Below are 144,179 nucleotides of genomic sequence, written 5' to 3' on the forward strand. Positions count from 1 at the left end.
GACCGAAGTCTCCTTCTGCCTGGGGGTTAGGAGAGAGGAAGGGGACAAATTTCTGGTGATAGAAATTACAGGGAGAGAGGGAATGGGTGGATTTGGGAAGGGGGAAAAGCAGTAGGATCTGAGAAGGGAGAACAGAAACACACAAGCAGAAATTGGAGTGAAATTCCAATAGCCAGTGGAACAAAGCGACCGGTTCTTGGGGCTCACATTCCTCAGCTAACTGCACCCACAGGCGATCTTGCCAGAAAATCTTCTGGGACCTTGCCTATGCTTTAGGGGTGAATGGTTTAATTGGTTTAAAAAATAAGAGTCCACAATACAACTGAAAGCAGGGGCCTCAGCAAAATATCTTGAAGTTAAAAGACGAAAAACAATCTTGTGGAGATTTTAATTACAGATGAGAGAGTGCAGCCCTTCCTTGAGCCTGTCAACACGCCAAGCTCCAGCGAGTAGCGAATGAATGAAACCCAGAGGGCGGGGGCGGAGGAAAGGAGCGCAGCCGTCTTCCAAGAAGGGGTTGTCAGCTCCGCGGCCCCCACAACGTCACCGAGGCAGAGCCCTGTAAGAGACTATAAAGCTCGCAGCGGCTCCTGAGCCTCGGCGCTTCAGCTGGTGCCCGGGAAACTCCCGCAGGAGTGATTCCCAGAGGGTCTCCGCTGGCGCCAGTCCCTAACATCACTTTTTTCAGACTGTCTCATCCTTCCTGCCCGATAGATGCTCAAAGTCGCTTTTGGAGAAAGCGCCTCCTTTCTCCCCATCACCTGCAGGGTCAAAGCATCCCTTAACCAGCAAGGGCTGTGGTACCTTCTCCATCTCGATTCGGGGCGGGGCTGAGGTCCGCTCAGCATCCAAGCGACAGGGAGGCGGAGAAGAACTTCGCGGGAGACGGGCCGGGCTGACGGTGGGTGAGCGAGAGGACTCAGGTTGCACACCCATCGCTACGGCCTCGCTCCCCGTAGCCGCGAACTGGACGGACGCGGGAATGGCCGGCGCGGACACCGGGAACCTGAGTGCCGCGCTCGAGACTGGGGCAGCCGCGGGAGAGGCTGAGACTGAGTGGCTGCAACTGCTCGTCCAAGCCGGCAATCTTTCCGCTTCCTTCTCCCCGCTGGGTCTGGCGGCGGCCTCCCCCGCGCCTTCGCAGTCCCGGTCTAACATCACCAACCAGTTCGTGCAGCCGTCCTGGCGCATCGCGCTCTGGTCCCTCGCCTACGGCGTGGTGGTGGCCGTGGCCGTCTTCGGGAATCTCATCGTCATCTGGATCATCCTGGCCCACAAGCGCATGAGGACCGTCACCAACTACTTCCTCGTGAACTTGGCTTTCTCCGACGCCTCCATGGCCGCCTTCAACACCTTGGTCAACTTCATCTATGCGCTGCACAGCGAGTGGTACTTCGGCGCCAACTACTGTCGCTTCCAGAACTTCTTTCCCATCACCGCGGTGTTCGCCAGCATCTACTCTATGACAGCCATTTCGGTGGACAGGTGAGGGGAATACCGGGAGGAAGGAGGAGGAGGAGGCAAAGAGAGAGGCTGGGCAGTGGGGTAAGGTTAAAAGGAAATGGTGACAAAATGGATCTGATGAAACGAAAGGGACTAGGTTAAAGTTCTTAAAGGAGGTCACTAACCTTGGTGGCTCAGAAAATAAACAATCTGCCTGCAGTGCAGGAGACGCAGGTTCGATTCCGGGGTTGGGAAGATCCCCAGGAGAAGGAAATGGCAACCCATTTCAATGTTCTTGCCTGGAAAATTCCATGGACAGAGGAGCCTGGAGGGCTACAGTCCATGGGGTCACAGAGTCCCACACGATTGAGTGACTAACACTGATGATGATGAACCCATTTACAAATGGGTCCATCAGTGGCTGAACTTGCTTTTTTTCTATGGCCTCCCCACTCCCATCCTAAACCCCTAATCCTCTTTGAGGTCATCTAGAGGGAATGCAAGAGATGGGAAAACCTGTCATTCCAAGTAGGACAAACTTAATTAAAAACACTTAACACTAGTACATTTTCTCAAATGGCTTCAAACAATTGCCACAAAAACTATGTTACCTTTAAACTGTACTTTTGGGGCTTCATCCTCTCTGTCAGTCACTATTCTGTCAGAAAAATGAATGCTACCCACCTCCTCTTTCTGGTTTGCTGGTTCTCATGCCATCCATCCTGTACCCGATCCTTGCCCCAAGGCCAACACTGCTTTGGTCTCCCAGTTATGGAGGATCCATCCAAGGCAACAAGCTCCCTCAAAATGATTGCTATCAGCCAGCAGTTTCTCCAGTTCTTCAGGTTATCTTTCACTTCCAGTAATCTGTGGAGACCATGAGCTAGGTAAACTCTGTGCCTGGAACATGGTACCTGATTCATTCAGATGATAGGCAAGAAAAAGCCCAAAGACTAAGTGGTTAGGAAATGAGGCATGCCACTTGATAACTGTTTAAAGATAATCTTTTAGAATGTTCCCCCATCTACTTTGGGAATCCCGGGATTCTTAAGCAATTATAAGAAGCTGGAGAGACATCCAATATTTGTTCTTATAATCCAGTTTATGAAATTTCAGTGTGTGTTTGCTTCCCCATATGGAATATCATGGAAAATGCAGACTGTGTTAAGACAATGGTAAATATCTACCTGTTACTAATGAAAGAGAAAGTGAAAGTCACTTAATCGGGTCCAACTCTTAGAGACCCCATGGACTACACAGTCTATGGAATTCTCCAGGCCAGAACATTGGAGTGGGTAGCCTTTCCTTTCTCTAGGGGTCTTCCCAACCCAGGGATTGAACCTAGGTCTCCCGCATTGCAAGCAGATTCTTTACCAGCTGAGCCACAAGGGAAGTCCAAGAATACTGGAGTTGGTAGCCTATCCCTTCTCCAGCAGATCTTCCCCACCCAGGAATTGAACCAGGGTCTCCTGCATTGCAGGCAGATTCTTTACCAACTGAGCTATCAGGGAAGCCCTGTTACTGATGGTTACACTTTAATTCAATATTATGCTAAAAATGAACCACAATAGTCAGTTTTAGTCTCCATTTTGTGATTGGAAGTTTGCATGGAGTTGATGGGGATGGGGGAGGTGAAGTGACTTTAATTTCAAGTATCAATGTTCTCATCCATGAAAAGGAAAGAATACTTTTTTCTATATTAACAAATGTGTTTGAAAATAAAATGGAGCTTAATATTAATTCTTACTACATTAAGTCACCATTATGAGAAAAAATAAGAAAAAAAATTACTTTTTCCCATCAGTCCATCATCTGTGTTTATTGTTTTGAAATTGAAGGTATTAAAGGTGTAAAGCTTTAGAAACAATTTTCAAATGCCAGGCCCGTGGGGTTAAATTGAAGGAGCAGTGGTTAGTTACCACTGACTAGGATATGAAAGCACAAAACCACATTTTTTAAAGCCTCTGAAACTGCCAGTCTTCTTTTCCCCTCTATCTCTAGTTTTCAAGTATCTCACTCCTTCATTTTTGTAGGCACAATAGTGAGTACAAAGAAGAAACAAAGTCAGTTCCAAGTTGGAAAACAAGTGGAACCACCTCTAATCTTGCTCCATTGAGATAGAAAGGAATGTTTCTTTGGTTTGAGCATCTGCCTTTAGTTTTGTATGGTTTGATTTATTCTTTGCTCTAATCTGGAGGAGAGGCATTAGCATATCAGGTTATAAGATTCTCACAATGTTCTTAAAATGTTAATGATACATTATGAAATTTGATGAAAATTTAGTGTGTGAAGTCTGTGGGGGGAAAAAAATTTAGTGCTTCAAGTATGTGAGGGGAAAAAGGGGTCATTTTCCCAGTTACTTTCTGCCAATATTTATGCAAAACCTGAAATAACACTGGAGTTATTCTAATTGATAATGTAATGCTAGTTCATCACATTCACTAGTTTGAAATCAATGAATGCTTTACTACTTATACTTTACTCTTTCCTTACTAGAAAACATTATTCAGTTACCAAAAGTACTCAAAATTTAGGATCATACAATTTGCAACAAAATCTGAGGCATATTCAGTTCAGATATTGAACATCTTTTCAGAATCGTTCATTTAAAAATTGCTTTCATTTAAGCACATAGTTGGATAAAAAAAATTACAGAGATAATTTTTACAAACTTGAGGGTATACAAATATAACAGTTATTAGAATTCTAAATAGTTTACCAGTCAACAGAATCTATCTGCAGTGGTGTCTTACCAAACACGAACTGAATATACTAGTCCTGTGGCATTTGCAGTCATTTTATTGATTGAAGTTGGCAAGCTCGACTCCTAGAAAGTTCAGGAGAGTCATGTGTCTTTGGTTATGGCTGTATGGACTCCCTGTCCCATATAGAAAAGTGAACAGTATATGTTTGAAGAAGTTTTAGTTCCCAATATAATTAATGCTTTATTGAAATAACCATAAAATTACAAAAGCCCTAATTAGGTCTTAATTGATAAAGGATTACATCATTTAGATTGTGATAGTAACACTTGGCTTATTGCATTGTGAGTGTTTTCTATTCCCATTTTTATCTTAGGTTATATTCCATTATAGGTTATTACAAGATATTGAGTATAATTTCCCATGTGCTGTGCTGTGCTAAGTCGCTTCAGTCATGTTTGACTCTTTGTGACCCTATGGACTGTAGCCCACCAGGCTCCTCTGTCCATGGGATTCTCCATGGACAAGAGAACTGGAGTGGGTTGCCATGCTCTCCTCCAGGGGATCTTTCCAACCCGGGGATGGAACCCATGTCTCTTACATCTCATGCATGGGCAGGTGGGTTCTTTACCACTAGTGCTACCTGGGAAGCCCCTCTATTCCCATTTAGTATAAACTGAATTGTGCCCTCCCAGCCTAAATGGAAAATGTATTGAACTCACTGTGTCCCTCTCCATGTGTGTGTGCTCAGTCGTGTCTGACTCTTTGTGACCCCATGGACTGAAGCCTGAACGCTCCTCTGTCCATGGGATTTTCCAGGCAAGAATACTGGACTGGGCTTCCATTTCCTATTCCAGGGGATCTTCCCGATCCGGGGATCCAACCTGCATCTCTGTGTCTCCTGCATTGGCAGATGGATTCTTTTCCACTAGTGCCACCTGGGAAGCCCTTGTGTCTCTCGGCCTAAAATCAAAAAGATCTTCTGAGGTTTAAAACTACTTCAGCTTTGACCCAGGCACTTATGGCTTTGCTTCAGCTGTAGCAAAATGCTTAGAACCTCCTCTGACCTCAGAAATCTTAGACCTGAAAAGAATTGCAGATCCTCCCTAATAAACATTTGTATTTTACACATGGAAAACCTCAAACCAACAGTCACATATTTTGAATAAAAACACTGTGTTTTCCTTTAAGTGTTTTGCACTCATTCTGCACTGGAAGAATTGCTTGACTTGTAACTTCACATTTTTAATGCAATTAATAATTCTACTAAAGATTTGAATGTGAGCTCACAGGTTCTGATCTTATCCTGAAACATCCCATTCATTTGCTTTGTTAGAAATTCTTGCAAATCTTATATATGTTCTATAGACCAAAACATCATCTTTAAGTTCTACACAGTTCCTTCTTGTCTATAAGGCTACTTCACCATCTTTACACACACACACATAGACACACACACACGCACACACACACAGTGGAATTAGTGCCAAAGAAGAGTCACTGTTCCTCTCCACTATCCTTCCCAAGTTTGCCATTTTGAAATGTAACATTTGAACACAACATTTATCTGAAAGATGTTCAGCTCTCACAGGATCATGCAGTAGCGCTTCAAACCACTGCAGTCCACTCCAGGACGCCTACTGTTCTTAACCTCTACACTTCCTTGTAACTCCTAAGTAGTTGTGATAACTGCAGGTTAATATTAAAATTTAGCACTTCTCTATGCTATATATCGGAGAAGGCAATGGCAACCCACTCCATTACTCTTGCCTAGAAAATCCCAGGGATGGAGGAGCCTAGTAGGCTGCAGTCCATGGGGTTGCTGAGAGTTGGACATGACTGAGCGGCTTCACTTTCGCTTTTCACTTTCATGCATGGGAGAAGGACATGGCAACCCACTCCAGTGTTCTTGCCTGGAGAATCCCAGGGACGGGAGCCTGGTGGGCTGCTGTCTATGGGGTTGCACAGAGTCGGGCACGACTGATGTGACTTAGCAGCAGCAGCAGCATGCTTTATATTTTACATGTATATATAAGACATCTCACATATATTTACCTATGTTTTAATTGAGAATGCAGATGTTAGAGAATTATTAATAGAACAATTAATATAATAGAAATATTATCTCTTTAAGTATATGGTATATACCACTTGATATATAGGGACATTACAAAATATTTTCTTCCATTTTCTAAGCACATTTTTAAGTTAAGTTAGACACTCTAGGAAAGCTTATTAATATATGTGGTTTAGTCGCTAAGTCATGTCTGACTCTTATGACCCCATGGACTGTAGCCTGCTAGGCTCCTCTGTCCATGGGATTCTCCAGGCAAGAATACTGAAGTGGGCTGCCATTTCCTTCTCCAGGGGATCTTCCTGACCCAGGAATTGAACCTGGGTCTCCTGCTTTGCAGGCAGATTCTTTACCAACTGACCTGTGAGGGAAGCCTTTATTAATATACAGTAAAGGAAAATTTCAGAGCATAGAGTCCAGTATTAATTAAAATATTTAAAGATTTTTTCTTTAGGTAGATATACTCCTAGGTATTTTATTCTTTTTGTTGCAATGGTGAATGGTATTGTTTCCTTAATTTCTCTTTCTGTTTTTTCATTGTTAGTGTATAGGAATACAAGGGATTTCTGTGTGTTAATTTTATATCCTGCAACTTTACTATATTCATTGATTAGCTCTAGTAATTTTCTGGTAGAGTCTTTAGGGTCTTCTATGTAGAGGATCATGTCATCTGCAAACAGTGAGAGTTTCACTTCTTCTTTTCCTATCTGGATTCCTTTTACTTCTTTTTCTGCCCTGATTGCTGTGGCCAACACTTCCAAAACTATGTTGAATAGTAGTGGTGAGAGTGGGCACCCTTGTCTTGTTCCTGATTTCAGGGGAAATGCTTTCAATTTTTCACCATTGAGGGTAATGCTTGCTGTGGGTTTGTCATATATAGCTTTTATTATGTTGAGGTATGTTCCTTCTATTCCTGCTTTCTGGAGAGTTTTAATCATAAATGGATGTTGAATTTTGTCAAAGGCTTTTTTTGCATCTATTGAGATAATCATATGGTTTTTATCTTTCAATTTGTTAACGTGGTGTATTACATTGATTGATTTGCGGATATTAAAGAATCCTTGCATTCCTGGGATAAAGCCCACTTGGTCATGGTGTATGATTTTTTTAATACGTTGTTGGATTCTGTTTGCTAGAATTTTGTTAAGGATTTTTGCATCTATGTTCATCAGTGATATTGGCCTGTAGTTTTCTTTTTGTGTGGCATCTTTGTCCGGTTTTGGAATTAGGGTGATGGTGGCCTCATAGAATGAGTTTGGAAGTTTACCTTCTTCTGCAATTTTCTGGAAGAGTTTGAGTAAGATAGGTGTTAGCTCTTCTCTAAAGTTTTGGTAGAATTCAGCTGTGAAGCCATCTGGTCCTGGGCTTTTGTTTGCTAGAAGATTTATGATTACAGTTTCGATTTCCTTGCTTGTGATGGGTCTGTTAAGATCTTCTATTTCTTCCTGGTTTAGTTTTGGAAAGTTATACTTTTCTAAGAATTTGTCCATTTCTTCCAAGTTGTCCATTTTATTGGCATAGAGCTGCTGGTAGTAGTCTCTTATGATCCTTTGTATTTCAGTGTTGTCTGTCCTGATCTCTCCATTTTCATTTCTAATTTTGTTAATTTGGTTCTTCTCCCTTTATTTCTTAATGAGTCTTGCTAACGGTCTGTCAATTTTGTTTATTTTTTCAAAAAAACGGCTTTTAGCTTTGTTGATTCTTGCTATGGTCTCGTTAGTTTCTTTTGCATTTATTTCTGCCCTAATTTTTAAGATTTCTTTCCTTCTACTAACCCTGGGGTTCTTCATTTCTTCCTTCTCTAGTTGCTTTAGGTGTAGAGTTAGGTTATTTATTTGGCTTCTTTCTTGTTTCTTGAGGTAAGCCTGTAATGCTATGAACCTTCCCCTTAGCGCTGCTTTTATAGGTTTTGGGTTGTTATGTTTATATTTTCATTCATTTCTATGCATATTTTTATTTCTTTTTTGATTTCTTCTATGATTTGTTGGTTATTCAGAAGCGTGTTATTTAGCCTCCATATGTTTGAATTTGTAATGATTTTTTTCCTGTAATTGAGATCTAATCTTACTGCACTGTGGTCAGAAAAGATGACTGGAATGATTTCAATTTTTTTTAATTTACCAAGGCTAGATTTATGGCCCAGGATGTGATCTATTCTGGAGAAGGTTCTGTGTGCACTTGAGAAAAAAGTGAAATTGATTGTCTTGGGGTGAAATGTCCTATAGATATCAATTAGGTCTAGCTGGTCCATTGTGTCATTTAAAGTTTGTGTTTCCTTGTTCATTTTCTGTTTAGTTGACCTATCCATAGTTGTGAGTGGGGTATTAAAGTCTCCCACTGTTATTGTGTTACTGTTAATTTCCCCTTTCATACTGGTTAGCATTTGCCTTACATATTGCGGTGCTCCTATGTTGGCTGCATATATGTTTATAATTGTTATATCTTCTTGAATTGATCTGTTGATCATTATGTAGTGTTCTTCTTTGTCTTTTTTCACAGCCTTTATTTTAAAGTCTATTTTATCTGATATGTATACTGCGACTCCTGCTTTATTTTGCTCTCTCTTTGCGTGAAATATTTTTTCCAGCCCTTCACTTTCAGTCTGTATTTGTCTCTTGTTTTGAGGTGGGTGTCTTGTAGACAGCATATATAGCAGTCTTGCTTTAGTATCCATTCAGCCAGTCTTTGTCTTTTGGTTGGGACATTCAACCCATTTACATTTAAGGTAATTATTGATAGGTATGGTCCCATTGACATTTACTTCGCTGTTTTGGGTTCGTGTTTATACAACCTTTCTGTGTTTCCTGTCTAGAGAAGATCCTTTAGCATTTGTTGAAGAGCTGGTTTCGTGGTGCTGAATTCCCTCAGCTTTTGCTTGTCTGTAAAGCTTTTGAGTTCTCCTTCATATCTGAATGAGATCCTTGCTGGGTACAGTAATAATCTAGGTTGTAGGTTATTCTCTTTCATTACTTAAGTATACTTAAGTATATCCTGCCATTCCCTTCTGGCCTGTAAGACCAGAAACTATAAAACTCCTAGAGGAGAACATAGGCAAAAGACTCTCCGACATAAATCACAGCAGGATCCTCTATGACCCACCTCCCAGAATATTGGAAATAAAAGCAAAAATAAACAAATGGGACCTAATGAAACTTAAAAGCTTTTGCACAACAAAGGAAACTATAAGCAAGGTGAAAAGACAGGCTTCAGAATGGGAGAAAATAATAGCAAACGAAGCAACAGACAAAGGATTAATCTCAAAAATATTCAAGCAACACCTGCAGCTCAATTCCAGAAAAATAAATGACCCAATCAAAAACTGGGCCAAAGAACTAAACAGACATTTCTCCAAGGAAGACATACAGATGGCTAACAAACACATGAAAAGATGCTCAACATCACTCATTATCAGAGAAATGCAAATCAAAACCACAATGAGGTACCATTACACGCCAGTCAGGATGGCTGCTATCCAAAAGTCTGCAAGCAATAAATGCTGGAGAGGGTGTGGAGAAAAGGGAACCCTCTTACACTGTTGGTGGGAATGCAAACTAGTACAGCCACTATGGAGAACAGTGTGGAGATTCCTTAAAAAACTTGAAATAGAACTGCCATATGACCCAGCAATCCCACTTCTGGGCATACACACCGAGGAAACCAGATCTGAAAGAGACACGTGCACCCCAGTGTTCATCACAGCACTGTTTATAATAGCCAGGACATGGAAGCAACCTAGATGCCCATCAGCAGACGAATGGATGAGGACGCTGTGGTACATATACACCATGGAATATTACTCAGCCATTAAAAAGAATTCATTTGAATCAGTTCTAATGAGATGGATGAAACTGGAGCCCATTATACAGAGTGAAGTAAGCCAGAGAGATAAAGACCAATACAGTATACTAACGCATATATATGGAATTTAGAAAGATGGTAACGATAACCCTATATGCAAAATGAGACACAGAAAAAGAGACTCAGATGTACAGAACAGACCTTTGGACTCTGTGGGAGAAGGTGAAGGTGGGATGTTCTGAGAGAACAGCATCAAAACATGTATATTATCTAGGGTGAAACAGATCACCAGCCCAGGCTGGATGCATGAGGCAAGTGCTCGGGCCTGGTGCACTGGGAAGACCCAGAGGGATCGGATGGAGAGGGAGGCAGGAGAGGGGATCGGGATGGGAAATGATGTAAATCCATGGCTGATTCATGTCAATGTATGGCAAAAACCACTATAATATTGTAAAGTAATAAGCCTCCAACTAATAGAAATAAATGGGGAAGAAAAACAATAACACTACATAACAAAAAAATATATTTAAAGGTTTTTTAAGTGACAGTCACTGTTTTTTACCTGGAAACCTTAAGGAAGTAATTTAATATGTTTTATTTAATAGTCCCAAAGCCTTAACAAAGCCATACAGGGTTAATACATTTATTTATTCTGTGCTGAGCTGACTGTGGCTCAGATCATGAACTCCTTATTGCCAAATTTAGACTTAAATTGAAGAAAATAGACCATTCATGTATAACCTAAATCAAATCCCTTATGATTATACAGTGGAAGTGAGAAATAGATTTAAGGGACTAGATCTGATAGAAATAGTACCTGATGAACTATGGACTGAGGTTTGTAACATTGTACAGGAGACAGGGATCAAGACCATCCCCATGGAAAAGAAATGCAAAAGGCAAAATGGCTATCTGAGGAGGCCTTACAAATAGCTGTGAGAAGAAGAGAAGTGAAAAGCGAAGGAGAAAAGGAAAGATATTCCCATTTGAATGCAGAGTTCCAAAGAATAGCAAGGAGAAATAAGAAAGACTTCCTCAGCGATCAATGCAAAGAAATAGAGGAAAACAACAGAATGGGAAGGACTAGAGATCGCTTCAAGAAAATTAGAGATATCAAGGGAACATTTCATGCAAAGATGGGTTTGATAAAGGACAAAAATGGTATGGTCCTAACAGAAGCAGAAGATATTAAGAAGAGGTGACAAGAATACACAGAAGAACTGTACAAAAAAGATCTTCATGACCCAGATAATCACGATGATGTGTTCACTCACCTAGAGCCAGACATCCTGGAATGTGAAGTCAAGTGGGCCTTAGGAAGCATCACTACAAACAAAGCTAGTGGAGGTGATGGAATTCGAATTGAGCTATTTCAAATCCTGAAAGATGATGCTGTGAAAGTGCTGCTCTCAATATGCCAGCAAATTTGGAAAACTCAGCAGTGGCCACAGGACTGGAAAAGGTCAGTTTTCATTCCAATCCCAAAGAAAGGCAATGCCAAAGAATGCTCAAACTACCACACAATTGCAGTCATCTCACACGCTAGTAAAGTACTGCTCAAAATTCTCCAAGCCAGGCTTTAGCAATACATGAACTGTGAACTTCCAGATGTTCAAGCTGGTTTTAGAAAAGGCAGAGGAACCAGAGATCAAATTGCCACATCCACTAGATCATCGAAAAAGCAAGAGAGTTCCAGAAAAACATCGATTTCTGCTTTATTGACTATGCCAAAGCCTTTGAGTATGTGGATCACAATAAACTGTGGAAAATTCTGAAAGAGACGGGAATACCAGACCACCTGACCTGCCTCTTGAGAAACCTATCTGCAGGTCAAGAAGCAACAATTAGAACTGGACATGGAACAACAGACTGGTTCCAAATAGGAAAAGGAGTACGTCAAGGCTGTATATTGTCACCCTGCTTATTTAACTTATATCCAGAGTACATTGTGAGAAACACTGGGCTGGAAGAAGCACAAACTGGAATCAAGATTGCCGGGAGATATATCAATAACCTCAGATAGGCAGATGACACCACCCTTATGGCAGAAAGTGAAGAGGAACTAAAAAGCCTCTTGATGAAAGTGAAAGAGGAGAGTGAAAAAGTTGGCTTAAAGCTCAACAATCAGAAAACTAAGATCATAGCATCTAGTCCCATCACTTCATGGGAAATAGATGGGGAAACAGTAGAAACAGTGTCAGACTTTATTTTGGGGGCTCCAAAATCACTGCAGATGGTAACTGCAGCCATGAAATTAAAAGACGCTTACTCCTTGGAAGGAAAGTTATGACCAACCTAGATAGCATATTAAAAAGCAGAGACATTACTTTGCCAACAAAGGTCCATCTGGTCAAGGCTATGGTTTTTCCAGTGGTCATGTATGGATGTGAGAGTTGGACTGTGAAGAAAGCTGAGTGCTGAAAAATTGATGCTTTTGAGGTATGGTGTTGGAGAAGACTCTTGAGAGTCCCTTGGACTGCAAGGAGATCCAACCAGTCCATCCTAAAGGAGATCAGTCCTGGGTGTTCATTGGAAGGACTGATGCTGAAGCTAAAATTCCAGTACTTTGGCCACGTCATGGGAAAAGTTGACTCATTTGAAAAGGCCCTGATGCTGGGCGGGATTGGTGGCAGGAGGAGAAGGGGACGACAGAGGATGAGATGGCTGGATGGCATCACTCACTCAATGGACATGAGTTTAGGTAATCTCTGGAAGTTGGTGATGGACAGGGAGGCCTGGCGTGCTGTGATTCATGGGGTCGCAAAGAGTCGGAAACGACTGAACATTGAACTGAACTAGCCCTATTGTATCCTTATGTATATCATAATAGCTGGCACATGGTAAGCTCACAATCCAGACTACTGAATAAAATAATCATAAAAGTAATTAAATAAAAATAAAGTGATGAGATACAACCTTTTTCCATTAAAATTTACAGATATTGCTATCTTGTAGTAAATATGACATTTTTACACAAGCTTTTAGATTGAACCATATGTAACTGCCAATTATTATGGCTTAAAATGTCATTATTTTATATGATTTAATCTAGTAGTTAGATATGTATTGTCAACAGTCTCTCAGGGGTGCAATTTTCCAACAGGTTCAAAAATATTTTTCAAATCAAAATTCAAATAACTGAAAACAGCTAAACCCCCCAACAAAAAGAAGTGAGCAAATAAATGTTGAAGCATTTAAAAATCAAATTTTACCTAGAAAATTAGAAATTACATCTGAATATAACATCAATTCTATCGAATGTCTAGGCACATATATAAAAATGTGCTAACATTAACATATCCAACACTTTTTAGTCCATAACCTTTACTTACAACCATTTTTTGCTAGTTATTTCAAAGACAACTAGTCTCCAGTTATTTCAAAGAATCCCTAGAAAGGTCTGATAACAGTTTATCAGTAGTCTCTAACATTTCCATTCTCCCTACTCTGCCCTGGCCAGAGAGAGAGAGAAATAACAAAGAAAAAGCAATGTCAGCACTTTGGTACAGAGCATAATAGCGTGTCTGGAATAAGCCATGCCCTTTCCCAGTGGTTATTTTCGACATATTGCAGCCAAACCTGCAAAAGTCTTAAGTTACAAATTGCCCTCTGCCTGATATTTTTGTGATGTCTATTTGTGTTCCATATAGAATTCAGAGAAATTATCTTGTCCCTAAGCTTCACTCCATTAACAATTTCTTAATGACCAGTGTTCCTTCATCTTCTACCTGCAACTCTCTCTTCCTGGGGCTCAGCTCTAAACTATGTGCCCAGGACGAGGGATTGTCCTACTTCCCTATGCTTCATTGCTCTGAGAATAAACCATTCTAATTAAGGCTTGTTCACTGGTACATTAAATAGATGCTATAAAACATACATTTGGGATATGCAGCCCCAGCACTTCATCATACAGTCAGAATCTGAAAGCCATTTTAGACTTAACAGGATCTGAGGAATTGTTAGACAATGGATTTAACAGTCTAATTTAATTCTATAGTACAATAAGGTAGATGTAGATTTGATTTGCTCTGAATGGTGAGACTTTGGGTAATTTTATTTTCTTTCATACTTTTCCTTTTCTAATTATCTACAATAAAATGTGCTCCTTTTACATGAAACAAAATACAGTGTTAATTAAAGTCCTGAAGATGTATGTTGCTGATGGTTGCACAACAATGTGAATGTATCATTGAACTGTACACCTAGATTTAGTTATCTAGTAAATTTTATGTTTGGTATATTTGATCACAATAAAATTTTTTAAATAGTAAATAAGTAAATAATGTTTAAAAACCTAATGATGACTCTGAAAGAGTAAAGCCAAAGAGTTTGGACTGAAGAAGAAAATGACTTGATTAAACTTTGTATAGATATTTTATTGATAAATGTTTTATGGCAACATTTTTAACATACTTTTTGGCTAACTTAGAAATCATGAAGACACTCTGGCAAGAGAGTACTGTTAATATTACAATGGATTAATTTGCAAATTGAAGTTTTTTTCTCAGGAATTATGCAAAGATATCACATCTGTGTGGAGTAATTTAGAAGACTGCCTAAAGGTACAGGGATAAATTAGCTCAGTATTTCTATTATTCAGTCTGGTATGTGACAAAGGTTTTTAAATATTTGCTCAAGTCCTTGATTTTGAGCTCGTATGTATTATCATCTATGAATTTCTTTACCTTCAAATCTGTCCAAGTGTCAAGATTATGTATATTTTCCATACCTGTAAGTAAGGAAAATATGTATCTGATTATATCGCTAAGCAACAAAGGGCTCAGTTTTGTTCTGGAGCTGCTTTATTACTTGTTCGAGGGAATCAACTGTGCATATTTCTTCTCAACTCTGCTGTCAGCGATGTTACTTTGGTAGCCTGAAATCATAGCAGGAATACTTGCACCAAAGAAATCTGTAAATGCTAGAAATCATGAATTTTGTTTTGCTCTGCTTATTTTTTCTTTAGAGAGCCTGTGGTTAAACATTTACCCGCACACAAATCACTAAACTTATAGTCACTCACTCAGAAGTTATTTCTTAAGTACCCTGTAAGTAGTAACACTGCATAGAAAGAAGGCACACTGGAATAAACAAGATGGAATGTCCCCTATTCTAATGAAACTGTAATTAATATTTCCACTTGAACTCCTTGGCTGTATTCCATAGTCCTAAATCCAGCAATCTATTGGACTTCATCATTTGAATGTTTAATAGTCATCTCAGAATTTACATGCTCCAAACTGAGTTCCCTATATTTCTCCAAAACTTACTCGTCCTACAATCTTTTGAGGTCACAATCTAAACCTCAGGTCAGAACTCTTGGAAGTATTTTCAGCTCATCTCTTCTTTCATACTCTGTGTCTAATCAATTAGGAAATCTAGTCACTTTTACTTTCAAAATATATATGGAATCTAATCACTCCTTAAGATGTCTGTGGTTGCCTCCCTAGTCCAAGTCAATATGGTTTCACCTAAGAGTTTTCTCAGAGGATGATGGTTGTATGGCACTGCTAACTTGATGAACATGAGTTTGAGCAAGCTCTGGGAATTGGTGATGAACAGGGAAGCCTGGCGTGCTGCAGTCCATGGGGTTGCAAAGAGTTGGACACAACTGAGAGACTGAGCTGAACTGAACAGCTTTCTCCATCCCTGCTCTTGTTTCCCTTTGATAGTGCAACTATCGAAGTGATCCTGTAATGAGCCATATCATTTATCCCCTCTGCAAGCCCTCCAATGGCTCCTCGGTTCTCTCAGGGTAGAAATCAAAGTTCTTACAACGATCTGGAAGATTTTATAATAACCGGTTCTTTGTTACTCTCTGATCTCATCTCCAACTACTCACCATGTCACAGCTCTGCTCCACCATCTCTAGACTGCTCTGTTACATCAATACACTAAGCACGTTTCTGCCTCAGGATCTTCCAGTCTGTGTGAAACACTCTTCCTCCAGACAACCACATTGTTCATTACCTGTACTACTCTGGACCTTGGGCTCTCTGTTGTTTTCATTGCTTTAAATTTTTCTTTGCCACATGTATCTGTATCACCTTCTAAAATACTATATAATCAGCTCATCTGTATGGAGTAAATGAATAATAGAGTCTATGGTAACTATGAGAACACATAGCAGGGGAAAGCATTTTTATAGTGTTAGAGCAGAAAAACACAGAAATGTAGAATCATTTTTTTTTCACATGGTGATCACCTTTATTTGTGAAACACTGGTATTTTTTTTAATCGGGGTATAGTTGCTTTACAATGTTGTACAACACAGTGAATTAGCTATATGTATACATACATCAGCTACTTCTTGTTCCTCCTTTCCACCCCAACCCCATCCTAGCCATCATCAAAAAATCCACAAACAATAAATGCTGGAGAGGATGTGGAGAAAACGAAACCCTCTTGCACTGTTGGTGGGAATGTAAATTGATACTGTCACTATGGAGAACAGTATGGAAGTTCCTTAAAAAAATAATAAATAGAACTATCATATGGCCCAGCAATCCCACTACTGGGAATATATCTAGAAACATTTTTAAAGTTATTTTACAAAAGTATAGAAAATTTCTCCTAGTAAATTTGTTATGGGTAGTTACTATTTAAATAAAAAATGAAACATTTAAATAACTATACAGCTTAATTTGTAACTATCATATTAAACTGAATTATCTATAAAGAAAAAGATTAGATTTTCAAATGAGCAAAGGGAACAATTCTGAAGAAATTAAAATACAAATGGCGTGTTTATGTTGCATAAGTACTCAATCACAATTCAGAATTCTTAGATGAATAAACTAAACTGAATTTAAAAGATGTCACAGTACCACAGTGTACCACAGTACCTTCAAACTAAATGGATATATAAAGGCTATTTTCTCCATTAAGTTAACTATATGGTATAAAATAAATTCAGAACTCTTAAACTTCCTTCTTATTTCATTACCTTAAAATGTTTTACTCCAAAAATAAAAATATTTTCAATATCTCTTCAACAAAAATTAACATAATATAAATTTCATGTTGAGGGCTCTGATATTTCAGAAACAAAACTATATAATAATATTTTAAAAATAGATTACAAAGTTTTTCTATATAAAAAATTACTGACAATCCCCATTGACTAGTCACAAAACCATTGTGGAGACTATCTTTAATGAAAATGAATGAAACAGGTCTCCTTAGAAACATATAAAAGGATACCATTTTAAAGATCTAGCAGCTCAAAAATGAACACATATGCCAAAGAACACACACATACACAACAAATTCTATGCATTCACAATTCTATATGTGAACTGTTTGCTTTGCACAAATTTCAATTAATCAAGATTAGTTATATATTTATACATTTATTTGTAATATAGTAATATAACATACATAATAGTTATATATGTGTGTATATATATATATATATATATATATATATATATATATATAAAATAATACCAGTTCCCTCAAGAGCAAGTTCAAGTTTTTGTTACCATGTCATATTAACTGTGAGTATTTGCATAATGTAAAGCCGTTACCTCTTCAGTCCATGAATTATTCCACAAATAACATATGCGCTTCATAATCAGTGGTCAATCATATTCCTATTTCTCAAAATCGGTTACTGACTGGTCGATTATCTGTTAGTTGGTTCATGCACACACAGCAAAGCACATAGTTGCATTGCCTCATTGTCTTTCGGTGATAAACTCAAATGACATCTTAGAAAAATGGCTAATCAAAAGAAAGACTTACCAACAAAGAAGAAGGCGTAGGGAAGAAATAAAAGGTATTAACACCGAAAGTGAAATTCAAGTCCAATATAGGTGAAGATAAAGAACAGCTGCATATGTGAATGTTGACAGTCACTTAACAAGAGACTCAAAGTATGCAGTCAGGGGAAATTAGTAAAGGTGAATTTATCAACATAAATGAGGAAAATGATACTGACAAATGAGGAAGATTTCTGAGAGGAAGAGACACTGCCAAAAATCATCATATTAAAAAACAAAACAAAACCTCTCAGAGATATTTCAACACTTTCCAAGTTCAAGAATAAAATGTTGAAGTCAATTCAAACTCACAAAGGTATAAAAAAATATGTTGGCTCTGTATATGTTATATGAAAGAATAAAGTAAATATTCAAATTCAGGACCTTTTTTTTTCTAAGAGTTTATTTTAGAGAAAGTTTTAGTTAACAGCAAAATTGAAGAGGAGGTACAGAGATTTCCTATATATCCTCTGCCCATCCCCCTTATGCACAGCCTCCCTGTTGTCAACATCTCCCACTAGACTGGTACATTTGTTACCACTGATGAACCTATATTGACTCATCATAATCACCAAAGCCCATCATTTACATTAGGCTTCACTTTTGGTATTATACATTCGATGCATTTAGGCAAATGTATAATGACATGTATCTACCATTATGGTCTCCTCCAGAGTATTTTCATGGCCCTGAAAATTCTCTGTGCTTTGCCTATTCAACCCTATTCCCCTGAATCCCTAGCAAATACTGATCTTCTTACTGTGTCCATAGTTTCATCTTTTCCATAATCATATAGTTGGAATCAGTGTGTAGCCTCTTTCAGATTGCATCTTTCACTTATTAATAATGGATTTAATGTTGTTAATGCTTTTTCATGGCTTTATATCAAATTCTTTTTAGCAGTGAACAATATTTTATTATCTGATGCACCATAGTTTATTTATTCTTTCATCTAATGAAGGACATCTTCAGTGCTTCTAAGTTTTTGGCAATTATGAATGAAACTGTGATAAACATCCATGTGCAGGGTTTTTTGTGGGGGCAGGGATTGCTGTGGGAGGCTGTAGGGGGGCAACTCCATTTGGTAAATATCAAGGAGCACAATTGCTGGATTTTATGGTAAGAGTATGTTTGGTTTTTTAAGAAGCAGCCAAACTATCTTCCAAGATGGCTGTACCATTTTGCATTCCCACTAGCAATGTATGAGAGTTTCTGTTGCTTCACATCCTTCCAGCATCTGGTGGTGTGTGTTTTCGCCATTTTAACCGATGTGTATTGGTATCTCATTGTTGTTCTAATTTGTATTACCTGATGATGTATGATGCAGAGCATATTTTTGTATGCTTATTTGCCATCTGCATATCTTCTTTGGTAAGGTGTCTGTTAAGGTGTTCGAAACCTTATATATAAGTTAGCACAGAGATTCTTTCTTCAGCCATGCTCAACTGACTAATTTTGTTTCTTTCTTTCTTAGGATTTCTGTCTCTCCACTTGCATTGCCCAGCAATTCTTACATGCTATCTACTTTATGATTAGAGCCCTTAGGATATTAATCCAGTTGTCTTAAATTCCCAGTATGATAATTCCAACATCCCTTCTATGACTGGTTCTAAAGATTGCTTGATCTCTTCAATTTTTCTATGTGTCCTTTGGCATGCCTTGTAAATGTTCTTGATAGCCAGTGTCCTCCCACTATTTTTTGAAAAAAATACTATTTACCCCATTAAATTGCCTTGGATGTATATGTGCCAAGAGTCAATTGAACACAAATGTGCTTATTTCTAGACTCTTGATATTTTTGATTTATTGATCTACATGACTATTTTTTTGTCAGTACTACACTATCTTGATTATTATAGCCCTGTAGTAACTTTTTGAAGTATAGAAAGTATAAGTACATCAACTTTTTATTTTTCAAAAATTTTTTATTATTATAAAAGAACTGCACTTCCAAATTACTTTTAGTGTAAGTTTTTAAAATTCTGGAATTAAAGTAAGAATTTTTATAAGGATTGTCTTAAGCTTTTCAATTAATTTGGAAAGCATTGCCAGTTCAACAATGTTGAGTCTTCCAATCCATGGACAGGGACTTCCATTTATTGAGGTCTTCTTTAATTTCTTTCAATAATGATTTATAGTTTTCAATGTACAAATATTAATTATTTTTTACAATTCTTTCTGTGTTTATTAAATTTTACTAAATGTTACTTCTTGTCCTGTTGAATAAAATTTTTTGAGGTTCATTTTCAGACTGTTCGTAACTAGTCAGTTCAGTTCAGTCGCCCAGTCATGTCTGACTCTTTGTGACCCAATGGGCTGTACCACACCAGGCTTCCCTGTCCATCACCAACTCCTGGAGCTTGCTCTAACACATGTCGATCAAGTCAGTGATGCCATCCACCGTCTCATCTTCTGTCATCCCCTTCTCCTCCCGCCTTCTGTCTTTTCCAGCATCAGGGTCTTTTCCAATGAGTCGGTTCTTCGCCATCAGGTGGCCAAAGTATTGGAGCTTCAGCTTCAGCATGAGTCCTTCCAATGAATATTCAGGACTGATTTCCTTTAGGATTGACTGGTTGGATCTCCTTGCAGTCCAAGGGACTCTCAAGAGTCTTCTCCAACACCACACTTCAAAAGCATCAATTCTTCGGCATTCAGCTTTCTTTATAGTCCAACTCTCACATCCATTAATGACCACTGGAAATATCATGGCTTTGATTAGACAGACCTATGTTGGCAAAGTAATGTCTCTTCTTTTTAATATACTGTCTTGGTTGGTCATAGCTTTTCTTCCAAGGAGCAAGCATCTTTTCATTTCATGGCTGAAGTCACCATCTGCAGTGATTTTGGAGCCCAAGAAGATAAAGACTGTCACTGTTGCCATTGTTTCCCCATCTTATACCATGAAGAGATGGGACCAGATGCCATGATCTTCGCTTTCTGCATGTTGAGTTTTAAGCCAGCTTTTTCACTCTCCTCTTTCACTTTCATCAAGAGACTCTAGTTCCTCTTCAGTTTCTGCCATAAGGGTGGTATCATCTGCATATCTGAGGTTACTGATATTTCTCCCAGCAATTTTGATTCCAGCCTGTGCTTCATCCAGCCCATCATTTTGCATGACGTACTCTGCATAGAAGTTAAATAAACAGGGTGACAATATATAGCCCTGATGTACTCCTTTCCCAATTTGGAACCAGTCTGTTGTTCCATATCCAGTTCTAACCATTGCTTCTTGACCTGCATACAGATTTCTCAGGAGCCAAGGAAGGTGGTTTGGTATTCCCATCTCTTGAAGAATTTTCCAGTTTGTCGTGATCTACATAGTCAAAGGCTTTGGCATAGTCAATAAAGCAGAAGTAGATGTTTTTCTGGAACTTTCTTGTTTTTTTGATGATCCAGCGGATGTTGGCAATTTGATCTCGTTTTGCTGCCTTTTCTAAATCCAGCCTGAACATCTGAAAGCTCTCAGTTCACATACTGTTGAAGCCTGGCATGGAGAATTTTGAGCATTACTTTTCTAGCATGTGAGATGACTGCAAGTGTGCGGTAGTTTGAGCATTCTTTGGCATTGCCTTTCTTTGGAACTGGAATGAAAACTGACCTTTTCCAGTCCTGTGGCCACTGCTGAGTTTTCCAAATTTGCTGGCATATTGAGTGCAGCAGTTTCACTGCATCATCTTTTAGGATTTGAAATAGCTCAGCTGGAATTCCATCACCTCCACTAGCTTTGCTTGTAGTGATGCTTTCTAAGGCTTGACTTCACATGCCAGAATGTCTGGCTCTAGGGAGTGATCACAGCCATCATGGTTACCTGGATCATTAAGTTTTTGTTTTTGTTTTTTGTATAGTTCTTCTGTGTATTCTTGCTACCTTTTCTTAATATCTTCTGCTTCTGTTAGGTCCATACCATTCCTATCCTTTATTGTGCCCATCTTTGCATGAAATATTCCCTTGGTATCCCTAATTTTCTTGAAGAGATCTTTAGTCTTTCCCACTCTATTGTTTTCCTCTATTTCTTTGCATTGATCGCTGAGGAAGGTTTTCTTACCTCTCCTTGCTATTCTTTGGAACTCTGCATTCAGATGGGTATGTCTTTCCTTTTCTCCTTTGTCTCTTTTTAGCTTCTCTTCTTTTCTCAACTATTTGTAAGGCTCCTCAGACAACCATTTTGCCTTTTTGCATTTATTTTTCTTGGGATGGTCTTGATCACTGCCTCCGGTACAGTGTCATGAACCTCTCTCCTAAGTTCTTCAGGCACCTGGTCTATCAGATCTAACCCCTTGAATCTATTTCTCACTTCCACTGTATAATTGTAAGGGATTTGATTTAGATCATACCTGAATGGGCCTGTGGCTTTCAGTTCACTCTTCAATTTAAGTCTGCATTTGGCAATAAGGGGTTCATGATCTGAGCCACAGTCAGCTCCTGGTCTTTTTTTGCTAACTGTATAGAGCTTCTCCATCTTTGGCTGCAAAGAATAGAATCAGTCTGATTTCAGTATTGACCATCTGGTAATATCCATGTGCAGAGTCTTCTCTTGTGTTGTTGGAAGAGGGTGTTTGCTATGACCAGTGCATTCTTTTGCAAAACTCTATTAGTCTTTGCCCCATTTCATTTTGTACTCCAAGGCCAAACTTGCCTGTTACTCCAGGTATCTCCTGACTTCCTACTTTTGCTTTCCAGTCCCCTATGATGGAAAGGGCATCTTTGTTTGGTGTTAATTCTAGGAGGTTTGTAGGTCATCATAGAACCATTCAACTTCAGTTTCTTCAGCATAGTGGTTGGGGCACAGACTTGGATTACTGTGATGCTGAGTGGCTTGCCTTGGAAATAAACACAGATCATTCTGTCATTTTTGAGATCACACCCAAGTATTACATTTAGGACTCTTATTGACTGTGAGGGCTACTCCATTTCTTCTATGGGATTCTTGCCCATAGTAATAGATGTTATGTCTTACTAGTCATACTAGTAATGTGTTGCCCATATCTAATACTTGTGTGGGCAAGACATAACTAGTATATAGAAATACAGTTGATTGAACCTGTATCCTGTGATCATGCTGAATTTATTTACTAATTCTAAGAGGTTTTGAGTTTTGCAGATTCCTTAGGATTTTCAGTTGGAGTAGGCAATGGAAATATGGAAGATCATTTCATCTGCTAAGAAAAGCAGTATTACTTCTGCTATTATTACTCCCGTCAGTAATAAAGACAGTATTCCTGTTGAATCTGGATGCCTTTTCTTTCTTTCTTTCTTTCTTTCTTTCTTTCTTTGTATTTGTTTTTGTTGCTATTGTTTGCTATTATTATCATAGCTGATTTTTCTTTTTATTTGTATATCCATGATATCTTATTAAGTTAATTTGAGTACAAATTTTTCAATGATAGGAAATGATAGAAAAACAATTTTTTAAATTGCCTCCATTCATTCATTAATTTAGTCATACAATAAATAGGTTGTTTAATCAGGAAGTTGTGTTGGACTCTTGTGACCCAATGGACTGTGGCCCAATAGGCTTCTTCTGACCATGGGATTTCCAAGGCAAGAATACTGGAGTGGGTTTCCATTTCCTGCTCCAGGGATCTTCCCAATCCAGGTATCGAATATACATATTCTGCATTGTCAGGTGAGTGCTTGACCACTGAGCCACCAGTGAAGCCCCAATAAATGTGTTATGGGTGCCAAATATATGCAGTATTATCCCAGATGTTATTAATATATTTATTATCTAAGTATATATTCAAGAATGGGCTTCTCCAGTGGCTCAGAGGTAAAGAATCTGCCTACAATGCAGTCAACACAGGAGACTTGGGTTTGACTTCTGGGTAAGGAAGATCCCCTGCCTGGAGGAGGGCATGGGAACCCACTCCAGTAATCCTGCCTGGAGCATCCTATGGACAGATGAGACTGGTGGGCTATAGTCCATAGGGTTGCAAGGAGTCAGACATGACTGAAGTGACTGAGCATGAGCATGATAGCCAAGACTATATTATTATTCTAGTTTAGATGTTATCTATACCTCTTTTCTTCCATTTTCACAGTTAAGTAAGCCTTTACATCATTACAACTTAAATACCTGAAGATGTAGAACTCCTTATGCTTGATTGACAACACCATCTCTCTGATTTTAAAGATAACAGAGTGGAATTGCCACAGGCCACTTCAAAAAGGAGTTTAAGATGATATAGATCCATATTAAACAAAATTGAGGGAAATTAATTCCCATTGCACCCAAAGAACTTACAGAGTCTCCAGCTATAACACTGAACATTTCTATTTAATCACTGAACCACTGAGCACCAGTTGCACTAAGGGTGCAAAGACCTTACTACTCTCCATGCAGGCAACTGTCTTAAAGGAGAGATTTGAGAGAGAAATAACCTATAATGCACCACCCTGATGAAATAGTTTTGTTGAAGAGCTGGAATAATATCAAAAGAAATTTTTTTAATCCTTAGGTCAGAATTTTGGCATGAACTTATTTTTCTTTCCACTCTATTCACAACTAGCTAAGAACCACATTAGATGAGTTATCTTTGCTTGGTTTTGCCTCAAGCTTACCACAGCAGCTTGGTTTTTAAGTTTCAAGTGTTAATTTAGTTGTATTCAACATACTTTTAGAGTGATTTGAGGGTCTACTGTGCCTAATATTATCTAAGTCTCCTTGTATATACTACGCTATTTAATGTCATTTTTACTACATAATTATACTCTACATTATGTTTATTATTCCCATTTAGCAAAGTTAAGAAACCTAAGCGACTTAATTTCTGAACAACAACAAAGAAAGCTATTCCTTTTTAATTTAGGTTTGTTTTATTTGTTTAATGTTAATGCATACTGTGTTTCAGTAAGAACAATACCGATTCTGTATCTGTGACTCCAGTCAGATATCCAGTAGTACAAATTAGCTTCAAGTCACACATACTGAACAAAAGACAGACGTTGAGCAAACAAGAAGGAGAGGGGCGGGTCCCAGAGGGAGAAGGAAGGAAAAGAAACAAATTGAACATGCATGCAGGCTTTTCCATACCACCTTCAGTGCTAACCTGCTTCAGAGGGAGAGTAAAACTAGGCAAGAATGAGCAGCCATGGATTGTTGAACGTTACCAGGACTATGCTTTTCAGCATTTCAGCAGAGTTTGAAACACCTACAGCAAACCATGACAACAAACTCCCCAAACAACCTTCTACCACCCAAGTTAACATCCAGTTAATTTTAAACATTGGTATAAAAGTCAATTTAAACAATTAGAAAAAGGGGAAATGATACCACATTCACCTCTATAGTATGATTAACCTTTTTCTTAGATGATTGCATCACGGAAAATTCTAATGACTTTTGAATGAATGTAATTTCCATTCTAATGGTGATCTTGCCACATCTGGCAGGAGACAATACAGTAATGCTGAAAAAGCCTCTGTGCAGCTCCGTTAGTGTTCTTAAAGAACCGAAAAGCTGGGACCAGTAAAATCCACAGAAATTCACGCTTGCCTTTAAGAACTTTTGAAAAATATTAAAAAAAAAAAAAACTAACAGGGCAGGAACCTAAATTCTGAGACCAAATGTAAAAGTCAGATTTGGTGGTTCTCAGTGACAATGGGGGAATTTCCAAGAGGGGTGGGATGGAAAGGTCTAGGGTGGTCAGAGATGGTTTCTCTTGTTGACTTTTATGTCTCACTGCTTTTCATCTTCCACATCCTGCAGCACTTCCTTATTCTGAAGTCCATAGTGTCAGATTCTCAAGTAATAACTGCATGATAAGTGTAGAGTCCTTATAGCTTACTTCACCTCAGCATGTCCAGTTCTACAATTGCATCATCAAAAGCTGCTTTTGCCAACCTGCAGGCACAGTCAGGGGAATTAAGAATTGCCCAGTAGAATACAGAAAAATTGAGAGCAAGACCTAAGCAAATGGGATGTTTTGGTGGAAGTTCTGTCATTGCAATATCACTAGCAGCTTTATAAGCCACTAGGCTGCTCTCTGCAGCCTCCTTCCTGTCATTTCCTGTGGCAAATTCAGCCAGACACCTGCGGTAGTCGCTTTTCATTTTATAATAGAAAACCTTGGACTTACCAGTGCTAGCTGCTGGAATGAGGTGTTTGTCCAGTATATCCAGAATGTCACAACAGATTAACTTTAGCTCAGTCTCAACCATTTGCTGATATTCCTGAATCATTTTTAGTTTGTCTTCTCCTCCCTTTTTTCCTTCTTTCTTCCTTTTTAAAATTGTGTACACTCTGAAGTTTTCATTTATAAACAATTATTCACTTATCTATCTGTCCAAATATTCAACAACTATTTGCAGTCACTATTCAACAATCAAGCTGACTACTATGGATAATTTGTTAGGTGCTAGAGAACACTGAAGAATAAATCATATCTCCAATGAACTAAAATCAAAGTGCGAGCATAATTCTGTTGCAGCAATGAAGACATAAAAACAAACTCTAGATAAAGGAAAAGAATCTACAGTGTCATTCTGTAATGTGAGTGGAAACTAAAGGATGGATAGAAGTTTTGCAGCCATTGAACTTTTTTTTTTTTTTTCTGGAGTAAATACATTTATTGATACCCATTTTATATAGTTCAATGAAATAATCTATAAATATAAAAGCATTTTTCTTTTGGATATCACCATGGTCCATGTAAGTACTCAACAGTCAGAATCACCTGCAGGAAGCACTCCAAGTCACAGAGTTAGGTTTACAGACCTGAATACACACATTTCATATAACAGTGGCACTTATGTACTCAAGTGGTCCAGTGGCTTTGGAATATATAACAACTGGGCATGTGGAGTAAAAGTAATGTATAAGTTTAAGTCAATGAAAAGGGTATCAACCTTCAACAAAAAAGACAACTATAAATCAATATCCTAGGTGAAGAAAGTACCACAGCTGACACTTGGTGTCGGAACACTGGAGATGAAGTATGTTTAACAACACATGTCAGGGTGTCATATGCTCTCTTCAACCCCCAATGGACAGTCCACCAGTGCCTTTGGGTCATTTAGGGTCAACAAAACAGCAATTCTTAAAAGAATCTCAACAGTTTAGAATAAAAGGTATGTGGGGACTGGTATCAAGTTTAAAGAAAAATGAGCTAAATATTTCAATGACACGAGTTTTTCTCCTAAGAGGAGGAAGAGATTGTGGGAAAAACAACTTTTTTAATTCCCTTTTTTTAAAAACAGTGATCAGAATCATTTATCAAATGTGAGGGAAGGAACCCAGGTATCTGGTATCCAAAACACAGGTGCAAAATTTTCTTGTCTCAAAGTTTGTTCTTCAACACTCTTCAGAGGGAACGAATGCAGCAGCCACTGTTGGAGACTTGCTCTTGACTTGATGCAGCACAAAATTTTCTCATTTCTTCAGAAACCAATACAGGAATGTCCTTTTTTGCTGTAGTCAGACCATGTGTCTTCTGAGTTAGCAAGCAAATGCATTTAGAAGGTCTGAGGTGTGCAAGGTCCAAAATTGAAATCTGAGAGGCAGTGTTAGAACTTAAGCGAGGCAGGATTTTTAGAAACTACTCAAGTGAAAATCTAAGTGAGGCATATAAAAATTCAGTTCTTTCTATTATTTTCAACTGGTATTTGATGGCAACATTCCCTGGTAAGGACAGGTTAAGGGCTGTTATCTCCAGGTCCAAGACATCCCAACTACTTAAAGTAGGGCCCCCAAGAGGAGAAAGACACACACTTCTGTGGTCTCTGGAATTCTTTTTTGCCTTTTTTTTTTTTAAAGAAATAGTAGCTTCAGTTGCACAACACTGGCTGAAGGGGTTTTCATCCAAATGAGAAACTCTACCCCTTGTCTCTAGAGGGACAGGTACCAGGTTCCCATAAGCGGCAACTCCCATGTCCTGTAGCACGTGGCATCTGACCCTGGAGTGAAGAATAAGCTGGCACAGAGCCCCGATCGCTGGCGTCCAGGCTAGATGGCATTTCGTGGTGTGCCGTTGTGTGTCAACGCTTTCAGGCTGGGGGCACTGGTCTGGGGACTACAGCTCCTGTGAGAAGTCACACCCACCTCAAAAACCTCATGAATAGCTTTTCGGAAACAATGGAAGTTATAGTCTATTAAACCTTTTCTTTCAAAACTTTCTTCCCTAAGGATGCAAACCAGTGCCAAAAATTTAGTCACCTCCTTTAAATACAGGACAGTTGTGTTATTCAGCTTGATGATGGCCATGGACTCTTTGTCATAAGCACTTCCACTTCCATCTTCCTTTAACCCATATATACAAGACACATCAATTACAACATCAATCATGTCACAGCAAAGTTCATATGACTGCATATCCACAGGTGAACTGTCTGTTGCAATGTAGATTTTGCTGACAACATCGAAGAGAAAAGCTTTTTCAATACCTGAATTTGATATGAAGATATTTAATAGATTTTCCAAGGTTGGTAGCTGTGGGATAAGTTTCTGCACCACCTTACTAAAGGCTTCAAATATTGAATGGTCATAGATACTAGTCAAATAAAAGCTAAGGTGGAGTTTTTCTAGCCCAGCATCTGCAAGGTCATCATTGGCCCTTTGATGAATGTCCCTCTGTGTTTCTATTTTGTGATCATCAGACAGACCATCAACTTTGTGAATAAAAACCTCAAAATTCATGTCTGGGTTAACTTTGTAGGCTTTAGAAACAGTAATGTGAAGTCTTGTTAAAGCCTCCATGTAGTCATCCTGTGCATCAATGACATATATCAACGCTCCTGTTCCCCTGAAGATCATCTCATAGTCAAAAGTTGGGTCAAAAAAGTCCATTTGCCCAGGAAAATCCCATATTTGGAAATTCACAAAGGAGCTATTAGAAATGTCATCTTTGTAAATCTTGTTGGTACTTTCCAAAAAGAGGGTCTCATTAGGTGACATTTTATGAAACACCACCTTCTGGATGGAGGACTTGCCGCTGCGCCGGAGGCCCATGAGCAGAATCCTCGGCGTGGAGCTGTCAGCGCCCCCCGGGCCACAGCCTCCTCCGGCCCCCGCCCCAACCCCGCCGCCCGCGGCTGCCGCCTCCTCTTCCTCCTCCTCCACGCCGTAGCCGAAATCCTTTGGGAAGGAATCCGCCGCGCCGTAACTGCCGGCGAGGGGCGTCTCCTCCGCCCCGTACGGCAGGGACCAGTACTGGAGCCGCCGCCACCCGCGCCCTGACAGGCCAGGCCAGGCCAAGTCAGGCCGCCGCCGCCCCAGTTCGCCGCCGCCGCCGCCGCCGCCGCCCCCGGCAGCCGCCGCCGCCGCTCTTGCCATTGAACTTTAGAATAACGTATGAGCAAGAGAAAATCACTTCAGCAAGGAAACCAGCATGTGAAAAAACCTGAAATTACTATCTGAGCTGGGTAATTTCCATTTTTCAATTCAGATCTACTCACTATCTATTCCACTCTTTTTTCTGACCCTGCCTACCGGGCTGACTACTTCTATAGACTGACTATATCAATACCATTCCTTGTTCTCTGGCCGCTTCTTGGCATTACCTAATGTAGACCCCTGGAGAGCATGGCAGGAAGAAGATAACTTCTAAGATATATGTACCACTCTTGCATTTCAGTTTTGCTACAAATTGGCTAAGTCTCTAGCTGTACACATATTTCTTACCAAGTACTTCTTCCTAAGGCTTCATCCCTTCACTTCAGATTAGAGGGTCCTGAATTTACATACTAAAACAGTGTCTACTCTGGCCAGAAGCAAAGTGGAAAATAATAAAATCTGTATTATTTCAGGTAAATAATATTTAATATAAGCAAGCAAACATTTGAAGGCTGCACTGTATTTATACCCAAAATTTTAAGTGTGTATAAGCATATAAAGATCCAGAAACAGAGCTTATAAAAAGGCTAACGAAAGGAAGAATTACCCCATATACCAAGAACAATTACAAAACGGAAAAGCTTACTTACTGAGAGCAAGCAGTTATGTCAAAGAATTCAATTTTGCAAAAGACATCTTTCTGATGAAAAAGACCCCTTGAATCATATCAGGAAAAGAAGTCAATGATAAAGGAAAGTGATCTAGTATTGCAGTGAAAAGGAAAACTAATAAAAGATGGCATTAAATGTGAGCTTCTGATGGATATAGGGACTTCCCTAATGGTCCAATGATTAAGACTTTGCCTTCCAACATAGGGGGTGCGGGTTTAATCCCTGGTCAGGAGCTAAGTTCCCACATGCCTTGCAGCAAAAAAACCCAAAGCATAAAACAGAAGCAATATTGTAACAAATTCAATAAATACTTTAAAAGTCATCCACATAAAAAAAAAAAAAAACTTTTAAAAAAGTGACTTTAAAACAGATCACCAGCCCAGGTTGGGTGCATGAGACAAGTGCTCGGGCCTGGTGCACTGGGAAGACCCAGAGGGATCGGGTGGAGAGGGAGGTGGGAGGGGGGACCGGGATGGGGAATACATGTAAATCCATGGCTAATTCATTTCAATGTATGACAAAAACTACTGTAATGATGTAAAGTAATTAGCCTCCAACTAATAAAAATAAATGGGAAAAAAAAATAAAAAAAAATAAAACTTCCTTAGGTGATATGCTAAGCGGAAGAGTGAAGAATCCAATCATAGCTATTTTGGGGGAAACAAGTCATACTAAGGGGTCTCGAATATATTTGAGAATCTGTTTGGTGAGGGGAAAATGGTAGTGAGCTCAAACAAGCACCTAGAAAAGTTGAATGTGACCATATCAAAGATATCTATTTATTTAAAGGAATAATAAAGTACTGACAATCATTTGAGTAAAATTATATCCTGGGTTTGATCATTTCTCCTCAAGGTCCAAAGGGTCTTTATCTGCAGACCCTGAGGATCCATTTTCTTCATGTTACTGTTGAACAAATTATTATTCCTAGAGAGAGTTGCAGAATAGGAAATACTGATGCCACAGTGAATTCCTAATCACCAATTTCTTCAGCAGTACCTGGCAGTTCCACCTATTTCTTTAGCCAACTGGCTCTCCCTTTCTACAATATTTCAACATTTCTTTATCTTCCTCAGTCATTAATGTAATTCAGTCTCCAGTGGTAATACTCTATCCCAAGCAGCAATCATCTCTCACCCAAACAAAAACAGTAATGAGGTAACTTACTTTCCTGCTTCCATTCTTTCCCTCTTTCAATCCATTCTCCAGGATAAAATCTTATTACTCTCCCTTCCTGATTGAATCACTTCAATTACTTTCGAGAGGACAAAATTCTATGACTTACACTACAACTTCATTTCAAATCACTTTCCCCCTTCACTTTTAGCATTTCAATTACTTTAGCCTTCAGTTCCTCAACTGCACATGGTTCTCCCACCCTTACCTATCAAATTGTAACAAACCAGAACAAACTGGGTGACTTAACAGAAATTTCTCACATTTCTGGAAGCTAGAAGTCTGAAATCAAGGTGTTGGCAAGGGTCATGCTCCTCTGAAGCCTATGAGGAAATTCTGCTTGCCCTTCCTAGCTTATGGTGGGTTGCTGGTGTCTTTGGCATTCTTTGGCTTTCAGACACATCACTCAATCCTCCATATTCAGGTGGCATTCTTTCTGTGTTTCTGTTTCCAGAATTCTCCTTTATACCTTATACTGAATTAGGGCCCATCCTGATGACCTTATTTTAATTTGATTACCTATATAAAACCTATTTCCTCACAAGGTCACCTCCTATGATACTGGGTATTAGGACTTGAATGTATCTTTAATTAGGGGGACATAATTCAACCCATAAAATCACTGCAGATGGTGACTGCAGCCATGAAATTAAAAGACACTTACTCAACCCAGATGCCCATCAGCAGACGAATGGATGAGGAAGCTGTGGTACATATACACCATGGAATATTACTCAGCCATTAAAAAGAATTCATTTGAATCAGTTCTAATGAGATGGATGAAACTGGAGCCCATTATACAGAGCGAAGTAAGCCAGAAAGATAAAGACCATTACAGTATACTAACACATATATATGGACTTTAGAAAGATGGTAACGATAACCCTATATGCAAAACAGAAAAAGAGACTCAGATGTATGGAACAGACTTGTGGACTCTGGGAGAAGGCGAGGGTGGGATGTTTCAGGAGAACAGCATTGAAACATGTATATTATCTAGGGTGAAACAGATCACCAGCCTTGGTTGGGTGCATGAGACAAGTGCTTGGACCTGGTGCACTGGGAAGACCCAGAGGGATCGGGTGGAGAGGGAGGTGGGAGGGGGGACTGGGATGGGGAGTACATGTAAATCCATGGCTAATTCATATCAATGTATAACAAAAACTACTGTAATGATGTAAAGTAATTAGCCTTCAACTAATAAAAATTAAAAAATAAAAAAATAAAAATAAAAGACGCTTACTTCTTGGAAGGAAAGTTGTGACCAACCTAGATACCATATTAAAAAACAGAGACATTACTTTGTCAACAAATGTCCATCTGGTCAAGGCTATGGCTTTTCCAGTGGTCATGTATGGATGTGAGAGTTGAGAAAGAAAAGAAAGAAAGCTGAGCACTGAAGAATTGATGCTTTTGAACTGTGGTATTGGAGAAGACTCTTGAGAGTCCCTTGGACTGCAAGGAGATCCAACCAGTCCATCCTAAAGGAGATCAGTCCTGGGTGTTCTTTGGAAGGACTGATGTTGAAGCTGAAACTCCAGTACTTTGGCCACCTGATGTGAAGAGCTGACTCATTTGAAAAGACCCTGATGCTGGGAGGGATTGAGGGCAGGAGGAGAAGGGGACAACAGAGGATGAGATGGTTGGATGGCATCACTGACTCAATGGACATGAGTTTGGGTGGTCTCTGGGAGTTGGTGATGGACAGGGAGGCCTGGCATGCTGCGGTCTATGGGATTGCAGAGTTGGACACGACTGAGCAACTGAACTGAACTTAAAAACCCACCATTTGCACAGGAATTTTCCATGTGTTGCTTGTTTCCTCAGAAATCTTTTTTAACCCTCACCCTTCTGCTACCTTGCATAGTCACCTTTTCAGGTTTCAACCCAGAACTCTTTTCTTAGGGCGAACTGATTGATCATCTAAATGTTTTCTCCAGTAAATGCACTAAAACAGCCACAAGCATTGCCTTTGTAACACTTATTATATTTGTAATTTTAAACTTATTGGTGAGATTATTTGATTAGTATCTACCTACTTCACTAGACTGTGAGTTCTGCAAAGGTCATTTTTTCTCACTGTTGCATTACTACAGTGTCTGGAATGTTACAGCAGGCATCCAATAAATATTTGGTTGAATGAATGAATAATAGATCAAGTTAAAAATGACAAAAATGTCAGCTTGAAATTTCAAAATTTCTACTTTCACTGAAGTGTTGGTGAGAACATAAATTGATTGCTTCCATACAGTTTAAGTGAAACAGTATTCTACCTGTAGGAAATAATTTCTCTAACACTAAACTAATAGACCAAAAAAAAAAAAAAAAGATAAATGAGAACTTTGCAGTTTATTTTGAATTGTCCTTGCTGAAGTGGCTGTACAGGACTTTTAAACCTCCTCATGTCACTCAACTTCGCGTTTTAGTCTCAAAATAGCAACTGTCTAAACATTCAAATCGGATTCATACATTTCCAGGACAAGCAAAAAAAGCAGAGATTATGATAGGATTGAGGAATATTCGGTTCAGTACATTTATTGATAAGTTCTGTGTCTGACTCTGTAAACACCATGAAGCAACACTTCAATATAATGAGAAAAATGGCATGGTGAGCTGTGGTCCATGGCAGGGGGAACAGAAATAACCAACCAAAATTATTGCCTTTATATATCTGACTTCTGTCTTTAATGTTATACATAAATGTTTGAATTTACAGACAAAATGTGACTTCTGATTCTTTGGAAGACATCTACCTTATATCTTTCTCTTTCTTTTCCATAATTCCTTAAATGAATAGTTATATTCAAAGCCATAATCTGCACCTATATAGACTTGAAGGATTGCCAGAGGTGGTTTAGAATTCCAATTCTTACCATCTGGGACATTTTGAAACAATGTACTTAAACTTTAAGCCTCAGGTTTTCTTTTCTGTAAAATAGAGATAGTATTATTTGATTTATTGAACTTTTCTGGATGTTAAATATATATATGTATATACACTTATACATATATATATATATATATATACAATGTGTGTGTGTGTATGTATGTGTTATAAGTTGCCTGGTTATGCTTAGCAATCAATATACATTGCTAGAATTAATTTTTACCAACATAAGCATGAGAGGTGAATTTTAAACAGTTTTCAGATTCAAACATATGCATTTTATTTTCTTTCTTTAGGCAGTGTATTTGCCTAAATCAAGGTACTCTTTTATGATTACTTTTGTGCATATCTAACATTCACTTTTGCCTATTAGCTGTCATTAGAGAAGGAAATAGCAACCCACTCCAGTATTCTTGCCTGGAGAATCCCATGGAGAGAGGAGCCTGGCAGGCTACAGTCCATAGGGTCGCAAAGAGTCAGACGCATTAGCTGTCATATATGATAAATTAAGAATATTTCCTTTAAGTAAATTACAACTAAAGCTAATTTTATAACTAAATAAATAATATTACAACTAAAGCTAATATATAAGTACCAATATATATTATACTGAAGATCTAGTTCTACCTAATAGTTGCAAAAGCAAAGAGCAATAAGCAAATTAATGAATTGCTCTTATTTTGAAATACTTATTCATAAGATTAAATGTTTTTGGTTTAAGTAATATTCATTCTTTGGTAAAACTGTTACCTTTGAGAAACACAAAATGGCCAACAGTAAAAGTAGTATAATTAAATAATATGCTTTATTGAGAGGAATGCCAAGATACAATTATTTAACATACATTATTTTCTACTCTGATTATTGGCCATAAGTTGGCAATGAGCCATATTATCCAATTTAAAACTAGAATTTGATTCTCCCAGACATAGTCTTACTATTTTACCAAGTGAATAAAGCTTGACTTTTGTTACCATATTCAAAGAGTTTCTAATTTCCCAAAAAGTTGCACTCTAAAAATAATATGTGCTTATGTTTCTTAGAGCCTTATTTTCCTATAACAATTATGTTATATATAGTTACATAGACACTATGAAGATTTAAATGATGTAGTATGAACTCAGTTTTGGAGGTAACAGCATAGCCTCAGTCAAACTTGATTTATTCATCCTTATCTTTTTTTTTCTTTTTTATTTATTTTAATTGGAGTATTCATCCTTATCTAAATCCTGACCTTTGTCTCTGGATGCTTTTCAATGGATATGTTGACAATATCTTTCCTAGGGATTCCTCATCTTTGTCAATCATGTAGACAATATCCATATTAGTTCTCTAGAATTTTCTTTCTATAAAGTTAAGCATGCACAAGAAAAATGAAGGTCTTGGGATATAGAACTCATATTTTTAAGGACTTACTGAACACCTTTCCAATTCCGTTCAGCAGAGTTCTGATATTATGCAAGGCACAGCACCAAATAAGCGATACCTTTCACTTATATTATTTCTATTGATCTAGACTTCACCACTAAGAGGGGGTGTTCTTATTTCTATTTTAAAAATAATAAAGTTGACATTCAAAATGTTAAATGAGTGACAGAATAGGATTCGAACCTTGATCTACCTGATTGATAAGACTATGCCATAATTACTCTATGCTATCTCTATGCAAGCGAAATTTTTATCAATTCGTTTACCAGAAAAGAGGTAACCATGGCCCTTGAAACTCTCTGAAACTCACTTTAAACTCCACTAACAAGAGACCCAACAAAATGGTTTTGTTTGTTTTTATACAGGTATATGGCCATTATTGACCCCCTGAAGCCCAGACTGTCTGCCACCGCAACCAAGATTGTCATTGGAGGCATTTGGATTCTAGCATTTCTACTTGCATTCCCTCAGTGTCTTTATTCCAAAACCAAAGTCATGCCGGGCCGTACTCTTTGCTACGTGCAATGGCCAGAAGGCCCCAAACAACATTTCACGTAAGTTAAGTATCTATTATAATCTTCAACTAAATGCGTTGAACACTGAAGGAGCTATAGGTTGGGAGCAACAGGTAAGCAGATAAGACATAGACAGTTCCCTCAAGGGCTCAAACATTACTTGGGAAAAAAGACACATAAAATACTATACTATTTGTATATAGTACAGTATGATATGATCAATCAGTTTGTATAAGTTACAATGATTTCTAATTGGAAAAACGTGATGATCTCTATATGGGGTAGCTCTGGAGAGTTTCCCGAGAAGATGATAAGATAACCAGAGATGAAAGCACAGAGGAAAACCAGGTTGTTATGGATTAAGGAATGAGTGAGAGATGTGGAACTGAAACCCAAAGGTGTGGATTGCTCTTGTAAGAAGCCTGGCTGAAAGGAAAGTCAGTCTTGGCGTGTTCCTGGTTGTGTTCCTTTGTTTTAGCATCAAAAACTTAAACACTTAGGTCAGAAGGGAAACAGGAATGCTATATGTTAGAATTTGGTATTTCATATTTTGGACACACCTTAAAAAAAGCAAATTAGCAAAACAATTGTTCAGTTGTTTGCATTTTGTTTTTTATTCTGACCATTTAAATTTTATTTCAAATGAAATTCTTATTTAGTGATCTATTTTTTTAAAATAGAAAAAAACTAAAAAACTAAAAAATTATGCAAATACAATGATCATCTTTTAAAGCAGATATTTTATCAAACTCTGCTCTACTCAGAGTCCAGATTTTTAAAGAAAAAGATTGAGGAGTGTTTATTAAAGGAAAAGCAGGCAGCTGTTATTAAACTGAGGACTGCATTCTTTCCATTATGTAATACTAATATATCTTATTTGTATGATAGCAAAACAAAATTATTCATAATAATAAAATTAAATTATTTGTTGACTGAATCAATTCACCACTGACTTTAACACTTAATAAGCTATCAGGAAGACAGCTTTACCAAATAAACACAGATATTGAGATTAGTATACCAAAATCTTTAATTACTTTAAAGCCGTCCTGAGACAGTAGAAGTCACTCAAAAGTTTATACAAATTCTAATCTGGCTATTATATTATTGGCTGCCATCTTAGTCTGCCATAGTAATATTTTTATAATTTTTATTGAAAGCTATGAAATCCCAAAATTTAGTTTGATAATTTATAGTATAATGACTTTGACGTGACTAATACCCCATATGTTATTTACCAAATTTGATGATGCAATCAAATGTGCCATGACTTTGAAAAAACTCTAATATAACTCAGAACATCTAGTTACATTTTTTTCCTTTGGATGAAAAATGATTTATTTCAAATATGACTGATGTTGCAAAACCTATGTAATAGCTTTACACAGAAGAAAATGTATCAGTAGATCAGTTTACTCTATGCGATCTCTTTTCCTCTGATTATCTATTTAATTAGGTTAGCTTAGTGATTACCAAGCAAAGGAAAAGTACTCATCCTGAAGCCTCTAGGCAAGGGGAAAGTTGCAGTTTAAATGAGCTCTGTATGAATGCTTTGGTTCTCATACATGAAGTAAAAATTGACAAAGTTAAACTGGTAGTATGTGGATAATTGTAGATGGCAACAGCTGGGACTTCCCTGCTGGCTCAGTGGTAAAGAATCCACCTGCAGTGTGGGAGATGCCGAAGCCATGAGTTCAATCCCTAGGTCGGGAAGATCCCTGGAGGAGGGCATGGCCACCCGATCCAGTATTCTTGCCTGGAGAATCCCATGGACAGAGGAGCCTGGTGGGCTACAGTCCACGGGGTTGCAAAGAGTGGGACACGACTGAAGCACAGCACACAGTACAGGTGCCAATAGCTAGGTATTTTGGTGAAATTGTGAAATGAGGACTTAAGAGAAAATGTGGGGTAATCATTGGCATTTTCAATTATGACTTAAAATGGAATGAATTCAAATTCTTATTATTTTACTCCAATATGCTCTTCAGCATGTATTTTTCTTATTTCTTGCAGTTACCATATTATTGTTATCATACTGGTGTACTGTTTCCCATTGCTTGTCATGGGTATCACATACACCATCGTTGGAATCACCCTCTGGGGAGGAGAGATCCCAGGGGACACCTGTGACAAGTATCATGAGCAGCTAAAGGCTAAAAGAAAGGTACTGTTCCACATAACTTTCCCAGCATTTGTGTAAATTGTGGTGCATCGGAGAAGGAAAAAAAATCTAGTTATGGCATTTTAATAGATAATTTGATACTTTACTCCTAGTTTTATTTTTCCCTTCTTTCTTTTTAAAAATTTTGCTTTCTTTTTATCTTCTATAAGCCACTAGTCATGTACAATAGCAGTTTATGATAAGAGTAGGCACTTCCTTACAGAAAGACTATTACCTTTTGCAGAATATTCTTAATTATACCACCAAACACTTCGGAAATTTCACTGTAGGAATCACAGTTGGTTGTATTTCTGCAGCTCTAGTTATCTTAGTCTTTTATTAAACAAAATGCCTCTGATGTACTATATAATCTTTCAGAAGTTTTATTTATCCCAGGAAAGGCATCTCTCTTAGTATATGCTATAATTCTGTAATATCCATTTATGTATCCCATTCTTCCTTCCTTTCCCACACCTCCGCACATTCCACCCCTATCTTTTATCTGGTTTCTACACAGCGATCTGATTAACAGATGAAGTTACATTAATACTGTTGTACAACTTACTGGGTGACATAATAAAAATTATTTCTGAACAATTCACATTAAGCAAGAAAACCTATAAAAATTATCATAGTGACATTTTAGTAGGATTATTTTTTCATTGTTTCCTTTTCTGACTACTATTATATGATTCAGTGAGTGAGATTTTTTTTAATAATAAATTTGCATAGTAAAAGGAATCTTAGAATCATCTATTCCATCGTCCTCTCTCCAAGTGATAAGTACCTAGTACAAATCACCGAGGTTTTTCCAAGGATAAGTGAGACACGCTGACTATGTCAATTATTATTATTCCATTTATGATTCATTTATTTATGTAGAACTATTATTTACTGACACTTACTTAACAACAAACAATCAGGTTTTAAAAATCTAGTATAGAAAATAGATTCTACTTTAACATTAATAGATTTTTCTCTGTTGACAAACAGACAAGAATTTTGTTTGGTTAGCATTTTATCATTAGGTTGAGTACTTGAAAGCAAATATTTTTTCACATCAATTTAGTTATTTCAGCCTATAATATATATAATTTCACTTTATTTCTCTTTGGGAAAAAACCTTAAAAATGAAGTACACGCTCCCACTGCTGGGCATATATACAGAGAAAACTATAATTCAAAAAGAAACATGCACCCTAGTGTTCCTGGCAACACTGTTTACAGTAGCCAAGACACGGAGACGACTTAATTTTCCATATACAGACAAATGGATAAAGAGGATGTGGTACATATATATAATGGAATACTACTAAGTCATAAAGAGAAAGTAATAATGACATTGCAGTAAGATGGATGGACCTAGAAATGATCATACTAAGTGAAGTAAGTCAGAGAGAGAAAGACAAATACCATATGACACCATTCATAGGTAGACTCTAAAATATGACACAAATGAACTTATCTAAGGAGGGCATGGCAACCCTCTCCAGTATTCCTGCCTGGAGAATCTCATGGACAGAGGAGCCTGGTGGGCTACAGTCCACAGGGTTGCAAAGAGTGGGACATGACTGAAGTGACCTAGAATGCACGCAACCACGCAGAAAACAGAAACGGACTCACAGGCATAGAGAACAGATTGTGATTCCCAAGGAAAAGTGGGGGAGGGAGAGAGGATTGCCTGGAAGTTTGGGGTTAGTAGATGCAAACTATTCCATTTAGAATGGATAAACAACAAGGTCCTACAGTATAGCACAGGGAACTATATTCAATAGCCTGTGATAAAACCTAATGGAAAAGGATGTCTATATGTATAACTGAATCACTTTGTTGTACAGTAGAAATTAACAAAACTTGTAAATCAGCTACACTTCAATAAAATTTAAAAATAAAGTGCACAAACAACCAAACTATGTCTTTACTACATTAAAAAAAAAAAAAAAAGAATCGTAGAACTAGCAGAACTTCAGTAACAATCATCTTAAGTGAACAGTTTCTCCTCCTTTATTTTGATCCTCACTTTCTAACAGCTTGATCATGCTGCAAGATACTCTTTGCAGGGGGCATATTTTCTAACAGCTATGTTTAGGCATAATCACATTAAATAACTGATGTGATAGTCTACATTGTTGTTGTTGTTCGGTTGCAAAGTCATGTCTGACTCTTTTCGACCCCAGGGACTGTAGCCCACCAGGCTCCTCCATCCATGGGATTTCCCAGGCAAGAATACTGGAGTGGGCTGCCATTTTCTTCTCCAAGGGATCTTCCTGACCCAGGGATCGAACCCATGGCTCCTGCATCTCCTGCATTGGCAGGAGAATTCTTTACCACCAGGAAAGCCCAATATTCTATGTGCTATATTTCAGAATCACTTGTCTTTGTACTCCCTGCTTACTTTCTTGTCTTTTATTTCTTTCCTACTAGTTTAAGCATTTTTAAAACACTTTCCCCCTGTTCAGTTCTACACAACTTAAAATAAGTTCAGTAATGACAGATTATAGTTCCGTTTCCTTAGTATTGACGTAATATTTTTCTAGGAAGAGATAAAAATTTAATCTGAGTGTTCCTTTTTATTTTTGAGTTGAATCCCAGAGGGAATATTTTTGCATTTGCCCCTCTATAGCAGATGAGAATATGGCATACACATTTCATTTTTACTGCATTACTCTGCAATTTCAAAGTATAAATATCAATTCAAACTGAGAGATTGACTCTTCTAGAATACTTCAAAAATTAAGATATATAAAAGTTCTAACCCATATTTCTATTTCTCAGGTTGTGATCTCGGCTGAAATAGTATAAAATGACATCTATGACATGGGCTTCTCATAATAAATCACCTTGTCCTTAGGTTTCTTTCACAGTCACTTACTGATATGACCATTAGTATTGTGAAAGTAACCCTCATTTTGCCCCAAAATTTAAAATTTCAAAATAAAAATAGCTCTTCTCTTAATTTTTTTAATTTAAAATTTAAATATTGTCTAGTATAGTTTGGAATACAGTTATTTCTAGTAATTATGCTCTTTATCAGTATGACTGTTTAGGTGAAAGATGTGAATTTTACCCTGGATGGGCCATTTAATCATATGTTGTCTCCTAGCGATTACATCTTTGATATTACAGATTGGACTTGAGAAATAAGAGTATTGGTTACAAAAGAGCAAATTCATCATGACTGCTGGGAAAAAACAACTCCATAAACAACTCTGAGTCAATGTACTATTAATAAAAGAACAGCAGTTACTGATTGAGCTCCCTCAGACACGTGAATAAGAATAAAGAAAAGTTTAAGAAATTTTAGTCAAAACACTGAAAAGATCTTTGCAACTACTAAGAAGCATTGCTTTCATTTCTCTTTTTCTTAAGGTCTTCAGGAACTGTATTCAGTTTTGAGTCCTCTAGATTAAATGCTATGAAGAACAGCCAGTGGAAATAAATTCCATGTCTAAGCTATATAGAATCTAACACGTCTAAAAGTTAAACTAACATGAAGTTGTCAGAAAATTGAGGATTAACCACCCCCACTCAACCTTTACATTTGTCCTGCCTAACAATAGGCATACTTTGAAAATAATACCAGTGGCACTTCAAAAATTTCCTGGCACATAGAACCGTTCTCAGTAAATGGTACCTGTTACTTAAAGCACTTTATATATATATATGCATTTTATTATATAGGCACTTTACTTTGAATATACAAAGCACTTTATTATGAAGATCAGAAAGCATCATGTGGTAGAAAATGAAGAGGTATAAAATAGGTCATTTATCTATTTAAACATAATATTGAACTACATTTTACAAGTCAGTTTGTAAATAACTTTCACATGAATATTATTTAATTCTCATATTATCTATGTGAATTTTTCTTGTTTTACAGAAAAATGAAATTTAGCCCCAAATTCACAAAATTTATAAGTGGCAGAACTTGGACTTAAATCCTAAACAAAATTTTTAGAGTTGAGTTCTTTTAGAGAGCTCTCTCAAAGGAATAGGTTTCAGAATGATACTTTATGTCCGAGTATTACTTATATTATATGAAATGCATTCTCATACATAGACTGTACTAATCATCACAGTAGTTCCAAGAGGTAGGCCTAAGTAAGTAAGTAAGTTCAGTCACTCAGTCATGTCCGACTCTGTGACTCCATGGACTGCAGCACGCCAGGCTTCCCTGTCCATCACCAACTCCTGAGGCTTGCTCAAACTCATGTCCATTAAGTTGGTGATGCCATCCAACCATCTCATCCTCTGTCACCCCCTTCTCTTCCCGCCCTCAATCTTTCCCAGCATCAGGGCCTTTACCAATGAGTCAGTTCTTCACATCAGGTGGCCAAAGTATTGGAGCTTCAGCTTCAGCATCAGTCCTTCCAGTGAATATTCAGGACTGATTTCCTTTAGGATGGACTGGTTGGATCTCCTTGCAGTCCAAGGGACTCTCAAGAGTCTTCTCCAACACCACACTTCAAAAGCATCAATTCTTCGGCACTCAGCTTTCTTTATAGTCCAACTCTCACATCCATTCATGACTGCTGGAAAACCCATAGCCTTGACGAGACAGACCTATGGCGGCAAAGTAATGTCTCTGCTTTTTAATATGCTGTCTAGGTTGGTCATAGCTTTTCTTCCAAGGAGCAAGCGTCTTTTAACTTCATGGCTGCAGTCACCATCTGCAGTGATTTTGGAGCCCAAGAAAATAAAGTCTGTCACTGTTTCCATTGTTTCCCCATCTATTTGCAATGAAGTGATGGGACCAGATGCCATGATCTTCGTTTTCTGAATGTTGAGTTTTAAGCCAGTTTTTTCACTCTCCTCTTTCACTTTTATCAAGAGCCTCTTTAATTCCTCTTCACTTTCTGCCATAAGGGTAGTGTCATCTGCATGAGGTTATTGATATTTCTCCTGGCAATCTTGATTCCAGCTTGTGCTTTATCCAGCCTGGCATTTAGCATGATATACTCTGCATATAAGTTAAATAAACAGGGTGACAATATACTGCCCTGATGTACTCCTTTCCTAATTTGGAATCAGTCTGTTGTTCCATGTCCAGTTCTAACCATTGCTTCCTGACCTGCATACAGATTTCTCAGGAGGCAGGGAAGGTGGTCCGGTATTCCCATATCTTGAAGAATTTTCCAGTTTGTTGTCATCCACACAGTCAAAGGCTTTGGCATAGTCAATAAAGCAGAAATAGATGTTTTCTGGAACTCTCTTGCTTTTTCTATGATCCAACAGATCAATAGGAGGTAGACATAATGGAAATTATTTTCCTCCATTTTTAACAAATCAGGAAACTGAACGTCTGGGAAGGTGAATGGTACCCAAATTCATACAGCTGGTAAGAGTATAAGTAAGCCCTTTCCATCCTGTGGAATGCATTCTTTCCGTTACACTGAACTGCAAAGAGTTGGCAGCTACCTTGAGCCAGTCTCCTGTCCATTTTCTCATTCACAGTATATGAAAGTATTGTTCCTTTTCTTGAAAGTTTTTGATGAGGGCTAATCAAGATAATGTATGTATTAATGTGTCTGGTACTTAATGTCATAAACATGCAATTCCAATCTGCATGTAGCTTCATCTATTTACGAGACAAAAATAAACCTAATTATTATCACTAAAGTACAATGCTTGTGATAGCTCTATATAAGCAACAAGCAGTTACTGTGCTTGTTATGTGCCAGACACTTGATTTAGGTGCTTTAAATAGTTTAGCCAATTGAATTCTGACAACCACATAAGGGAGGCATTATTGTTATTTTCAGTTGACAGACGAAGAAACAGTCATTAGCTGGGTTAAGTAACTGCCTAGTCTATTGAATGACAGAGACAGGATATAAACCCAGAAAGTCTAAGTCTAGAGAATGTGATCATAATTTCTATATTTTAATGATCATTTCTGTACTTTGCTGGGGGGTGGTGATAAATAAGATACAGTAATTATTTTCTTATCTTTCTGCTTGTTTAACTACCAGGAGTACAATTGAATAAATTACTGTATTATTTGTTGATACATTCTAAGTTTAAGAGCTCTTGTAGGTTAAACTGACCAAAATACATAATGTTGTTTTTAAGAAAAAAATATCTTCCAGTACCACCAGTCAACTTAACACTTATTTCCAGTACCAACAATCAACTTAAAAATCACATCTTAAAAAACAGTTTATCTGTACACTGTAACTGCATACAATTACCAAAGTGAGGAGGCATCTATTTTACCTGCACAAATATACACTAAAATCTGGTTTTGATCATTAAAAATTATAAGTCAGCTCAACTGAGTACTTTTTTAATTTTTAGTTCAAATGAGTTTTTTAAACACTTTAAAGCTCCTCTAACATACACTGAATAAAAACAATACACAACCTCCCTTACAAATTCTCCTCAGTTAATATAACACCCTAACACATAATGATATTAATGGTTTTGTTACAACTAAAAACATTCCACAATAATTACATCACCACTGCCAAATATCAATTGACATTTATAAATGTAATTGTTTCTCATATCTGGAGAAAATTCTGATTTCTAAAGCCAAATGAGCACAATGTCTTGTGTGTGCCTGAGAGAGAGAGAGAGACATACCAGGAAAGAGAATGATAGATATGATACAAAACAAAAGAGATACGAGAGATACTACTGTGGAAGAACTGGGACTCTGGACAGTTGAGTTCCAGACATGGTATTTTATTTCAGACTTACTTTGTTTGAGTCATCACTTTTTTCTGGGCTTATTGTCATATTTGTAAAGTGAGAAGATTGAAGCAGATCACTTCCAAGTTCTCTTCCAGCTATATATATCCATGATTGAGATCATCAAATATTTATTTAACATCTAATGTAGACCAGGCATTGTGCACGGTGATTTTATTTAAACTTTGTAAAATCCTATAAAAGAGGATATATTTCAGGTCATAAATATTAGTGAGAAAAGTTTATAGAAAATTTTCTAATGGGTTCTGTGTAGTTGATTTTAATTGGAGGCAAGATTTTCCTTCACACCTTTGACTCAACGTAAGTAACCAGTCACTCATATTATACTGTTGTTTGAAAGGATACTGTGCAGAGATTGGAATGGGAAGATCAACGCTTAAAGTCGGTCATTTCAGCATGAGGCATCCCCCACTCAAAAATAAAATTTGCTCTTCTTTTACTTTGTAGGACTTTGGTTCCTAAACTTTTTCTCTCCAGTCTCAGCCACCCCTCCACATCCTTCTTCTCCTACCTCTAGCCCTATCTAGTTTGAGGAAAGAAAAAAATATATGCTTTGACCTACGCTTAGGTAGGTGTTTCATAGGCACAGTAGTGGGACAGAAACAGGAAGGAAAATTACAGGAAGTATTAATACATAGAGCATCAATTTATAGTGCAATGTCATCTTGTTTACATATAGTAGTTCTCTATCCATTATTTTTATAAATATGTATATATGAATGCATGTAAAACACACATAATAAATATATGTGCCTTAGATGGCAAGGCAAGAGAGCAATCATGGAGTCCAAAACTAGCTCAGAATCTGTGAGGAAAAATTTTTCCAATTTGTTTTTCCTTTTTTTTTCAATTATATTTTTATAGAATGCAATCTATACATTTTTTTTATTTTACTTCATAATAATACTCTGGAATAGATGGAAAATGTTTTATTTTAAAGACAGATAAGCAGAAATGTTGAAGCTAGAGAAGGTAATGGCAAAATAGAAGGGATCAGTCTGGAAAACCCTGAATATTCATTGGAAGGACTGATGCTGAAGCTGAATCTCCAATACTTTGGCCGCCTGATGTGAAGAGCCCACTCATTGGAAGACCCTGATGCTGGGAAAGACGGAAAGCAAAAGGGGAAGGAGGTGGCAGAGGATGACATGGTTGGATAGCATCACCAACTCAGTGGACATGAATTTGAGCAAACTCAGGGAAATAATGAAGGACAGGGAAGCCTGGCGTGCTGCAGTCCATGGGGTGTCAGAGTAGGACACAACTTAGCAACTGAACAACTAAGTGAAAAAACTTTTAAAGTAATCATCAGTTTGATCAGAAGACTGAGGGAGAGGAAACTGACAAATTCTATTTAAAATTAGGACATTATTGACAAGAATTATGAAGCCTATGAGAATATATAGCTGTTTTGGATGAAGAAGATAAATTTCCTTGAGGGGAATCTAGCAAGGTGGAAAGAGGCAGATTCTTTACCACTAGCACCACCTGGGAAGCCCAGTTGTTAGATTTTGTACTTAAGGCTAAAATGCTCTTCTACCTTTCTAATGGCACCTGTTATATGGAAAGAGATTGGTCTTTGTCCTTTAATGTATGGTTTTCTTTGTTCATGTCCTTTTAGTGCAGGTTTTCAGTTGACAAGATTCTTGACTTAGGTCACATATCTTACACTGATCACCGATCTCTCATTGCCCACTGCTGCAATCTGTACATTGCCCAGATGCAGGATGGCTGCCAGGACCTTAAAAAGTCCATCTGAAAATCTTCCTTGAAACCCAGCAGTGTGAAGGTCTTCTGAGTCTCTTCTTGACAAAATGCATTTCAGTGTTTTCACTTCTAATCTGATAAAGGTAAATCTCTTCGAACATGCTGTCTTTTCCCTGCTCCTAAAACTAATGCCCATTGCTAAGTGTTAATCATATTCTCCTATTTTACCTTGCTTGAGTAGTTCTTAAAGTAAATTTAAATAGTCTTAACTAGATTATGTGTGAATGATTGAAATTTCACTATGTCAACAATAATATATCATCTAATAGCCATTGACACTTCTTCAGTTTATAATTAAACCTCATTTTCAAGTAAGTTCAAGTACTGTTACAGTATACAAAAAATAGAGGAGGAAAGAATAAGGTACTTTAAAATTAGGTTAAGTTAAAATGATGCTTGGTAATACCCCTAAGAAATGTGGGGCATTTTATCACAGGTAAATTCTCAGATCTGTTGTAGACTACTGAACAAGAGATGTGCTGTACTCACCACTATCTCCTCAGTGCCTAGTATAATGCTTTCTGGACGGATGGTGAATTAATAAATGATTGAAAGAATAAAGTTTTGTGAATCAGCTACTTTCTCATTTTATACACGAGAAAATGTAGTCATGTGATGTGATTTGCTAAAAGGTCAAAAATTATTAGGAGGAGAACTAACTCTCCTGAGTTCCAGCCTGATGCTCTACCCCTAGACCCAGCACACAGAGGAAAGATTTTGGTCTGAATCTTCAGGACAAAATGCATGCCTTCAGGATTATATTAATATCCTCAGAACTAAAAATGAGGTTTACTCATCTATTGCTGAATAAATTAAACTGTTCTTGAAAGTTTTCTATATTTCATTAAATAAAAACATTTCTTAGGCCTGCCCCAAGTAAAACAATATATAGAATCTCCCCCATTGTACACAATTTTTGATATGGTATTCCAGTAAACTGAAAATTTAAGTTAGTAAAAAGAATTTATACCATGCATATACTTCTCATTATGAAATTTCAAATTCCTTTAACATCAAAGTACATTGGAAACAAAAAAAAATGCCTCTTTCTTTCTTAGAGGGAAAAAACACTTCAATGTTGTGCAAGACTAACTTTATCAACATCAAATATAAATTGCCTAGTAAAGAAAACAATTGAGAGGTTCAGTTAACAGAATGATGGACCACAGGGGTTATACTCTTGGGCTTAAGTGTTAAGTATCTCCAAAACAATTTTAGTAGCCTAGCAAATATTTCCACGAGCCTCCCATTCTACTCCAGTCCTCAGCTGGTAACATCAGGTATAATTAATTTTCCTGAAAACAAAACTCCTTTCTAAAATGTAAAAATACATGCGTACATTTCTTTCTTAGTGTCCCCCCGGTTAAGACACAGGGGTTGATAGAGTCAAGGGCTTCTGGGCACCAAGGAGGACTTCTCTGCTATGAAGGCACATGATCCTTGGCCTGTGGATGTGCTCTTTAACAAGAGACCAGTGATTCACTCCTCTCCACTTCATTCTAAGGGCATATCCTTAAGCAGAAAGAAAACTGACGAAACTGGTTTCCCGTGTGTTGACCTGAATGTTTTACTCCTTTATCTCATTCCCAGTGGGCAGTTTACTTTTGAGAGTGCGTCTATTTCCCCTTTCTCCTCTATCCCTCTTTCTTCATTCCTGCCTTAGAAGAGACAGTTCTTTTTGAAATTATTTTGCCTTTCCATCTTTACTTATTTTTTGCATCAGGGGACAGTGCAGTCTTCACAAGAGCCTAGAATCACACCTGTCTGCCTCCACGTAGTGCTCTATAAGTGATTCTTACCCTGATTTTGTATGATAGCTCGTTCCCAATAACCTACTATTTTCATTTACCCTTATTTATACGACCCAAATTTTAACTAACTTCATGTCTATCACTTTTTTTTTTCATTTTCATGTAACCTGAATGAGAAATGTAAATTTTACTGAGGATTTTGTACATTAGTCCAAAGAATTTGCCTCTCAGAACACAAAACTCCTCTGGCATTTCTTCTCTAGTCAGCTCCTGGGCGACTGTATTAATATGTATGTCTCTCTTTCCCTCTTCTTCTTCCCACTTTCCTTCTCCCTCTTTACGCTTCCTTCTTGTAGTCTCTCCTTGATCTATTTTTATTTCTCAGCCTCAGAAAGACCATTCACCCATAATTTTTCCAAACAAATCCAGCACAGTTCCTATGATTCAAACTGTAGCACGGATCCTATGATTCAAAGGATTCCAAACTTACAATCCCCATCTACATCCACTACCCTTACCCTTCTCAGCAAACAAAATAATGTCCATAGACCCACTTTCACTCTCCTTCAAGTCAGGAGAGGACTTTAAATAGAAAACTAATGCTGCCGTCACAGTTCTTGTTACTGTGAACCAACCCTTTATGGATGTAATTCTAATTACTTGCTCCAAGTCTTTCCATAGGTTTTTCTTCTACTGTTTTCATTTTCATTTCACTTATGAAAAGATTTCATAGAGATGTTCTTCTACTACTGTGCTTAAGCAGATCCCAAAAGGACTATGATTCTCTGTACTTCTATATGCTTCACTCAGTGTATTTTCAAACTTACAGGTTTTCAAATTGTACTTCTCCCAAACTTTTCTTTAATCTGTTTCTACTTGGAAATATTTAGAACCGGTGAAATAATGTATTATGGATACTTCTTAACATTGGATTCTCAGGTATTACCCTCATTATTTCATCATCCTCCAACATGATCTGAAATATAAAATCATACAAATTATGTAGGTCTCTGAAATAGGGATTTCTAAAGCCTTTTTGCCACAGCCATCCAAACCCAGATGAAAACAAGGATTTTCATTGATACCTTAAAGGAATATGTTTCACATATTAAATTTTTAAAGGAAACAGCATCCTGAAAGAACTGAAAACAATGGACAGAACAGTAGTTGCATATCAAAGGGAATAGGAACCCCAGTATTCATTAGAACAAACATCCTTCAAACGTCACCCATGCTGATTAAAAAGCAGAAAATCAAGTGATAATAATTCCCTACAGACACAGTGCATCATTTGGAAACTGAAAACCAATGATCGGTGACCATAAATAAGTTTGTATGCCACAGTTAATCCAGCTTGAACAAGGGAGAGTATTTTATTTTAGACAAGGCTTTATGGAGAACTAGAAGATCCTTTACTTGATTGGGAATACAAACCAGATCTCCATCATTACAATACTTGGAACATTACAGTCTATCTTCTAGACATAAGATTTCATGAGGCATCTCCTGGAACATCTCATTACCACATCACATATTTTCACTAGGAAGTATTGAGTACAATGAGCACAAACTCCGGTGCTTTGAGTTAATAAATAAATAAAAGAGAACTTACATTCACTTAAGGATCACCTATAATACAATGAATGAGAGACCCTATACCTTACAATTCCATTTCTTTTGCTTTCTTATCTGTTTCCTATATCTGAGAATTTAGACAGCTTTGAGCAAATGAGTCAAAGGGAAAGGTGTTTACCTATACCTTCTTCAAGTCTCATAGCCTGAGATGAGAAGCATAGTTTAGAAGAGTTTTGCTACATGATTTCATTTCTGAATACATATAAGGTATAGCAATGGCTGCTCTATTATGTTATGTGACAATAAAGCAAAACAATTATCATACACCAAAGGAACTATTTTCCACACATGAATTTGTTAATGGCATTTTAAAGTTTTAGAGGAAACTCACAGAGTCTGTGTCTTTGGGGGATTTAACAGCACTTATCAGATTCTCACTTCTCTGAAATGGATTGCTTCACACACAATCATTTTTTTCATCCAAACTAAAGTACCAGGTTATACTAGTTAAGTGAGAAAAAGCTTATATTAATAGCTTTATTTATATTAGCTTTAAGTATTAGGAAAGAGAATTAATCTATTCATTTTTTAATCCCTTATCCTGAGAGTTGTAGGTATTTGTTTGAGAGCAGGTAGACATAGCAGCCAGAGAAGGCAATGCCGACCCACTCCACTACTCTTGCCAGGAAAATCCCATGGATGGAGGAGCCTTGTAGGCTGTAGTCCATGGGGTCGCTAAGAGTCAGACCAAACTGAGCGACTTCACTTTCACTTTTCACTATCATGCACTGGAGAAGGAAATGGCAACCCACTCCAGTGTTCTTGCCTGGAGAATCCCAGGGACGGGGGAGCCTGGTGGGCTGCCGTCTATGGGGTCGCACAGAGTCGGACACAACTGAAGTGAGTTAGCAGTAGCAGCAGCAGATATAGAAAATGAATTCACAATATTCCCATTGAGCATTTTTCCTTACAATTCATTTTGGTTAAAACCACGTGCTTCATTTTATTTTTGGAAGTGTGATTCCTTACAGCTAATGAATACCCTTACCTGGTCACCTTGACACTGGTCTCTTCTGGGTCTGATTGCTCCTTGCAGCTAAGCTCCACGTCTTCACAGCAACATAGCTCTTCTGCAGTATTATATTTGGGTTCCCTTCAGTGTGGGGATGGGGGTTCAAGTGGCCATGGACTGCTGACAAAGCTCACTATCTACACACCTTGTCAAGTGGCTGCCTTCTTCCTCTGTCACTGTCTTCTTATGTTCTTCATCCATGCATTACCTGTGTTCTAGGTTCTTAGCACCTCCTTCTCAAGAGCAGTCATCCCCCAATTAAACCATTTCTCTTCTGAAGCATGACCTCTTTCATTTCACTATACTTCCCTTTCCAAAATATAAGCACAGCTCTTCCATCTTGTTTTGCTCACATTTGCTCTCTCCTGTTTACCAATCTTTTACTCCTCTGGTTAATGCTTTGTGACAACATACCATTCTGCTGAAACCAGTCTTGCCAAAGTTGCCTTTGCCTTCTTTGTTGCTAACTTCATCGGATGTATTCTGTCCCTGACCAGACTGACACAATAGAAACCTTTTGATCACTCTCCACTTCAGAAGTCTCTCCTCCCACGTTATTTACCTCCTTTTTCTCCTCAGGCCATTCCTCTTTAGTACCCTTTACTCACTTTCCTTCCTCTACCACATAAATGCTGTTCTTTACCACAGAAGCCAATTCTTCACATTTTTATAGCTTTCAAATACAGTCTTATTTGGATAAATTCATCCACTCCCAGGACATTAACACCTTTGGAAAATTACTTCCAAATTGACATTAACATTCTGTTCATATCTAGACTTCTAAGATTCAGGCTCTGAGCTCAAGATTTAAATCCTGTTAACTATCTCTCACACCAGGGCTATGTGTAACAGACACTTCAAAATAAGCTTGTTGAAATGAAATAATCATTTTCATCAATTCTTTGAAACTCTTCACATTTCACAGACTATTACTGATGCCCACAGAGTAGCCAAAGACAAAAGAAACTGGGAATGATCTATAACATCTCTCTTTCTTCAGCTGAAATCCAGTTAACTACAAAGTCCTTTAAATTAACTCTAAAAGCACTCAAATATATATATTTTTCTTTCCTAAGCTCCTGCTTCACTTATGTTTAGACCTACATAGCTTCTTGCCTAGTAAAATGGCCTTCCCAGATGGTGCTAGTGGTAAAGAATCTGCCTGTCAATGGAAGAGACACAAGAGATATGGGTTCAATCCCTACATCAGGAAGATCCCTTGGAGTAGGAAATGATAACCCACTACAGTATTCTCACCTGAAAAATTCCATAGACAGAGGAGCCTAGTGGGCTACAGTCCATAGAGTTGCAAAGAGTCAGACAAAACTGTGCACACACCCACAGTTTCTTGCCTAGATTAATATTCTTGCCAACTAAAGATCTTCCCGCATCCATTAGATCTGATTCAAATAAAATTGATTCTACACCGCCTTCAAAGTAATCTTTCTGAAATCTGAATTTATTAATGTGTGTGTGTGTTTAGTCGCTCAGTCATGTCACTCTTTGCAACCCCATGGACTGTAGAATACCAGGCTCCTCTGTCCCTTGGATTCTCCAAGCAAGAATACTGAAGTGGGTTGCCATTCCCTTCTCTAGGGGATCTTCTCAACCCAGGGATCAAACTGGGATCTCCTTCATTGCAGGTGGATTCTTTACCATCTAAGCTGCCAGGAAGCCCCAAATTTATTAATACTCTCCTTAAAAGCCCTATAGTGGCTTCTCTAGCTCTCCCTAATCTAACCTCCATCTATCTCTCTCACTTTCTCCATCAGCATATCTCATAATAATATTACACACTAAATCACCATCAAACTGTTTGTAGTTCTATAGGGAGGTCTGAGCTTTGCATATTTTATTTCGGTGACTAGGGCACTCTTCTCCCCTCTCTCCCACTCCTTTTCTGCTTCTCTCACCTGGTTATTTCCTATTTGTCTTTAAAACTGTATCACAGGCACTTCTTCCTTTAGAAAGCCTCTTTCAAACTTCCACCCCCAATCTGCATTCAGTGTTTGTCCATGTGCTCCTATTATATCACATGGCAAACTCTAGCATGCAACTTACAACATTACACAGGAAACATCAATTTGCTTAACCAGCTCTTCCAACAAATTTTACAAAGTGTAAGGGCTCAAGTGAATCATTACTTTAAAAAGAATTATTATTGCATGTGAAAGGTCACACTTATTATGAAGGATGGAATATTTCAAAATGAATGAAAGTTTTCTATGTTTCTTTGTTTGCTTATTTGTCTTAAAGCACAACTCAAATGATTCACGATCTTCTAACGTCTATGACTCAAAATATTAAAAGATCATGATTCATTTTTACTCTCCAAATCTGGTTTTCGTTTTTGTTGTTGTTCAGTCGCCAAGTCGTGTCCAACTCTTTGCAACCCCATGGACTGTGGCACGCCAGGCTTTCCTGTCTTTCACCATCTCCCAGAGTTTGCCCAAGTTCATGTCCATTAAATAAGTGATGCTATCCAACCGTCATCCTCTTCTCCTCCTGGCATTCAATCTTTCCCAGCATCAGGGTCTTCTCCAATGAGTCTGCTCTTTGTATCAGGTGGTCAAAATATTGGAGCTTCAGCTTCAGTATCAGTCCTTCCAATGAGTATTCAGGGTTGATTTCCTTTAAGATTGACTGGTTTGATCTACTTGCAGTCCAAGACTCTCAAGAGTCTTCTCCAGCACCACAGTTCAAAAGCATCAATTCTTTGGCACTCTACCTTAGTGTCCAAGGCCATGAAATGCACCTGCAGGCATGATTCTACTGCAGCTATGATCATCTGAGTTTTGTTCCCACCCTACTGGGTAGTCACTCTGCACTTCTCCAAATGGGAGCAATCCAACTGTAGGTACTGGAAATACCATAGCCTTCACTACACAGACCTTTGTTAGCAAAGTGATGTCTTTGCTTTTCAATACCTTATCTAGGTTTGTCATAGCTTTCCTGCAAAGAAGCAATCATTTTTGATTAATGTACCAAGTTTTGTGACTTGCTAGCAAGAATAGACTCTGGCCAGAAAGAGCATCAGTTAATGTGAACTTAGCACTTCAATGGTCCTTAAAAAGTATTTTTCTCTTCTAGTAGTAATGGAAACGAAAGAAATGTCTTTTTCTGGGAGTACAATCTTGGAAAGTGATAAGAGATACTGACAAAATGAATCAAGCATTATCTAGTATGTATAATCTGATATTTACATAGTCAGAATTGAAATGAAACATCTAGGACTTTATTAGATGACTTCAGATATTGTTCTAAGATTTCCACATGAATTTTTTAGTCTTACAATTTTCACTTATCTCCTGAAATTCTCCACCTTTTAATTCACTATAACCATCTGTTTCTGTAAATACTTCACTTAACATATTTACCATAGTTATTTAAAGGTTTTACCTATTAATTGCAAAACCTACTGACTCGTTTTTTCTTGATTATGGTCACGTTTTTAATTCCTTTGAATGTATGCCCATCTGAGGTGGTATACTGAATACTGTGAGACATGCTGTTCATCTGAAAAATGCAGTGCTTTCTATTAGCTGGCAATTAAATTGCTAGTTCATCATTCAAATCTGCAGAGGTTTGGTACTTTTTTAGGATTAATAAATTTTACTTTTGCCCTTGGTGTTAAGGTTAATCTCTTAATCCTTGGCACAGTATTTGTTCCTAAGGCCCAGAACTTCTGGGGAAACCCAAGTTGTTTCCTGAGAATCTAGTCTGATGAGACTCAAACTCTAAATGCTGTCTCCCTTAGGAGGGGTAGCTGCTAAAATCCCTCCACTCTTAAAAGGTTTCAACTGTTTTTCACCTAATTAACTGCTCATAGTTTTGCCTGTACATTGCAGGAGCAGTCAAGGAATAAGAAGCTAATTTTCTGGAACATCCCCAATTTTCCTGTCATATAATGAGGACTTAAATTTGATGTTTTAAAATATATTTCTGGAATTGTTAGAATAGAGGACATTTATCTTTTCTGGAAATTATTCATGTGTCTAAAAGAATAAATATATAGACAGATTAATTTTTATTTTTGTCAGATAAACTTTGCAAACAAATTGAAATCTTAACTACCAATAAAAAGATACTGAGATTATATGCCTTGGGTTAATTTTATGCTGTAAATATTATAGAAATGGTCAGGTGGGTCTAAGTGTTTTTAACTTTTAAAAATATTTATGACATGTAAATCTATGGCTGATTCATGTCAATGTATGGCAAAAACCACTACAATATTGTAAAGTAATTAGCCTCCAACTAATAAAAATAAATGGGAAAAAATAAATAACATAGTAATACTCTTAAAAAAAATTAAAAAAATAAAGTGCAAAAAAAATTTATGGCCTTTTCATTGTTAAATTAATATTTTATTAAATAAATTTCCATTTGCTAATTATCTAGTATAAAACTAAAATATATATCAAGAAGAGAATATTTATTTATCTTTTTTCCCCCTCTTACAAAAATCTTAAGCATTTTTCTTATAGAAAAGCTTTACAAGGAATCAGTTATCTTGCTCTTTTATAGAAATATGCTGTATTGAAGAAGTGACAAGGCCATTGTAACTATAAAATGACTGGGCTTGTTATGTCTTAAGCTATAATGAAAAACATGGATTTGATGCCATCTCTATATATCTCTACTCTAGTCACAATCATATAAACACAGAGAGCAGGAATTATGATTCTTAAAAAGAGCTTTTTTAAAACTCCTACTGTCTGTATACCTTCTATCACAAAGTTTAACAGAAAACCTGGGTTCTTCAGTACCCAATCTTCACTTTACCTCTTGTCCCCAGCCCACCACCAGAGCCCTCCTTTGCCTTTACAAAATTCATAATCAGTTTAGGCCATAGTACCAATAACTTTAAAATATGCTTATAAGTTAGTCAGTTCTTGGGAATGAAGTAAAAATGAATACCTCAGCATGCCCTGAGTATTTTATGAGGCTGGCAGTCTCATTTCCACTTAATCCTCACAATCCCCTGTGTGATGAGTGTTCTTATCTCTTCTTTACTAACAAGATTATTGATGTTCAGAAAGATTTAAGTCATTTACCCAATTTTACATAGCTATTTACAATCAGGGCCTAGATTCAATCAAAGTATTTGAGTCCAGTGCTCTTGACACTGCTGTACACGACTGTGCAATGCAGACTTCAAAGTTTGCTTCAGATTGAAGTGAAAGTTCACGCTTTCAGTAAAATCCAATTTGAGTGTCTAGATGGGTGTGGTGCTGCTTATTAAGATAGAGAAGTTCACAGAAGAACAGCTTTGGAGATGGGTGGAGGGGGAGTGAAGAATGAAGGGAGCTTTTTTAATACATAAAATTTGAGATGTCTTTGAGATATTCAGACAGATTATCTGTTGGGGAAGATGGTGGCCTGAATTCTACCTTCTCATCTGCCACTTGCTAAATCTCCTGAGTGAAACAATAACTGTGATAGGACAGTGGGCAGAGCTCAGAGGGGTGTGTTAAGCCAAGTGGGTGCTGCAATCAAGGGGAGAAAAGTAGAGGGTTTTGCACAACAACCTCATTATTCCTGAGACTGTGAAAGGGCTGATGCACCCACTACGGACACATAGGGCAGATTGCTCTGCCTTCTGAGGACACATAGCTGTCCAACAGGAGAGAAGCCTGTGCTCCTTCTATGATGTCCAGATTTACTGTCCTGAAAAGAACACTTTCAGTTTATCTTTACAGGCAAAGAGTGATAGAGCCTGGACTTACAAAAAGGAAACAAAACATGCCTTGAGGAATCTACCTGCTAGAAACAAGACAAAGAACCAGAGTACCTAGATTAAGTTTACTTCATGGACTAAAACAGAAAAGATAAGATCTCTTCATTATGGCATGAAAATAAGGAAATTACATGTATCATTTTTAAATTGAAAACTCCAGTTGTTGAAAGATGTTACCATGGAAAAGTGAAGAACTACATCAAAACACAAACAGATTTCCAAAACATCTAAGGATCACAAGGCAAAAAATAACAGGTTAGAAGAAAGGTCTAGCTTAGCAATGTGGAGTCACTCACTTGAATAGAATTTCATGTACAGAAAAATGTTCTATTTACCTTTACCTCCAGAATCAGCCTCTGCAACTCCTTGACAACACTCCCTATTAGAAAATAAATTTGTACCTACTAGACATTTCACTTTAATTAAAACAGGGCTAGCTATATACCAATTGCTATATACCTATAGCATTAATTAAAATGAGCAGATAATGCATACAATGCAAGCAGAGTACCTTGCACATAAAAGGACCTCAACAAGTTTTAGTTTCCCTTCTACTTCAGGAAGCAACTGTTTGTCCCTTACTTTTACTTTTTGAGGTTTTATTTATCATTTATTTATCTATCATCATCTTTATTAAACAGTCTTATAAAAATAAATGTACCTACATATTGTTATTCTTTTCTGAGTCCCTCCTTTCTTTCCATAAAAAGCAAGTTCTAGTTTTTTGAGGAATTTCCATAATCTTCTCTGTAAGGGCTATATCAGTTTACATTCCCACCAACAGTGCAGCAGGGTTCCCTTTTCTCCACATCCTCTCCAGCATCTATTGTTTGTAGATTTTTTGATGATGGCCATTCTGACTGGTGTGAGCTGATACCTCATTGAAGTTTTGATTTGCAATCAGAAACCAACACAACATTGCAAAACTTTAAAAATACAAAAGCAAGTTCTTTCTTTTTTACCATTGCTTCTATTAAGGGAAGTACAAGCTTCTAGAATATGTATTTTTGACTTATATTTACCTTAGGGTATAAATAAATCTGCACTGACAACAATCACACATTATAAAAGTAAGTTTATGTATGGAAATAGTTTCTATAGCCACCATTGAAATAGAATACAATGAGCAATGCAGACAAATATCTATCTTACGGCCACAGGACTGGAAAAGGTCAGTTTTCATTCCAGTCCCAAAGAAAGACAGTGCCAAAGAATGTTCAAACTGCCACACAATTGCACTCATCTCACATGCTAGCAAAGTAATGTTCAGAATTCTGCAAGTCAGGCTTCAACAGTACATGAACTGTGACCTTCCAGATATTCAAGCTGGATTTAGAAAAGGCAGAAGAACCAGAGATCAAATTGCCAACATCCACTGGATCATTGAAAAAGCAAGAGAGTTCCAGAAAAACATCTACTTCTGCTTTATTGACTATGCCAAAGTCTTTGAATCAAAACAAACTATGGAAAATCCTTAAAAAGATGGGAATACCAGACCACCTGACCTGCCTCCTGAGAAATCTGTATGCAGGTCAAGGAGCAACAGTTAGAACTGGACATGGAACAACAGACTGGTTACAAATCGGGAAAGGAGTATGTCAAAGTTGTATATTGTCACCATGCTTCTTTAACTTATATGAAGAGTACATCATGTGAAATCCCAGGCTGGATGAAGCACAAGGTGGAATCAAGATTGCCAGGAGAAATATCAGTAACTTCAGTTATGCAGATGACAATGCTCTTATGCAGAAAGTGAAGAAGGACTAAAGAGCCTCTTGATAAAAAGTGAGAGAGGAGAGTGAAAAAGTTGGCTTAAAACTCAACATTCAGAAAACTAATATCATGACATCCAGTCCCATCACTTCATGGCAAATAGATGGAGAAACAGTGAAAACAGTGGCAGACTTTATTTTGGAGTGGCTCCAAAATCACTGAAGATGGTGGCTGCAGCCATGAAATTAAAAGACGCTTGCTCCTTGGAAGAAAAGCTATGACCAACCTAGACAGCATATTAAAAAGCAGAGACATTACTTTGTCAACAAAGGTCCGTATAGTCAAAGCTATGGTTTTTCCAGTGGTCATGTATGGATGTGAGAGTTGGACTACAAAGAAAGCTGAGCACCAAAGAACTGATGCTTTTGAAATGTGGTGTTGAAGAAGACTCTTGAGGGTCCCTTGGACTGCAAGGAGGTCCAACCAGTCCATCCTAAAGGAAATCAGTCCTGAATATTCATTGGAAGGACTGATGCTGAAGCTGAAGCTCCAATACTTTGGCCACCTGATATGAAGAACTGACTAATTGGGAAAGACCCTGATACTGGGAAAGATCAAAGATGGGAGGAGAAGATGATGACAGAGGATGAGATGGTTGGATGGCATCACCGATGTGATGGACATAAGTTTGAGTAAACTCTGGGAATTGGTGATGGACAGGGAAGCCTGGCACGCTGCAGTCCATGGGGTCGCAAAGAGTTAGACAAGACTGAGTGACTGAACTGAACTGATTAATAATATACTAGAATTCAATTCAATGGCATAAGAAAGCCTATGCTATTGTAATGGTTATTTTTATGTGTCAGTTTGACTGGGACACTGGGGACCCAGAGAGTCGGTTAAATATTATTTCTAGGTGTGTCTATGAGGATATTTCCAGAAGAGATTAGCATTTGAATTGGTAGACTAAGTAAAGCAGATGGCCCTCCCCATCTGATACGTGGACATCATGTTGAACCTGAATACAACTAAAAAGCAGAAGAAGGTTGAATTTGCTCTCTGTCTGACTACTTGAGTTGCTATATCAATATTCCCCACCAGCCTTCTTGGGTCTCCACCTTGCAGATGGCAAATTGTGGAACTTCTCAGGCTTCCTAATTGTTTGAGCCAATACCATATACATATATATATATATATATATATATATATATATATATATATATATAATGCTCAATAAACATTTACAGAATCAATGGATTAACAAAGTATGAAGCAATGCCATAATGCCAGTAACTAAACAGCATTAGCTACTGATGAGGAATAGAATAGATGATCAGAAAAAAATATATTCTCCCCTAGATCAAATATATTTTTATATAAAAATGAAAGTGCTCAGAAATTGGACTTCTAGAACTGCCAAAAATATTGAATATATAATAGGGAATTGTGAAGTATATTAAAGCTATGTTAGAGTTTTCCATAGAAAGAGAACCAATTACATAGAATATATTCATTACTCTATTTCTATATTCATTCCTATACTCATTCATTTCCATGACATTAAATATCATCTGTAGATCACTGACTCTGATGTGTCTATTCCAAGTCAGTTCTTCCTCCATTAGCTCTAAGTTTATACAATAATCAGTTGTGTAATTGATGTCCTTGCTTTTGTTATTTCTGAGGTGTTTTTAAATTATAATATACAAAACTGATCTTTGAGTTTGTCTTCATATCTGGCGCAATGGAGAGTCTTCCTGCAGTAATCCAAGTATTAGTACTTTTTACTTCCATTCACCCAGATGCTAAATTCTGAAAAGAGTCATTCTTGAAACTTCCCTTTCTCTCTCATTGTCACCTAATGCATCACTAAATCCTATTGATCCTCCTCCCTAAAAATATCTCCCATCTTTGTACTTCTCTCTGCTTCCACTGAAATAACTCTCCAAGATACTGTCACTACAAAGCCACTGGGTCCACTACAACAGCCTCTCCAACTCATTTCCCCAGATCTACACCTGTTCTCTTCAGATTTATTCTCTATTCAGCATCCAAGAATTTTTATTGAGATGTAATTCATAATATAACATTATATTAGTTTCAGGCATACAACATAAAGATTCAATATTTGTATATGTTACTATATGATACCACAATAAGTCCATTGGTACATATAATTTTTTCTTATTATGGGAACCTCAAAGATCCTGCTCTCCTAGCAACTTTTAAATATACAATACAGTATTATTAACACTAGTCATCATGCTGTAAAAAAATAATGTTTTTTCATTCTAAATCAACTCTTGCAATCTGCTTAGCTTTACAGTGGTTCTCCAATATATTTAAGAAAATAGATTTTAAAAATTGCAAACTCCAAAATTGCGAACTCTATGGAGTCCTGCAAAATTTTGCAAATCTTACTATTTTTTGTCATCCTAATTCTATGCAACTGCACTATTCCCATACTATGTTCCAATGATGCTTGCTTTCAGCTGCCCTTTCCTCCAAGTCTCAGTCTCCATTCACATTGTTATCAGGACATAGACTGATGTGCCCTTGATTCTTCTCTCTGTACATCTGGATTCCAGCTGACATATTACTTCCTCAAATAGAGTTTCCATTGTATTCTATAACCTAGACATTCTTTTTCTCTATAGAATTCATCATAATTTGTAGTTTTATACATATTTGTCTATTTATTATTTAATGACTACCTCTTTAGTGTAATGTAAGTGTTGTGAAAACATAAAATATATTTTCTTTTTAATTTAGCACTGTATCTCTAGAGCATAGGGCCTTGGTTTCTCTAGGAAAGTGGCATTATTGTAGAACAATTGTAATTTGAGGATATAATTGATTAAGTAAACAAAGATAACTGAACTTCTTTCTTAAGGTTATACCTTTACATGCTTCATATAACTGTTCTTTCCAAACGTCCAGCTAAATATAAAGACCAAGGTCAATAATAATGATTTTAATTAGGTTTAAAACATTTGGAATAATTTTTGCTTTTAAGTTTACTTAAATATTATTTTTGAATTCTTATTATGTGCATGATAGGGCAAAACACTGGTAAGAAAAAGATAAATGATATTTCTTGCAATCAAAATTTTCATAACATGGACAATAAAGGTAAGATATCCTCAATCAATAGGTATTTATTGAATGCCAAGAACTATGTTAAAGTTTTGGAGACACAAAGATTAATAATGCACGTGCCCATATCCAGAGAGAAGGAAATAGAAATAGGCTTGACTATAATATGTATCTGTGTTATAAGATATAATATGCTAGGATTAACTGTGTGTATGGGTGCTAAGTCGCTTCAGTCATGTCCAACTCTTTGCAACCCTATGGACTGTAGCCCACCAGGCTCCTCTGTCCATGGGATTCTCCAGATAAGAATATTGGAGTGGGTTGCCATGTCCTCCTCAAGGGATCTTCCTGACCCAGGGATCGAACCTGCCTCTCTTACACCTCCTGCATTGGCAGATGGGTTCTTTACCACTAGTGCCACCTGGGAAGCCCACTAGGTCTAATTAGGAAGTACCTAAACCCTACCTGCATGAAGAAATATGAGGGGAGCTTCTCCAAGAGTGAGCTTGAGGTACTCTCCCAAAGGTTCGGTAGAAAATTTTACAGGGAAAGAAACTGGATTGGGACGTTCCAGGGGTAAGCATATGCAAATCATGCAGATATATTTCAAGGTAACTACAAATAAGGACAGCGTCATTTACAAATCATGTTTTTTAGTGTGTTATACTGTAGAGAAAACATTAATTTTTGATGATTGATCTTATTTTCTACAGAAATATAGAAAAGAGTAATCTCAAATATTCCAGATTTATGCTGTTTCAAAAAAAAAAGCAAAGTATGCACACCTTCAAGATAAAAAGCCAACTGTAAAAAACACTGGCTGGCCCAACATTTTGGAACACAATATACTAATAATAACATATTAATAATATTTTTTAACCCCCCCCCCAAGCTATGTCAACACATAACAAGACATGAAATCTGTTATTTTGGCAAATGATGTCAGCCTAGTCCTTTTTCTGACCAGGCCCATTCTCAAGAAAACAGATCTCTCCTTGCAACTTCTAGAACACAGAAAGATGAGGTGACCTGGCAGTTGATTTCAGCTCTTTCCTCTTTTAAACCCTCTTCCGTAGAAGGGTAATTGAGGCAGAAATTTTCTTGACTCTCTCTCCTTCTGTATGTCAAAAGATCCTTAACTGGAACAGGAAATGGCAACCCTCCACAGTATTCTTGCCTGGGAAATTCTACAGACAGAAAAGCATGGCAGTCTACAGTCCATGGGACCTTAAAGAGTTGGACACGACCGAGCACGCACACACTTTTAATTTCATTACATTTTTGTGTTATTTGCTAGATGTAAGGCTTTAAAGTAAACCACATTTTAAACCATATTTTAACATTCTTCCCTATTCTACCATAGAAGAAACCTCAAAAATATGACTTGGCCCCAATATTCATAATATGTGACAATTTGTTTTTTGTTAATCCCTGTTGAAATTGGTCTTGTTTAATTGAATAGCTGAAATATTGGCAAATAGATCTACTTCTATTGCTTTATAAACCATAGAATTTTTTATGGCTATTTTCTATTTTAATTATTTTCCTCTAAATACTAATAAGCCAGATCTGCTCCTTCAGAAGAGAATATCTAAGTGTAATAACAAAGAAGCCTTTTGCCTTAAACAAAGGAACCACTCTTCAGTCTAAGCTCAAGTGATAGATTCAATTGGATTTTTGATTTATATAACAACCACGAAGAATCTATCACCTTGCCCAGCAAGTAAGTTTTCTGTGTGCTTGTCATTTCTGTTGCAAAGGATTTATCATGGAAAACAGCGCTTGTGAGGAAGGCCATATATAACCTAAGAGAGGCTCAACTGATGGAAATGAAGATCTTGGTCTGTCCTTTACTTGCCTGAAAGCAATCCTCAGGCAATCAGAATCTCTCTGGAAATCTCTATTTTCACTGGGAAAATGTATGGTATTTTGCCTCCTACTTTGCTGGAATGAAGCCATACATATTAAACTGTCCTCAGCATTTCAAACATGGTATTAATCTGCTCAGGTTGCCATAACAAAATAACATAGACTGCTATTTTAAACAACAGAAATATTTTCTCACAATTCAGGGGGCTAGAAGTATAAGTTCAAGTATCAGCAAGAGTGGTTTTTCTAAGACGTGTCAGCCATGCTTGCAGATGGCTGTAACCCTCTGTCTTCACATGGTCTTCCTTCTGTGTGTCTGTATTCTAATTGCCTTTTCCTTTTAGAACACCAGTGATATTGGTTTAGGTCCCACCCTCATGACCTTATTTTAACTTAATTATCTCTTTAAAGACCTGTCTCCACATACAGTCACACGCTGAGGTACTGAGGATTAAGACTTCAACAAATGAATTCCGGGGAATAACATCCGCAAGATGGCCAAATAAGATGTCTCTCATCATACCTACCTCAACAACAACAATTTGAAATCTATCCATAAACAATAGTGCCTTTCTGGTAACTGGGGGATCCAGGTAGGAGACAAACCACAGTGCAGTGGAAAAATGAGGAGAATCACTTTAAGATAGACCTGCACCCTGGAGGATGGCTTACCTACCATGATCCCAGCTATGGACACAGAAACAACTCCACACCTCAGAGGACTTGGCCACATCCCCATCTGGCTTTGGTTATGTCACCAGCACCATACCTGGGAAGAGTCTTGCCCACTGGAGTCAGATAATAAACATACAGACCTTGAACCCTATTCACTCCATGAATCCTGGAATGGCCCTTAGCTATAACCTGGAGTCCCTTGAAAAATCTGATTTAGATGGTCACCCATGGATCAGAGAACCTTTGTGGAAGTCCAGGATTCCAATAGAGAAGTTTCAGTACAAAAAAAAAAAAAAAAAAAAAATCTGAGATTGGATGCCTTGGAAAGAGTGAGAAGAACATACTGACTTCGTACACATCACGTCCTCCCCATGGTAACACAACTTGGTACCAAAAGGGTCTTCTCAGCTGTGATTTCTCCCTCAGGGATGGGGTGGTGGTGATAAAAGGATGTGAGGGATGAGTTCCCAGCTTCCGCAGATGTGTGGAGCCCTGACAAAGAGCCCATCTCTGTCTCCCTCTATCCAGAGGACTGTGGAGATCTGCACAACTAGGGGATGGAGAAAGCTGGGAGAGCAGTAGGCAGGGCTCCAAACTGAACATGTCAAAGGGATTCAGATTCTACTAACCCATCATGGATCCCATCAGAAAGCCAGTTCACAAGCCACTGGGGATGCCTCATAGGTGTTATACCAGAGTAGATATTAAATGTTCTCAACAAGCACACATACACACACACACACACACACACAAGTAACTGTGTGAGGTGATGATGGTGTTAATAATCATCTCACAATATGTACATGTATCAAATCATCATGCTGTACACTTTAACTTGCATAATGTTATGAGCCAATTATATCTCAATAAATCTAGAAAAAATTTTAATAAATTAAAGGATAAGTAAACTTTAAAAATGTGGGGGTGGGAACATAATTCAGTCCATAGTAAGCCTCTATAAGTTTTATCTCTAGCTATGATCCCATAACATCAGTCTTTATTCCTCTTGCCTTAATATACTTTCTTTTCTAATGTCTTCTTGCCTTCCTTTATGTGACATCCCTTTTGTTTTGGCTTCAGATCATCATAAACCTGAAATTAATAATACTTTAAAAGGTTGTTTCCATTGGAAAAGTAAAATTACATTAAAAGTGAAACAACCAATGAAATGTAAAGAAGTGGAATCTAAACACAATACCACATATACACACAAACATACACACACATACAGAAGCATTCTACACATTTGCATGCATATACATATATGGTTTTCTGTTTGTTTGGCCCCAACGTAATTCCATACAGGCATTGCTCTAAGCTAATGTTAACTGGATAGTCTCACTACCTGGATTTGGCAACAGTGTCAAATTTTTTGGATGACACTAACACAATATTCTCATTTAATTCTGAAATTATTGGGAAAATTCAACTCAACTTTTCGAGTTGAAAATACCCTCAACTTTTTTCACAAGTGTTACTACTTAGTTTTATTTTTGCACTTGGTATTGACATTTTTAAATGTGTTCTTTGAAACTGAAGCAACAAAAAAGCCCACCTAAATAATCCAAGACACAGTACTTTACATTTTGATGTTTGTGATTAATTTTTTCCATATATTATTCTTGAGAATATTATTTTAATTTGCTAATATGAAGCTAGAATAAGCAAGTGTGTAATTTTGACCTAAAGAGATATATTTGTCATTTAAGAACATTTGTGCAAACAAAAGTTGCACAGAACTAGTAGGGTATAGTCCATGGGATGGTTCTTTAAAACATGCTCTGAGATTTTAATCAAAACAGGATGTTTCTTCTCACTACAAGTTGACCATTTCCAATTCAGACACTTACAAAGAATAAATTCTTCCTTGAAGAGTATAATTCCCAGATTTTTTTGAGATTGGCAATATTTCATTTAATCTCCTAGACTGATCCATTTTTCTTTTACAACTAAAAACCTCAAAATCATCCATCCTGCATTAATTTAATATGATATATAAGAACAGCTGCAGGCATTCCACTCTAACCTGCACAAGATATGAAAATCAAAGATTATTTTTCCCTTAGATACATGAATAAAAGGTGCCCAAAGCTTATTCTCACTAACTTTTGATATGCATTCAATCCTGCCTATGTGAGTAAAGTGGATTCTAAACTATTAAAGAGGGGCACTGTTGTTACAAGAGCTACTTCACTTGTCCCACCTCCCTTCTTCTTCTGCTAGTAAGTGCCTGTACCAAGGACAGGGTGGCCGCAAGTGTCCATGTTGCCATGGAAAATAAATCCCATTGCCTCAGAAGCTGGATGTGTCTTTCAGCTTCAAGAAGTATCCAATACCAATCCATCTTTGATTCAAGTCACAATAAAATTTGTTAAGACATGGTGAGAGATTTGAATAATCTCCATCCCAGTCTCTTATCTTGCCTAAAACATACCAAGTCTACCAACTTTCCTGAATAGCATTTAGAGCCTATCTGAGCTAGTGCCATTATCCAGCCATGAGACATGGAGGGAACTGAGCAGTTACACATCTATCATTGCTCAAGGTTTGTGCTTCAAAGTGCTCTTTCCCTCGCCTTTTTATGAGGAAGATGGTTACAATTTCATAATTTCATTATTTCATAAAGCAAAATAATTCTGTCCACCTGAGAGACTACTTTTGCATTTATATCAAACCTGGGAGCCTGAAAGTTTGATATCTGAAATAATTTCACAAAATTTTATGAGCAGAGACACATGGTAATGATTAAAACATTGTAGAGCAGTAAATAAAATATAGCAGTTATTTCACTGTAAAAATCCATTCTCTTTGATTCTTTTATATTTTTCCTAAAAATTAGTGAATGTTGACATTCTAGGGATCAGCAAACTAAAATGGACTGGAATGCGTGAATTTAACTCAGATAACCATTATATCTACTACTGTGGGCAGGAATCCCTTAGAAGAAATGGAGTAGCCATCATGGTCAACAAAAGAGTCCAAAATGCAGTACTTGGATGAAATCTCAAAAACGACAGAATGATCTCTGTTTCCAAGGCAAACCATTCAATATCACGGTAATCCAAGCCTATGCCCCAACCAGTAACACTGAAGAAGCTGAAGTTGAACGGTTCTGTGAAGACCTACAAGACCTTTTAGAACTAACACCCAAAAAAGATGTCCTTTTCATTATAGGGGACTGGAATGCAAAAGTAGGAAGACAAGAAACACCTGGAATAACCAGCAAATTTGGCCTTGAAGTATGGAATGAAGCAGGGCAAAGGCTAACAGTTTTGCCAAGAGAACGCACTGGTCATAGCAAACACCCTCTTCCAACAACACAAGAGAAGACTACACATGGACATCATCAGATGGTCAACACCGAAATCAGATTGATTATATTCTTTGCAGCCAAAGATGGAGAAGCTCTATACAGTCAGCAAAAACAAGACTGGGAGCTGATTGTGGCTCAGATCGTGAACTCTTTATTGCCAACTTCACACTTAAACTGAAGAAAGTAGGGAAAAACCACTAGACCATTCAGGTATGACCGAAATCAAATCCCTTATGATTATACAGTGGAAGTGAGAAATAGATTTAAGGGACTAGATCTGATAGACAGAGTGCCTGATGAACTATGAACGGAGGTTCATGACACTGTATAGGAGACAGGGATCAAGACCATCCCCATGGAAAAGAAATGCAAAAAGGCAAATTGGTTGTCTGAGGAGGCCTTACAGATAGCTGTGAAAAGAAGAGAAGTGAAAAGCAAAGGAGAAAAGGAAAGATATTCCCATTTGAATGCAGAGTTCCAAAGAATAGCAAGGAGAGATAAGAAAGCCTTCCTCGGAGATCAATGCAAAGAAATAGAGGAAAACAACAGAATGGGAAAGACTAGAGATCTCTTCAAGAAAATTATTGATACCAAGGGAACATTTCATGCAAAGATTGGTTCGATAAAGGACAGAACTGGTATGGACCTAATAGAAACAGAAGATATTAAGAAGAAGTGGCAAGAATACACAGAAGAACTGTACAAAAAAGATCTTCACGACCCAGATAATCACCATGGTGTGATCACTCACCTAAAGCCAGACATCCTGGAATGTGAAGTAAAGTGGGCCTTAGAAATCATCACTACGAACAAAGCTAGTGGAGGTGATAGAATTCCAGTTGAGCTATTTCAAATTCTGAAAGATGATGCTGTGAAAGTGCTGTTCTCAGTATGCTAGCAAATATGGGAAACTCAGCAGTGGACACAGGACTGGAAAAGGTCAGTTTTCATTCCAATCCCAAAGAAAGGCAATCCCAAAGAATGCTCAAACTACCACACAATTGTACTCATCTCACACGCTAGTAAAGTAATGCTCAAAATTCCCCAAGCAGGGCTTTAGCAATACATGAACCATGAACTTTCAGATGTTCAAGCTGGTTTTAGAAAAGGCAGAGGAACCAGAGATCAAATTGCCACATCCGCTGGATCATCGAAAAAGCAAGAGAGTTCCAGAAAAACTCTCTAGTTCCCATCTACTTCCTCTTTACTGACTATGCCAGAGCCTTTGACTGTATGGATCACAATAAACTGTGGAAAATTCTGAAAGAGATGGGAATACCAGACCACCTGACCTGCCTCTTGAGAAGCCTAGATGCTGGTCAGGAAGCAACAGTTAGAACTGGACAAGGAACAACAGACTGGTTCCAAATAGGAAAAGGAGCATGTTAAGGCTGTATGTTGTCACCCTGCTTATTTAACTTATATGCAGAGTACATCATGAGAAACGCTGGGCTGGAAGAAGCACAAGTTGGAATCAAGATTGCTGGGAGAAATATCATTAACCTCAGATATGCAGATGACACCACCCTTATGGCAGAAAGTGAAGAGGAACTAAAAAGCCACTTGATGAAAGTGAAAGAGGAGAGTGAAAAAGTTGGCTTAAAGCTCAACATTCAGAAAACTAAGGTCATGGCATCTGGTCCCATGACTTCATGGGAAATAGATGGGGAAACAGTGGAAACAGTGTCAGACTTTATTTTTGGGGGCTCCCAAATCACTGCAGATGGTGACTGCAGCCATGAAATTAAAAGACGCTTACTCCTTGGAAGGAAAGTTATGACCAACCTAGATAGCATATTAAAAAGCAGAGACATTACTTTGCCAACAAAGGTCCATCTGGTAAGGGCTATGGTTTTTCCAGTGGTCATGTATGGATGTGAGAGTTGGACTGTGAAGAAAGCTGAGTGCCAAAGAATTGATGCTTTTGAACTGTGGTGTTGGAGAAGACTCTTGAGAGTCCCTTGGACTGCAAGGAGATCCAACCAGTCCATCCTGAAGGAGATCAGTCCTGGGTGTTCATTGGAAGGACTGATACTGAAGCTGAAACTCCAATACTTTGGCCACCTCATGTGAAGAGTTGACTCGTTGGAGAAGACCCTGATGCTGGGAGGGATTGGGGGAAGAAGAAGGGGATGACAGAGGATGAGATGGTTGGATGGCATCACCAACTTGATGAACTTGAGTTTGAGTAAACTCCGGGAGTTGGTGATGGACAGGGAGGCCTGGCGTGCTGTGATTCATGGGGTCGCAAAGAGTCAGACACGACTGAGTGACTGAACTGAACTGAACTGAAAAATCTTCAAAGAAGCTTCTGAATGTCTTGCAACAGAATCCTTAAGGCCATGTGTATGTGAATTATAAGTTATCTGATACTGGACACAAACTTCTGTGTACCATGTTGGAGGAACAGTATGATGTTCACATACTCAAGAATGAAAAAAAATCAACCAAATCCATGTCATTCAGCCTAATCTTCCCTGATCTACAGGTAACATGCATTGAGTGATTCCTGCTTATAATAAACTAGTAAATGGGCTTTCCTGATAGCTCAGTTGGTAAAGAATCTGCTTGCAATGCAGGAGACCCCAGTTCAATTCCTGGGTCAGGAAGATCTGCTGAAGAAGGGACAAGCTACCCACTCCAATATTCTTGGGCTTCCCTTGTGGCTCAGCTGATAAAGAATCTGCCTGCAATATGGGAGACCTGGGTTCAATCCCTGGATTGAATATCCCCTGGAGAAGAGAAAGGCTACCCACTATAGTATTCTGGTCTGAAGAATTCCATGGACTGTATAGTTCATGGGGTTACAAAGAATCTGACACAACTGAGCGACTTTCACTTTCAAAGTCTCATAAATATTATTTTTTACTTTATGTACTTGTGTTTATATTCAGATTTCTATCCACTTTTATTTACATTTCAATATTTTTCATTATATCATAATCTTCTTCAGGATAAGGAATTGGTTCTCTACCCATTATCTTTCTCTATTATGTTTTTTTAGACCCAATAGGCATTCAGTAAGTGTTATTAACTGTAAGCATTTAACAAAACAGACTTAAGAGTCTGGGTTTTAAAAAATCTAACTTAGATTTCATGAATCACAGTGGTCAAGTCTCTTGGTCTTTGCCTTAGCTTCCTAAAGTCCAATTGAAAACCAACCAGTAAGTTGTTAGATGTGTGAAGCATTGTATAAATGTAAATTATATTTAAATATGCCCCTTACTTGTATTCTACAAATATATAAATAAAAATAAGAGAAATAAAAATGCAGAATTCTGAACACAGTTATTCAGGAAAAAAATGCAATTGAAAAAACATGGGAAAAAATCAAAACATTTTCCATGATGTGGCCAATGATGACATTTTATGAGCTACTGATCTGGATTTTCAGCTCTGATGGCCAATTTTTATCACCTAATACCAGATACCTGGTTGTTACCATGATTAGACCCTTGGGAAAGCTTTGCTTTCCACATTGATCCATTTCATGCTTTGTCTATTTCTAGAATCATGTCTCTCATGATTTTTAACCTTGTCAACTTTCATCTGAATCCCCACTTGCAATCAAATGATGAACCCAATACTTAAATAATGTATTTTCATAGTTTCAAGATGCTACATAGGTCATTTACATCAGGAATTTCTCTGATTTGTGTTCTAATATGACTATGGGTAAACCTCAAAATTATTTTGTTTAATATGCATTATTTTAAACTTTTTACAAATTCCCAAAAGAAGTATGAACAAATTTACTCAACAGATTGGTTGAGTAAATGAGGAATATTAGATGAGGTTATTCTAGAATGTTGTTACTAATTTTTCCCTTTCACTTAGCTAAGCCAAGCCACTTGGCTTTCTATGCACTTTAATCACTGTATTGATCACTGTGATCACAGTAATCACTGTGTTGATTACTTTGAGTCTAGCAAATTTTATCCTATTTAGAGACATACAAAACATCCTCTCACTCAACTTCCTGTTACAAATTGTACAATCATTCCTTATTCATTCATCTTATATCTAATTATCTATCTCTAGCCATATACTAGACACCGTGCTAGATGCTGGGGATATTAAGATAATTAAGACATTCTCTATGCCTTTTAGGAATTTAAAGACTAGTGGAGGAGAGATTGCATTCTACTTTGACAGGAGCTTTCAAACATATTGTAGTTCTAAAGTGTGGAAAGAGAGGAAATAATCCATGCTTGAAAAAATCACAGAAGTCGATATATAGACCAGGTGTATAAGCCAATTGCCTACTTACAAATTTAAAGTTAGTGATATTTTCTCAGACTAATGTGAATATCCTTTATTGCTATCAAGAGAAATCTTTCCCAATATCAGATTACAAAAGAAACCAAATTAACATTCTGAAGGTTTCCCACTGAGCATGGTATTAGAGTAAAGAAATCTGAATAGTCATGAGCTATACTTAGGCAATAATAAATACTGAGGAACTTGCTCAACCCCTACAGTCTGACATACCCACACTGTCACTCAACATCCAGTCTCTCTAGATACGGTATCTTCACTCCTTTATAGTGCGGGCTAGCACAGCCAAATCCTAGCACTTTCTCCTTTCTGTTCCCAGGCTCTTTGTTGTTTTATAAACACTTATTTTCTTCAAGTCAATTAAAATACATTTCTATTTGAGTGAGTGCCAACCATTCACTAGGTGACACAAGAATGCTTTCTTGAAACTTAGGTAACTATCCTGATATTACCTTACCATTTTTTAACTTATTGACTATTTCTTAGGCAAGCCATATATTTAACTGTATAGGCAGCAAAATATGATTTGTGGTAAGCTATTAGAACTAATATAATGACTTCCATATTTGCCAAAAGTGACCTCTTTCTTTCTTTCTTTCCAGGTTGTAAAAATGATGATTATTGTTGTGGTGACATTTGCCATCTGCTGGCTGCCTTACCATATTTACTTCATCCTCACTGCAATCTATCAACAACTAAACAGGTGGAAGTATATTCAGCAGGTCTATCTGGCTAGCTTTTGGCTGGCAATGAGCTCAACCATGTACAACCCCATCATCTACTGCTGTCTGAATAAGAGGTAAAAATAAGATTACCAAATGCAAGTTCCTTGTCACTTCTGGCTTCACTGAAAGCATATAATATTGTTTAAGCTTCTTGGTACGCAGTTAAAATTCAAAAGGAAAGGAAAATTGAAAAATTCACTGAGAGGAACACAGAGCTAGGTATTTTTCTAGTGAAACAGTGAAATGAAAGTCACTCAGTCGTATCTGACTCTTTGTGACCCCATGGACTATACAGTCCATGGGATTCTCCAGGTCAGAATACTGGAGTGGGTAGCCATTCCCTTCTCCAGGGGATCTTCCCAACCCAGGGATCGAACCCAGGTCTCCTGCATTGCTGGTGGATTCTTTACCAGCGGAGACACCAGGGAAACCCAACTCCTTCCTATTTAACGAATTATCTCACCTTAACAGTTACCCCCTCAAAACAATGCTCGTGGGGGTTCTAAACAGCTGGTTTCTATATAGGCCAAATTCTCTCTCCAAATCCTCCAGAATTTTACTTGTCAAAGAAAAAGAAATGTCCTATTATTAAAGGAGGTGAGGTCGTGTGCTCAAGTCCTCAAAGAAATGAAGACACTTTGTAAAAATGCACAGATGGAGAGATGATGGCCTATGTGAGTAGACTCTATTAAGAAGGATGTTTTGTAAATATACTTCAAAATAGAAGGTGTCATAAGAGTAACAGAAGCAACACTAAGGAGAAGAATCCCAAACCTCCCTCCAGTATGATGAGGTCAGTGAGTAAGACAGGGTGCAACCTCTGGAAGGGGGGAAGCTAGTTTTAAAGTGAAGTTGGAAAGAGAAGGAGAAATATTCACAATTAAACTTAAGACTGGGAAAAAAAGGTAAACCATAGTTTCCAGATTAAAAACACCTTAGTTATAAGGTCAGCACATGGAGGGGGTAGCGATAAATTTCATAAGGTAAATAATTTCCTTAATAAACCAATATGGTAGCCAAATAGAAACGGGACCTCAAGTAGGTAGCTACTGAACCTAAATTCTCAGCTCTATTTTCAATTAGACATCTACCACATCATTCCTTAAGTTTCTTAAAAGTATTATTTAATTCTTACTTTTTTCCAGTAATTGCACAAGCCATATATCAATTCAAATAACCCCAAAAGCACAACATATGTTTTTAATCAGCTTCATTTAATGGCTTACAAAGCCAAGGATTTTACACTTTCATATACAATTAGATAAAAACATCCAGCTGAGCAATTAATTTTAATATTAAATGAGATTAATTTATAAATGTGTAATTATTACTGTAAGAATCTATTTCAAAATATGTCATTTCTCAAAGCCATACCCAGAAAGCTTAATTCACTTATGCAAATGTATAAAATTATTGAAGAAACCTACACTGCTTCTTTGACATATTGATTATTGATACTGCACTTTTACTCTTTGACGACTTGCTTTTGATCAATGGGAAATTAAGATTCAATTCAAACAAAAAGGACTTAGAAAACTAGTACCAATATTGTGGCATAAATTTTAAAAGTTAGACTAGAAAATTAAATTCAAAAAGTGAGTTGGCTTAATTGCATTAAGCAGAGCTTTCTGTAGAAGTTGAAGGAAATTTCCACTTGAAAATATGACTTTTTCTTCTTGTGGCCTGCTTCTCCTCAGATTTCGAGCAGGCTTCAAGAGAGCATTCCGCTGGTGTCCTTTCATTGAAGTTTCTAGCTATGATGAGCTGGAGCTCAAGACTACCAGGTTTCACCCAACTCGGCAAAGCAGCCTGTATACTGTGACCAGGATGGAATCCATGACGGTGGTGTTTGACCCTAGTGATGCAGATAACACCAAATCCAGTCGGAAGAAGAGAATGCCTCCAAGAGACCCAAGCTTCAATGGTTGCTCCCGCCAGAATTCCAAATCTGGCTCCACCACTTCAAGCTTCATAAGCCCACCCTATACTTCTGTGGATGAATATTCTTAAATCCATTTCCTGAGCGGAAAGAGTAGAGTGAGGCCATCATGGACACCATAGCGTCCACACTCTCCTGATTTTCAGCCCTGTCCTACATAGTCTCTGTAAAAAAGAAGGGCAATTTTTAGGCAACTGTGTTTCAACTGAGAAAGGTAGCATTTGAGTTCAACAAAGACACTATTAAGGTATTTGTCCCCTCAAAAATAAAATAGGCTTTAAATTTATTCTTTGAAGAATTTAATAATTGTATGTAACAGAAAAATATTTCTGAAAAGTATTTATAAAGAGTTTCATTTGTCTCATTGAAAAATTGCAATATATATTTGTGACACTAAAGTAACATATGATTTCCCCAAAAGATTAAAGAACCATAAAAAATATAATGATGTGAGTGAATAAAAATAAAATCTATACAAAATGAAATTTTTCATCTATAGCTATTAAAGGAAAAAAGTTATATGACTTATTTTATGACTAAAATTATGGGAAATTAAATTCTAAGAGTAAAAATTAATGAAAATCTTTGCTAAAGAGAATTAACTTTGTAGGATAAAAATTTTTTGAGATTAAAGATATTCACCATGAAATATAATTGAAAAAGAAACCTGATCAAATTATTAGGCAGCTGCACACATTTTTCTCTTTATTTTTCTGGGAAAGTGGCTTCAAAAGAAAAACATAATCATTTAGTTTTTGACTATTACATATTTTAAAGAGCCAAACTAAGAAATAGTCAAAGATAGAACTTTAAAATGACAAAGCAAATCCCTATGATCCTCCTTATTTTATTTTTCAAAAATATTTGTAGGTTTAAGAAAAAAATAGATTACATAATAGTAAAGAGGCTTTCTAATGAATAAGGGAAGAATCTCATTTATCTCTGAAACTGACTACCAATTTTTAGGCAAGAATTAAAGATACTAATTCATAGTTATTATAGCAGACAAGAGCATCTATTAGCTCCAAAGGAAAATGTATTTTTCCTCCATAACCCAAGGAAAAAGTTTAAGGTGAGTATTAACAATTGTATAGTGCCCTTATTCTCTCCCCTTCCCCCACTGGGTTGGGGTGGGGGAGAGTAAGGACTAGGAGAAGGTATCAGAAAATATATTTAAATGCAAAGCCTTAGGACAAAAGTCTATGTACTACTTATATGTGCTTGTTTGAGTGCATGCTAAGTTGTTTCAGTCACGTCTGACTCTTTGTGATCCTAAGGACTGTAGCCTGCCATGCCCCTCTGTCCATGGGATTCTTCAGGCAAGAATATTGGAGTGGGTTGCCAATCCCTCCTCCATGGGACATACTAGTATACACATAGGTAAATCAAATAAGATGTAGAAAATGGAATCAACTGTTAGAATAAAAAGTTGGACAAAATGTGGATACACTTGAACTAATACCAGGCAACAGGAGTATAATATACATATGTCTACAGCAAGAGCCTTCCTTTATCTGCTTAGATAATTCAGAAATTCCCCCAGAAAGAAATGAGCTAATGGTCCTAAAGAAGAATCTGTTTTACTATAAGAAAAATACTGACACATTTCTGAGAGCTATAACAAATCAAGGTACACCATTAAGTGTGGAATTTATCTTCCAGAACTCAGTGCTCAAAAGCCATCTTTTCTTGAATTAGAGATATCATCAATCCAGCTCAAGAAAGCAGTAACCTTCTGAGAATGTGGATGTGTAGTACAAACTTCTCCTTCCAAATATTCAGATAGATTTTTAAAGCTATCCAACTATAATTACCTGTGACACTTTACTGGATTGGTATGCCTCCATCAATATAGGACCATTTTTCTTAAGAACAAGATAAAAAACAATTATTTCAAGAGAATACATGGTGTTTACTGCCAAAACATTAAATTTTCCAATCTTCCTCCCCTGTTTTGAATCCAGCATCAGAAGTATCTAATTGTTACAAAGTGTTAAATGTCTAAACACCCCTATCATAAGTGTTTAAGCTAAATTTATTTTAATTACACTAATAAACAGATACACATATATAATAAACATGCAAGTGTGCAGACACAATAGGTTTAATGTATGCAAAAACTTCAAAGAATTAAATTCAAAATTGAATGCTGAAATAGTAAGTGGCCCCTACAGAGTTGCCACAAACAGCTCAATAAAGTATGTGAAGTTTGTATGCATGTAAGCTTGTAAGCAAATGTATTATATATTATTATTTAGTCCCTAGTCATTGAATATAGTGTTTAAGTGTTCATTCCAAAACATGTAAATGCTTATCATACAATGTGAAAATATCAAGAAAAAGCCTAACATTTTAAAGCAGATATTTCTTCTTCTTAAACTTATGAATGATTGTGAGACCAGCATTAATCAATACATGTGTGGGACCATATTCAGCTGTAGATTAGAATGTGAAATCTGGCCCTCAAATTCAGTGTAATCAGCCATTACCAAAGCACATTAATACATCTGAAAAACATAACTCCTGCCTTCATGCATTACAGAAACTCACTGTAATTTCATAGGACATCTAAGGGAAAACATTGCTCCAATCAGCTGTTTTGTATGCTTTCCTGTTGTTGTTGCTTTGCTTTGCTTGCCAAGGATCATCCTTCTGGCATGGTGGGAATACCTGAGGTCCAGACCATATCCTTAATACTTTTACAGAAAACTGACATCATTAACTCAATGCTCATGACTCTTAAACCGAGACCTTATAAAGCAGAATATTTTAAGTTCAAAAATTTGAAAAGTAATAATAACAAAATAAATGAGTACAATATGAAAGAATGAAAGAGATAAGATTTTAGTCCTTTTGTCTGAATCTTCACTCTGAGAACTGTAGAATAACACATGGAAACCCGCTTTAGTAGGTGTCATTTTAAATAAAGCTGTGCCAGTGTTTTCATATTTGTCGGGGTTTGGAAGAATTAGCCTCCAAAGTTCACTCTACTCTCTGATGTTCAAGTTCACTGTGAATCTTTTTCATTGTTTGTAGGCAAACACTGACTGGAAATACCAGCAGATGGTCAAAACATTCTAGATTTTTTTGTAACTAGATCAGCAGCAGCAGAATACAAACTATTTTGAGAGCACTCTAAAATTTCTCAAAAAAAGATTCAATTAAAATATTCTTCTTAAAGACAAAAAATAACTAACATTGTATTTTCATTATTTTGCATCTGGACAAAATATTTTTTAAATAACCTGTATGGGAAAAAAATTAAAGCAAATGCGATTATTACAGAATACAAGCTAACAGCTTTCATTTTTTTAGCAAGCTCAGTATGCCGCTGCATTATTCTGTCTTCCAAATTCATGATGATGACATTTCTGACCCAGCAGCCAAATTCATATTCTTTTCCAGATCTAGCCAATCTCTTATAAACAGAGATCCTAGGTACTTCAAAGTGAGCTCCATCCTTACAAAGCACACAGAAGAATGCCAAGAAGCTTAGTATCAAACCTCAGAAGCACAAAATACATGTGAAAAATCAATGCTAGCTAGCTCAGAGTTTGAATTTGATTTTTGTCAATGCAGAATTCCATCAGAAAACTTCTGATTAGTGTCTGGCAAATTATTCCATCAAATATAAAGGCAGGAGAATTATAGCGATTTCTCACACTTTTACCAGTAACAATCTGAGATACCACTTATTGCTGACACTTCGGGCCAAGTATGAATGGAGAATAATGTCCAATAGTAACTGTGTGTTGTAAATAGCTTGGCAAAATTCTGTATACATAAGAAATAAATGTATATAAGGTTTGTAGCTAGTGAATAAAGTATTTTCAAGTTGTGATAATTATACTGAGCATTAATAGATTTAATACATTCATTATCCTTTGTATGTGTGGTATATGTAACAGATTTAATTTATTTTTATTTTCCTTTAAAATTATTAAAAATAATATTAAAAATAAAAGCAGTCAATATTTTCCTACTGGTTAGCAAAACATGTTATAGAAAGTTCTATCTTATCTAAACATACCTAACCATCCCTCAACACTACCTTGTGATTCCTCCCTTATTTTCCCTCATAAAATGTCTAGTGCTACTGCTAAATTGCTTCACTCGTGTCCGATTCTGTGTGAGCACATGGACTGTAGCCCACCAGGCTCCTTTGTCCATGGAATTTTTTAGGCCAGAATACTGAAGTGGGTTGCCATTTCCTCCTTCAGGGGATCTTCCCAACCCAGGGACTGAACCCATGTCTCCTGTGTCTCCTGCATTGGCAGGCAAGTCCTTTACCACTAGTGCCAGTTAGGAAACCCCATAAAGGTCTAGTTTTCCTAAATTACTTTGGTTCAGAAAAAGCGTCTATGGAGAGCAAAGATATTAAACTGTAGAATAATATTCTGAATAGAAAGGAGGAGCCGATTAACTGGAACATAGACTGAAAAGCACACATAGCTAGAGGGCGGGGATAGACAGTGGACTTGTAGACAAGTGGGGAAAGAGAGGCGGCATGACCTGAGAGAGAGCACTGACATAGATCCACCACCGCGTGTAAAGCAGATGGCTAGTGGGAGGCTGTTACACCACACAGGGGGCTCAGCCTGGTGCTGAGGACCTCTGGGGTGCGATGTGAGGGTGGGGGTAGGAGAGCTCGGGAGGGAGGGGATATGTGCATACATAAGGGGGATTCATGATGTTGTGTGGCAGAAGCTAACCCAACGTTGAAAAGCAATTATTCTCCAGTAAAACAAGTGCATGTAGCTAAGTATGGAGCACAGCATCTTAAAGCCATGGCATCAGAGCCATAACTAGTGACAGATTCGAGTTTATACTTAAGCCCCACCATCTGCTAGCGAGGGGACCTGGGGCAAGTGATTGTCTGTTCTGAGCCTCACTTAACTCATCAGTGAAAAAAGAAAATAGTAATTTCTTCAAAGTGCTAATGTGAGGGTTGAATGAGCTAGTGCATGAATAAGGCAGAGTCAAACATTAAATAACTGTTCAAACACATCATTGGTGTCGTTGTGTTTAAGGGGGGATTAAAGAAACCCTTGTTGCCTGTATCATTCTGCCCTTATCCAAAGATCCTTGAGGGGCATAAGTAGCCTATAGTCTCCTATCTCTGAGCTCTGGGCTGTTTCCGGAGTCTACGCAAAATCTCGGAGTACCTGAGTGTTCTGGAAATTAGCCATCTGGCTGTGGGCCCTGAGTATGGAAAGCTATACAGGTGAAGGGCTAGAAATGGCCAATTAGTAGAAGGAGTAGCTTTGGACACATGGAACTAAACTCACTTCTTAGCAATGGCGCAACCCTTTTAGGTTGAATAATAAAAATGTTAAACTTCAGAAGATAAGAGATGAGGGAGGAAAAGCAGAAAGTTTTCTTTCCCAGTTTCCTTGGCAGCATCACTGACTGCTCCAAGGAAAAGTGCTTTGAGACAATTTCAGCTCAGGGGGTAGCAATGACCCACACTGACTCTCCATTTCCACCAGCTGCAAGGACATCTTATTTGATCCAGTCTCTCAACCTCATTTAAATACAAGCAATTGCTACCTCTCCCAACAACTTATCATGAAGAGGGAAGGAGAGAAAAAAGCAAGATATCTTCACCAGCCACCACATATCCAAAGCATCAGGAAATCTAAGCTCTTAAAAGCATCCAATGTTCTACAGATTCACACTACATCAACCACTACAAACCTGATCCATGTCGCCATTACCTCCTGCCAGGATTATCGCAACAGTCTCCATCCCATGCCCTCCTTAAAGTTAATTCTCAAGAAAGCGACCAGAGTGATTCTTTTAAAACTGCATCACATCATCTCACATCTCTGCTTAAAATCCTCTCATGTCTTCCCATTCCACTCAGAATAAAAGCCCAAATCCTTACAATGGCCTAGAAGGCCCTTCATGATATGGCCCTTCTTAGTTTTTCTGCTTTATCCTCCCATATTCCATGGGATCCAGAGCCAGCTACATCAACTTCTTTCCTAGAATATGTCAAGCATGCTACAACCTCAGGACTCTGGAACTGGCTTTTGAGTCTATGTTCCAGTTAATCTGCTCCTGCTTTCTACTCAGAATATTCTTTTGTCCAGTATGTTTTCCACCAAGATAACCACGTGACAGACTCCATCGTTTTCTTTAAATCTTTGCCCAATGAGGTTAATCCCAATCACCTCATTTAAAACAACAAATTCTCACCCCTACCCCAATTCCTCCCAATTCTCCACCTTGTTCTTTATTTTTTCACAGAAGTGAAGTGAAAGTCGCTCAGTCGTGTCTGACTCTTTGCAACCCCATTGACTATATAGTGCATGGAATTCTCCAGGCCAGAATATTGGAGTGAGTAGCCGTTCCCTTCTCCAGGGGATCTTCTCAACTCAGGGATCGAACCCAGGTCTCCCATATTGCAGGCAGATTCTTTACCAGCTGAGCCACCAGGAAAGCCCTAGAATACTGGAGTGGGTAGCCTATCCCTTCTCCAGTGGATCTTCCCGACTCAGGAATCAAACAGGGGTCTCCTGCATTGCAGGAGGATTTTTTACCAGCTGAGCTAACATTAGCCTGCATTAATCATTTTTTAGAATAGCATATAATTTACTTATTCATTATATTTATTACCTACCCCCAAATAGATCAATATAAACTCTACTAGGGGATGGACTCACTAAATAATTATTAAATTAATAAGTGAATATAAAAGCTTTGATACAAAGTATAGTGGAGATTGAAGCCATCATTTCTTCATATAGCCATCATTTCTCAAGTAAGAAAATGTCAGATGACATTTTCCAACTGTCTCTCACCACCAAGCCCCCTCTTCTGTATACTCTTCACTGTGAAACCAAGACTAATATTTTGTAAAATTATACATTCTTTTATTGCCTGAATTTGTTAGGTTCTGTAATGGGAGTCAGTAGAAGAAACTCAGAATGTAGAAGGGGAAAGATTATGGTTAGCAGCGTTCTAGAGGCAGCAAACAGTTGACACCTATTGCTACCATCTTTCAACAACTCCAGCACAAGCTTTCCATGCAGCCAAGAGATAACAGTAAAGATCGCGCTGCACCCCTTTAACAATCAGATACCAACCACACCACATTCCCTCACCTGAAGACACAGTTTACAATTTCTCTTTTTTCTGTGTTAATCATATTTTGCTTAATAAGCATACGCAGCACAAGTAATAAAAGTTTTTTTTTTTTTCCCACTTTGAAAAGTTTTAAGAGTATTATTCTGAGGAGAAGAGTAAAACTATTTAATTGGAATTCACAGGAAATCTCTCCATTTTTTCAAGGTTACAATGCCTTGCAAACTTGAAAAACAATTGCTACAGGTTTTTAAAGGTCAGAATATTTGGCTATTGATAGGCAGATGATATCACAATTAGGGGAAATTAACATAATTACTCTCTAAATATAATGTCACATTCATAAAAGAATGGTGTAAATTAAAGGAACTCCCGTGACTCTGACAAGCCAAACAAGCAGTGATGAATGGCCCAATCTCCTCCTAAAGAACTTGAACCTCTGCCTGGTCTGAGATTTCAGGAGGATGAGATGAAGACCTCTTTTAATTAACTTTAAATTTTTTTTAGCAATGAAACATCCTTTTCAGTTTATAACAAGATGCCCACAGCCCATTCTAAAATGTATTGGAAAGGATGTAGAAAAGGATTCTAGTGTATGAATCAAAAAGGCATCATACAGAGTGAAGTAATTCAGAAAGAGGAAAATTATTGTATATTAACCCATGTATGCGGAATCTAGAAAAATGCTACAGATGAACCTATTTGCAGGGCAGGAATAGAGATACAGATGTAGAGAAGAGATGTATGGATGCATGGGGCAGGGGGAAGGAAGAGTAGGATGAACTGGGAGACATGTATACACAATCATGTGCAAAGCAGATAGCTAGTGCGAACCTGCCGCATAGCACAGGCCCAGCTCGGTTCCCTTGGATGACCTAGAGGGGTGATAGACGTGGGAGGGGTGGGAGCAAAGTCCAGTAAGAAAGGGATATATGAATACAAATAGCTGAATGACTTCATCTTACAGCAGAAACTAGCATACCATTGTAAAGCAACTAACTCCAATATTTTTAAAGGCATCAGAATTTTGTCCTACACTCTAAATCAGAATCATTATCTATACCAGAGGCTTCAATTGTTAGAGTCCATCTTCCTCCAACCTCCAAATATCCTGAGTCGATCTGGGTGGGAAATCCTAGTTAGCCTGAGAGGATAAATGAATTTTAAATGAATTTAACCGTTGAGCATATGTTTATGCACTAGACTAAAGAAGCACTAAGACATGTAAAGCCTCAGCTTTGTGTTCCTAAAATTTAGGCAGACCCTCAAAGTACAAGACTCTTCATTTGGCAAAGCACCATTAACACTTAAATACTTAAGTGTAGTGGGTAGTTTGCAAAATGCACGGATGAATGAACTGAGGGTTTTAATAAGAGAAACAGGCTCAAAAATGTTGGGTATTAGGGAAAGAAGGTGCTTCCCTGGTGACTCAGATGGTAAAGAATCTGCCTGAAATGCAGGAGACAAGGGTTTGATCCCTGGGTCAGGAACATCCCCTGGAGAAAGGAATGTCAACCCATTTCAGTATTCTTGTTGGAAAATCCTATGGACAGAGGAGCCTGGCAGGCTACAGTCTATGAGGTCACAAAGAGTCAAACATGATTAAGCGAATAACACACACAAAGGTAAGGAATACAGGCATCTCAAAGACAATGTCGCATGCTTAAAAATAGTTTATATATTCAAAGAATTAATGCTAAAATGCAAATCTTGACAAATACGTCTAATTACTAAAGAATGAAGGGATCTGACTGTAATTAAACTTTTTCTGCATACACAATAAAGGTATGAAAAGAAGAACATAAATTCCTGGCCAACATTCTTTACCTTTTCATTCCAAACCCTTGCAAGTACAGGTACAGAATCACAGTTTATTTACTAAAAAATAGCTGTCCAGGCTAAAATGCTCAAAAAACTTGAGAAATTTACCTCCCAACTCACCAAAGCAGACCCTGCTGCTACACAAGAATTCCATTTCATCTTACCTCATCTTTTTATGTTGCATCTCCTCAACCCAACCATCCCATACCACCACTGGGCAAGTCAGTGCTCTGCTTTTATCCTACCTTTACACTATCCCAAGGTTGGGTCTGCAGTACTGATAAGTGGAAATGGCAAAGAGATAGCTGTCTGCAAACTCAAAAATTTTAGAAAGAATGTTAGTCCTCTAAAATGTAAAGAACAAGGTGATAATATGGAAAATACAGACCTGTGATGCATTTATTAAATTTGGTAGCTTAACTACCTCAAATTAAAAATAAACAATAGTTTCAGAAATCAGATGTGCATTCCTTGAGAGACAAAAACTAAAAATAGTCCTCACAAACAGCCAATTTAAAGTCATGAAATATTGTATTTATTTGAAGAATCTGACTTCTAAATATCAAACACATACTTGCATTAGTACAAGTAATGGTCAATTAAATGCATGAAAAAAATGTATATTACAAAATAATCATTAAATATATTAAACAGTTTTATTTTTCACACAAAGTTCAAAGATAGAATTTCTGTCTTTGAGAAGGAAGATGTGGTTCTCCTCCAAGCTGAGTGAATAAACTGAGCTCTTTTCCTCTGCAGCATCAGTATTTTCAAAACCCAGCTTCCCTAAGTGAGTACATTACCTTGAATCAACGCATGAGGGAAATGAGTCAGAGGGAAATCTGACCACTAAATGTCTATGAGCACCATTTGTGCTCAAAACAGAATAGACTCCCCACACACCTCATTGTAGACATCATGAAGTGACCCCCAGTTATTTCATCCAATACAAAGATTAGGACATCCAGGTGGTGTGCAGCCCTCTCCATCTACCTGATTGGAGTTACTCCTGGCACGGCAATCCACAGTCTAAAAGACAAGCATCTGTCCCACCCCATATCCAATGTACAGTGGTGGGAAAGGAACAGAACAAATATAACTACAAACTTAAATTCAAAAAAAGGGAAAAAATAGAAGTAAACAGCAGGCACTAGTTTTAGCAATGATCAAATTCTAGAGGAAAAATATTGTGTCTACTTGGCAGGGGAGAATTTTAGTAGCTGATTTTAACAACTGTAATATCTAAAAACACACGCTTCACAAATACACGTATAGAATCAAATGTAAAAATGAGATGTTATCAGCTCCATTTACTATTGACTATGATCATTAGGACACAAAATAAGTAAAAATACTTCTTAAGATTATAAGCATACAAAATAACTAATTATAGTTATTTTTCATTAACTATGCAGACTTTTCCTTTAACATTCTGCATAGCAATTCAACTGCTTATGTTAACATACTGAAAGGTACTGTATCTTCTTAGGTTATTAACATATATTTTAACATTCTGCCTAAGTGTTAAAAATAAAACTTTTAATATAGAAGATTTAAATATTTCAGAAAATTGTGTTTCTAGGTTTTATAAGTATGAATATAGGAAGGAATTTTTTAGGCAGTTTTCCTTTTTGTTCTTGGATTATTGGAAACCTTCTTTCAGACTTGGAAATCCAAATTCATAGTAAACCAAAATTAAGCAACTGCTTTGAAAGTTCTTTTGACCCTGATATGACAATTACAGTACTTATGCTAGCTGTTCTCCTCAAGCTGAAAAACCTATCACCCCATCTATCTAAAGTTCAAAGAGATGATTGCCTCCTCCCGATGGGTTAACTTCTCTTTGATTTCACCTCCTAATTTCTCTCAGGAATCAAGGGAACTCCAGCAAACATGAATCAATCATTTCCCTTTTTTCCATCAGAGTCCATGAAGATCAGGATCAAGTTTAAAATGTAGTCTACTTACCTCACATAGTAACAAAAGAGCAGACTATTAAGGATAGCCATTTATAGATAAAGGTGAAAGCAGCTAAAACTTATCTAAACATTATATAATTGCTTTGGTACTAATACTCCTCAATGATCATACAAAATTTCATAGTTCAGTACAGGGTTGAGACAACCGTAATTTTTAAATTTATCATTATGCTCATCCTCAAAAACTGTGAGTATATACAGACTATGAGGGTACAGAACATTCACAATAATCCATAATATTATGCCAAGGACATAAGTGTTTCCTTGCTATGTAGACGTAGAGATTGCTCTGTTTATTTTGTCTGTTTTCAACAAAAAACACTTATGTGAAGGCAAGAGAAAATCATGCCCAATTTAGTAAACTATTTTTAAAGTTCACATACTTATTTCAACAAATAAAATTTATCATCTTCAATCAGCTTCACCCTCTTTATTACCAATTGAAGCATTTAGGCTATATTTTAAAATCATGCATAGCTTATTAATTTTTAAACAGCCTTATAAGGTGAAATATTATTAACTATTTATTTACTAATTTAGTAAATAAATGAAAACACAAATATTTTAAGCATCTTGCCCAAATTATGCAGCTTGCTTTTGGTGAAAATAAAGCTCTGAATCCAGAGTATTTGATTCCAGAAGCTACCTATATCTTTGACTAGTAATTTGTGAGATCCAGCTACATAAAATGAAATAAAGGTTATGTATGTCTGTCTCTGACTCTGCTAATAAGCTTAGGAAGCAAAGAATCCTGACACATTCTGATATTGTAACCTTTAAAGTATGGATAGTATATATTGCATTTGGTGGTTTTGAAGTAGATGAACTACTACCATCAAACATTTCAAAACATGTAGAATTTTCAGAGAAGATCCTGACCAGTTAGATGCTGAAACATCTTATGAGGTCTGGTTACCCCAATAAATAAATGTCAGTCCTGGTTCTTAGTCTAAGCCTGCAGCATCCCAGAGTTAACTCCAAATTCAATAGTTGAGTAATATTAGCAAATCTCACAAGCAACTGGAGAAGATATCAGAATACTAGCTAACTAGCATATTAGCTTCCTACATGGAAAAACAATTATTCAGGAAATTTATTGAGAATGGAATCAGAACAAGAGTTACAGTCATTTTCTTTTATTAGTTTTCTGTTTTTCCTTGGACAATTCTTTAACTATGACTAAGACACTATTGATGACTATAACATCTGTTCTTTTGAATCCTCAAAATGCTACGCCCCAGTTTCATTTGTCAACAAATAATTTCACTACAATATAGCAAAAGATTAAAGAATATATTTATCAGGTGCCTTGGAAAGAACACCTCTGTCTGCATGGGAAAATTTGGAAGAAAAAAAGGAGATGTATAGAGAAAAATTTTCACAGGAGAGGTGATGCTTGAGCTGAATCCTCAAAGATAAATCTCTTCTCCAAGGAGAAAAAAAAGTGAAGCACAGAGAACAGAGTGTACAGGGCCAAGGAGGCCTAAATAATCTACATTTTCCCCACTAACTTTTAAATTACTCTTAAAGTTAAAAGTAAAGAAAGCTAACAGTACATCATTAGGCAACCCTAAAATTATCTCGAGGCTTGACTATGCCAAATAATAAATCACTTCCACTAGGCAGAGCCAGTTAATTTTTATAACATCAATTTAGATTCACACTAAGTGCCCTCCTCACATTCTCCTTAGGTTCTTCCAACCATGCATCAACGTCATAAGAATGGATGCTAATCTGATTACAAATGATCAAGGCTTTTCTCCTCTGTAACATTTCAGATCAAACTCAGAGTCCAGTGTGTTTTCTAAGTCAGTATAGGCAATTAAAAAAAATTTTTTTTAGAGATTCTAATTTTTACTTGAAAAATAAAAACAAAAAACTAACTATATATTGGGAATTGAACTACTATATTTTTTCTTCCACCCATGGTTTCTGGCCAGTAACGTTCTATCAAACACTGTAATAAGACAGTGTACTGAATCTAAGCAGATGACCAGTAAATCTGTTTGCTATCTCCTACTCCTGCTAAGCTAGACCATGAAACACTATTTTGGTAGGATTATTTTGACAGCCAAGCAGGAAGCACAGAGCCCCTACCCCAAACCTAAGGAGCTGATTTACATAGAAAGGGTTTTAAGCAAACCTGCACAAACAGGAACATGGTCTAAGAAAAGGATATCTTTTAGACTACTTCCAGCATACATTCATTGGCACCCAGTAAAATGGACCACCAAGGTAGAAAGCATTTTAGCTTTCACAACACTAACAGCTAAAAAGCACACAGCATATAATACTTTGATCTTGAAGTGGGTAATCATGGAAGTTTGAAGACTATATCCACTAGGTTGGCCTGAGTATTCACCTACAAAAATATTTTTTTTTTCAAAACAGGTGAACTAGGGTTATAGAAACAATGGGACAACATCTGGACCTCTAGAACACAGTAATACAAACACAGAACATGTTAAGACTAGGAATTCATTTTCACATTAGCTTTTAGGTAAAGGAAATCTCTGTAAGTTGATTCCTACTAGCTGTGATGGTAGGATTTTCAGAAATCTTGAGATGGGCAGCTAGCTTGAGTTAACCCCTAGGTAATTACTCTCAGTCAAAACGCCCACTGAGGCTGCAGGACTGTGATCCATATAAAGAGCTGAAAAGCCTGATGGGATATGCAAGGCCGGCTCGGCCAAGAGAGTTGGTGATTGTGGATTTTCCCAACACAGACACTCCGACATGAATGCTGGGGACAGGAATCCCAGGTGGAATGCTGGACTTGGGTTTGCTGCAGGAGCCAGACTCCGAAGTCTGAGAGAGGGGTCTACTCGGGGAGGAGTACTAGGGTTACCAAAAACAAGAACGTCTTGTCCCAGGAAGGTCAGGTAATTTTCTTCTGACCCATCAATACTTAACATGAATGAGCTGCAGAACAGAATCAGTATGTATTCTTCTGACATCATTAGCCAAAGCCTCTCCCACTCTATTGAGTTGGTGATGTCCAGGAAGAGCCCACGGCCTGGAGGTGGGGCCTAGGGCCACAGATTGTTCTGGGAGGCTGGCACAGAAGATGATTTTCACAGTGAAGTCACCACTAAAACACTGTTCAAGTCCAGTCCGTGGCCCTCTCTTTCTGCTCAATAGCCCAGAAACATTTCTTTAAAAGCCAGGAAATCTGTAAATGTGAGCAGCATGTTGGAAATGTCACCAGCCACTTCATCTTTATGGTGCTGTAAAGTTGTAGTGAAAGCCGCCATGTTAAATCCAGGAATCCGCTCCAACTGCTGTACTTCTATATGCTTTTCTACCAAAGAAATATATTTATTAAAAATAGGCATGTAGGTTAGCTTATTCTCTTCTGTGTCTTCAAACTCCCGGTAGTACTTATCCATGAAATTCCTCTGTAATAACTGGAACTCGTCATCCATGATAATGTCCTCTAAATATCCAACCATAGCATCAAATTCTGCATCCAACGCGTAAGAGAAGGACAGCGCGAAGCTCTCCTCCTCTAGGGCATCCATCGCCACCGCCGCATCCACTGCGCGTGGGACAGCGGACTCGCTGGCCTTCTACCCCTGCCTGCGACCAGAGCGCAGCCTCTGCTTTCCTCTCCAGAGCTCCCACTGGCCCCCGGGAGGCCTCGCTGCCAAGGCCACGGCCGGCTCACGGCCCAGCCGGGCAGCGCCTGCGCCCAACGCCCCGGCCTCAGTCTCCCTGTCTGCGGACACATGCTGGCCGGGCCTCGCAGTCCTGGCAAGGCCTCACTAAGCTCCAAAAAAAATTTTTTTAATTATTTTACACTATTTGTACAAGCTATTGGAGCTACTGGATACATAACATTTTATTTTAACCCAGCAACATTAATGAAATCATTTTTGCTTCAGGAAGACTTTAATGTAAAACAGATGAACTTACTGCATGTCTGAGACTAATTTCTTAAGATTAGGGATGAAATGAAGGAAAAGACGAGAGTCAGGTATGAGTAAGGAGATCAAAGACTTGAGGTGGAGGGGGGAAGAAAGATACGGAGATCAAGAAAGTAATGACATCAAGTTCACAATGAGGTGAAGATCATGTATGAAGTAAAGGTAATGAATCCATGTCAGAGTGCCCTTCCTCAGAACCTTTTCTACTGCTCCTGAGTAGATTACTAATACTTATGTCCATGAGATAACAAGAAAAAAATAATTCCAAGGCACTATTCCAACACCAACAAAATTTTCCCATATTTGTCATTTATTAATATTTAACAGATATATGCAATATAAAAATAGCTACAAAGATAGATAAAATAACTTTGCTAAATAACTATATTAACTAGGGTAGTCTTCCTTGGAATTATTACTTTTTAATTCAATATTACAGTTAAAACTTTGAATAGATTTTTAAAGGATGAAGTTCAGCACAGAAATTCCACACCACATTCTAATATTTTCAATAAAATTATTCTAATAAGCTATCCTAAAGTTAGGAGTTTGGAATTAACATATACACACTACTATATATAAAAAAGATAAACAACAAGGACCTTCTGTATGGTGCACAGAATTATATTCAATATCTTGTAATAACTTAGAAGAGAATCTGAAAAGAACAGATATATATGTATAACTGAATTGCTTTGCTGTATACTTTAAACTAACACAACACTGTTAACTAACTATAGTTCAATTTTTTAAAAAGCTATCCTAGACATAAGATTAAAAAAAAAAAAAAGAATGGGTTCTGTCCTTATCCTTCCTATTGAACAAAGCTCTTCCATTTTCGCTTATGACTGGGAAGACAATAATCAAAATATTTATTGTTCATTCTCATTATACCAGCACTTGTGTCAAGCACATGAAATATCATTAAGAACAAAATAGAGTCTGAGACATCATAGAACTTATAGTCAAGTGAAGGAAACAATACTCAAATAATTACATGGATATGCATTTAATGATTGCCATGGAAGAGTTGTGAAGGAAAAATTCACAGTAAGAATACAATTGGAGAAACATAACCTCATTTGAGAGCACAGGGAGGATTCCTGAAAAAGCGACATTTAAACAGAAACCTAAGCTGATCCTGATTTAGATTATCCTTAAGAAAATGGGAGATTCGTTTTTTAGGCAGAGAAAAAAAGTGTATACAAATTCTCTGAAGCAGGAACTTGTCTTGCTTGTGAAACTAAAAGGTTATCAAGGCTCCAGAGGTAAATACTGAGGGAGTATGACATGAGAGGAAGGCAGCACCATAAGCTGGCTGCTCTGCCTCTGCCTTTTGTGACTTCTCAGGTGATAAGTACTTACCCCATAAAACCCAACTCACAAATTCTTACATCAGTCTCTGAGAGAGAGGTGAACTCTAAATGAGGATCAGCAAAGAATCTCCAATATCCTCTCCATTTCCCACAGCTCCACAGAGACTCTCGTTGTGGTTATCATGTTTTAATTCTAATGACTACTTATCTTACAAGACAACTCAGGAGCATTTGTCATATATGATCCCTTCCATCTTGGGATGCTTCTTTTGGATCAAGAAACTTCAGCCATTTGGTTTTCTTCCAATCTCACCATCTACACATCCTAGTCTGCTTGATGCTCTTCTCAGTGTACATTTGGATACCTGTGAAAATGTATCCAAAGCTAAGTCTTAGGCCCCTTTCTCTTCCCTATCAATATATCCTCCCACCCAGATTCATCATTTTAAATATTCCTATCTCCTAAATCACTGCTTCTGGCTTTGACCTCTCACAGTTCTAGATGTGGATATACAGTTTGACAGCTCTACTTGGATGGAATCTTCACACAAGCATCTCAAACATAATATGACCAAAGAGAACTTCATTTTCCTGCTGTATTATAAGATCTAATATTTCAAGTGCTGTCATGACATCTTTGAGCTTCACAGGGCCCCAAAGTTCTAGCTGTGAGTTCCCTGCTCTTGCCAGAAATGCTCCTACCCAATAGAAAATGTCTCCCATCTTACTAGATCCCTATCAGCTGAACCAGCTACCCCCACCTTGTCCTCAAGCTGACAAAATCACCTGCCTACCAACTTATGAAATTATTTAACCAAGCTAATCATATCCTACTTCAGGAACGAGGGCAAGTCACCCTCTTGTTACTAGAAGACCTACTTCCACAGCCCCTTCTGGTTGACTGTGGCCCGGAGTGCAGCACCTGTTAGACCCGGCATGGCATGTGGTATCCTCTTCCCCTGGGCTGTGAGAATACATGACTAATAAGTCGTCTATGTCATCTGTCTAGTGTCAGGTGTTGTTATTTGACCACCTTCTATGATTTGGGACATAGGAGCTCTCCTTCAGCCATGGAATGAATAGGACATGGTCATAACATCCCCAAAATGAATTCCTTCTGATCCACATTTTAATATATAGTGCTACCATCCAACAAGTTGCTTAAGTCAATAAGCTATCTTCTACAATTTTCTTTCCCTCTTACATTTAATCAGTTTGCAAGTCCTATCAACTTTGCCTCAAAAATGTAACCCAAAACTGTTTCTTTCCACCTGCATTGCCTCTCATATTTAGCTAGCATTATCTTTCTCCTAGGGCTTCCCTGGTGGCTCAAATGGTAAAGAATCCACCTGCAATGAAGGAAACCTGGGTTCAATCCCTGGGTTAGGAAGATCCCCTGCAGGAGGGCATGGCAATCCACTCCAGTATTCTTACTGGGAGAATCCCTGTGGACAGAGGAGCCTGGTGGGCTACAGTCCATGGGGTCACAAAGAGCCAGACATGACTGAGCAACTAAGCACAGCACAGCATCTCTCACCTATATCAACCCAGTGACCCCCTATCTGGACTCTTAGCCTTAACTCTTACTATGAAAATTCATTATTCATGCAATAGCCAGTTTAAAAATTCTAGTAGTTTTCCATCATATGTAAAACAAAATATAAATTCTTCTCCTGACTTACAAAGTCTTACATGATTTGATTCTGCTTACTTCCTTGATTCATCTGGACTTATGCTTCACATCATCCACTCTGTTTCAGCAACAGAACTAAATTCTTCTCTCCCTAGAATTCTTGCCTTTGGGTTTTTAAATTAGTTTCTTTCTGCCAAGCAATACCTTCATTCTGATCTTGTCATGGCTGCTTAATTATTGTCAATCAGATCTCAGTTAAAATATTTCTTCTTAGATATATTTCCTGATCTCTCAGTCTCCACCTTATCACCTCATACATTTTTTGATCTGATACCTTGCTTGTTGATTTATTTACTCATTTACCTGATAACTGTCTCCCATATCAGACTGGGAGCTGTACCTTGACTGGCTTATGTACCAAGGGAATCTCAGTACCCAGGGCCATGTCTAACATATAAGGAAAATTAATACAAAATGGCTAAAAGAATAAATGAATGAAGCAAAGGAACGCAGCTGTTAAAGTATAAAGTTTGGATAAATACAGCCCATTGTTCCAATCCTGCTAGCTTTGTGATCTTTCTGAATCTTAATTTTCTTCTGTAGAATGAGGAAAATAACTGTTTCACAGGGGTTTCCTGTGAAACTCATATTATGAGTTTCATGTTTCTAAACAATTCCTAAAATGCAGTACCTACATAATAATAAAAACTGTTATTAAACAGACATGGTCAACTGCAGTCAGCCTCTAATAACTTTTGAGACAGCACACAGAGGAAGTAAAATTGGAATTATGAAATTCTAATTTACTGAGATTACTTGACTCTTAGTTTTTTAAACAGGATTGAATAGAACTTATATAACTTCCTTGTGAGTATCTAGTCAAAATCCATTTTTAAAATTATAACAAAATAAATAAACTGTAAATAAGAAGCATGTACAAGAGACAGTTTGCCCTTTATACTTTATTAGACTGAGTTCTAATCTTGTTTATTTTTAAATCATATCTCCCAAACTCTGTTTAAGCCTCAGTACAATTGTATAGAAATATACAAAAGTTATGGTGCTATAGCACCACACTGAAAATTTTAAAAGATCCTTGTGATCACAAGAGTGAAACAAATTAAATATGCAGTTTTAAAAAGCTGAAACACAGTTTAACTTGCCTCACTCTTTTGAACTACGAATGCTATGTATTTCACATTATTGAGAAATGATTCAGAGTATGTATTTAACAAAATTTGTTAACAAGAAGAAATTAATTTTATCATGAAACATTATTTTCTTTATAGATTTATGTGTAATACGTATACTGAACATTTGTTAGAAAAAGATGTTGAGCATTTTCCCCCAAATTATTCTGCTTCACACCATCTCCAACATAAAACATATAATGTACTATTTGATGATAGGAAGTGTTCTATTTTAGGTTACAGGGCTATGTCAAGTCCAATAGGTCACCACCAAAAATAAAATCCAACAGTGAACTCAAGATTTAAGTAACATTTGAAAGCAATTACTGACATTCTTTGCATGGGATTTGAAATCTATTAATGCTGTATAGTACTCCCTTGTTCTATGGTTGAACATGGGATATTTCCAGTGTTTGGACATTACAAAGAATGATGCTATGAAATATTCTTGTATTTGTCTCTAGGTGCCTTCATCATAGAGTTTTAGGGCATATGTAAGTTCAGCTTTAGTAGGTACTGTCAAAAGTGGTTGCAATAACTGACACTCTCATGGGCAGTCTACAAATATCCCATTTACTGCATGTCCCCAACCACTTTGAGACTGTTTTTCACATTAGCTGTCCTGTCCTTTATTGTTTTAATTTGTGTTTCAGTGATATACAAAAGATCTTCACAACCCAGATAATCATGATGGTGTGATCACTCACCTAGAGCCAGACATCCTGGAATGTGAAGTCAAGTGGGGCTTAGGAAGCATCACTACAAACAAAGCTAGTGGAGGTGATGGAATTCCAGTTGAACTATTTCAAATCCTGGAAGATGATACTGTGAAAGTGCTGCACTCAACATGCCAGCAAATTTGGAAAACTCAGCAATGGCCACAGGACTGTAAAAGGTCAGTTTTCATTCCAATCCCAAAGAAAGGCAATGCCAAAGAATGCTCAAACTACCGCACGATTGCACTCATCTCACACACTAGTAAAGCAATGCTCAAAAATCTCCAAGCCAGGCTTCAGCAATACATGAACTGTGAACATCCAGATGTTCAAGCTGGTTTTAGAAAAGGCAGAAGAACAAGAGATCAAGTTGCCAACGTCTGCTGGATCATCAAAAAAGCAAGAGAGTTCCAGAAAAACATCTATTTCTGCTTTATTGACTATGCCAAAGCCTTGTGTGGATCACAATAAACTGTGGAAAGAGATGGGAAAGCAGACCACCTGACATGCCTCTTGAGAAACCTGTATGCAAGTCAGGAAGCAACAGTTAGAACTGAACATGAAACAACAGACTGGTCCCAAATCGGGAAAGGTGTTCGTCAAGGCTGTATGTTGTCACTTTGCTTGTTTAACTTATATGCAGAGTACATCATGAGAAACGCTGGGCTGGATGAAGCATAAGCTGGAATCAAGACTGCCGGGAGAAATATCAATAACCTCAGATATGCAGATGACACCACCCTTATGGCAGAAAGTCAAGAAGAACTGAAGAGTCTCTTGATGAAAGTGAAAGAGGAGAGTGAAAAAGTTGGCTTAAAGCTCAACATTCAGAAAACTAAGATCATGGCATCAGGCCCCATCACTTCATGGCAAATAGATGGGGAAACAGTGGAAACAGTGGCTGACTATATTTTTCTGGTTATATTTTTCTGGTCTTTAAAATCACTGCAGATGGTGATTGCAGCCATGAAATTAGAAGATGCCTACTCCTTGGAAGGAAAGTTATGACCAACCTAGAAAGCATATTAAAAAGCAGAGACATTATTTTGTCAACAGAGGTCCACCTAGTCAAGGCTGTGGTTTTTCCAGTGGTCATGTATGGATGTGAGAGTTGGCCTATGAAGAAAGCTAAGTGCTGAAGAATTGATGCTTTTGAACTGCAGTGTTGGAGAAGAGTCTTGAGGGTCCCTTGGACTGCAAGGAGGTCCAACCAGTCCATCCTAAAGGAGATCAGTCCTGGGTGTTCATTGGTAGGACTGATGTTGAAGCTGAAACTCCAGTACTTTGGCCACCTCATGGGAAGAGCTGACTCATTTGAAAAGACCCTGATGCTGGGAAAGATTGAGGGCAGGAGGAGAAGGGGACGACAGAGGATGAAATGGTTGGATGGCATCACCAACTCAATGGACATGGGTTTGGGTGGAATCCGAGAGTTGGTGATGGACAGGGAGGCCTGGCGTGCTATGGTTCATGGGGTCGCAAAGAGTCGGACATGACTGAGCACTGAACTGAACTGAACTGAACTGATGACCAGTGAAACTGAGTACCCTTTTAAAAACATATTGGCTGTATAGATCTATTCTTGGAAGTGCTGGCTTGAGTGTTTTTCTCAAAACCTATAGAGGAAAACACAGGCAGGAGACACATAAATCACTGCAATTTTTTTTTTTTTTTTGCAACTGTCCCCTAAGACAGAGGGACTTCCCTTGTAGCTCAATCAGTAAAGAATCCACCTGCAATGCAGGAGATCCAGGTTTGATCCTTGGGTTTGAAAGATCCCCTGGAGAAGTATATGGCTACCAACTTCAGTATTCCTGCCTGATAAATCCCATGGACAGAGGAGTCTGGCAGGTTACAGCCCATGGGGTCACAAGAGTTGGACAGAACTTAGCAACCAAAACAACACCACCTAAGGCAGATCTTGGTCCCATTACTTCATGGCAAATAGAAGGGGAGAAAGTGGAAGCAGTAACACATTTTATTTTCTTGGGCTCCAACATCACTGCAGATGGTGACTGCAGCCATGAAATTAAAAGATGCTTGCTTCTTGGAAGAAAAACTATGACAAACCTAGACAGTGTATTAAAAAGCACAGCCATCACTGCTGACAAAGGTCCATATATTCAAAGTTATGGGTTTTCCAATAATCATGTACAGATGTTAGAGGTGAAAAATAAAGAAGGCTGAGAGCAAATAATTGATGCTTTCGCATTGTGGTGCTGGAGGAGACTCCTGAGAGTCCGTTGGAAAGTAAGAAAATCAAACCAGTCAATCCTAAAGGAAATCAACCCTGAATATTCATTGGAAGGACTGAGACTGAAGCTGCAGCTCCAGTACCTTGGCCACCTGATGCCAAGATATTACTCACTGGAAAAGACCCTGATTCTGGGAAAGATTGAAGACAGAAGGAGAAAAGGGTGACAGAGGATGAGATGGTTGGATGGCATCACCGACTCAATGGACATGAATTTGAGCAAACTCCAGGAGATAGTTGAGGACAGGAAAACCTGGCATGCTGCAGTCCATGGGGTTGCAAAGAGTCGGACACGACTTAGCAAGTGAACAATAACTTAAGACAAAGGAAATGAAAGCAAAACTAAACAAGTGAAACATAACTAAACTTAAAAGTTAGCATAGCAAAGGAAACCATGGACAAAATGAAAAGAAAAAAAAAAGTGGGAGGAAATCTAGCATATAATATGACTGATAAGGAGTTAATATCCAAATATGTAAAAAACTCATACATCTCAATATCAAAAAACAAATTATTTTAAAAATGGTCAGAAGACCTGAATAGACATTTTTTGAAGAAGACTTACAGGTGGCCAACAGGCACATGAAAAGATGCTCAACATCACTGATCATCAGAGAAATGCAAATCAAAATCACAGTGAGACTGTGATTACCCGTTAGAATGGCTATCATCAAGAAAGACACAAATAACAAATGTCAGGGAGGATGCAGAGAAAAGGGAACCCTCCTACACTGTTGGTGCAGATATAAAGTGGTACAGCTGTTACAGAAAATAGTATGGAGGCTCTTCAAAAACTAAAAATAGAACTATATATGATCCAGTAATTCTACTGCAGGAAATATATACAAAGAAAAATAAAACACTTAATCAGAAAGATATATGTACCCAAATATTCACAGCAGCACTATTTACAGTAGCCAAGACATGGAAGCAACCTAAATGCCTATCAGCAGATAAATATATAAAGAAAATGTGGTATATATGCATACAATAAATTATTAGTCATTAAAAAAGATTGAAATTCTGCTTTTTGCAACAATGTGGATGGACCTAGAGGATATTATGCATGTATGCTAAGTCACTTCAGTTGTGTCCGACTCTTTGCAACCCCGTGGACTGTAGCCCACCAGGCTCCTCTGTCAAAGGAATTCTCCAGGCAGCTACTGGAGTGAGTTGCCATGTCCTCCTCCAGGTGGTCTTCCCTACCCAGGAGCTGAACCCATGTCTCTTATGTCTCCTGCATCGGCAGGTGGGTTCTTTACCACTAGCGCCATGTGAGAAGCTTGGTGGGTATTATGTTTAGGGATAATAAGTCTGCTGAGAAAGACAAATACACCTGTGAACCAACCTCAGGACCATCTGTGTATGAGCTTCTGATTAAACAGACTTAAAATGGTCCTTATGCCAAATGCATCATAACTGACCTACATACAAACCATGACTGGTTTTCCTTTCTGAGAGATTTGGGCATTAAATTTTGAAAATTCTGATAGATATCTATGTCTAAAATAGGAAAAATGATAATATCAATCTCAGTTTCAGTGCAGGGGAACCATTTTATTGGAGAAAATAATATTCAAAGGTCACAAACATATCAATTAATTTATCCTCCAGAAAAACATCTAAAATAAAAGAGTAAGTAGCTTCAGAGAAAATAGATATTTCAAAAACCACAAAATTATAGGCATGTAAAATTCAAAGCATTAAATTCCAGAGCTCCTAACTCCAATGAACTGATACTAATTAAACAAAGTCATCTAATTGAGGATGCCCCCAAACTGAATTAAGGCTTTATAGTCTTTGTAGACTAATTCATTGCATTTCTCTATGATCAGGATTATACTAAAGCTATACTAAAGCAAAATCTATCAAAAAGAATTATATGATAGCCTTTTAAGCACATCTGGTCAATAAGAGTTTCACTACCTGGAGATTAAAATTAAAATTTTAGTAACTGCACATACAACTATTTCTTTTCATTTAACCAACTTTTCTCAATAAAAATTTCCTCACAGAAATTTAAAAGTTGTACCTTAATTTAGGAAATTAAAACTTTTGGTAAATTTACTAATAAGTTTACATACTTATTGGAGCTGATACACATTATCATTACTTCCTTAGATAATTTCATTCTGCAAAATATGTAATTTTGAGATAAGATAATTGCTAGGGAAAAGAGCTTTTTGTGAATTTTAACTTAGTGTAAATAAAGAGATTGAAGGAAAGATGGAGTTTACCGACAGCCTTTAGTTCAGTTCAGTTCAGTCGCTTAGTCGTGTCCGACTCTTTGCGACCCCATGAATCAAAGCACGCTAGGCCTCCCTGTCCATCACCAAATCCCTCCCAGCATAAGTCTTTTCCAATGAGTCAATTCTTCGCATGAGATGGCCAAAGTGTTGGAGTTTCAGCTTCAGCATCAGTCTCTCCAATGAACACCCAGGACTGATCTCCTTTAGGATGGACTGGTTGGATCTCCTTGCAGTCCAAGGGATTCTCAAGTCTTCTCCAGCACCTTAGTTCAAAAGCATCAATTTTTCAGCATTCAGCTTTCTTCACAGTCCAACTCTCACATCCATACATGACCACTGGAAATACCATAGCCTTGACTAGACAGATCTTTGTTGGCAAAGTAATGTCTCTGCTTTTTAATATACTATCTAGGTTGGTCATAACTTCCCTTCCAAGGAGTAAGCGTCTTTTAATTTCATAGCTGCAATCACCATCTTCAGTGATTTTGGAGCCCCAAAAAATAAAGTCTGGCACTGTTTCCACTGTTTCCCCATCTATTTCCCATGAAGTGATGGGACCAGATGCCATGATCTTAGGAGAGATAAAAGCTAGGCAGCCAAGGTACCCATGGTAAACCTGAATTTGGAATAAAGATTCAAATACTATGTCATTTTTAGTCAGCAGCTTTTCCAGACTAACCATAGATATTCATGGTATTTATGAAATATAATGTGTCAAATTATAGAAAGCTGTTAAAATTAAATACGCATATCATTCATCAATGCTTGAAAGAGGAATGACATAGATCCTAACGCCCAACCTTTTCTTTTGTTGTTGTTTTGTTTGTTTGTTTTCTAACAACTTGAAGTTGCTGCTATTCAGAGAAGGAGGAAGGGCTGAAGACTGTCTTGGGGGTGGTATTTTTTCGTGAATTCTACATACAGGTAGTGTCTGGCTTTGATGTGCTCAACACTACATGGAATCTTAATCTCACCAAGTAGAAATCAAAGTAAGATCACAATATGAATCAGCAGATGGTCAATCTGCAGAGGAGTTAAGGCTTCACCATGAACCTTAACTTGGGTTCTGCCTTCAAATTAGGAATTAGCCAGAGAGAACAGGGGAAGGCAGCACCGCAGCAAAAACAAGGTGATTTGAAAACTCAAATGAAAATGGAGAATTTGAAGAAAATTGCAATAAAAGCTTGTTTTCTTTGCATAAAGGGTTTAAGCATGTGAGTGGCTTGATTTTGTGCCTTAGTCCCTAATCTGATGTCTTAAATGGATGACCTTGGTTGAATCTAACAGAAATCAGCAATCGTCCTTTTTCCTTTAAAGGTCAAATAAATGAGAGCACAACGTGAACAAATGATACTTTAGTTCTCATTTGTCAGGGCCTCCTTTTGGACCTCCTTAGATCCTGCAGCTAAAGACTTCCAAGCAGCAGCTACCTTGAGCCAAAATTTTACTTTTCTTATAAGAGATAATAACAAAATGACTGTTTTGGGGGGTAAAACTGTTAAGCATTATATAAATGTTCATTAAATCAAGTTAAAGGAGCTCCATGCAATGGAACTCTAATATAGACGAAGCATACTTATATAACTACACATTTGGAGTACTTTGAGTTAATAAGTCCCAAGACAAACCCTCACTATGGCTAAATGTGTATTGAAGGATCTTGAACCAGACCTCAAGACATTAAATTTAAAAATAAAATAGTCTTCCACAGCAAAAAATTAAGTGTACATAGCTTTATAATTCTTGTACTACTTATTAGTATAAAAGAAAATTTAGCAGAGTCCTTTTGAATGCCAAACCCAGGAACTATGTTCATGCTGGAAGTCTGAACTAATCTGAAAATCAGGAGCATATATTTTCCCTTGCTATACTATTTGCAACTCAAGGAATCCACCTCTAGAAAGCTGTTTTCCCTTCTAATTCTATCCTACTGATAGCATAGTTCCCATTGTCATAATTCTCTAACTCTTATGAAAGTGAAAATCACTCAGCCATGTCTGCCTGTTTGCGACCCCATGGACTATACAGTCCATGGAATTCTCCAGGCCAGAATACTGGAGTGGGTATCCTTCCCTTCTCCAGGGGATCTTCCCAACCCACGGATTGAACCCAGCTCTCCCGCATTGCAGGCGGATTCTTTACCAGCTGAGCCACAAAGGAGGTCCTTGTTATCAGCATACAATTGGTATAGAGAAAAAAAATCCAAGTAAAGGAGAATATGTATGAGGCATAGTCACTCTGGAAAACAATTGGCAGGTTCTCATAAAGTTAAAACACACTTACTGTATGGCTTAAAAATCCCACTCTTGACTATTTATGCAAGAGAAATAAACACATTTACACACATACACACACACACACACACACACACACACACACACACATATGTCAAAATCTCATTCTAAGCAGAAATTGGTTTCAGGAAGTCCTAACTTGGGTCCATTGCCCAGTGTAATCTAGCTCATAGAACACTGGAAACACTAGAATAGAAATATCATAAGTTCATTGGCAGTTAAAGAAAATAAATGTGGCTTTTCTAGTTGCTTCTTAGGAGACTCAAAAAGCAGCTAGTGTCCCCAAATAGGTTTTAAATCAGATTTGCTTCAGAAATTGACCTAGTGAAGTGTTTCCCTGCAAAACAAACTCTTGGTTAGGGCAGAATAGACCATTAGTTTGCTCCAAATGGCTTCCTGGGGAGATGACACCCAGAGTTTGATTTTTTTTAACCTCTCTGAGTACATTAATCTCTCTGATTTGTAGGAGAATTCTATGAAACTCAACCCTTATGAAATAAAGATAGAAAGGATTTAAAGATAATTAAAATAATACCTGAATGCCTTTTGGAGATTATATAACCTAATCCTTGATTCTTAGACATTTATCCAGTTCTATGACATTTTATTCAAGCAGAGCAGTAGACTTAGTTTCAAATTTGTTTTTGTTTTGTTTTAATGTGTTTGTCTTCTAATCTCCCTTTTATCTTTTCTGATTTTCCCTTTGTGAGTTACTTACACTGAAATGAAAATTAAGCATGTTTTAGAAGATAAGGAAGAGCAAATTTACAATCAAATTTGCTATTGAGAAAAGAGAAGAGAACTTTTTCTGTTGTCTCAAAATTTTACCTAATACCTCAAAGCTGGAGAAAATGGGTGATATATTATGAGAAACACATTAAACTTAATAAGAGCTATCAAAATGAATCCTTTGACAAATTCAAACTAGATAAAAATGAAGGAAATCCATATAGAGACCATTGTGATGGTTCCTCTCCTGAGGGAGAGTGGAAGGGGTGTTTAGCCTTCTCCCTCAAGCTGAGCTGGAAGAGGGAAAAGAAGCATAGAATTTATAACCACCATGGAATCTACCTGCAATGCAGCGGATGAAGGAGACACAGGTTCAGTCCCTGGGTTGGGAAGATCCCCTGGAGGAGGAAATGGCAATCCACTCCAGTATCCTTGCCTGAAAAATCCTAAGGACAGAGGATCCTGGTGGGCTACAGTCCAAAGGGTCACAAAGAGTTGGACATGACTGAGTGACTGAGCATGCATGCATATTAAATATCTGGTTGTTGTACAAATTAAATAATATGTGCAAAACTCTTAGCAAAAGATTATTGCTGTTTAGTCACTCAGTCGTGTCTGACTCTGAGGCAGATAATGCATAGTTATTTTTCTGTAAGTAGTATTGCTATTGTTGCTGTTGTTATTGTTTCTTTAAGGAGGGTTCATGTAAGTATAATAGTAGCTACTCACATGTTCACAGATATTTGATTCTTATATTATTTTTCAAACTAACACCCAGTACATATACATATATTCTCTCAATAGAAGAAAAAATATTTGGAAAGGGAATTAATATCTATTGACAAAGATTGTATTAGTAGCAGTTGTGGTCTAAAATATCTAAACCACACCTTTTAGCATGTGTTCCAAGACAAGAATTTCAAGGAGAAGCTTCCTAATCACCACCTCAAGTCTCACTGAGCATACTATTAGTAAGTTTTCTAACATACAGTACCCCAACACTTGCTTTTATAAACAGGGTGAAGACTGTCACAATCAAGCACTAGCTAAGCACCTGATTTGTCATTTATTGTTGCTGCTGTTCAGTCACTAAGTCATGTCCGACTCTTTATGACTTCATGGACCCTATGGACTACAGCACACCAGCATGCCATTGGTGACGAAGCATCAATGAGAGGGTGATTTGTGGAGGAAATAATGTATGGTCATTGGTGCCTTTTGGAAAATACAACTGAAGTTCTCAGAGACCCACTTGGCAGAAGGTTTAATCATCCCATTGCAAGACTCATTGAAAGCCCAGATTAGAGGTCGATACTAATAATGCAAAGGCAAACTTCTATTCCTCTTAACTTTGAAAATATTCTGTCATTCTTCCATCCCAGGAAAAGAAGAAGACTTTAATATATACTTCCTGAATTTTTCTGTGAAAACTGTCTCCAGAAATTTTAGCAGGCTTGGAAATTTTTTGTGAATGATCAAATCTCCTAAGCTATTTCAAGTTGTTATTTCCCTGCCCTTGGTTAGGAAACAGTCTATTTTTGAAAAGGCTGTCTTTAAGAAAATGACAGAAAATACTCTCAAGCTACAGTCAAAGCAAAAGCTGCAGCAAAGTTAAACAGCCTAAGTCTTCACTCAGGTCTACTGCAATAGGAAAGAGTGACTGGAAGTCAGATATGCTCAACTCCCAGCAACAAAGGGTGAGACCGTTTTCATCACATCACAGGGATAAGAGGAGAACATCAGCCACTTGTGCTTGCTAATTGACCTCACCCAGAGAAAAAGCAAACTTTCTCTTATGTTTATGACAGGAGATAGTTCTACAACTTGGGGCAACTGAAATTAGGCTCCTACACTCCCAGAGAAACAGGGAGGTAGGAACACTATCTTTGTGGTAATTTTATTTCAAAGACATAGCTCCCAGGTCCTTGAAAAAGATAGTACTGGAAACTGTCAAAACTGGCAAGAGGGATTTTTAAAGATTTACATCTCAACGGAGCAGAAAAAGAATGTACAATTACACGTGTTCGAAATTAAATGCTCTAGGGAAAGGAAAGGGAGGGACCTCGGGGGTGAGGCCATGTGGATTCCCTAAAAGGGAGGGATGGAGAGAGGGGCTTAGAGGCAGGAAGTGAAGTGAACATCGCTCAGTCGTGTCCGACTCTTTACGATCCTCCAAAGAGGGTGTCCAGGTCAGAACACTGGAGAGGGTAGCCTATCCCTTCACCAGCAGATCTTCCCAACCCAGGAATCGAACCGGGGTCTCCCGCCATTGCAGGAGGATTCCTCACCATTGAGCCACATATGGGCAGGAAGAACCCGTCTGAAACTTGGTCAAGCTGAGGAGAACACTCAGACCGCCTCAGCCACTAAAAAGTAAATGAGCAGCACCAAAGATAAATTTTTAAAATAAAGAAATTGTGTTATTTTTCTTGTTTTTCCCTCAAATCGCCACACCTTTTTGAAATGTATTCCACCTAGATAAACTTTATTCTCTATTTTTAACCTAGCTTCTTCTCACTCTAGTAGCCTTTAATATTATTTTGCAATTCACCTCTTGCTCTTTAGCGCCCCCAGAATGCTTGGCTCTGAAATGACAGTGGCAACAAAACAACTTACCATGAAAGCCCCAGCTGGAGCCCTGCGGCTAGTTAGTTACTTTCAAGTATATCCCAGCTTCCTTTGGATTCCTTGCCTTTCTAGTGCCCTTGATCTATAATCCACATTGCAAAGCCCTCCGTCTAGTTTATCTCTTCTCCCTCCCAGAGCTGTCATTATCTTTCTGATTCTACTTCTACCTCTTTTTACTGGAACCACATTGAACCCCATTCTGTTTCAGAGAACTTCTCTATAATGCACAATATCCTAACAATTCCCTTCACCTCTTGGCCCTAACTATACCCCAGCTCTCCTCTAATGATATAAAGGTCCTCCAGAGAAGTTTGTTAATTCTCCTTATACAATATTTTATAGTGAGAAGATACATTCCTCTTTTTCCTATTTGTCCGCTGCAATTTCATTCTCATTATATTTTATGTTCACCCCAAAAATCCCTCCTTATTTGAGCCCCTAAAGATTCGGCTATACCCTGTGCTTCTCATTTTCATCACAGCCATTAACTGTCCTCCATTTTCTTATGCCACCTTTAGTATCCTGATTATAGTCTTTTATTCCACCAACTCCTGTTATTCTGAAAGACAATGCCCATGTGGACAGCCGTTTAACAATCTTCACTCCCATTCCCCTCTGACAAAACATTATTAAGGTCTATATTTCCAGTCTTGTCATTTTCCCAAATTCATCTTCTGATCTAAAATGTGAGGATATAATTTGCATACCTACATTTATACCTCTACCACTACCTGTTCCCACTAAGCATCTTCTGAACTCAAACTTACCCTAGGAACCAGCACCTCCAGGGCATCCTCACAGCACTGTTATTACTTTCCTGTGATAGTCACACCTCTGCCTGCCTGCTTTGTAAATCTCTGTCCTGGAGGTATGGCAGATGTGAGTACAATCAAAAAGCTTCTCTAATAGATAATTACATGTGCTTAGGCCTTAAATTTCCTAATCCTAAGTGTCCTCATCTATAAATAAGGAAAATGTTGAAAATATTACATGAATCATTACATATAAAGTTCTAAACCCATTCCTGGGTAAATAAATTGTAGCCATTATTAAGCATTATCATCATCAAAATGCCTTTTCTCTGAAACTATACAATACTGGAGAAAATCATAATGGTTAGCTACCAATGTAGAACTGTGGCTTTCAACCACAATTAAATATTTAACATTACTGGCTATTTTTTTCTTTTACTCATTAGTCTTCCTTCATCATTTCTCTTTGTAACTACACAAATTTTACCAATCTTCTCAATTTTTCTTCTAGCATCTACCTACTCTGCTTTTGAAGTTATCATTCATAGGCAAAAACCAAAGATGTCACATTGGAGTTGTATCTGCTTATTTCCCACTATCCCTAAACTTACCTATGTTTGTACTGACCCATTCATCTATTTATTCATCCACGTATGCATTCAAGAAATACTTACCAAGCAACTGCTATCTGCCAGATACTGGGGATTTGGTAGAGAACAAGACAGAATTTTACTCCTGAATCTTACATTCCAGCATGGCAGACAGTCATTGAATGACTTATTAAAGTTCTCCTGGTGTTACATAGGAAACAACAACTTTCTGCAGGTACATAAAATATTCTTAATTCTGAATAATTTTCAGCTTGTGAAGAGGATGAAAAGCTTATGAAGCAGGAAGAATGACATCAGCAAAACCCACAGGAAAGGAAAGAGCAATAAAGGAGCTCAAACTCAATGCCTCTGGAATACAGAGGATGAAGAAGAGAACAAATGGAGCTGAAAGTGTAGTGAAAGTTCTTCTTCACCTTTTTCCCATGGTTTCTGGATATATGAATGCCCAACTGCATTACATCTCCTAACTGCCCTTGGAATGAAGTCTGTACGTAGCTACATTCTTTCTATTGGTGCCCCACTCCCACGTATGCGTGCTAAGTTGCTTCAGTCATGTCTGACTCTTTGAGACTCCATGGACTGTAGCCTGCCAGGCTCCCCTGCCCACTGGATTCTCCAAGCAAGAAGACTGGAGTAGGTTGCCATGCTCTCTTCCAGGGGATCTTTCCAACCCAAGGATCGAACCGCATCTCTTGGGTCTCCTGCATTGGCAGGTGGGTTTTTTACCTCTACACCTTTTCAAGGGTCGAAAAAATTGCAATTCAAAAGCAATTCGGCCCATTTGATTCAGTATCCCTCTACGTTTCTCCCCTTGCCAGCAGTTATAACAGCAAAATTTCAAAGATTTATGACTCTGGGTTAAATATGTCCCAGTATCTGGAAGTTTTCCTCTTATCCCATAGTTTGAATAGATCTCATCAAGGTAAAATATCACCAACCAGCCAGTGCTTCCCTATCACATGTTGTGCAGTTGCTCAGTCATGTCTAACTCTTTGCAACCACATGGACTGCAGCACGCCAGGATTCCCTGTCCTCCACCATCTCCCAGAGCTTGCTCAAACTCATGTCCATTGAATCAGTGATGCCATCCAATCATCTTGTCTCTGTCACCCCTTCTCCTCCTGCCTTCAACCTTTCCCAGCAACAAGGTCTTTTCCAATGAGTCAGTTCTTCGCATCAGGTAGCCAAAATATTGTAGTTTCAGCTTCAGCATCAGTTCTCCCAATGAATATTCAGGACTGATTTCCTTTAGGATGGACTGGTTGAATCTCCTTGCAATCCAAGTGTCTCTCAAGAGTCCTCTACAACACCACAATTTAAAAGCATCAATTCTTTGGTGCTCAGCTTTCTTTATCATCCAAATCTCAGATCCATACATGACTACTGGGAAAACCTAGCTTTGACTAGATGGACCTTTGTTGGCAAAGTAATGTCTCTGCTTTGTAATATGCTGTCTAGGTTTGTCATAACTTTTCTTCCAAGGAGCAAGCTTCTTTTAGTTTCATGGCTGTAGTCACCATCTCCAGTGATTTTGGAGCCCAAAAAAATAAACTATGTCACTGTTTCCACGGTTTCCCCATCTATTTGCCATGAAGTGATGGGATCAGAAGCCATGATCTTAGTTTTCTGAATGTTGACTTTTAAGCCAACTTGTTCACTCTCCTCTTTCACTTTCATCAAGAGACTCTTCAACTTTACCCATAAAAAAAAAGATAGAGAGACTCTTCAGTTCTTCTTCGCTTTCTGTCATAAGGGTGGGTTCATCTGCATATCTGAGGTTATTGATATTTCTCCCAGCAGTCTTAATTCCAGCTTGTGCTTCATCCAGCCCAGCGTTTCTCACAATGTACTCTGCATATAAGTTAAATAAGCAAAGTGACAAAATACAGCTTGACGTACTCCTTTCCCGATTTGGGACCAGTCTGTCGTTCCATGTCCAGTTCTAACTGTTGCTTCCTGACCTGCATACAGATTTCTCAGGAGGCAGGTCAGGTAGTCTGGTTTTCCCATCTCTTTAAGAATTTTCCAGAGTTTGTTGTGGTCCACACAAAGGCTTTGGCATAGTCAATAAAGCAGAAATATATGTTTTTCTGGAACTCTCTTGCTTTTTCGATGGTCCAATGGATGTTTGCAATTTGATCTCTGGTTCCTCTGCTTTTTCTAAGTCCAGCTTGAAAATCTTGAAGTTGACGGTTCACGTACTGTTGAAGCCTGGCTTGGAGAATTTTGAGCATTACTTTGCAAGTGTATGAGAAGACTAATTTGATCTCCTTGCAGTCCAAGGGATTCTCAAGAGTCTTCTCCAACACCACAGTTCAAAAGCATCAATTCTGCAATGTTCTGCTTTCTTTCCAGTGAGATCATTTTTATTTTCTTAATAAAAAAGCATTCTTTATGGTCCAACTCCCACATTCATACATGACTACTGGAAAAACCATCGCTTTAACTAGATGGAACTTTGTCGGCAAAGTAATGTCTCTGCTTTTTAATATGCTGTCTAGGTTTGTCATAGTTTTTCTTCCAAGGAGCAAGTGTCTTTTAGTTTCATGACTGCAGTCACCACCTGCAGTGATTTTGGAGCCCAAGAAAATAAAGTCGTCACTGTTTTCATTGTTTCCCCATCTATTTGTCATTAAGTGATGGGACCAGATGTCATGATTTCATTTTTCGAATGATGAGTTTTAAGTCAGGTTTTTCACTCTCCTCTTTCACCTTCATCAAGAGGATCTTTAGTTCTTCTTCACTTTCTACCATAATGGTGGTGTCATCGGCATATCTGAGGTTATTAATATTTGTCCCGGTAATCTTCATTCCAGCTTGTGATTCATCCAGCTTGGCATTCTGCATGATGTACTCTGCATATAAGTTAAATAAACAGGTGACATACCTGTTTGTCAGCCTTGACATACTCCTTTCCCAATTTGGAACCAGTCCATTGTTCCATGTTTTTTCTTGACCTGCATACAAGTTTTGCAGGAGGCAGGTAAGCATGCTATAACATACTAAGCACCAAAACAGGGCTCAGATGGGAGTCCTATTGCATACTTCATATAAGCAACAAAATTTTTGAAAGCAGAAAGTTGGTACTTTGCCTCAATATACTTTAGGAAGGAGACAAGATGAGGAGGAATGGAGTTCAAGGTCCTGGTAAAGGTATAAACCAGATTTCTAAACTTCCTAACATTAAGAATGGGCATCTGAGAATTAGACTCCTCTATTCAGCTTCCTACTTGACATAACTGTATGTTTGTCAAACAGAGTGATATAACATATGCATACCTGAACTTCTTGATTCTGATCTCAAACTCCCAAACTGACTTTTCTCTGGGTCTTCCCATATTAGTAAATGCTACCATTATATACTCAGTTGCTCAAGTAAAAAAACTTACAAGTTTACACTGCATGCAAAAGTTAACCTCAAGTCAATCTTAGATTTAAATGTTCAGTGCACAATTATAAAATTTCTAGAAGAAAACATTGAAGAAAATCTACATGATCCTGAGTTTGGTGATAAGTTTTGCAACTACCAAAAACATAGTCCATGAAAGAAGAAATTGACATTAGATTTTATCAAGTTTAAAAGTCTGGGGACTTTCCTGGCTGTCCAGTGGTTAAGAATTCATCTTCCAATGCAGGGGATGCAGGTTTGATCCCTGGTCAAGGAACTAAGATCCCACATGCTACAGGACAACTAAACCCACCTGCTGCAACTAGAGAGGCCCACACACCACTAGAGAGCAGGTGGCCTGCAATGAAGATCCTGTTCACCACAATAAAGACCTAGCACAGCCAGTTATTTATTTATTTACTTTTACTGAATAAATAAATAAAAGTTTGCCCTGCAAAGACACTGTAAAGAGAATGAGAATATAAGCCATAGGCTGAGAGGAAATATTGCAAAACATGTATCTAATAAAGGATTTATACCCAAAGTTGAAAAGACCTCTTGTACCCAAAATTAAAAAATAAACTCTTAAAACTCAACAATACAGAAACAACCAAATTTAAAAATAGGCAAAAGATCTGAGCAGACACCTCACCAAAGAAGATACATGCACAACAAACAAACATATGAAAAGATGCTCACTACAACAAAGTAAAACTGAACTCCAGCAACATATATTTCAAAATATTCATTCTTCTAAGTGGTTTCTATAATAAATCATGACTACACTGAAACAGTCTCTTTGATTTTTCATATATATGCTCTTACAGTTAGGAAAAAAATAAGAATCAAATTTTACTGAGATTTTTTAATTGTTCTTCTGCCTTTTCCTTTATACAATGGAATTCAATATAGATGATATTTTGCTCTGAAACTGAGTTTGTTGAGAATTTCAGTTTTTCTTAGGCATGTCTCTAATATTTTTACTTGCTTTATTGGTTTTTTTTTTTTTTTTTTTTTTTGGTTTTTGAAGTTGGTATCAATTCTTTTTTTATTTTATTTTATTTATTTATTTATTTGATTCTTTTTTTTTCCATTTATTTTATTAGTTGGAGGCTAATTACTTTACATCATTGCAGTGGTTTTTGTCATACATTGAAATGAATTAGCCATGGATTTACATGTATTTTCCATCCCGGTCCCCCCTCCCACCTCCCTCTCCACCCGATCCCTCTGGGTCTTCCCAGTGCACCAGGCCCGAGCACTTGTCTCATGCATCCAACCTGGGCTGGTGATCTGTTTCACCCTAGATAATATACATGTTTCAATGCTGTTCTCTTGAAACATCCGACCCTCGCCTTCTCCCAGAGTCCACAAGTCTGTTCTATACATCTGAGTCTCTTTTTCTGTTTTGCATATAGGGTTATTGTTACCATTTTCTAAATTCCATATATATGTGTTAGTATACTGTAATGGTCTTTATCTTTCTGGCTTACTTCACTCTGTATAATGGGCTCCAGTTTCATCCATCCCATTGGAACTGATTCAAATGAATTCTTTTTAATGGCTGAGTAATATTCCATGGTGTATATGTACCACAGCTTCCTCATCCATTCGTCTGCTGATGGGCATCTAGGTTGCTTCCATGTCCTGGCTATGATAAACAGTGCTGCGATGAACATTGGGGTGCACATGTCTCTTTCGGATCTGGTTTCCTCGGTGTGTATGCCCAGAAGTGGGATTGCTGGGTCATATGGCAGTTCTATTTCCAGCTTTTTAAGAAATCTCCACACTGTTTTCCATAGTGGCTGTACTAATTTGCATTCCCACCAACAGTGTAAGAGGGTTCCCTTTTCTCCACACCCTCTCCAGCATTTATTGCTTGTAGAATTTTGGATAGCAGCCATCCTGACTGGCGTATAATGGTACCTCATTGTGGTTTTGATTTGCATTTCTCTGATAATGAGTGATGTTGAGCATCTTTCCATGTATTTGTTAGCCATCTGTATGTCTTCCTTGGAGAAATGTCTGTTTAGTTCTTTGGCCCATTTTTTGATTGGGTCATTTATTTTTCTGGAGTTGAGCTGGAGGAGTTGCTTGTATATTTTTGAGATTAATCCTTTGTCTGTTGCTTCGTTTGCTATTATTTTCTCCCAATCTGAGGGCTGTCTTTTCACCTTGCTTATAGTTTCCTTTGTTGTGCAAAAGCTTTTAAGTTTCATTAGGTCCAATTTGTTTATTTTTGCTTTTGTTTCTAAAATTCTGGGATGTGGGTCATAGAGGATCCTGCTGTGATTTATGTCGGAGAGTGTTTTGCCTATGTTCTCCTCTAGGAGTTTGATAGTTTCTGGTCTTACATTTAGATCTTTAATCCATTTTGAGTTTATTTTTGTGTATGGTGTTAGAAAGTGTTCTAGTTTCATTCTTTTACAGGTGGTTGACCAGTTTTCCCAGCACCACTTGTTAAAGAGGTTGTCTTTTTTCCATTGTATATCCTTGCCTCCTTTGTCGAAGATAAGGTGACCATAGGTTCGTGGACTTATCTCTGGACTTTCTATTCTGTTCCATTGATCTATATTTCTGTCTTTGTGCCAGTACCATACTGTCTTGATGACTGTGGCTTTGTAGCATAGTCTGAAGTCAGGCAGGTTGATTCCTCCAGTTCCATTCTTCTTTCTCAAGGTTACTTTGGCTATTCGAGGTTTTTTGTATTTCCATACAAATTGTGAAATTATTTGTTCTAGTGCTGTGAAAAATACCGTTGGTAGTTTGATAGGGATTGCATTGAATCTATAGATTGCTTTGGGTAGTATAGCCATTTTGACAATATTGATTCTTCCAATCCATGAACACCGTATATTTCTCCATCTGTTTGTGTCCTCTTTGATTTCCTTCATCAGTGTTTTATAGTTTTCTATGTATAGGTCTTTTGTTTCTTTAGGTAGATATACTCCTAAGTATTTTATTCTTTTTGTTGCAATGGTGAATGATATTGTTTCCTTAATTTCTCTTTCTGTTTTCTCATTGTTAGTGTATAGGAATGCAAGAGATTTCTGTGTGTTAATTTTATATCCTGCAACTTTACTGTATTCGTTGATTAGCTCTAGTAATTTTCTGGTAGAGTCTTTAGGGTTTTCTATGTAGAGGATCATGTCATTTGCAAACAGAGAGAGTTTCACTTCTTCTTTTCCTATCTGGATTCCTTTTACTTCTTTTTCTGCCCTGATTGCTGTGGCCAACACTTCCAAAACTATGTTGAATAGTAGTGGTGAGAGTAGGCACCCTTGTCTTGTTCCTGATTTCAGGGGAAATGCTTTCAATTTTTCACCATTGAGGGTGATGCTTGCTGTGGGTTTGTCATATATAGCTTTTATTATGTTGAGGTATGTTCCTTCTATTTCTGCTTTCTGGAGAGTTTTGATCATAAATGGATGTTGAATTTTGTCAAAGGCTTTTTCTGCATCTATTGAGATAATCATATGGTTTTTATCTTTCAATTTGTTAATGTGGTGTATTACATTGATTGATTTGCGGATATTGAAGAATCCTTGCATTCCTGGGATAAAGCCCACTTGGTCATGGTGTATGATTTTTTTAATATGTTGTTGGATTCTGTTTGCTAGAATTTTGTTAAGGATTTTTGCATCTATGTTCATCAGTGATATTGGCCTGTGATTTTCTTTTCTTGTGGCATCTTTGTCTGGTTTTGGAATTAGGGTGATGGTGGCCTCATAGAATGAATTTGGAAGTTTACCTTCTTCTGCAATTTTCTTGAAGAGTTTGAGTAAGATAGGTGTTAGCTCTTCTCTAAAGTTTTGGTAGAATTCAACTGTGAAGCCTGGTCCTGGGCTTTTGTTTGCTGGAAGATTTCTGATCACAGTTTCGATTTCCTTGCTTGTGATGGGTTTGTTAAGATCTTCTATTTCTTCCTGGTTCAGTTTTGGAAAGTTATACTTCTCTAAGAACTTGTTCATTTCTTGCAAGTTGTCCATTTTATTGGCATAGAGCTGCTGGTAGTAGTCTCTTATGATCCTTTGTATTTCAGTGTTGTCTGTCCTGATCTCTCCATTTTCATTTCTAATTGTATTAATTTGGTTCTTCTCCCTTTGTTTCTTAATGAGTCTTGCTAATGGTTTGTCAATTTTGTTTATTTTTTCAAAAAACCAGCTTTTAGCTTTGTTGATTTTTGCTATGGTCTCTTTAGTTTCTTTTGCATTTATTTCTGCCCTAATTTTTAAGATTTCTTTCCTTCTACTAACCCTGGGGTTCTTCATTTCTTCCTTCTCTAGTTGCTTTAGATGTAGAGTTAGGTTATTTATTTGATTTTTTTCTTGTTTCTTGAGGTAGGCCTGTAATGCCTTGAATCTTCCCCTTAGCACTGCTTTTACAGTGTCCCATAGGTTTTGGGTTGTTGTGTTTTCATTTTCATTCATTTCTATGCATATTTTGATTTCTTTTTTGATTTCTTCTATGATTTGTTGGTTATTCAGAAGCGTGTTGTTTAGCCTCCATATGTTTGAATTTTTAACAATTTTTTTTCCTGTAATTGAGATCTAATCTTACTGCACTGTGGTCAGAAAAGATGACTGGAATGATTTCAATTTTTTTGAATTTACCAAGACTAGATTTATGGCCCAGGATGTGATCTATTCTGGAGAAGGTTCCGTGTGCACTTGAGAAAAAGGTGAAGTTGATTGTTTTGGGGTGAAACGTCCTATAGATGTCAATTAGGTCTAGCTGGTCCATTGTGTCCTATAAAGTTTGTGTTTCCTTGTTCATTTTCTGTTTAGTTGATCTATCCATAGTTGTGAGTGGGGTATTAAAGTCTCCTACTATTATTGTGTTACTATTAATTTCCTCTTTCATACTCGTTAGCATTTGCCTTACATATTGCGGTGCTCCTATGTTGGGTGCATATGTATTTATAATTGTTATATCTTCTTGGATTGATCCTTTGATCATTATGTAGTGTCCATCTTTGTCTCTTTTCACAGCCTTTATTTGAAAGTCTATTTTATCTGATATGAGTATTGCGACTCCTGCTTTCTTTTGGTCTCCGTTTGCGTGGAATATTTTTTTCCAGCCCTTCACTTTTAGTCTGTATGTGTCCCTTGTTTTGATGTGGGTCTCTTGTAGACAGCATATATAGGGGTCTTGCTTTTGTATCCATTCAGCCAGCCTTTGTCTTTTGGTTGGGGCATTCAACCCATTTACATTTAAGGTAATTATTGATAGGTATGGTCCCGTTGCCATTTAGTTTGTTGTTTGGGGTTCACGTTTATACCACCTTTCTGTGTTTCCTGTCTACAGAAGATCCTTTAGTATTTGTTGAAGAGCTGGTTTGGCGGTGCTGAATTCTCTCAGCTTTTGCTTGTCTGTAAAGCTTTTGAGTTCTCCTTCATATCTGAATGAGATCCTTGTTGGGTAGAGTAATCTAGGTTGTAGGTTATTCTCTTTCATTACTTTAAGTATGTCCTGCCATTCCCTTCTGGCCTGAAGGGTTTCTATTGATAGATCAGCTGTTATCCTTATGGGAATCCCTTTGTGTGTTATTTGTTGTTTCTCCCTTGCTGCTTTTAATATTTGGTCTTTGTGTTTGATCTTTGTTAATTTGATTAATATGTGTCTTGGGGAGTTTCGCATTGGGTTTATCCTGTTTGGGACTCTCTGGGTTTCTTGGACTTGGGTGGCTATTTCCTTCCCCATTTTAGGGAAGTTTTCAGCTATTATCTCCTCGCGTAACTTCTCATGGCCTTTCTTTTTGTCTTCTTCTTCTGGGACTCCTATGATTCGAATGTTGGGGTGTTTCACATTGTCCCAGAGGTCCCTGAGGTTGTCTTCATTTCTTTTGATTCTTTTTTCTTTTTTCCTCTCTGCTTCATTTATTTCCACCTTTTTATCTTCTAACTCACTTATCCTATCTTCTGTCTCTGTTATTCTACTCATGGTTCCCTCCAGAGTGTTTTTGATCTCATTTATTTCATTATTAATTTTTAATTGACTTTTTAAAATTTCTTCTAGGTCCTTGTTAAACATTCCTTGCATCTTCTCAATCTTTGTCTCCAGGCTATTTATTTGTAACTCCATTTTGTTTTCAAGATTTTGGATCATTTTTATTATCATTATTCTAAATTCTTTTTCAGGTAGATTCCCTATTTCCTCCTCTTTTGTTTGACTTGGTGGGCTTTTTTCATGTTCCTTTACCTGTTGGGTATTTCTCTGTCTTTTCATCTTGTTTAGATTGCTGTGTCTGGAGTGGGCTTTCTGTATTCTTGTGGTCTGTGGTTCCTTTTTATTGTGGAGGTTTCACCCAGTGGGTGGGGTTGGACGATTGGTTTGTCAAGGTTTCCTGGGTAGGGAAGCTTGTGTCAGCGTTCTGGTGCGTGGAATTGGATTTCTTCTCTCTGGAGTGCAATGGAGTGTCCAGTAATGAGTTTTGTGATGGGTCTATGTGTTAGGTGTGACTTTGTACAGCCTGTATGTTGACACTCAGGTCTATGTTCCTGCGTTGCTAAAGAATTTGCATGGTATGTCTTGTACTCGAGCTTATTGGCTCTTGGGTGGTGGTTGGTTTTGGTGTAGGTATGGAGGCTTTTGGATGGTCTCTTATTCCTTAATGTTCCATGTAATCAGGAGTTTTCTGGTTTTCTCAGGTTTTGGGCTTAAGTCTCCTGCCTCTGGATTTCAGTTTTATTCTTCCAATAGTCTCAAGACTTCTCCAACTATACAGCACTGATAATAAAACTTCTAGGTTAATGGTGAAAAGATTCTCCACCGTGAGAGACAACCAGAGAGGTTCACAGAGTTACATGAAGAATAGGAGAGGGAGGAAGGAGATAGAGGTGAGCAGGAGGAGAAAAAGGGGACTCAAGAGGAGAGAGACAGTTCTACGCAGTTATCTGTTCCCAAAGTGTTCTCCGTAGCCCAGACACCCACAAAGATTCACAGAGTTGGATTGGGAAGAGAAGGGGAAAGGAGGAAATAGAGGTGTTCTGAGGTAGAAAACAGAGAGTCAAAAGTGGGAGAGTAATCACCACACTCCTGAATAGAAATGGGAACTGAATATTGGATTCTTAAATGTCCAAAATTTATATCACATACTGAAAAACAAAGATTAAAAATCTAGTGTAGAGGTTAGACTCTTTGAAATACAAAAACAACAACAAAAAGACACAAAAAATTTAGAAATGTATATGAAGTTCGGTTTAAAAATAGGGTTTGTCTCTCTCTCTTTTTTTTTTTTTTTGGCAAGGTTATAGTGAAATGAAAATGAAAATTAAGGAATAATAGAGGAGTATTAGAGGCCTTTAAAAGGAAATAGGAGAGAAAAACAAGAAAAAGAAAAAAAAAAGAAAAAAAATTTTTCCCCTAATTAAAAAAATCGTAAAAATATATGAAAATGAAAGTTGAGGAGTAATGGGGGAGTAATAGGCAATTTTAAAAGAAAATAAAAGAGAAAAAATTAAAAATTTTTAAAAAGGAAAGAAAAAAAAATTTCTTTTAAACTAAAAAAATATATATATATACATATATATCTAGGAATTTCTCTGGATCTGTTGCGGTCAGTGTAGGTTCAGTTCAATTTCAGATAGCTCCTCTTTCCAGCTTACACTTCTCGATATCTGTAGGCCCCTTCCCGTGTGGTCGGTGTTACCTTCAGGGATTTTAATCTGTTGCACCGGTCCTTTCTGAAGCGGTTCCCTTTGTTTATTTGGCTTCTGTTTGCCGTCTCTTTGGTGTCTAATTTCCGCCCTGACACAGGCGGGCGGAGGTGATCTCTTATTTAGGTTCTCTAGTTCAGTTCAGTCCTGCTACGGGGAGGGCGGGGCGCTGCAGACAGATACCGCTCAGTGTGGATAGCACTCACCGTGTTCCAGCCACACTGGGTTTGTCCCGCTCACGGGTGTCAGTGCTTTCGCCGTCTACACTGCTCAGGCTCCCGGCTGCTCTATATGGAGCGCGGGCCCTGCGTTGAGTGCGGTTCCAGTTTTCGGGTACTCCACAAAAGCGCGGATTCGGTTGTGCCTGCGTTTTGTGCCTTCCCCGGCCAGAGTGGTTCAGGCAGCCAGAGGCTTGGGCGCACTCTCCCGGGTGCGGCGCGCCTTTTCCCTCCGCGGCGCGCGCCGCCAGTCGGGTCTCAGGAAGTCTTTAGATGGAACCGGGGGCCTGTTTGCAGTGTGGGAGGGGGTGGCTTCTCAGGGGCTGAGTTTGCCCTTTTCCCCTTCCCCCTGCCTCCTACCTCCAGCGGGGATGGGCCGGCTCTTCTCTGGAGTTTCTCAGTCCCTTTGTTTTGCGAACCGCCGGCAGTGTGTTCCGCCGGTTAATTTTGACCCTTGCTATCCCACAGATTAAAAAAGCTCCCTCCGATTGCTCTCAGGGTCTTCGGGCCGGTCCTCACCCTAAGCAATGCCGCCCGCTCCTCTCCGTTCCGCCCCCGCTTGTTGCTGGCGGGTACGGGCGTCTGGGGTACTTTTCTGCTGAGAATTGCTTTTAGGCACGTAATCTGTGGGCCTTGTTTAATTTTTCCTCCCAGTTAAATTGCCGAAAACCCCCCCAGTCCCGCCAGTGCGAGGGTTTCCTGGTGATTGGAAACTTCCTCTATTAAGACTCCCTTCCCGGGACAGGTCTCCGTCTGTGGCTCTTTTGACTCCCTTTTTATCTTTTATATTTTGTCCTACCTCCCTTTGAAGACAGTGGGGTGCTTTTCTGGGCGCCTGATGTCCTCTGCTAGCGATCAGAAGTTGTTTTGTGGAATTTGCTCAGCGTTCAAATGTTCTTTTGATGAATTTGTAGGGGAGAAAGTGGACTCCCCGTCCTATTCCTCCACCATCTTAGCTCCTCCCTACTTGCTTTATTGTAAAAAAAAAAAAAAAAAAAAAATTGTTTTTGAAAAGTAAAATTATTAGCTTCATCTTAATATCTTTCTTTTTCCATGTTATGGTCTTATCCTGGTCCATATGCATTCATACTTTAAATAGTGGGAAATCAGTTCTAATGAGATGGATGAAACTGGAGCCCATTATACAGAGTGAAGTAAGCCAGAAAGATAAACACCAATACAGTATACTAACGCATATATATGGAATTTAAAAAGATGGTAACAATAACCCTATATGCAGGACAGAAAAATAGACACAGATGTATAGAACAAACTTTTGGACTCTGTGGGAGAAGGCGAGGGTGGGATGTTCTGAGAGAATAGCACTGAAACAAGTATATTATCAAGTGTGAAACAGATCACCAGTCCAGGTTGGATGCATGAGACAAGTGCTTGGGGCTGGTGCACTGGGATCACCCAGAGGGATGGGATGGGGAGGGAGGTGGGAGGAGGGTTCAGGATGGGGAACACATGTAAATCCATGGCTGATTCATGTCAATATATGGCAAAAACCACTACAATATTGTAAAGTAATTAGCCTCCAACTAATAAAAATAAATGGGAAAAAAAGAGATTTCTATCTTAAAAATATATAAATAAATAAATAAATAGTGGGGAAATGTCACGCTATAAGTTCTCCACATCTAGTCTTATTTCCTGTTTGTTTCAGCTAGTATTTGGATATACTTTTCAGTCCAGTACAATGCCCAATATTCCAGTACTTTTATAGCTTTAAGAAGGAACATGGAGACTGTTAGAGTCTATAATGCCTGGAGTTTTCATGGCTCTGAGTCTTGCATGATGAGAAAATTTGAATGGCTAGGAGAGCAGGGCATGTCCCTCCTACTTATAAGAAAGAAGGCGGAGTTGTTAGTGATTTCCAACTTTTCTTTTTATGTTATCTCACCTTGCAGAGTTTTTCCCTTGTGAATTCACAGTATTATTGGTTATTCTTATTTCTAGTGAAAGAAGTCAGCAAAGTTTAAAGAGTTCTGTTCTCTCCCAGCAAAGTTTAAAGAGTTCTGTTCTCTCCCAGGAGAGAGCAAGACTTCAATCCAAAAGAAGAAACTACACGATAGTGAAATTCTAGGCATTATAGAATCTGAGTGGCAGAGATATTTTGGAGATGTCTTTCTGGCACCCTTCAGTTGCCTTCTAAAATATGCAAAGCCTGCTGCAAGCACATATACAACAGTGAATTGTCTGTAATTACAGAAATAGTAGTTCAATTAATTCTCTCTTTTTATCATTAATTGCTCCTAAGTGGATCATAAATTGGGAACTGCCAGTTATTTACATATTTGTTGGCTTGACAGTTAATACCTGTGACCCAATAGACACTCCTATAGATCAAGAAATTTTCTTTTTTGTTCACCAAGCTCTATCTTTCTCCTCAAGTTTTGCTAAACACACGGACAGAAAATGTTTTCCTACTCTGCTTTTTACATCCTCTGCTCTGCAGTTTAGTACATATTGGAACTTAGTTTTAATAAGAATTGCAAACTTCCCAAATCGCATTCTCTCCTCCCAAGTGTGTGAAAAAAGACTTTGTTTCTTAGTATTGGCCTCATTTGAAGTTATTTACTTTCTGCAGTGGATGCTTTGAGTAGGCTAATCGTACCTCTCACAAACCAAGAGAAAATGTTTCTCAAATCATAAAAAGGGTATAATTATGAAAATATAATAGATATTATAACTTTAATATATTGCAATTTTCGAAGTCCCAAACCTAATAATATCCTCTGCAATAAACATTCTCTTATATAGAGATGAGGCTTGAACTTCCAGGGCTTGGTAGAGGAGCATGAAAAATGCATAACTTCCACAAATCAAAACAGATACTCTAGAATTTAGCCAGGCTTGATCAGTCTTCAAAGGATGCCCTTCTAGGATGATAATCTGCTGTGGATAACAACCTGCAGAAAGAAGCAGCATGGCTTATGCCACCCCAACAGCTGTTGAGCTAGAGCAATGAGAAGCTGGTAGGTCATTGCATCAGAAAGCAGAGTATCAGAGGTCCAAGCTGGATGGATAGAGGTCTCCAAGAACCCACAAAAAGCTAACTTTAATGCATCTGGCAGACATACGGCCTAAAGACAAATAACAACAGTACCATTTCCTCTTAGGCCCCTCCCATTCCCAATGCTGGAGGTGAAAGCAGTGGTGATGAGGGAGAAGAACAGGTGAAAAAGAGGAAAAGGACAGATAACACCCTCTCTCTGCTGGACTGCACAGCCTGGCCTGAACTGAGTTGGGGACACAGTGGAGCTTTGAAATGGGAGACTGAGGCTTCAATTTAGATAGGACTTGTCTTCCAATCCATGAACACAGTATATTTCTCCATCTGTTTGTGTCCTCTTTGATTTCTTTCATCAGTGTTTTATAGTTTTCTATGTATAAAGTAATCAGCCTCCAACTAATAAAAATAAATGGGAAAAAAAAGAATAGATAGGACTTGTCTTTTTAATATACAAAAATGGACTATAAGTTAATAGCTGAGAACAAGTAGCAAAAACTGTACCCTACCCTAAAGTCTAATGTTAATACTCAAACACTGTTAATGAGATTTGCTTATAGTCTATCACTTTTTAAAAACTAGACAACAAAATCATTACCTTCAAATTTCAGTGTCCCTTCTGCTTATGTTCCTTCATTTTACTTTCTCTTTTGCTTTTATAGATTCTATGGGAGTCCTTTTCTGTTTATTTTCCATCTTTTTTTTCTTTGAAGAGGGCCTGTTCCATCTAGACATCTGTTTGGCTATTTCCACAAAGTGGGATTAGGCAGGAAGGGTGAATTGTTGCCTGGAAAGGTTCTCAGCTACCTTTCTCTTCTGTGGTTCTGCAGTCAGGAATGGCCTAGTACTACCACACTTCTTTCACCTTCTTCCTGAGAGTAGGACTTACCTTGATTTTCAGAATTTAGAAGGTCAACTTCAGGGAAGTCCCTTACATCACATTCTCCTCATGTTCAATGCAGTGATGCTGCTTATGTTCCTTCAGCACAAGGCTAGGTTATAAAGATGACAGCAATGACAATGACAGCTGGTGACATGGTCCCTCCCCTTGGCATCCCCAGCAATATTATTGTGGTTTCTGTGGGTGTAGGCTAAGTCTCTTTAGAGACATTACCAGGTTTCCAGAGCCATTTTTATGCTTCAGATCTTGTTGATCCAAACTAGGAAAAGAACTATTAAATAAATCTTTTCAGAACTGAAGCACTTCCTCTTAGAGACATCACCATACTTGGGATCTAAGAAGTTATGAATCATCATCCTAGCATCTCTTTTCATGTAGATCCATATTCACTAATCCTAAATTTAGTGCATATTTAATGAATGTTGGCATAATCTATCTATAACATCTTAATTATTTTCAGTGTTCAGCAGATGGTCAATGGTTTGGAATTGAGACAATCTTTGTTGTTACTATTAATACTTTGAATGATAAGGACAAATCCCATTTCATAAACAAAGAGTATTTTTGTGTATTGCTTATTTTATTGGGAATCCCAAAAGAATACACAGCCTCATCTTCTGACACTAAGCCAAATGAACATTTTGTTCGTGTCATACTTAACATTTCCTAATTACTTGAGCATATACAGTTCATGACCCAGGCCTTTGACCATGCTGCTCCTTCCATATGTATTCCTTCCTAGACCTCTCTTCCTTCATGATGTTTCAAGAGTTACCTCTTTGGGACATCTACTCTGATTTCTCTAGGAATAACAAGTCAGCCAGCCCCTCCTATATGTTCCTACAGCACTTCCTTCATGCTTTGCTCTAATATCTGACCTTTGGATGGGAAGGCTCTCTTTCCTGGCCCTGGAGATTCCAAGCTTTAGAACTTCTAGCACCTAAATAGTACCTTGTACACAACAGGCACTCAATAAATTTGGGGGAATAAAATTCAAACTAATAAATATCAAATAACAAGAAAATATCTAGCATAATATATTCAATAACTTGTATTTTACACAGCGTGGAAAGCTAGACAAAATTATGTAATAATTCCTCACAAAATTATGAGTATAAAAAATTGATATTTAAAGGGGATACAATTAACTTACATGAAAAACAATTAAGTGGAATATGAATATTGGAAAAATTAAGTATCATTACAAAATATTCATTCATATATTTCATTTTTCATAATTTTAACAGAATTCCCAAAACATTTTCAAGATATATTTCTACTAAAACTTTGAAATACATCACTTTTCAGTGGAATAAATACTATTAATATATTTCTAAAACAATTGCTTTAGTATATCTATTAATAAACTGTTTGTGCAGTTAAACAAAAATATTCTTTGAAATGAACTAGAAAAAATACAGGATAATGAATGAAAACTGAAAATTATGAATTTGTTGTCTTCCTTAATTATAGTAAATGTACACTACTAAATTTTTTTCTAAGAATTCAGATTTAAAGATCTTCTAATCCATCTTTGTAGATATGTCTCCAAAAAAAATCTTTATTTGTTATTAAAAATATATGTGCTTACTTAATGAATTTTGGCTTTATTTATCTATGACATTTTAATTTATTCTATCATCTAGTCAATAGCAATTTCAAAAAACATTTGTTATTTGAAAGATATGATGTCACATGTTGGAATACAAAGGATGAAGTATGGTCTCTGCTTTTAAGAAGTCACTTTTTAAGTAGTCACTATTATTTTTATTTTATATTTTTATTTTTTAATTGGATAATTGTTTTACAATGTTGTGTTGGTTTCTGCCACACAACAACATGACTCAGCCATAATTCTATATATAAACCCTCCCTCTTGAGCCTCCCTTCCCTTTCCCATCCCACCCCTCTAGGTCATAACAGAGCACCAAGCTGGGCTCTCTGTGGTGGAGAGCAGCTTCCCACTAGCCATCATTTTACATATGATATGTAAGTCAACGCTATTTTCTCAATTCATCCTACCCTCTACTTCCCCCACACAGCTCGCTGTTAACTGAGGATACAGTTACTTCAGCAGAGAAATCGCTTTATGTGCCATAAAGAGATCTAAATATTGTCCCAAAAGAACCTAAAGGACATGAGCCTGTTTTTAATGCTACTGGGATAGTCAGAAAATGCTAATGTGAATGGAGGTATTTGAACTGAGTTTTAATAGGTAAGAGGCAGTTAGATCTATAAGAAAGAAGGAATTTTCCTTCTCTGACATTTTCCATATCCACTTCATCAACGGGTCTTGATTTTCACCTCCTAAATACAGCTGGAGTATTCCATTTCTCACCATCTCCAGTCTGACCACACTGCCAGGTTACCAGAATCTCTTACCTAAACCAATGCAACAGCACACCACTGTTTCTCATTGCATTCATTCACTCCTCTGCCTTCAATCTGTTTACAAAACAGCCAAATCCAATCACATCACACAGACTGCCAGCATGCTTACTCCCCTTCATGATTTTCACTGATATTAGGATGAAGACCAAAGAACTCACCCTAGACACCTGGACCCTGCATAACCTGTTCCACACCTGCCAGTCCAAGTTCAGCACCAATGATTTGCTCCCTTTCTCTCTGGGTTCCTACCACACAGCTCTTCTCTCAGTTTCTCAAACAGATCATGTTCATTCCCATTACACAAGGTCTTTGATCATACTATTCTCTTTATCAGGAATGTCCAATTACAAAGGCAAACTCTGGGATTCTGTGTAAGGCCAACTTCTCCACTTGGGCACTGGAACCCACCTCCTCTCACCTACTCAAAGAACTTGCTTCTAAGATTATACCTTCTCTCTCATCATCACTTTTTTCATACTCTCTATTGACTTATTTAGAAAAGGCAGAGGAACCAGAGATCAAATTGCCAACATCCACTGGATCATTGAAAAAGCAAGAGAGTTCCAGAAAAACATCTATTTCTGCTTTATTGACTACGCCAAAGCCTTTGACTGTGTGGATCACAAACTGTGGAAAATTCTGAAAGAGATGGGAATACCAGACCACCTGACCTGCCTCTTGAGAAATCTTTATGCAAGTCAGGAAGCAACAGTTAGAACTGGATATGGAACAACAGACTGGTTTCAAATAGGGAAAGGAGTACGTCAAGGCTGTATATTGTCACCCTGCTTATTTAACTTATATGCAGAGTACCTCATGAGAAACATTGAGCTGGAGGAAGCACAAGCTGGAATCAAGATTGCCAGGAGAAATATCAATAACCTCAGATATGCAGAGGACACCACCCTTATGGCAGAAAGCGAAGAAGAACTAAAGAGTCTCTTGATGAAAGGAGAATGAAAATGTTGGCTTAAAACTCAACATTCAGAAAACTAAGATCATGGCATCTGATCCCATCACTTCATGGCAAATAGATGGGGAGACAGTGGAAATAGTGACAGACTTTACTTTTTTGGGCTCCAAAATCACTGCAGATGGTGACTGCAGCCATGAAACTAAAAGAAGCTTGCTCCTTGGAAGAAAAGCTATGACCAACCTAGAGAGCATATTAAAAAGCAGAGACATTACTTTGCCAACAAAGGTCCATCTAGTCAAAGCTAGGTTTTTCCAGTAGTCATGTATGTATCTGAAATTTGGACGATAAAGAAAGCTGAGCACCGAAGAATTGATGCTTTTTAACTGTGGTGTTGGAGAGGACTCTTGAGAGTCCCTTGGACTGCAAGGAAATCCAACCAGTCCACCCTAAAGGAAATCTGTCCTGAATATTCATTGGAAGGACTGATGCTGAAGCTGAAACTCCAATACTTTGGCTACCTGATGCGAAGAACTGACTCACTGGAAAAGATCCTGACACTGGGCAAGACTGAAGGCCGGAGGAGAAGGGGACAACAGAGGATGAGATGGTTGGATGGCATCACTGATTTGATGGACATGAGTTTGAGCAAGCTCCGGGAGTTGGTGATGGACAAGGAAGCATGACGCGCTGCAGTCCATGGGGTTGCAAATAGTCGGACACGACTGAGCTACTGAACTGAACTGAATTGACTTATTACAATTATCACACAAATATGCTAATATATTTCCCATTAAAAAATCCTTCCTGAATTCTCTATGTTGTTCTAACTGCCACTCTGTTTTCAATCCCCTTTCTAACAATATTCCTTCAGAGTTGCCCAAACTTGCAAACTCTACCTCACCACTTTGCATAGCCCCTAGGACCTGTTTCCATTAGACTTGCCCCTGTAAAGACATCCACATTGCCAATTATAATGATCATTTCCTTCTTACCCGACTATCCCACAGTATATGGCATAGTTGGTCACTTCATTTTACTCACAACACTGTCTTTATTTGACATCGAGAATGCCACAAACCTGAGTTACTTCCTACTCAACTCATCACCATGTTAGCCTCCTTTGCTGCATCTTCTGTTTATTGTTATTTAGAGGCTAAGTCATGTCCAACTCTTTTGTGACCCCATGGGCTGTAGTCTGCCAGGCTCTTCTGTCCATGGGATCTCCCAGGCACATATACTGGAGTGAGTTGCCATTTCTTTCTCCAGGAATCTTTCTGATCCAGAGATCAAACCCATGACTCCTACATTGGCAGGTGGACTCTTTACTACTGAGCCACCGGGGAAGCACATTTTCTATTTACATTCTAAATTTTGGTGTCCCTGAGGACTCAGTCTTTGGACTATTTTCTAGCCATGTTTATACCCTCACCTGCCATTTATGTAGAAATAACTCAAATTTTTACCATCACCCCACATCTCCCACCCTACACTCCTCACTTTTTATCCAATTCTGCATTTCCACCTGAATTTATAATAAGCATCTCATAGTTAACAAGTTCATGTCAGAATTCTTGATCCCACTCACCTATAGCTGGTGACAATGGATTTAAAATGAGATCAGTCAGAATAATGTTTTTTTTGTTGTTTGTTTTTCTCCAAATTTCAGCTCAAAAAATTCAGTCTTAGAGTAGACAGACATTTTTATTCAATTAGAATGTGATGTTTCCAAACAATTACAAAGAAACAAAAGAGAGACAAGGCAGTTAAAAGTGCATGTGTCTGTGTGATCCTGACCTGCAAAGTGTTTGATCAACTGACTCCTGGCTGCCTCTCTGATCTAATTCCCTCCCACTTTCTCCCTGCCCATTCCCTTCCAGCCATCCAGCTTCCTTGTATGTTCCAATCTCTGAGTCTTTGGACTTGCTGTGCCTTCTTCCCCAAATACTCTCACCCTAAATATTCATCTACACCTCTACTCAAAAGGCACCTCTCAGGGGAGAAAGTCTCTCATTAATTTACCTGAAATAGCAACCACATCACTCACTATCCCATCACTCCATTCTATTTTCTTTTATTTCATGTCTTGCTACCTATAATATTATGTACTTATTTATTTTCTGTCTCACTTTCTAGAATATATGGTACATAAGGACAGAAGTTTAGTCTCTCTTATTACCTAAAATTTAAATAGGATATCCTATATAGCTAACATTCAGTAAACATTTGTTGAAAAAATAAATTCTGACTCAAAATATCTATCTTGTGGGGCAGTTCAGATGTTATCTATTTCATGATAATATTCTTATAGAAATAAGTATGGAAGCTTCTGATAATAACAACAGAAATTTCAAGTGAGAAAATCTACGTAGACTACTTAAAACAGCATCTGACAATTAATGATCATTTAACACATACTAATTGTCATAATTAATGATTAATAGAAATAACACTTTAAAACTCAAAAGCACTCAAGACATATTTTTGGTTTTATGTACCCTAATATTTTTGATTAGTAACAAAAAAAGGAAACTTTAAAATAATCATTTTCTGGTTTTCTTTTAGTTTATTCTAGCTTGTTTTTGAAGCTATTTTATAAGTATTATGAAGAGTTTCAAAAGAAGGACAATGATCTCTGCAATGCCTTTTGTATTATAAGGTGTAAGTATATCAAGCCACTAGCTCCATCCAGTCTTGTATATTGTTCTCAAATCGTTGCTTTGCATTCTCCATCTCTAATGGAGCTGTGAAACAATGAAGAATTATATGCTTTCCAATAGATACAGAGCAATCAAAACTCTTATGAAAGTGAAAGCAGCAATTATTTTGTGAGACATATACCAAGAGAAAGAAAATAAACCTAGAATTGACAAATTAATTATGGTCTTCCATAGTTTGAGGATGTGGTGTTTATAGCATTCACTCTGGGCTGCTTCAAGTCTGAATCATGAGACCACTAAATTGCCTGGTTTGTCATCACCATGTTGCTCAAAAACCTTACATTTAGTATGTATTGGCTGAAGTAACAACACACATTTTGAAATAAATATGGCATTTTTATTATGAGAAACCAAAAGAAAAACAATAAAAATCTTATATCTTGTGTAATTTCATTGAATAAAATGCATTTTCCATAGTGCCAGACAAAGAAAATTTAAGGAGTGAAGTCAAAACTCCAATTTAGAATCCCATCAAAATTAGAAATGAAAATGCCTACTGTACTTCTTAATGTTTAAAATACTGATTTTCATTGCAGCTCTTAGAACAATTAGAACTGTTCAGTAGCTGTTAAATCATTTCCTGTGTGTTGAACCCCTTGTCATCTTCTCCTTGTGGTCTCTTTCATTCTCTGTAGAAACAGAGAGATTTAAAAGCTATGGATTTTGTCAAGGTGAATTTTTATTTACATCTTGGCTTCACATAGCCAAAGGAGAAGGTTTTGCATTATAATATGTCACCCTTTGGTCATGGATTTATAAATCCTCCTCTCAGAAGTTAAGTGGGCAGGATGGTACTCCCTGTATCATTTCAAGACCTATAAGGTCAATATGTCATAATAGTCATGCAGAGTTGCATTGTCTTAGAGAAAACTGCAAGGGAATTCTAGCAGTTTAGTAAATCACACATTATCAAGATAAGATTAAGAGAGAGTCTAGAGGGATGGGATGGGGAGGGAGGTGGGAGAGGGGTTCAGGATGGGGAACACATGTACACCCATGGCTGATTCATGTCAATGTATGGCAAAAACCACTACAATATTGTAAAGTAATTAGCCTCCAATTAAATAAATTAAAATACATATACATATATATATATAATAAATGTTAAAAAAAAGTAATTACAACACACACAAAAAAAGAGAGAGAGAGTCTAGACCATTCAATATTAAACAAATTGGGAAGCTTCTCTAAAGCTTGTTTTTCTCATTTACAAACTAGAGTTCCATTTTACAACAGTACAATAATACATGCTGTTTTAGTCACTCCTATAACAAAAATACCATAAACTAGGTAGCTTAACAACAAATATTTGTTTCTCACAGTTGTGAAGGCTAGGGAGTCTATTATCATGTTGCCTTCACATTTTGTGTCTGGTGAAGGAACCCTTCCTGATTCATAAACAGCCATCCTGACTGTGCCCTCACATGTTAGAAAGGGAGAGAGAGACTGCTCTGGTCAGTTTTGGAGGGGCACTAATTCCATTCATGAGGCTCAACTCATGACCTAAACACCTTCCAAAGACCCCATCTCCCAATATCATTACACTGGGGGGTTACCATCTCAACTTGAGAATTTGGGGGCGATATAAACATTCAGTCCCTAACACCTCTTCATGAAGTTTTGAGACTTTAACAATGCTTTACATAGAGCAGGTGCTAAATACATGGTTTATTCAAATAAGATATTGCTATTCTAGGCTCAATGCATGAGACAGTGTTCTCAGGGCTGGTGCACTGGGATGACCTGAGGGATGGGATGGGGAGGGAGGTGGAAGGAGGTTCAGGATGGGGAGCACATGTACACCTGTGGCTGATTCATGTGAATGTATGGCAAAAACCACCACAGTATTGTAAAGTAATTAGCCTCCAATTAAAATTAAAAAAATTTTTAATTAAAAAAATTAATAATACTCTATTGTACATTTGAAAGATCTACAAGAGTAGATCTTAATAGCTCTCATCACAAGAAAAACATTTTTTGGCCAATGGTCACAGGTGATATGTAGACTTATTGTGGTGATGATTTTGCAATGTACACAAATATGGAATTACTATGTAGTATACCTGAAATCAATACACTGCTGTCAATTTTACCTCAATAAATAAAACAAAATCCAAAATACAATGCCCCCCCCAAAAAAAACCCATTTTGCACAAGCCTGGGCCACAGTAAGCACTCAAAACATGGTAGAAGTAGTAATAGCAATGATAGTGATTAGCATTAATATTGATACTTATGTTAGTCATAATTCAATATTAATATTGATTTATTTTACATTGGATTGCTAAATCATTCATCCAGTGCTGAGAGTAACAAGAAGGATATTCCAAACAATCAAGAGATATGATCTATGCTTTCTCTGTCAGCTCTTCACTCATCTTTTTCTGCATATAGATTTACCAAAATAAACCTCATACTATATTCTTCTTCTAGTTTCCTCTTTTCTTCAAGCCACCCTGCAAATAATGGCAACCCACTCCAGTATTATTGCCTGGAAAAGCCCATGGACAGAGGAGCCTGGAGAACTCCATGGGGTTGCAAAGAGTCAGACACAACTTAGCAACTAAACAACAACTATTACTACTACTACTTCAAGGTAGGCCTTGAGTAATATTAAAATACGGCCTAAACATCCATCTCAACAAGGAAATAGGATAAATTTTTTATTGATTTATTCATTTTATTAATAAATAATTAAATTTACAAGCTAATTATCCATGGGATCAGAGAGACTTGGGTTTGAATCCTGACTCTACTGTGCATAAAATCCTCAGAAAAATAGTCTCTGTCAATTTTCTCTTTCATAAAATGGTGGTAACAACCCACATTGTTAGTTTACTATGAAGAGTAAATTAATAAAATGTGGGTTATTATCAGAGGTATGCTAATAATGTTTAACAAATAGTATTCTAGTTAATTTAAAAAAATGATTTGTAGCATTTGCCAATTTCTGGGGTATAAATCCTCCCACCATGGTTGATCTCAAATTACCAATATAATGCCACTAAACACAGAATTACAGAGATGAGCACCATCAACTCTCATTATAAGATGACTCCAGTACACCATGGGTTGACAAAAATTTGTAAAATAGCTGCAAACAAATAAGATAAAATGAGATAGGCAAAATCTTATAACTGAGCCTAATGTCTCATAAGTAAAACTTTACTGCTGTTGTGAAAGACGAGTCTATAGCCAACTGAAAATTGTAAATGATTCTCTTTTCCAGGATATCCTACTAACAATTTTTACTAAACCACTGAACACTAATTAGAGACAGCTCTCTCGTTATCTATATTAGCTATAAATTAATTTAGCATTAGTAAACTTGCTAATATCCAGAGGTTTTAGGTATTTTTGAAAATTCAAAATGTGTTCTAATAAAGAATTTTGTATACAAATAAAAAATAAACATTTTATTTCATCTTATTTTATCTTTGACTAGCTACATAGAATATATTATAACTTGAAAATGGTTTACATTCTAGAGCAATGTCCATTCCAGCATGTTTTATTTTGGTTTTTGCCACTGAACATTTAACATGACACTTTCTAACTATATCACTGTCCTCATTAAAAATATTATTTACTAATCAGAGAAAATTTTGATAGCATATTAAATTATGCAAAAAATAGACTGCTTCAATTTCTTCAGCAGAAATATTTTATTATTAAATTCTTAATATACAAAAGCCTAAATATTTGGTTTTGCTTATTGTGTTCACAAGTATCTATTCCATTATTAGAAACTTAGAATGCAATTTCTGATTTTTCTCTCTTAATAAAAAATTCTAATAACATTTCTAGTGTGTAGTACCAGAAAGTAATAGGAAGAGCTAATAATAAATAACAGTAAAAAGGCATGGGCTTTAGAAATAATTCTGTATTAATAATTCTATATTTTTCATAAAAGCCCAATTGCAATCAAATAACTAAAGTATAGTATTCCTGTGACAGACAAGACCTAAGCCATAACAGATAAGAAGATAGGCATTTTCCAACCAGCAAAACATGAGTGCCTTGTAGAGCACTTGTGAAATGACTGAAGTCACCGAGAAAATAATAGTTATCTATCTCTAGGAACCAGTTAGGCTTAGGTAAGAAAGATGCAGGGTGGCTATAGGTATGATTTTAGTGTAGAAAGCTTAAAATAACATTTGAGCAAACAAATGCATAAAGTAGTTATCTGGAAACACAATGTTAGGAATCAATCAAGAAGCAAAGTGATACTGATATCTGATAAGATTTCTGAGGCAACATCAGGAGGAAATATAGCAACCTGGAACTTTAACAATATGCTAAATATAGAACTCAAAAAAAAAAGTCAACTCTGCAAATGTGCTGTGTGCTGTTGAAATTGATTGTAAATGAAAAAAAAAAAATTAAACAATGGAACCAATAATTAGTCCACAGATTAAAGTGCCAATTCTAACTTCTTTGGGTACCTTTTAACAAATATGGATTTCCATAAAACAGTATGAAGAAGAATGAAAGGAGTATGTAGAAAAAAATTAATTTTAAATAGTTCTGAAACCTCCAACATCCTCTGACACTTAACAGATTAAAGAAAAAAAATTGTACAAAAATCTTCCTTGTGTGAATTCACACTTTCTTTATTAAGTCTCTAAATGAAATCATGAGAAACCTTTTTATAAGAATTTTTAGTGCTATTAATATTTATTTTACTGATATTTTAGTTTAAGAAAATGTTACATATAGGAAGTTTCAGTTAACTGCTTAACTTTAATTAATATGCTAATTTTTAATCAATTTGATAGCAAAAATTTTTACTATTATTTTACCTAAGGCATGAAAAATCAAACTATAAAATTTAACACATAATAAATATGACTCCTATTAACAGAAGTAACAAAAATACAAAAATGAAAATAAACATAATTGAAGATGTAATAACTTAATGAAGAAAATTACGAAACTTTATTGAAAGACATTAAAGGAGTCTTAAATAAATAGAGACAAAATAAATTCATTGCTGAGAGACAAAAAACTATAAAAATATCTATTTTTCTCTAAATGGTTATTAGAATCAATACAACTCCAATTAAAATTCCTATTTTTTTTTTATCTTGACAAAACAAATTCTAAAATTTATATGGAAGAGCAAGGGGCCAAAAATAGCATGGATTTTCTTCCTAGACATCGAGACTAATAATAAAGCTTTAGTAATTAATTAGGAAAGACAGCTGAGGAACTAGAGACATACTCAAACCTTTATGGAAATCCAGTGTTCCACAGACTTGGTACTGAAAATACAGAGATAAGGCATAGTTCATTAAACATCCAATACTGGAACAACTGCTAAAAAAAGAAGCCATAAACTGGGAGGAGACTATATGAATTAAGCAAAATGGTAGTTTCTAAAATACATATATACTTCTTTCACATTAATAAGAATAAAAAGACAAGGATGTGATAAAAATTATTAGGGCAACAACTCTATTAAAATGGGAAGATTTGAACAGATACTTTAAATAAGGATATTCACATGGCCAAAATGCACGTTTAACCAAATAAAATTTTATTACCAAATTTCATGGTTGTGCAATTTTTAAGAATCTCATTGTTCTGAGAATTATACCACCTTACAAAGAAAAATGTAAGTAGTAATCTCTTTTCTGAAAGGCAAACTTGAAGAAATGTATGTGAAAATTCTATTGAGAAAACAGCTAAAAAGCAGAAAAGACATTTTATCAAAAAATGTGATCCATAATGACAGGTCATTTTAAAAGGGGGAAGGTAAGGATTTGGATTTTTTTTTATAGATAGGGTATAATAAATTCTTTTATAGACTTTGAGGGTTAAAATATCATTACCTATGGCTTAATCCTGTTTACGAGCTATTTATCTTTCTAATTTGGATTTATACCCAAGGAAAGAGTCTATTTTTTGGTCTCTTTCCATACTCCCTTTTCTTTATGGGCAAGTCTTCCTGACTCGAAACAGGGTCAGTAGACCAAGGACAGGAGCAGAGATAGAACAAAACAAGTATCATAAAGACGTTCTCTGAAACCTTAAAAAGTCCTGGTCCCGGCAAAAGACAGACAGCTCACCACAGCCGGGTCATAAAGGACTATTTACAAAAGTTGATACGGGGTGTAGGGAAATCAGAACATACGGTGTAGTACCTCCAGGGATAGTAACAGCAGAAAGCTATTACCACTGACCTCAGTCCCAAGGAGTGAGCAGAGGAGACAGTGAGTCCCAGGCTGCCCAGCAGGAGCTGTGGTGGAGACACGCAGCCAGCCCACTGTGTCTGAGCAAGGGTTCTCCCAAGCCAACACCTCATCCACTTTCCCTTCTCCTAATCTCCTACTCAAGCTCCCAGTTGAGGCCAGAGAGCAAAGGAGCCCATAGACAGCAGACAGCTGCCTAGTGCGAAGAGAGGGGTGGAAAGCGGAGAGGGTATCTGGTGCACAAAGCAGTAGAAAAATAAAACAAGGTATATGAAAATACCACTGTGTGGCAATATAGGGGCCCTGGTGAAATTAAGCACGCTGATGGAATTGCACACCAGGAATAAGTCTCTTCTAACTGGAGTAATCGAATAATCGGGGACTATTTCAACAATGAAGCAGTACTCTAGAGACAGAAAATAGAATGGTGGCTGCCAGTGGTTGGGGGAAGGGAAAGGAGAGTTGTTAAATGGGTATAGTTTCAATTTCGAAAGATGGAAACAGTTCTGGAGATTAGCTTCTCAACAATGTAGATGTAGTTAACACTATGAACTGTGTTTTAAGTGTTTTAACACTTAAAAATAGGTTAGATGGTAAATTTTATGTGTATTTTATCACAGTTTTAAAGGAGGCAGTATATTTTAGTTGGATTTCATTAATATGGTGCAAGCTTTGCTAAGTAGAAATGGAAGAATGAGGAGATGGAATAAAGAGCAATCCAAACACAAGACTTTCTGTTCAAAGATGAAGAGGAAAAACATATAAGAACTCCTGAGTACCAGCTGCAAAATTTCGAAGGAATTGAGAAGAAAGTAAAATACACTTTTCATTTGAAAATATTAATGAGGCAGAGGACAGAGTTTTCTGTAATACAAGCAAGTGTTCTATATTGGTGTGGAAAACAAAACTACCAGCCATATAGACTCTTAAAATGAATTTAATCAGGATCTCAATAAATAATTAATGTTGTTTAGCTAGGAGTTAAAGTCTCAGGCAAGGGTATTAACTTCCTATAGCTTTAACAAGAAAATACCACAGTGTCTTAAAAGAACACAGATTTGTTATCTTACATTTCTGGAAGTCATAAATTAAAAAAAAAAAAATGACACTCAAGGGGCTAAAATCAAGATGGTGGCAGGACTTCTGGAGGCTCTAGAAAAGAACCCATTTCCTTGCCTTTTCCAGTAGCTAGGGATCACCTGAACTTCTTGGTTTGTGGCCCCCTTCCTACTCCAAAGACAGGAATGGCTGATTGAGTGTTTCTCACATTACCTCCTTCTAATACTGACACATCTCCCTCTTCCATATTTAAAGAACCCTTGTGATTAAACTGGGTCCACCTGGATCAAATCCAGGAACTTTAAGGTCAGTTGATCAGCAACCCAAGTGCCATACCTGCAACATTAATTCTCCTTTGCCATGGCATAACATATTTGCAGGTTCACAGGTGAAGATGTGAACAATTTTGGGTGCGGGGGCACATCATTCTGCCACCAACAGCAAAATTACATAAGAAAGGTTCAAATTATTTTGCTTCCCTAAGTGTTTTGTTAGTGAAGTATTTATCTAAATACAGCTACATTTTTACTATTTGAATTGCTCTGCAGTCACTAAATATATCAAAAAGGGTAGCAAAGAATGAAAATTGAGTTTCTAAACCCTTTATCACACAATGCTGAGCTGGAATTGAATCAGAAATCAAGTTCCTTTGGTTTTCACTTTTGAGAACATTCTTAAACCTGTTCTATAGGTAGCCTTTATATCCACAAGGAAAAAAAGAAAGAAAGAAAAAATCGCATGCCTCAGTATGGTTGTTAGACAAGTGAGTTTCCAACAGCTAGAAAAACAATATTGGCATACCAGATGAGTCCTTGTGTCATTACACCACTGTTTTACAACCGGATAGAACTTTGCAGATTACGACAGCTTTTGTGTGCACTGTTTTGCTTCAGTCTTTTGACAGATCAGGAAATACAGCTACATTAAGATGACTTTCTGGGGGAAAAAGTTTGCCTTTTAATAGATTGTTGCTGCTTTACTACTAAAATATGACTTTCAGATTTAATCATCTTGAAATAAAATAAGGAAAAGGATATTCATTAGAATACTTAGCCCATGCTTGTGGCTGGCTAGAGTACTCTTAGTCAGTTGAGATGGGTTTGTAAAACTCCCAAATTTCATGACTGAATAACAATAGAAACTATAATATTAATGGTGGGTATAAAGTATAATATTAATGGTGGATAAGCTCTAACCTCAGTCAGTTATCTAGAACTTGCTAATGCTCTTTTGAACAACTGCACTATCTGATGGAAAACAAAACAGATGCAGATGCTTTGATTAAGGTTTTCTGGAAAAATAGAACAGATATTAAACTTAGAGACAAAAAGAAGATACTAATCATTAGTAATTTAGTAGTCAGGGGACAAGTGACTGTCAGATCACAGTTTAGGGATGCAAACCAATAAACTAGCTCCTTTTAATTTAAAAAAAAAAATGGCAACCTATTATATTGATAATTTAAAGCAGTACATGATAGAGTTATTGAAGGACAAGTGGGATATATATATATATATATATATACACACACACATACATACATATATGTATATATATATTCTATCATTGGCTAAATTTCTATTTTAGAACTTGAAAATTTTTAAGACTAATTGTATATTCCTCATCCATTTTACAGATAAATATTTGGACCTGAAGAATTTAGAGATATTTTCAACATCATTAAGCTGGTTTGAAAGAGTTAATGACATTTTTGAGAACTTATTAAGTGCTAGACAATGCAATACTTTATATGTGGGCATGCGTGTATGCAAAGTCACTTAGTTGTGTCAAACTCTTTGCAGCCTATGGACTGTAGCCAGCCAAGCTCCTCTGTCCTTGGGATGCTCTGGCAAGAATACTGGAATGGGCTGCCATTTCCTCCTCCAGGGGTCTTCCAGACCCAAGGATCAAACCTGCTTCTACGTGTCCCGCATTAGCAGGCAGGTTCTTTACCACAAGCACCATCTGGGAAGCCCCATAATTTATATGCATTAGTTATTTAATTCTCACCTAAAAACTAGGTAATGGATACTATTTCTACTGCCATTTAGTAGATGAGAAAACTAATGCTCAGAAAAGCTGTATAAAGTAACCAAAGTCAGGCCAATAGTGGTAGATAGAGCTGTGAATCAGTTTTGTCTGGTAGCAATGTCCATTCTCCTACATACTCATGTATTGTTCAGATCCCAATACCCAATTTCCATACTTTACACATTAAACTACATGAAAAAAATCATTCTGCATTATTACACATCAAAAACAACTTAAATTCTGAATACTTAGCTGTCCTTTCAAAATACTGAGTGATTAACAGTGAGAGAGTATATATTGAAAATGCTACTCTATAGCATTAAATATAAATTGGAAGTTTTTCATACTTGTTGGATTGCAGCTCAGTGAATAAAATCAACCAAACTAACTCCTTCTTAGAAAATAAATGAAAATAGTATCCCATTATATGGATGATTTAAAGCAATACGTGATAGAGTCATTGAAGGATAGGTATTCAGGCAATAAATAAGGCAGTAGTTTATAAAAACATTTTTCTGAACTTAAAAAATAAAAGTCCAGAAATAAAGTTACTAAATCAATTTCAAAGGTACATATTGTCTCATATTGTCTCACTTTTCAATTTGTATTGAAGTATCGTGCATAGACTAAACATTAAACATTTCTGATATCTCATATGTTGACTAAGACCAATATAACACTTCACTGTGGTCTATCCACAAGGTTTCTCAGCCTTGGTGTATGGACTCAATAATTCTTTGTTATGGGGGGAGCGGAGGGAGGCTTTCCTAGGAGTTATAGAAGGTTTAGGAGCACCCCTGGCACCTAGAGGCTAAGTAGTATCCTTCATCAGTTGTCACCATCAAAAATATCTCCAGACATTGCCAAATGTCCTGAGATGGGGTGGACGGAGGCTATCCATAATTGCTCCTAAGTGAGAATCATTGATCTTTAGGAATGAGGTACATAGTCCAGTTCCTGCTCATGTATACTTCTCTGCTTCTTGTTCAATTCTTTCTAATCTCGCAGATTTTCTGTTCTTCGTATCTACCACAGATAGCCCCTTGAGAACAAGGACCTAACTCAGCATTCCCCATACTTTATGCATTTCACACTTTATCCAGTAGGACAATCCTACACTGGTAGGCTCAATTTCAATATCCATTCTACATAAACATGTTGTTCAAAAATAACCCTCCAGAATCATCATTTTCTCCTTTCCTTTACTTTTATTTCATTTAATTACTTTGATCCTACAACTGCTATACGCTATGCAAGAAAATAAAACAAGTCACACCAAAATACTGCACACACAGTAGACTGCCCTGAGTAGGCATCCCTGTTCTCAGTTCAGTTCAGTCGCTCAATCGTGTCCGAGTCTTTGAGACCCCATGAATCGCAGCACACACCAGGCCTCCCTGTTCTAGATGATCTTAATTGTTCCTTCTCTTCCCTTTTCATTTCCACTCACAGCAGCTCCTTCCTACATTTTAAGATCTAGTCATGCCTTCTGCTGTTATCCTCCTCCCCCTAGGTTCTTATTCTTATTCACTCTAGAAGGTAAAAAAAAATCAATCATTTCTTCTTATAGCTCTTTCTTGGAACTCTCTTGTCTCTCAAAACTCTTACATATCTCTATATTCCTCCTCTCCCCAAAACATTTCTTCCTAAACATTGTGGAATTTCTCTCGAGAGAGAAATAATTTCATTTCATCATTATGAACCAGTATTATTTCATTTACTGAGTTTGCTTTTCTAGAATCATAAAATTAAACAACGGCAAGGATAGGATTAAAATAACACTCCATTTATAAACACTCTTACTTTCGTCAGTGCCTGCGTGAGTCCTTTGTTTTGTATTATAATATGTAACTATGCCAACAATCCTTTGCACTTGATTATGGCCTGAACTTATTCCTATGAGCCTCACAGACAAAATCCCTTTAGTCCATTTTACTAAAGCCTCTTTTGCAAGCTTAAATGCACTTAACACAGGGGAAGGCAAGAGCATTATTCAAAGCAAAGCAAGATTTGAGTGTGAGAATGGGGCAGAGGGTATAGAAGCAGAAGCAGCTTAAAATGGGAAGTTCATTCATTCATTCATCAAAAATTCACCAATCACCATAAATGCACCAGGACCTGGGTGCATCAACAATGAAAGTTGGGGACATGATAAAGGTTTTTTTACACAGTGCTAGGAAGTTTAGGCTTTTTCTTCTAGATATTAGAAACCATATAATGGTATTAAAGAAAGAATGTGTATGATCTCATTTTTATGAGTGGCTATATTGTGGAGCAGGAATTGGAACAGAAAAGATTGTAGCAAAACAGAATAGTAAAGTTACAATTTATACAGTCACTGCAAAGCACCAGTGAGAAGACCAAGCAATGACTGTGGCAATGAGCTTAGAGCTGAGAAATGTTTAAAAGGCATACACAGTAAACAAAGCTGCATGATTAAATAAATGGTGGGGATTTGGGAATACAGGCAAATTTTTCTTAATTCCCACATAAAATTAGTAAAAGGATTTAATCCAATTGAATTAAACAATTTTACTAACCATTTAATAATCATACACCAGTAACTAGTATAATTTTATAATACCTTAAATTTTTAAAAATATGAAAATCACATTAAAGGATTCAATGGGGGGGTTAGTAATGTCTTATTTATTTCCACAATTCATGACAAGAGAGAATAAATAAAACCAAGAGTAAAATGAAGATGCTTTCAGGTAATTGGCAGCTATTTGGGGGAGAATTAAGAATATAATCATTAATGGTGACATTATATCCTGATTTTAATTATTCTATATAATCAAATCAAGCCTCTCTTTTTCTCCTATATTTTATAAACGAGTCATTGACAATAAAAACCATCATTGAAACAAATTATCTGTAAATGTCTTCAATAAATTTAACACTATCAAATAACTTTGCCCATGTTAAAGACACACCTAAATTATAATTACTTTGTTTTAGCTAATTTAAGTAAATTTGTCTTTTAAAGTTTAAAATATACATACTACTCATTATTTTATCAAAGATGTAAGTTTTTACCCTTTGACTTTTAAACACCAAGTAGCTCAAAAATAATATTAATACAACAGACAGCTATGAATATAGATGTTCTACAGAATTGAAATTCTTGTACCTAACACTGCCTTCCAGTACCACACTGGTTTGATTTTTTGTGTCACATACTTCCACAGGCACTGTCTTATTTAATCTCCACAATCATCCTGAAAAGGAGGGTCTTACAAAAGAAGAAACTGAAATTTCTAAGAACTAAGCTATTTTCCAGATCACATAATTCATAAATGGCAGAAATAATCATTTCAAGTCTTGTGCCATTCTACACTACCGAGATATCATTGAAAATACCAATACTGTAATGTACAGTGATACGGTAACAGCAAAAATTAAAGGGAAAAAGAAGTTCCAAAAGAAAAATGTAACAAATTAAATGGAAGGCAAAACGATCTCCTTTTTTGGTGTGTGGGAAATACTCTGCTTTTCTGCAATCTAACATGAAGTCACTATGAGGGCCTAAACTGGGTCATTTTTATTACAAGTTTACAATCATCTAACTTATTACCATGACCCTCCAGAACCACTTAGAGCAGGAGCTTCTAGACTATCTTTCAATAAGATAATAGAAATGTTCTTCAGAAAACATTCTTTTCTATGCTGTAGAGATGTCTCAGAGCATATGGCTAGTCTCTGGCTTAGTTCCAGGTTCTACCTTGCAGTTTAAACCACCCTTTGAAGAATTAATCATCAATATTGTTAAAGTGCAGATGGGACCCTGTAGGATAGAGGAGGATGAGGAGAGTAGACAAGTTTATAAGCTAGGAAAATATGGGCTGATACTGGTATTCTTGCATACTCACAGGCAGGATAGAGAAAAACAGGATAACCAAATGTTTACCAAGGTTATATATTTAACAAATTAAATAACATAAAGTAAAGAAAAAAGTTTAAATATCTCTTCTTTTCATAATAAAAATAAGATTGGAAAAGGAAAAATGAAAACAATTTCCTTCTAGTATCTATAAAAAGTAAAATAAATTTTATTTTTATATTCAGAGCAGGAAAATTCTCCAAAAGGTTAATGTAAAGAAACAAAGGTACAGATGGCCAAGAGGCACATGAAAAGAAGTTCAACCTCACTAATTATTAGGGAAATGTAAATCAAAACTATAATGAGGTATCACATCACACCTGTCAGAACGGCCATCATCAAAAAATCTACAAACAATAAATGCTGAAGAGAGTGTGGAGAGAAGGTAACCATCTTACACTGTTGGTGGGAATGTAAATCAATATAGCCACTATGGCAAACAGTATGGAGTTCCCTTAAAAAACTAAAATTAAAACTATTAATACCATATGACCCAGCAATCCCACTCCTGGGCATATAATTCCAAAAGATACATGCATCCTTATGTTCATTGAAGCACTATTTACAGTAGCCAGGACATGGAAGCAAACTAAGTGTCTATCAACATAGGAACAGATAAAGATTTAGCATATATGTGCAATGGTATATTATTCAGCCATAAAAAGAAATGAAATTGTGCCATTTACAGAGATGTGGTTGAACCTAGAGACTGTCAAACAGTGAAGTCAGAAAGAGAAGGACTGTCAGCACAAGGAAACTGAAAAAGAGGAAGTAGTCTAGAGAATCAAGATTTTAAGGAATGAGTGGTGAATCATATTGAATGCTGCTGAGTGGTAGAGCAATATGAGTACAGGAAAGGTCACTGAATCCGGCAAGTTGGTTGTTATCAGCAATACAAATGGGTTGATGAGAGCAAAAGGCTGGCAAAGAATGGAACAAACAAGACAGCAATGTTTTGCAAACTTGGTAAAATATTTAGGGAAATATGAAGTCAAGGACTAGAATTTTTAATGAATGACATAAAAGCATATCAAGTAAAGGTGGACATAATCCACTAGAAAGGAAGCCTACAATTACTTCAAAGGGTCTAGAACACTTGAGAGAAGCTGGGTCTCTCCAACCACACACAGAAGCATTGGTCATGAAGGGCTTAAATGGATGATAAAGAATATGACTCATATTCTCTTATCAAAATGGCGTTACAGCTATGGAGCCAAGAAGATAAAATGGACAAATTCTTAGAGAAAGACATACTTTCTAAAATTTAAAAAAGTACCTGTAAAAATGACTTCTAAACTAGTTTGTCTAACTCCCCCTAGCAAGGTACAACCAGCAAGGTACAACCCAGTTAATACCCCTGAAGCACAGAACACTGGGCACAGTACATTTTTAAAAGAAAAGTGTGATATCCCTCTACTCTTCCATCCCTGACTCCAAGATAAAAGATGATTACAACTTCACATTCTTCCTTGGGAAGGAAATGACTAGATATGTTTATAATGCTAAGTTCAGTTCAGTTCAGTCGCTCAGTCATGTCCGATCTTTGCAACCCCATAGAGACTGCAGCACACCAGGGCCCTCTGTCCATCACCAGCTCCTGGAGTTTACTCAAACTTTTGTCCATCGAGTTGGTGATGCCATCCAACCATCTCATCCTCTGTCATCACCTTCTGCTCCTGCCTTCAATCTTTCCCAACATCAGGGTCTTTTCTAATGAGTCAGCTCTTCACATAGGTGGCCAAAGTATTGGAGTTTCAGCATCAGTCCTTCCAATGAACACCCAGGACTGATATCGTTTAGGATGGACTGGTTGGATCTCCTTGCAGTTCAAAGCACTCTCAAGAGTCTTCTCCAACACCACAGGTCAAAAGCATCAATTCATCGGCACTAAGCTTTCTTTATAGTCCAACTCTCACATCCATACATGGCCACTGGAAAAACAATAGCCTTGACTAGATGGACCTTTCTTGGCTTAGTAATGTCTCTGCTTTTTAACCTGCTGTCTAAACTGGTCATAACTTTTCTTTCAAGGAGCAAGCGTCTTTTTATTTCATGGCTGCAATCACCATCTGCAGTGATTTTGGAGCCCAAGAAAATAAAGTCTGACACTGTTTCCACTGTTTCCCCATCTATTTCCCATGAAGTGATGGGACTGGTTGCCATGATCTTAGTTTTTTGAATGTTGAGTTTTAAACCAGCTTTTTCACTCATGTTTCACGTTCCTCAAAAGGCTCTTTAGTTCCTCTTTGCTTTCTGCCATAAGGGTGGTGTCATCTGCATATCTGAGGTTATTGATATTTCTCCCGGCAGTCTTGATTCCAGTTTGTGCTTCATCCAGCCCAGCATTTCACATGATGTACTCTGCATATAAATTAAATAAGCAGGGTGACAATATACAGCCTTGACACACTCCTTTCCCAATTGGGAACCAGTCTGTTGTTCCATGTCCAGTTCTAACTGTTGCTTCTTGACCTGCATACAGATTTCTCAGGAGGCAGGTAAGGTAGTCTGGTGTTCCCATCTCTTTAAGAATTTTCCACAGTTTGTTGTGATCCATAAAGCCAAAGGCTTTAGCATAGTCAATGAAACAGAAGTAGATGATTTTTTCTGAAATTCTCTTACTTTTTCTATGATCCAACAGATGTTGGCAGTTCGATCTCTGGTTCATCTGCCTTTTCTAAATCCAGCTTGAACATCGGGAAGTTCTTGGTTCATGTACTGGTGAAGCATAGCTTGGGGAATTTTGAGTATTACTTTGCTAGTGTGTGAAATGAGTGCAATTCTGCAGTAGTTCATACATTCTTTGGCATTGCCTTTCTTTGGGAAAGGCAAAGAATGAAAACTGACCTTTTCCAATCCTGTGGCCACTGCCGAGTTTTCCAAATTTGCTGGCATATTGAGTGTAGCACTTTCACTGTATCAATCTTTAGAACTTGAAATAGCTCAACTGGAATTCTATCACCTTCACTAGCTTTGCTTGTAGTGATGCTTCCTAAGGCCCACTTGACTTCAGACTCCAGGATGTTTGGCTCTAGGTGAGTGATTACACCATCGTGGTTATCTGGATCATTAAGGTTTGTTTGTTTGTATATTTCTTCTATGTATTCTTGCCACCTTTTCTTAATATCTTCTGCTTCTGTTAGGTCCATGCCGTTTCTGTCCTTTATTGTGCCCATCTTTCCATGAAATATTCCCTTGGTATCCCTAATTTTCTTGAAGATATCTCTAGTCTTTCCCATCCTATTGTTTCCCTCTATTTCTTTGCATTGGTCACTTAAGAAAGATTTCTTATCTCTCCTTGATATTCTTTGGAACTCTGCATTCAGAGGGTATATCTTTCCTTTTCTCCTTTGCCTTTCACTTCTCTTTTCTCAGCTCTGTAAGTCCTCCTCAGACAACCATTTTGCCTTTTTGCATTTCATGAAGTTTAGAAAGATGAAGTAACATTCCCAAGATGGATCACATCAGTACTGAAATTCTAACCGGGGCATTGTGGTTCCAAATATAGTTATAACATTCAGAATACAGTTTAAAATACAGTAATGTATATGTGAAAGTGTAAATCACATCATTGGACCATTTTGTTGTTGTTATTGTTGCTGTTGTTCAGTTGCTAAGTTGTGTCCAGCGCTTTGGCACCCCATGGACTGTAGCTCTGTCCTTCACTATCTCCCGGAGTTTACTCATATTCATGTCCATTAAGTTGGTGATGCTACCTAACCATTAATCCTCTGCCACCTGCTCTTCTCCTTTTGCCTTCAATCTTTCCCAGCATCAAGGTCTTTTCCAGTAAATTGGTTCTTCACATCAGGTGGTCAGTGTATTGGAGCTTCAGCTTCAGCATCAGTCCTTCCAATGAATCTTCAGGGTTGATTTCTTTTAGGATTGACTGGTTTGATATCTTTGCAGTTTGAGTGACTCTCAAGAGTCTTCTCCAGCACCACAATTTGAAAGCATCAATTCTTCAGCACTCGGCTTTCTTTATGATCCAACTCTCACATCCATACATGATTACTGGAAAAAACCATAGCTTTGACTACATGGACCTTTGTTGGCAAAGTGATGTCTTGGCTTTTTAATATGCCATCTAGATTTGGCACAACAGGAAAACATTGGACCATATCAGTTGGCTTTATCCAATAAATTTATTTTAGATAAACTTACTCTATGTACAATTTGGGCTTGAAAACCTCACTGATCTGATACATATATACAATGAGGAAATCAAAGTAGAAATTCTATTTTTCAAAGATAAACTATAGATTTTATACAAAATAAAAGATTTTTTTAAAGTTTTACCCAAAGCAAATCAAACAAAAAAGGAGATTAATATCAAAGATTGGCAAAGTAAATGTTACAAAGAACTACAAAATTAAATCCCAAATGTACAAGGTTTGATATTAAAGTTCCAGGTTCTCCTGTGACATTTGAAAATATTAAACACTTTTATCAGTGTGTATGATAACATTTACCAAGTTTTAACCTAACCTAAACATTTTTTTA

At 37.4% G+C, this 144,179-nt stretch overlaps 2 protein-coding genes and 2 pseudogenes across 2 annotated transcripts; 1 reads left to right on the top strand and 3 right to left on the bottom strand.

Annotated features, from left to right (window-relative positions):
- The first annotated feature begins 920 nt into the window (after positions 1-920).
- On the top strand, positions 921-74,543 carry TACR3 (tachykinin receptor 3). The gene is made up of 5 exons (XM_020904359.2): positions 921-1,485; positions 35,577-35,765; positions 37,740-37,890; positions 72,056-72,252; positions 73,876-74,543. The coding sequence occupies exons 1-5, from the start codon at positions 983-985 to the stop codon at positions 74,186-74,188; spliced, it is 1,353 nt and encodes a 450-aa protein (XP_020760018.1). The 5' UTR covers positions 921-982; the 3' UTR covers positions 74,189-74,543.
- Positions 25,306-27,649, bottom strand: LOC110144403 (14-3-3 protein epsilon pseudogene; annotated as a pseudogene).
- LOC110144407 (ras-related GTP-binding protein C) lies at positions 26,347-29,049 on the bottom strand. Its single transcript, XM_020904360.2, has one exon. The coding sequence runs from the start codon at positions 29,047-29,049 to the stop codon at positions 27,724-27,726; it is 1,326 nt and encodes a 441-aa protein (XP_020760019.2). The 3' UTR covers positions 26,347-27,723.
- A 13,492-nt stretch (positions 74,544-88,035) lies between the features above and the next one.
- LOC110144405 (ADP-ribosylation factor-like protein 2-binding protein pseudogene) lies at positions 88,036-88,527 on the bottom strand (annotated as a pseudogene).
- Positions 88,528-144,179: the final 55,652 nt, after the last annotated feature.

The sequence above is a fragment of the Odocoileus virginianus genome, chromosome 21 (genome assembly GCF_023699985.2).
Source record: "Odocoileus virginianus isolate 20LAN1187 ecotype Illinois chromosome 21, Ovbor_1.2, whole genome shotgun sequence".
Taxonomy (NCBI): Eukaryota; Metazoa; Chordata; class Mammalia; order Artiodactyla; family Cervidae; genus Odocoileus; species Odocoileus virginianus.

Excerpts from the sequence above, each read along its gene's own strand:
- TACR3 (XM_020904359.2), top strand. The coding sequence starts at position 983 with ATGGCCGGCGCGGACACCGGGAACCTGAGTGCCGCGCTCGAGACTGGG. Across the intron at positions 37,891-72,055 it reads AGCTAAAGGCTAAAAGAAAG|GTTGTAAAAATGATGATTAT; the intron begins GTACTGTTCCAC and ends CTTTCTTTCCAG. Across the intron at positions 72,253-73,875 it reads TACTGCTGTCTGAATAAGAG|ATTTCGAGCAGGCTTCAAGA; the intron begins GTAAAAATAAGA and ends GCTTCTCCTCAG.
- LOC110144407 (XM_020904360.2), bottom strand. The coding sequence starts at position 29,049 with ATGGCAAGAGCGGCGGCGGCGGCTGCCGGGGGCGGCGGCGGCGGCGGC.